General features: G+C 39.9%; 1 protein-coding gene across 3 annotated transcripts; it reads left to right on the top strand.

Moving 5' to 3' along the window:
• The first annotated feature begins 7323 nt into the window (after nt 1-7323).
• Nucleotides 7324-110099, top strand: LOC126475426 (uncharacterized aarF domain-containing protein kinase 2-like). Of its 3 annotated transcripts, XM_050103271.1 has the most exons (9): nt 7324-7840; nt 15674-15903; nt 26232-26289; nt 36320-36389; nt 50302-50419; nt 66206-66430; nt 91000-91221; nt 91986-92111; nt 109715-110098. In XM_050103271.1, the coding sequence occupies exons 1-9, from the start codon at nt 7357-7359 to the stop codon at nt 109895-109897; spliced, it is 1716 nt and encodes a 571-aa protein (XP_049959228.1). In that variant the 5' UTR covers nt 7324-7356; the 3' UTR covers nt 109898-110098. The 3 variants fall into 3 exon arrangements, with proteins under 3 accessions (XP_049959228.1, XP_049959230.1, XP_049959229.1); XM_050103273.1 differs by lacking the exon at nt 36320-36389 and having other exon boundaries at nt 109715-110097; XM_050103272.1 differs by lacking the exons at nt 26232-26289; nt 36320-36389; nt 50302-50419 and having other exon boundaries at nt 109715-110099.
• The last annotated feature ends 17879 nt before the right edge of the window (nt 110100-127978 follow it).

Genomic DNA, 127978 nt, shown 5'->3' with positions numbered 1-127978 from the left:
ATGAAACACTTGCCTTGGCAGAGCAATATGATAGTGAGCTGCAAGCCTTGCTTGTCCGTCCATCTGGTTTACGGCTTCGTATCCAGATTTCTCTTGCAAAAGTAATGCTCTGTTGTGATGTTTCTACATCAAATCATGCCTGTTTGTGACAATGAACTATTGACATCAAGCAATCTCAACACTGCGTGATTTGTCCCACCCTGGGGTCCAGAGCACAACAGTGCTGGTTAATGGAGTTTTTATGTGGCCGAACATGAACAGAGACTGCAAAGCTTTTGTGCACCAGTGTGTGGCCTGGACAGAGCTTTTGTGTATGACCTGTCAACGTTATAAGATCACCCGTCATAACAGTGCACCCACTGACACCTTCATTCCATCCAACCAAAGCTCTGAAGATATGCACACAGATATAGGACCATTACTGCAATCTGTAGGATGCACCTACTGCCTAATGTCATTGACCTCTTCATCTGTTGCCTGAAACAGTTGCAACCACGTTTTTCCATGGATGAATTGCTTGTTCGAGTGCGCCATTCCATATCACCACTGACCAAGGCAGGCAATTTCAATCATGTTTATTCAAGTCACTGGCTGGTCTATTGAGGCTGAAGCACAATCGAACCGTTACGTATCATCCAGCAGCAAATGGCTCAGATGAGCGTTTGCCCTACCAATAGAAGTATCCTTACGATGCCATGGATCACAATGTTGGATAGAAGTTCTACCCCAGCAGCAGAACTAATTTATAGTCAATCAATTCGATTGCCCAGTGAATTCCTTTGCAAAATGCCTAATAACCTCATTGAGGCATCAGACTTTGTTCAAAACTTACATTTGCACATTCACCAAATATGCACTCAGAAAGCAGCATACACAGTGCCCTATAATTTTTGCTGAGCTCTGGAAATGTAATCAAGTTTTTGTCAGATGTAATGCTCTGTCCAAGCGTCTGCAATCACATATGATGGACCATACACAGTCCTTAGTCGACATAAGCAGACATTTATGGTTGATGTGAATGGTACCTCAACTACAATTTTCATCAATGATCTTAATCTTCCTTTCTGCTCCTCCTATGTTGATACTTGCAAACCAGAGAACAAGTTACGGGATTTAAAAGGTGTTTAATTTTCTTGCATGATGCTTCTACCTCACCATTTGCTTATGAGCTACAGCAACTGCCACTAAGTGGATATTTTCTCATTTTACTATGGTTCATTTGACAACTCAGATCTTGAATAGTTTGCTTATGTACATGAGAAGTTAACATCATGCAAGAATAATGGGTTTTGTCTTTAGCTAAGTAAATAAATAATTTGTAAAGTGTGAAAATGTTTTTTTTAAGCTGTGAGATAGGAATCTCATTCTAGCATTCAGCAATTAAGTGTAATCACTAATTTGTGATAAAGTTACAAACAATCATTTGAAGTAACTTATGGATTATAAAAAACTTGTAACTGAGAATCTGGACGTGCAGAGGTTCATATTACTGCAGAACTATCTATATTGTGAAGATCTTTTGTATTTCAGGATTATGATGATAACTTGTTACTTTAGTCATTAAGTGTAAATATTACAGTGAAGTGGAATTACAATGTTTATTGGTGCCTTTAGAGATTTAAAGCTACTCTTGGCCCTGATTAAAGTCCTATGTAAATACAACAGTGTTTATATTCGAGTAATCACTAAGTAATAACTGTTCTGCACAATAGTACAAAGTTTAGTTACAAAATTTAGTACTGTAACTGTAAAGGAAACGTTATATTTACAGTCACCTTTGCTCTGTCAGACTCTTGACTAACTATAAAAATAATTACATAGGAGAACCGTTGAGACAAAAACCGTGTTTTCCAATGTACCCTCGATGTGCAGAAGATAGTATCCAAGAAATTAACGTATAAATTTAGAAATGGTGCTCTATGGAATTTGAAACCTGTGTTGCAGTGATGGCAGTGCCTCCAGTTCCCAGGTATCCCAAAGTTATTTATAATTTAGTGTGAACTTGCAGTGCATTTCACATATATGTAATAGATTTTAGTATAGAGAATCTGGCTGAAAAGGAATTCAAATATGAATTCACTCTTTCGAAAATGATTTTTTTCGTGGAAAATAACTCTCTTAGTAGTGTATTGAATGCCTGAAAACAATTTCTACGAGATACTCATTCCTGTGCTCAATATCTTGGGTCTGTTATTTCTTTGTCCTTGCTGGAACAGGCTCATCAGCTAAAGCCTGCACAACCATTACAACTTCCATACAAATAAGGAAGAAGTGTTTTCACCTGAAGCTTCATGTTATACTTCAGTAACACTAGCCTCACGGCACACTTTGCTTTCGCCATCTTGAGTGTCACATAAGTAAAGATTCCAAATTAAGCATGTGGTAATGCTAACTTGCATATAGTGTTAGTGCTAGGGGATGCACATGTAAGCAATCCTCGCCTGTGGAAAGATAGCTTAAAGGTTATTTGTCAAATATATTTTATAAAAGATTTTGATGGCGAGTGGGGTTCTTTTATCGTATTTTTTGTAAAACAGTGTGTGGTCCTAGATTTTATAAAAGGTTTTTCGAAGAAATTCGACAGTATAATATGGGCCTTAGTCAGGGGTCTGAGAGGTCACAGAGGTAATAAATGTAACTTTTCCTAGACTTACCATGTTGTTGTTGTTGTGGTCTTCAGTCCTGAGACTGGTTTGATGCAGCTCTCCATGCTACTCTATCCTGTGCAAGCTTCTTCATCTCCCAGTACCTACTGCAACCTACATCCTTCTGAATCTGCTTAGTGTATTCATCTCTTGGTCTCCCCCTATGATTTTTACCCTCCACGCTACCCTCCAATACTAAATTGGTGATCCCTTGATGCCTCAGAACATGTCCTACCAACCGATCCCTTCTTCTCGTCAAGTTGTGCCACAAACTCCTCTTCTCCCCAATCCTATTCAATACTTCCTCATTAGTTATGTGATCTACCCATCTAATCTTCAGCATTCTTCTGTAGCACCACATTTCAAAAGCTTCTATTCTCTTCTTGTCCAAACTATTTACCATCCATGTTTCACTTCCATACATGGCTACACTCCATACAAATACTTTCAGAAATAACTTCCTGACACTTAAATCTATACTCGATGTTAACAAATTTCTCTTCTTCAGAAACGCTTTCCTTGCCATTGCCAGTCTACATTTTATATCCTCTCTACTTCGTCCATCATCAGTTATTTTGCTCCCCAAATAGCAAAACTCCTTTCCTACTTTAAGTGTCTCATTTCCTAATCTAATACCCTCAGCATCACCCGACTTAATTCGACTACTTTCCATTATCCTCGTTTTGCTTTTGTTGATGTTCATCTTATAGCCTCCCTTCAAGACACCATCCATTCCGTTCAACTGCTCTTCCAAGTCCTTTGCTGTCTCTGACAGAATTACAATGTCATCGGCGAACCTCAAAGTTTTTATTTCTTCTCCAAGGATTTTAATACCTACTCCAAATTTTTCTTTTGTTTCCTTTACTGCTTGCTCAATATAGAGATTGAATAACATCGGGGAGAGGCTACAACCCTGTCTTACTCCCTTCCCAACGAGTGCTTCCCTTTCATGTCCCTCAACTCTTATAACTGCCATCTGGTTTCTGTACAAGTTGTAAATAGCCTTTCGCTCCCTGTATTTTACCCCTGCCACCTTTAGAATTTGAAAGAGAGTATTCCAGTCAACATTGTCAAAAACTTTCTCTAAGTCTACAAATGCTAGAAACGTAGGTTTGCCTTTCCTTAATCTTTCTTCTAAGATAAGTCGTAGGTCAGTATTGCCTCACGTGTTCCAGTATTTTTACGGAATCCAAACTGATCTTCCCTGAGGTTGGCTTCTACTAGTTTTTCCATTCGTCTGTAAAGAATTCGTGTTAGTATTTTGCAGCTGTGACTTATTAAACTGATAGTTCGGTAATTTTCACATCTGTCAACACCTGCTTTCTTTGGTAATGGAATTATTATATTCTTCTTGAAGCCTGAGGGTATTTCGCCTGTTTCATACATCTTGCTCACCAGATGGTAGAGTTTTGTCAGGACTGGCTCTCCCAAGGCCGTCAGTAGTTCCAATGGAATGTTGTCTACTCCGGGGGCCTTGTTTCGACTCAGGTCCTTCAGTGCTCTGTCAAACTCCTCACGCAGTATCGTATCTCCCATTTCATCTTCATCTACATCCTCTTCCATTTCCATAATATTGTCCTCAAGTCCATCGCCCTTGTATAGACCCTCTATATACTCCTTCCACCTTTCTGCTTTCCCTTCTTTGCTTAGAACTGGGTTTCCATCTGAGCTCTTGATGTTCATACATGTGGTTCTCTTATCTCCAAAGGTCTCTTTAATTTTCCTGTAGGCAGTATCTATCTTACCCCTAGTGAGATAAGCCTCTACATACTTACATTTGTCCTCTAGCCATCCCTGCTTAGCCATTTTGCACTTCCTGTCGATCTCATTTTTGAGACGTTTGTATTCCTTTTTGCCTGCTTCATTTACTGCATTTTTGTATTTTCTCCTTTCATCAATTAAATTCAATATTTCTTCTGTTACCCAAGGATTGCTACTAACCCTCTTCTTTTTACCTACTTGATCGTCTGCTGCCTTCACTACTTCATCCCTCAGAGCTATCCATTCTTCTTCTACTGTATTTCTTTCCCCCATTCCTTTCAGTTGTTCCCTTATGCTCTCCCTGAAACTCTGTACAACCTCTGGTTCTTTCAGTTTATCCAGGTCCCATCTCCTTAAATTCCCACCTTTTTGCAGTTTCTTCAGTTTTAATCTACAGGTCATAACCAATAGATTGTGGTCAGAGTCCACATCTGCCCCTGGAAATGTCTTACAATTTAAAACCTGGTTCCTAAATCTCTGTCTTACCATTATATAATCTATCTGATACCTTTTAGTATCTCCAGGGTTCTTCCATGTATACAACCTTCTATCATGATTCTTAAACCAAGTGTTAGCTATGATTAAATTGTGCTCTGTGTAAAATTCTATCAGGCGGCTTCCTCTTTCATTTCTTAGCCCCAATCCATATTCACCTACTACGTTTCCTTCTCTCCCTTTTCCTACACTCGAATTCCAGTTACCCATGACTATTAAATTTTCGTCTCCCTTCACTATCTGAATAATTTCTTTTATTTCATCATACATTTCTTCAATTTCTTCGACATCTGCAGAGCTAGTTGGCATATAAACTTGTACTACTGTAGTAAGTGTGGGCTTCGTATCTATCTTGGCCACAATAATGCGTTCACTATGCTGTTTGTAGTAGCTTACCCGCATTCCTATTTTCCTATTCATTATTAAACCTACTCCTGCATTACCCCTATTTGATTTTGTGTTTATAACCCTGTAGTCACCTGACCAGAAGTCTTGTTCCTCCTGCCACCGAACTTCACTAATTCCCACAATATCTAAGTTTAACCTATCCATTTCCCTTTTTAAATTTTCTAACCTACCTGCCCAATTAAGGGATCTGACATTCCACACCCCGATCCGTAGAACGCCAGTTTTCTTTCTCCTGATAACGACATCCTCTTGAGTAGTCCCCGCCTGGAGATCCGAATGGGGGACTATTTTACCTCCGGAATATTTTACCCAAGAGGACGCCATCATCATTTAATCATACAGTAGAGCTGCATGCCCTCGGGAAAAATTACGGCCGTAGTTTCCCCTTGCTTTCAGCTGTTCGCAGTACCAGCACAGCAAGGCCGTTTTGGTTATTGTTACAAGGCCAGATCAGTCAATCATCCAGACTGTTGCCCTTGCAACTACTGAAAAGGCTGCTGCCCCTCTTCAGGAACCACACGTTTGTCTGGCCTCTCAACAGATACCCCTCCGTTGTGGTTGTACCTACGGTACGGCTATCTGTATCGCTGAGGCACGCAAGCCTCCCCACCAACGGCAAGGTCCATGGTTCATGGGGGGGGGGGGGGGGGGGGGAGACTTACCGTGTTGTAACAATTTTTTTTATTTGTAATTGTGAAGAACCAAGTTATCATTCAGTAATTGTGTCAACAAGAACACTATTGTGTGAAATTTATTTCACAGCATGATGATAAATGAGCTATATCAATGGTAAGCGTCAAGAAATAGGTGTGTGACACTATTTTCCAGAAATATGTAGTTCTATGGTTACAGTAAGTCAAACAAAAATTGAATTCAGACGTTCCCTGACATCCCTGTACTGCAGATGACATACTGCATTAATTTAGACTTGGAGCTGATTTCTGATTGCATCCTCTCAGCATACATAACGCAAAAAATATAAAGTAGATACGTAACCTATGAAAATAGCAAAGTAGAGTAATTTTCGTGATGAACGATCACTTACTTCAGATACCGTTCGAATTATAAAAATGGCAACAGTAAGTCTTTGATTGAACAAGATCCTGAACGGGGGCTTTCCATGACAGTTTACTATCTATCTGAAAACCTAGAAGTTTGAGCTTTTCAGTTTCACTAATCATATTCCCATTCTGTGAAATTAAAACGTCATGTTTTGTTGAATTGTGTGTTAGAAACTGTAAAAACTGATTCTTACTAGGTTTTAGCGCTACCTTATTTTCTATGAACCATGAACTTATGTTACGAACTCCACTATTTGAAACCGAGTCAATGTTGCACGCAACATCCTTTACTACCTAGCTAGTGTCATCAGCAAACTGAAATATTTTACAATTACCCATAATACTAGAGGACATATAATTTATATAAATAAGGAACAGGAGTGATCCCTGGGGCACCCCCCCCCCCCCCCATCCCCACCCCCGCCCAAATTGACCATACTTCACTCAGAACCCACATCACAGCCATTCTCAACACTGTCGATAGTGACCTTTTGCTGTCCTTTGGTAAAGGAAGAGGTGAACCAATTGTGAGCTGATCCCCATATCCCGTAATAGTAAAAGGAAAAACCTAACAAAGATGATGAAACTGTGGTGAAGCAAGTTTCGGGATTAAACAAACCAAAAAAAACTATTTTTACATGAAGGTGGATTCTCTTTAATTAATTATTATTTTCTGGCAATAGGATAACAGAGCTTAAAATTCCATTGCTATAAATAGAAAGAAACGATTGAAGAGCCATGTTGGGGAACATACGAAAGCATAATGAGAGCAGTTTCACCGAGTGGCTGTTATTGACGCTTTTGTGACTGTGCATCTAATGGAATAAATTTTTTTTCGGAGAAGGCGAATGACTATTGCGCCAGTTAGCATGTACAAGTTTTTAATGCTTCTGGAGGCCCGTCAGTGTCTCCTCCATAGACGAGTTCAACGAAAATCTCTGAAGCACTTGAGCGTCAATAGGCCCAGGCCGACTGTTGTTGTTTACATGTGTAAAGGTTATGTTGGAAAAGTTACTATGTTTAACTTAGTACAGACTGTCTGTGTAATTCTTCCGCGTCACCGTACAACAGGAAAGCTATGGCTAGATGTAGGGTCGCGCTTTCGTTGGATTTTCCTGAATGATTCGAAAAATGTTAGGTCTAGAAACGGGTGTATAATTGGGTATCGAAGAAAGCCGAATATTTATCAGAATAGCAGGGCACTTTGCACTTTTGGAAGGTTTTGTGCAACAGTTGCCTTTCCAGTTGTATTAGCGAAATCCACAATGATGGAAAATCAGATGTTCAAGCAATTGCCTGGTGCTGTCATCGACAGTTCAGAAACCGCCTTATCGAGAACATGGATTTTCGTTAGACTTATTTTTAGGGTGTTTCATTTGTTTGTTATTTTCACACCATTCGTCTTTCTAACACCTTTGCTATACATGGGAGAAAGATGTAGAGAATGTTGGTTCAAATTATTTGTTAATGGTAAGTATGGCATAAACTGTGGCTTTGAGTAAATTAATGTTACTCGTAAGTTAAAATTACATCTGCTCTACTTAACTCTTACAATGCTTTTCTTTAGTTGCGAAACAGTTTTCTTGTTTTATGATTTGTTCTTCAGAAAAGAATTCCATAGCTCAGAACAGTGTGTACATACATTTAGTTTGTAAGTAAAAACTACCGACTGTGAGACACTGACGACGAACTCTTGAGAGCGTAACTTGCTGGTGGTATTATTCACGCATAGAAATTTTGTATTATTTACACAGTGTATAGAGGTACTGTACATAGTAGAGCTACAAGTCTGCTATCTGTATGTTCTCTCTTCTTTGTGAACTCTACGTTAGGTGTGATTGGAAGCAGTTCTTAGATGTTGTAGTTATTGTCGTATTGAGTCCAGAGACTGGTTTGATGCAGCTGTCCATGCTACTCTATCCTGTGCAAGCTTCATCTCCCAGTATCTGCTCAACCTACATCCTTCTGACTCTGCTTAGTGTATTCACATCTTGGTCTCCCTCTACAATTTTTGGGTCGACAGAAGCGTCCGATCCCACGCGTCGGCTTTGACCCGTGACGTAAGGGTGTTCTGTGTGACGTCATGACGGCGCGGAGTTTGGTTTGAGGGTGGCGTGTTTGTAGATGTCGTCGTGTTGTGGTTTGTTGTGCTCTCTGGTGGTATGTTCAGAGTTTTCGTTTGTGTGGTGTAATGGGCTCCGTTTGCATTATCCAGAATTGTTAGTGTGTCAGCTGTGTTTGTAGTGGAATTCGTTTCAGTGAGTTAACGATTATGTGTGAAGGTTAATTTAGTGTTCGCTGTACGTCGTGTGGTAATTTTAGTAAAATTAATCGGTTGTTTTTGTTCAGGAATGGATATGACAGATAAAATTAAGTGCGCAGGTCAAGGGAAGTGTTCGATCCCGATGTCTGGCTGTGTATGTTGGTATCAGGAGATGTTTTTGAACTATATAGACCAAGGGAAGTGTTCGATCGTAATTTATGGGATCGGGAGCTGCTGTTGAGCTATATAGGTCAAGGGAAGTGTCCGATTCCAGATGATATTGTTTAGTGGTATTTGGGGAGTTTTGTGCTGTCGGTTTTTTCTTCTTTTTGTGTGGTTTTGTATGGGGGTGGGCGTCTAAATTTGTTTATATTTAGTTTGCCCCCCACCCAAAACACCCCATTTCCCGCGCTTGTCCCGTTAGTGTCATTAGGCTTCTTGTGCAAAGTGTGTGTGTTTGTTTTTCGATGTATTTTCGTCCTCACAATGTGTACATAACGACTTTATATGCGCCATATTGGAATCGTGGTTTATGGTCGTTTCTGCCATACTTGTGACGTCATGGGTCAAAGCAGACGGGTGGGATCGGACGCTTCCGTATTTCCCAATTTTTACCCTCCACGCTGCCCTTCAGTACTAAATTGGTGATCCCTTGATGCCTCAGAACATTTCATACCTACGTATCCCATCTTCTAGTCAAGTTGTGCCACAAATTTCTCTTCTCCCCAGTCCTATTCAATATATACTCATTAGTTATGTGATCTACCCATCTAATCTTCAGCATTCGTCTGTAGCACCACATTTTGAAAGCTTCTATTCTCTTTTTGTCTAAACTATTTATTGTCCACGTTTCACTTCCATACATGGCTACACTCCACACAAATACTTTCAGAAACAACTTCCTGACATTTAAATAAAACTCTACCATCTGGTGAGCAAGATGTATGAAACAGGCGAAATACCCTCAGACTTCAAGAAGAATATAATAATTCCAATCCCAAAGAAAACAGGTGTTGACAGATGTGAAAATTACCGAACTATCAGTTTAATAAGTCACAGCTGCAAAATACTAACATGAATTCTTTACAGACGAATGGAAAAACTAGTAGAAGCCAACCTCAGGGAAGATCAGTTTGGATTCCGTAGAAACAGTGGAACACGTGAGGCAATACTTACCTTACGATTTATCTTAGAAGAAAGATTAAGGAAAGGCAAACCTACATTTCTAGCATTTGTAGACATAGAGAAAGCTTTTGACAATGTTGACTGGAATACTCTCTTTCAAATTCTAAAGGTGGCAGGGGTAAAATACAGGGAGCGAAAGGCTATTAACAATTTGTGCAGAAACCAGATGGCAGTTATAAGAATCGAGGAACATGAAAGGGAAGCAGTGGTTGGGAAGGGAGTAAGACAGGGTTGTAGCCTCTCCCCGATGTTATTCAATCTGTATATTGAGCAAGCAGTAAAGGAAACAAAAGAAAAATTTGGAGTAGGTATTAAAATCCATGGAGAAGAAATAAAAACTTTGAGGTTCGCCGATGACATTGTAATTCTGTCAAGAGACAGCAAAGGACTTGGAAGAGCAGTTGAATGGAATGGACAGTGTCTTGAAAGGAGGATATAAGATGAACATCAACAAAAGCAAAACGAGGATAATGGAATGTAGTCGAATTAAGTCGAGTGATGCTGAGGGAATTAGATTAGGAAATGAGACACTTAAAGTAGTAAAGGAGTTGTGCTATTTGGGGAGCAAAATAACTGATGATGGTCAAAGTAGAGAGGATATAAAATGTAGACTGGCAATGGCAAGGAAAGCGTTTCTGAAGAAGAGAAATTTGTTAACATCGTGTATAGATTTAAGTGTCAGGAAGTCATTTCTGAAAGTATTTGTATGGAGTGAGCCATGTATGGATGTGAAACATGGACGATAAATAGTTTGGACAAGAAGAGAATAGAAACTTTCGAAATGTGGTGCTACAGAAGAATGCTGAAGATTAGATGGGTAGATCACATAACTAATGAGGAAGTATTGAATAGGATTGGGGAGAATAGAAGTTTGTGGCACAACTTGACCAGAAGAAGGGATCAGTTGGTAGGACGTGTTCTGAGGCATCAAGGGATTACCAATTTAGTATTGGAGGGCAGCGTGGAGGGTAAAAATCGTAGAGGGAGACCAAGAGATGAATACACTAAGCAGATTCAGAAGGATGTAGGTTGCAGTAGGTACTGGGAGATGAAGAAGCTTGCACAGGATAGAGTAGCATGGAGAGCTGCATCAAACCAGTCTCAGGACTGAAGACCACAACAACAACAACAACAACCCTGTATTCACCCGACGAGAAGTCTTGTTCCTCTTGCCACTGAACTCCACTAATTCCCACTATATCTAACTTTAATATATCCATTTCGCTTTTTAAATTTTCTAACCTGCCTGCCCGATTAAGGGATCTGACGTTCCATGCTCTTATCCATAGAATGCCAGTTTTCTTTCTCCTGATAATGGCGTCGCCCTGAGTAGTCCCTGCCTGGAGATCCAAATGGGGGACTATTTTACCTCCGGAATATTTTACCCAAGAGGACACCATCATCAATCATTTAACCATACAGTAAAGCTGCATTCACTCAGGAAAAATTACCGCTGTGGTTTCCCCTTGCTTTCAGCCGTTCGCAGTACCAGCACGCAAGGCCGTTTTGGTTAGTGTTGTAAGGCCAGATCAGTCAATCATCCAGACTGTTGCCCCTGCAATTACTGAAAAGGCTGCGGCCCCTCTTCAGGAACCACACATTGGTCTGCCCCCCACCCCCCGCCCCTGCAATTGTGGTTGCACCTATGGTACGGTTATATGTATCGCTGAGGCACGCAAGCCTCCCCACCAACGGCAAGGTCCATGGTTCATGGGGGGTTGTTTTTAGATACACACCTTATTCCTCATGATTCTAGCTAATTTCGTTTGGGTACAGAAGAGTATTCAACACTTGTCATTGGCTTTTATCTTTGATGTAAAGTTAATAGCTGCTATGCTATTACAGTTTGGTGCGCATTGCCACAGTCTGGTTGTTGTTGGTGAAGCCAACCAATGTGAAAGCAAAAGTTTTGGTTGTGGTGACTGATTGATCTGTAGTATAGCCCGAGGTTTGGGTTAGGTTGGAAGATGGCAGTGCGTTTGTTAGTTGGTGAAGCCTACGAATGGACAGCAAAAAAACCTGGTATGAGTGACATACTGATCTGTAGTAGAGCCCACATGAAAAAAATTGCCAGTGATTTGACGTTATAATTACTATGATGATTATGTTTGTCACATGTTTCCTCTGTCACTGCTCAAAGCTGACAGCTAGTATAGAATGTGCGGGTCAACCGAAGCGTCCGATCCCACATGTCGGATTTGATCCCCGACGTAAGGCTGTTGTGGTGTGTGACGTCATGACGGCGCAGAATTTAGTTTATGAGAGTGTACTGTTTGTAGCTGTCGTTTTGATGCGATCGGTGGTGCTCTCTGGTGGTGTGTTAGGTGATGTTTTTGGTTTAGTTTGCGAGTGTTGCTTGGTGTGTGAATTTTGGTGAATTGCTTTTTTTATGTGTGTGGTAGGTATGGATATGACTGACAGGGTCAACAGTTTTCGGTTGCCGGCTATGATGGGGGACAGTGCGTTGTCTCTAATAAAATTTCATCATTTATTCAGATTTTTGGATGAAGTCATGAGGTGTTCAGTATGTCGTGAAGAAATGAGGTTTGCTTAAAGTTCTGGCGTCTCGGACCAGGGACGGCTGTATGTGGAGATGTCATAAGGATAACAGGTCAAGGGAAGTGTTCGATCCAAATGTGTGGCTGTGGATGTTGGTATTGGTATCAGGAGATGTTTTTGAGCGATGTAGGTCAAGGGAAGTGTTAGGTCCTAATTTTTGGGATCGGGAGCTGATGTTCAGCTGTATAGGTCAAGGGAAGTGTTCGATCCCAAATTATGGGATCAGGAGCTGACGTTGAACTATATAGGTCAAGGGAAGTGTCTGATTCCAGATAATACTGTGTTTAGTGGTATTTGCGGAGTTTTGTGATGTCGGTTTTTTTCGTCATTTTGCGTGGTTTTGTATAGGGGTGGGTGTCTAAATTTTTTTATATTTAGTTTGTCCCCACCCAAAAACCCCTTATTTCCCGCATTTGTCCCATTAGTGTAATTAGGCTTTTTGTGGAACTTGTGTGTGTTTGTTTTTCGCTGTATTTTCGTCCTCATAATGTGTACGTAACGACTTTATATGCTCCATATTGGAATCGTGGTTTATGGTCATTTCTGCCATGTATGTGACGTCATGGGTCAAAGCAGACGGGCGGGATCGGACGCTTCTGTATTTCCGAATATGCCTCTTTATCCATTTAGTGGTAAAATGTTATTCATACTTATTCTGTATACAGAGGATTTTGGTCGGATTGAGGCCTTTGATACTACTGACATAAGTGACTTGTTAGCCCAGAGCTCTAGCTATGATACAGATCAGCCTGTTACCACAACCTATTTCCCAAAATGTAATATAGTTGCAAAACAAATATTGTCAGTGTTCTGTACTGACTCTTTCCATGTATATATGTCACATCACAACATCATTCTATGAGAAGTGAAAGCCTTTGTGCTGTATCTTTAGTTTCAGTTGATCCGAGATCTATAAATGATGCTACAACAAGAAACAGATTGCATTTCTGCTGAGAGAATTGCACATGTTTGTGTAGTTCTGCAAATAAAAGCAACCAAGTGTCCTTGTATACATGAAATGTATTCGCCATTATGGATATGAACAAATATCAGCTGACAGAAATGAAAATTTATTCCAGACTGGGCCTCTAACCTAGATTTTCTGCTTGTTGCGAGCAGTCACTTTACTCTTAGGCTATCCAAGGACAACTTATGGCCAGACCCAAACTTCCATATGTTGTCAACTGCAACGAGGGGGAAATCTGATTTGAGTCCCGATCTGGCACAAATTTTCGTTGTAGTAGTTCCATTATACAGCTGATGGCTGTTCATATTCACAGCTGTGAATAAATTTCATGTATTTCATAATGGCTGCAGCTGCTAGAGTGCCTGATCCTCCAGACATGCATGATGTCTGAAGGAGCATTGCGTTATAATTCGGAATAACACAGGCACTGCAATATCATATTTATCTGCTGACACTGTGCAAACGACTTTCATGTAAAATGACTTGCCTGTACAGAATATGTGTAACCGATGTATGAGTACAGGCTGTAGACAAATGGTTGATGACATATGGAAGTTTAGGTCTGGCTGTGAGTCATGCTCATGTAGCCTAGTGGTAAGGTGAGTGGGGACACTGCATTATAATTCAGAATAACACAGGCACTGCAATATCGTATTTATCTGCCAAAACTCAGCAAGTGACTTTCATGTAAAAAGTCTTGCCTGTACGGGAATATACATAATGGATGTACGAGTACAGGCTGTAAACAAATGGTTGATGACATATGCAAGTTTTGGTCTGGACGTGAGTCATGCTCGGATAGCCTAATGGTATGAGACTGCTTGCGACAAGAGAGAAATCCGGGTTACAATCCCAGTCTGGCACATGTTTTCATTGTTGTCATTCCATTATGCAGCTGACGGTTGTTCATATTCACAACTGTGAATACATTTCATGTATTTCATAATGACTGTAATCACTGCAGTGTCTCATACAGAAGCAACTTGAAATCAGTGTATGCAGCCCTACAGTTGTTTTATGTTCCAATAATTTCTATAAAACATTCCCATTGGTCAGTAGCTGCTTCACTCTTTCAAAGAAAGGGTGTTCCTGCATTGCCTCAAATCCGTCAGTGTCAGAGTATGCCTCAACATGGTATTCTCTCATGTCAACCATTTCTGATGCAGTGTTTAGCACTCTGGAGTGTATGGGAGGTAGATGTTTCAAATCTATTCAGATTCAAGTTTTCCATTATGCCTAAATCACTCCAGGCAAATGCTGGGGTAGTTCCATTGAAAAGGCACGGCTGATTTCCTTCCCCATCCCTGAGACATTCTGAGCGTGCGCTCCACCTATGATGACACTGATGGGATGTTAAACCATAATCTTGCTTCCTTCATCAATTTCAATTTATTTTGATAAATTATTTGAGTGAACTTAACATTTCTTCAGTGCAGGCACACACAAGTGCATATGGGTGTTGAGTGTAAATTGTTTCACTACTCATGTGTTTCATTGATTATGTGTATAATAAACTATTGTCATTAATATGCTGTTGAACCTTCCTGGATGATTAATATTGTGTGCTGGATTGGGACCTTAACCTGGAACCTTGCCTTTCACAGGCAATGTTCTTTCTGACAGCTTTCCAGGCTCCAATCATTACCTGCTCTCCCCACTCTACTTCCACCAGTATACAGGTATATAAATTTTAACTTCCAAACTCCGTGGAAGTTCTCCTGCGTACCTTATTGGACTAGCACTTCTGGAAGAAGGGACACTACAGAGAAATGGCTTAGCCATAGCATAGGGAATTGTTACCAGAGCGAATTTCTGAATCCGCTATAGTGTGTGTGTGTGTGTGTGTGTGTGTGTGTGTGTGTGTGTGTGTGTGCGCGCGCGCGCGCAGGCGTGCACAGTAGTTGAAACTTCCTTGCAGTTGAAAACTGTACCCAACTGGGACTTGATATTGGAACCTTGCTGTCTTTCTAGACGCAATTTCCAAGTTGTGGCTACTCTATTTCTCTGCACTATCCATTCTTTCAGGAGCACTGTTCCTGTTAGTTTTGCAGGAGAACTTAGCTATGAAATTTGGAATGTACAAGAGAGGTTCTGGCAGAAATGGAACTGGGGTGATAAGTCGTATGGATAGCTCATGTGGTAAGAGCATTGCCAGTGAAAGGTAAGGTTCTGGGTTCAGTTTCAATCCAGCACATAATTTTAATGTGCCAGGGAGTTTACAAAATAGTCAACATTCTCCTTCAAAGTGAAAATTTCATTCTGGAATATGCTGTTCTCAGGGAATACTAAGCATTTTATTTTAGAGTGACTTAATTTTTTTCTGATTTAGGTATTGAAATTTCTGGACCAGTTATGGTGAAATTAGGGCAATGGGCATCAACGAGGCGAGATCTTTTTTCTGAAGAATTTTGTTTCCACATGTCAAAATTACAAAGGAGGACAAGACCACACTCTTGGCATCATACAGAAAAAACTCTTCAGAAAGCATATGGACCAGCTTGGAACCAAGTGATCCTGAAGATAAATACTGAGCCGATTGGTTCAGGATGTTGTGCTCAGGTAGTGTACTAGCGGTAGAATGCAATTTTTTTTTCTCTGTGGTTGAAATGCTTACTTTTTCTATTTAAGAGTGCCAGCTGTTTAGCTTTTTTCTCCAAAGATTTTGATTTTCATAAGCCCTATTTCGGCAATACTTGCCATAAAAAATTAGAATCTCTGTGACAGTTTCCAACCACTCGACCACAATTTACTCTATACAATGGTTACCCTAATTCTGTTCTGATTTTGATCTCTGTTGAGTTCCATAACTCTGCTCCCATCTAACGTAACCGTATTTCCAATATTTATTTAAATAATCAAATTGCTCTAGCAATCCAACGGTTGTTGACAGCTCTTCCACATGTGGAAAATTAGTTTTTCCTTTACTGCTGGAGGCAATCTACTGATAAGTACTTCCACCAAATTCACTTCACTAGTTGGTTGATCTAAATACTTGCATTGGTCAAGGAGCCATTCTAAAAAATTATATAGTCCTCTCTGTGAATCATTATACAGTCCTAGTCCTAAAAAGCCATAACCTTAGCCTTTGCTGTACCCCACTTGTGCAGTATCTTCATTTTAAGTCTCTCTCAGATTAGCTGTTGTCAAAAACGAATCTGCATTAAGTAATACCCACTGGAGTGCATTTCCCTCTAAGTGATACAGTGAAACGAACTCATTTCTGGTCACGCCACATATTGACTAATGTCCCATGGAATTCTTTACATGTCCTGTTGTTCTGCTCTCCTTATCATGCTCCTTAAAGGGTGGTGGTGTCTTCTGATGCACAATTGTATGCTGTGCATTTTTTCTTTACATTAAATTTTACACCTAAAATATGACACATTTTCTACAGCCAGTTCACATACATGCAATTTCCTCAAAAACAGTGTTTGAACATCTGCTATTTCTTTTTCCAGTTTCTTATCTAAAGATTCTAGTTCTTTCTTTACCAGAAGATTTTCCATTTTAATTGCCTCACTTTCACATACCGATTTGGACACAACAGAGTTTTTAACTCTGCCTTCTAAGTTTTCTGAGGCTCTCCTGTATTGCCATTAATTTTTTATGTAATATTCTCTCCAACATCTTCTTTAAAAAACAGATAACTGCTGCTTCCAGTACTCCAAATCCTCTCTCCTTTTTTTTTGTTCTCTCTTTTCCTTTTCTCTTAGATTCACTGCTTACTGTTCCCTCTGATCCTGGTCTCTTATTTACCTTAAAATTGGATTTAACTGTCTTTTTAACTTCCTCTGATTTTGTAAAATCCAGTTAATACTGGCTACAATATATTATGAAAAGGATGGACTGCTTCTGACCATATAGAGGAGACATTAAGTCAAAGGCAGCGCACGCGCGCGCGCCCTCACACACACACACACACACACACACACACACACACACACACCCTCACACTCACACACTCTCTCTCTCTCTCTCTCTCTCTCTCTCTCTCTCTCTCTCTCTCTCTATGCGCATGATGACTTGTTTCCAACCATTGTCTTTTCATCTTTTCATTGTGCCTGTCTGTGACCCTATATGGTGGTTTTTTTTTTTTTTTTTTTTTTTCCCCACAGTATTGTTGTTATTCCATTCTGGACTTTTCAGTGGTTAATATAGGCAGTCAAATAGAAATCCGAACACCCACCACAATGAGACTGTGGAATGGTTCCATTCAAAAGGAATCACCACACATGTTAAGATCTAGATCATTTATCCCACTAGGAGACAAGATGATGCATTTTTGATGTGTAGAATGCGATTGTCTGCTTGTGGATCAAAACTGCACCCATTCTTGCCTTTTCTTCCCCGACTGAAACTGGCATCCATGCATGTCTTTCTTCAGGCCTCCTAAAAATCGCACGGTGAAAGAGCCATATGTACGAATGATATTGCAGCATTTTCCAGTCAAATCACCAAAGAGAAACCTTCATCCGATTGGCAGTGTGGGGGTAGGCATTATTGTGCAATAGGATTATTCCATCCGACAACATTCCTGGGTATTTTGACTTTATGGTGTGTCGCAGTTTCTGCAAAGTGTCTTCATAATGCTGTGCGTTGACTGGTTCCACACTGGAATAACTCGATGTGCAGAGGGCCCCTGCAGTCAGAGGAGGAGATCATCATTACCTTACCAGAACTTGTGTGTAGAGCTTTCGATTTCTTTGATGGGTGAAATATTGGATGTTTTCACTGTTGGCTTCACTGTTTGCTCTCAGCCTGTTAGAATGCTGTTGGATGGAATCATCCTGTTGCACGATAATGCCTAACCCCACACTGCCAGTCAAATGAAGGCTACGTGTCAGCGATTGGGTTGGGGAATTATGCAACATCATTTATAGAGCCTTGATCTTTCACCATGCGTCTTTCATATCATTGGCAACTCAGAAAAAGACATGTGTCAGTCAGATAAGGAAGTGCAAGAGGGGGTGCATTCTACGAAACAGGAATTGATCGTGTCATCTTCCATTGGGGCAAATGTATCAACGTGTATGGCAATTACTTTTGAATGGAACCATTTTGTAGTCTTGTTGTGGCTGGTGTTTGGCTTTCATTTGACTTCCCCTCATAAAATAATATAGCTACAGTACAACACCTCTTATTTTACAGCCGCAGTCATCCTGTCATTCCAAATAGGGCGCCAGTCTTTTCCATTGCTTGTAAACACTGTTCAGCGCTTGCTTGGTGTTATCACATTGTTGTCCACATATTTTCAGATGCACTGTATCCTGTAGAATGTATACACACAGCGGTACTCGTTCCAACAAAAATCTTACCGTGTATTTTTGTATATGCTTCAGGTGAATGTCTGAACTCTATACTGGGGAATTACATTATATTGTGGTATTTTCAAAATTACGACTAAGTCTCCACTAGATTGTAGAATTCACAGCTAATATGCCTGAATATACATATTTCCTATTGCAGGTGCCAGAATCTTTGGCATGTTATAAAATTATTATTCAGTTTTTAATATAATTAATTCATTTAATGAATTGCTGTCCTAAGGTTGAGTATCTAATAAAGGTAATGTGCCTAATAGTATGAGGTGACTAACAGAGATATCTTCATTAACTTTCGTTGCCATGGCAAACAACTTGCTAATGTGCCAACATTGTGTGACAAAGTTAATTTGGAAAAAAGAAAAACAAATAGCAAATCTCTAGATAACCATGCAGACAAAGCATCTGATATGCTTAAAACATTTCATTGTTTCTTGGGCAGACATTTGTAGCTTGTTAAAAAAGTCTGAGCTTGCTTCTTGTCTCGAGGCTATGTTTGGCCATCTCAGTTTTTGTTTTTAGAATTACCTAAACAAATTAAATAAAACACTCCAACTGACCAGCCTTGGGTACAGTATGTTTTGCGTGGAAGAATCTTTGAACCATCCCTTTTGTCTGTCAGTATCTCAGTTGAAACTACAATGTAAAGTTGTCACTTCAAGATGAGTTAATTCACCAGAGACTAATTGAAACAGGGTTAATGATTTCAAAGAATGAATTAATTTCCACCCCAAGTAAGAACTAAAATATTTTTTTGAATTGCAATCTGTTAACTGTAATGAAATTTCTCATTATAAAAAAAATAGTTTTCAAATAATTCATGACACTTTTTTCTCTTACAGTACCATTTTATACAGTCTTATATAGCTTAAGCTCAGTTAAAAATATTGTTCCGGTGTATCGACAAGCGCCAGCACAAAGACGAAGATCGCAAGAGCAAAGAAGGCGGTGAGACGACGTCAGCCAGTAGCTTGCTGATAAGGACCACAGCATGGCAAGAGCGGCCTCTAGTCGAAGAGAATATAAGTGCTGCTCCTGCCAGCCTCAGCTGGACAGTATTCACACTGTACTAGGAGAACACTATGATAGCAGAGACATGTGATCCGTATCAATTTTTCATGGACCTTGTATACAGCAAAGGGCACTGGTTGTTTTCATGTTGCCCATTGCTTGTGACACCATTGTCAATCTGCTTTATTGAAATAAAACTATTAATGTTGTTTGCTTCAATTGTTGTATAGCATCCTGAGAACACAGCATCCCTTAGGCACCCTATAAGCGATGAGTGGGCAGGACCCCACAATATAGTTTAAATTAATATAGTCTTAACAGATGTGTCTTACCCTAACAGAAGCTTACAGACAAAAGGGAGTGGAATGTCTAATGTTAAACAAAATTACACAGATGGTTTTGGAAAAAGCTTAATTAGTTGTCAATTACAGATATTGATCAGAGTGATGATTCTTCCGGAAAACCTGGAATTCTCAGGGCATTATATTTTACCTGGAAAAATCAGGGAAATCTATAGGAAAATCATAAAATCTCAGAGAATTGAAACTTGGTTTTATTGAGTTTTATAAGTCACAAAGTTTGAAATACTAAATATCCCTTAGTGTGTTAATTATATGAATATTATTCCATATAACATATCGATGTTTATAAACTGTACTTAAACTACTGCTTACGGCTAGTGCATATATCTCAATTGAGAGAAAAGAAAAGACATTATTGCCATGTGCCACCCCTCCTCCCACCCCCTCCTTCTAACCATTAATTTATCAGGAGTTTTCTAATAATACCATCGTCCTCATCGTACCTGGAATTCTCAGAGACTCATCTTTTTTACTGTTTTGAAGAAGCCACCCTGTTGATGAAATTTTTGGTGACACCCCTTTTAAACATCACAGCTGTTGCCCGCCTGTGTTACATGCATAAGATCTGGTGTCAGGACATTGTACTGGTTGGTTCTTTGCAGTGCTGCACGGATACTCTTACTACATGGAAAAGAGAAAAATATTACCGTGTCAGTATATGCTGCTGCAACTCATCTTGTACATTTAAGGGTTCTTATTCTATTAGCAAAAGTAAATCTTTGATGTGCATGTTCATCACAACTGAGGAACATAGTTAAAAGGTCAATAAGAAACAGGAGAAAAACAAACATGCATGCATGAAAAAAATGAAAATAGTGAAAGGTAGCCTTTGATATCGACTAAGTAGACTATAACCTTACACTATGTCCCAAGATAGGTGAGTTGATAATACATATGAAGAAAACCGAAGTAGTGAGTACTAGGTCTAGTTCCACCAGCAGCAAAAACTCTGGTTATGTAGAACATGGTTGACTGAATTACATCTTCCACATTACCATTCAGTTGGTTATTATTTCACACTGGTAACTTAGTATCTTATGTTTGCGGGTGTTGCGCAAATAAATTGTGTTGTATCCACAATGCAATGGGGTTGATACGAAAACAGTGCAGACCATTGAAGTAAAACTTGCACCAGCAATGTAACAATGACAAAGAGAAGTTCCAAACACATGTCTGGGTAGAACCAGCATTGATTACAGCAAGAACAACAGCAAGTATACATTCTACAGCAACTAATAACATCAGAGAATGCAACATCATCTACATGACTATTCTTGTGTTTCAATCCTTTTCTGAAATGAAAGACAGACAGAAACTATGTTAGTGTTACCTCCATCACCACCTTACAGAATTTATTGTATTAAATCTAGATATTCATGAAAATCTGTACTTTTATGCTATTGCCTACAGAATGGATTTGGTCTACTCAATTAGTTGTGTGTGCTAGAGGATCCTGATAAATTATCTTCTAACCAAGTGTAGTAAGTGGTGTCATGTTAGGACAGTAAAACTTGAGTTCTTCTCTCTAACCTTGAATTTTACAGGTACATGAAACAGGAAATCGAATCTGATCGTGAATGGCTCACCAAGATAAAAGGGTTAAGTGGGCAGTGTCATTTTGCATGTTTGAATGATCAGTGCAGATGTTCCAGTGCTCATTGTATTATAGGGGGCCTTTGTCACATATTGTACTTTCACCAAGGAAGTAGCCTCAAAGGTATTGCATCTTTCAGATCCATAGTTAAACGACATCTTACACATTGTGCGAAGTTTTGAATTTTCCTGTGAAATGAAGAATTATTGATCCACTTCTTATGACATTGTGCCAATGTCAGACAATAATAGGAACAAAGATCAACCTACAAGGCTCACCTCCATCATGTACAATGTTGTTAGTGGAGTAAAAAAAATCAGACGTAGCATCCTCTCGAACTCTAAGCAATTCTACTGCCCTGTGCAGATTGTTTTGTGAAACATGAAAAATATTGTTACATTTATAAAGATTTGGTTTGTCTCTTTTGTTATAAAAGTGATCAATCTCAGTCTTTGTGCTCTTCATGCCTGAAACACAGTAAAAGCAAAATTTTAGAAATGACTCAGAGCATGCAGTATTGTTGCTATGGAATCCTAAGATCGGTAAATCTCAGAAATTACTGGTAGGTTTGCAGAGTTTAGTGAAAACTAACTTTGTAAGTAGATACGGTCACATCAGATCTCTCATTTATTGGAGGAAAATTTGTTTGGTTCTTAGTTCACCAGCCTATTACCTGTACAATAATCATATAACAGCTTTTAGTGGCTTAATTTGTCCTTATAAGTGGAAAAATTAACATGGACATTGAATATAAATAGGTTGCAGAGAAAATGGAAGTTTATGAAAATTTTTTCATGTTCACAATGGGATTAAGATACGCAAATAAGATACAGGCTTATAATTCTCATGTCACCTTCTCCTGTGCCAATATTTGCAAGAGTCTGCCCAAATAATTGTACAAGTACCAACAGTCACGTTTTGGCATTTCAAGTGCATCTGCCATCTTCCAACACTACTTTCAGCAGCTGCTGATTCAGTAAACCTCAAGAAGTGACATTACTTAGACAACATAATTATTACAGGTTCCAACTTACAAAAGGACCTTCAAAATCAGTTATTGCTATTTTGATTTCTCCAGAAAACTGGCTTAAAATTCAATTTGCATAAATGCCAGTTCTTATAGAAATCAGCTTTATTAACAATAAATGTGGTAACCTTCCAGTATACAAATATGTGCAAACAATTGACCAAATGCTGCCACTGAAAATTTTAAAAGGGCTGCAGTCCTTCAGGAGGAAGGTAAATTACTTTTGTCAGTTTATTGGTAATGATGCCCAGGTCTTCCACCCTCTTAAACACACCAAGAAAAAAGGGAGCAAAATTTCTAATGTTCAGGTTGTAAGCAAGCTTTTCATCAATTTAAAAAATCATTCTTAGCAGCCTCTTGTTTGGTTCCATACTCTTCGTAAAAAATTCATACTAGTTCCGTTGGGTCCCAGTATGGAGTTGGGGGCAGTATTTCCACACGAAGAGGAAGGCAGGACTGAACACCCCATAGCCCTTATCTTGAAAACTGTAAATTCCATCCAGCAGAACTACTCACAGATCAAGGCAGAAACTATTCTCTATAGTCTTTCTGGTGAGAAAGCTTCTCATGTGCCTCTATGAAGTGCAATTTCACCTGGTGATGGACCATAAACCATTGCCAGACTTGTTAAGTCCCTGATCATCGTAGCTGGTTGGGATGGCACTATATCTGCAGAGGTGGCCATATTATTATTGTCAGCGCATAATTATTGGACCATCTACAAGTTGATCAAACTTCATACTGTCACAGGTGCCCTCTCCATGCTGCAAGTGTTGTACCATAAGGTCCTGGCCCTCCTGCATGCAGGACAATGTGGTACTGCTAGAATGAAGTGCATGGTCAGCCATCATGCCTGTTGGACAGTGATAGTGACATCAAACACCTCACCTGGACATGATCTGATGAAGCCTTCAGAAATCACCCCTATATGTTTTCTCATCATGGATGCTCCCAGCATCCATGTTAATTTTGGTGGTCAATTTTGTAGTTTAATATGGCTCATCATCATGGTCATCTAATCTAAATTTTCGTATGTCTATTGCCTCCACAGCATCATGTTGGAAATAACCATTGGGTCTTTCTGCACCTGCCAATGGTGGGGGCCGCATCTGCAAAATATACGTCTTTGCTGCTGAGCAGTATCTGTGTTGCCAATTTGCATGTGCAGTACCACCACAATGTAGCATATAAAGTCACTTTTGACACTTTTTTGTTAACTTCTTGGCTCACTCCAAGGGTGGCTGCAAGATACATGGGCAGAATATCAGTGGGAGAGTTGAAATATGCATGCTTGCATGCTGAACTCAGTGATGATCTTGATTATTTATCTGTATGCTGACTTCATTTCAGTTTGTTATCTGGTGGCACCCAAAGAACATTTAATGTATGACCATTAAGATCATTTTATGGTATAAGCAGGGAGATAAGGAAGGATGGAAAAAAAGAAAGAAACGAAGAATAGCAGTTCTGATAGAGACTATTCAGATAAGGTCATGGTCATTTATGAGGCATGTTCATAAAGTAAGTGTATTGTGACCATAACGGACTGTGGTTTTTTGTTCTTTGACAGTTGACAACACAGATTGGTAGAGGGGGATCACTTGATTGAGTGAGCATCGCAGGAACATGTCAGTGAGAAAACTCATGTTGTAGTGTCCAGTTGCGTGGAAGATGTCAGTAAGAAATCCTAGGTGCAAGTCACGTGCTGTGATCTGCTTCCTACTCATGGAAGGAATAACATTGACTGAAATTTTTTCATGAATGAAAACGATTAACAGCAAAGGTGTTATGAACAACATGGATGTGTTTAGGTCGTGTCGGGAGACAGAACAAATGTTGATAATGAATAGAGCAGTGGAAGACCTTCCATTTTGACTATGAGATGGTGCAAAAAATTGAGGAAGCTGTTCATGAAGACTGATAGTCAACAGTGGATGAAATTTCTGCAATGTTTTCACACTTCTGGACTCTCGTATACAAGACACTCACAAGAATGCTGGGATACTGGAAACTGTGAGCAAGATGGGTTCCAAAACTACTGACAGAGTAGCACAAGAAAAACTGGGTCAGTAGCACCCTCAACACTATTGTGAGACACTAAAAAACTCAAAACAAGCTTTCAGAAACAAAAGAAGGGTGATGTTGATAAGAGGAGTGTGCTTGTAGCTCGTCCTCACACAGCCTTAGGAACTCTTGGACTCATTTGGTTGGGATGTTTTGAACTACCCCCACATTCCTCTGACTTGACGTCTTCATATTGTAATCTTTTCTCCTTCCTGAAGGCATACATGAGTGGAATTAAATTTTCAACCAACGACCAGGTGTAGAAAGAGTTTCTGAAGTGGGGAAAGGAGCTGGTGGGGTAGTTCTGTGAGGAGGGCATAAAGAAGCTCGTGCCATGGTTCATCACATGCATTGAACTGCATGCATGGCAATTATGTGGAAAAATAGTCAACAAATGTATTGAAAAATATTCTGTATTTTGTTCAAATACAACTTTTCTAAAAAAGAATAAAAATTAAAAATTCTGAATGTGCCTCGCATAATTCTACATCTACTTCTACATGATTACTCTGCAATTCACATTTAAGTGCTTGGCAGAGGGTTCATCGAACCACAATCATACTATCTCCCTACCATTCCACTCCCGAACAGTGCGCGGGAAAAACGAACACCTAAACCTTTCTGTTCGAGTTCTGATTTCTCTTATTTTATTTTGATGATCATTCCTACCTATGTAGGTTGGGCTCAACAAAATATTTTCGCATTCGGAAGAGAAAGTTGGCGACTGAAATTTCGTAAATAGATCTCGCTGCGACGAAAAAGTCTTTGCTTTATTGACTTCCATCCCAACTCTCGTATCATATCTGTCACACTCTCTCCCCTATTACGTGATAATACAAAACGAGCTGCCCTTCTTTGCACCCTTTCAATGTCCTCCGTCAATCCCACCTGTAAGGATCCCACACCGCGCAGCAATATTCTAACAGACGACGAACGAGTGTAGCGTAAGCTGTCTCTTTAGTGGACTTGTTGCGTCTTCTAAGTGTCCTGCCAATGAAACGCAACCTTTGGCTCACCTTCCCCACAGTATTATCTATGTGGTCTTTCCAACTGAAGTTGTTCGTAATTTTTACACCCAGGTACTTAGTTGAATTGACAGCCTTGAGAATTGTACTATTTATCGAGTAATCAAATTCCAGCGGATTTCTTTTGGAACTCATGTGGATCACCTCACACTTTTCATTATTTAGCGTCAACTGCCACCTGCCACACCATACAGCAATCTTTTCTAAATCACTTTGCAACTGATACTGGTCTTCAGATGACCTTACTAGACGGTAAATTACAGCATCATCTGCGAACAACCTAAGAGAACTGCTCAGATTGTCACCCAGGTGTGTGTGTGTGTGTGTGTGTGTGTGTGTGTGTGTGTGTGTGTGTGTGTGTGTGTGTGTGTGTGTGTTTGGGGAAGGGGGTACTTAGCAGATATTTAAGTGGAATATAAACCACCATTTTTATTTTGATAATTATCATTGATTTTGATAACTGTTCCTGTATTTTGATTTCAGGTGTACAAAGCTTACATAAGGCAAAATCTCATTCACAGCAGCCAGATGCAGGATGGAGGTAATAGGTTAAATTTTGTAATATGTTAGTTGTAGTCTGATAAGGGAAAGAAGGTTTACTGTCTTGGTGTCATTTCATACCTGCATCTATTCTTCACATTAAGTAGCAATCTATCCTTTTTATAACATTGTTTTTTTTTTTATTCTGGATAAGCTTATTATGTTATTTAATTCATTATCACGTTGAACAAACTGAGATGGCAGAGTAGTGGAATACTAGCCTCTTAAGTGGGCGGAGATAATGTCAAATGAATGTGTGGTCATTGGGTTTAATTTTCCCAAAGTTACATTTCATCATATTTGGTAAATGCTCTGCTATGCTCTCCCAGTAATACAGTGTTCTACTGGTCTGCATCTTTTGAATTATCACTTCAGTTGTACCAGTTGGTAGGTCACTGAAATTTCCCTGGTTCTTGAAATCTGACACCATATATTTTTCTTATCTCCCCTTATCATCCTCACTTCCTTAATCTTTTCTTATCTTCAGAGTTGGTTATTCAACATGTACTAGCATTTCTATTTGTTGTCTTCATTTATTTCACTATCAGAAATGTTCTAGCTTTCCTCACAGTTTCCAACTGAATTTTTAACCTACCTGTAAACCTTCAAAGTGGGATTCTGTAGACAGCCTCAGATATTCCTGTAGGATAATAGTTATGCATGGCACAGTGGGGACCAGCTTCTGTAATGTGAGAGAAGCTAAAATTTGTTTGTGGCTTCATGGATTTATCATATTTGTGTAATAGGAATCCAGATATTCAGCACACTTTGTGCTTCTGGCCTTTTTGATTTTGAACTTGCGCATCATGCGGCCTTCCGTTGTGTTTCAGCTCTGAGTAGCTGACCTTTTGAAGTACTGCTAAGGATTTAATGAACTGAGGCATGAATGTATTGCTTTTGGAAGCAAATATTTATTGTGGTTCCAATGACATCACTCAATTCTGAAAGAAGGTAATAACTTTTTATCATGAATAAGTGACAAATTGATATATTCAAACTCTACTAATATAGCTTCTTCACTGTCATAATCACCAACCTGAACTAAGTGTGTTGAATTCATCTTCAGTGTTATAAAGATCCTGGGTGATGAAAATATTGTTTTTGGTTTTATGTAAAATAGAGTGGTACTTTTTAGTTTTACTATTGGACTTTTTATTATGGAGACTCAAATTTATGCTTTAATTACAAGTGAACCAATTGGACATAAATTGAGTTATACCAATATTTTTCTTGTTTTATTCTGCATTAGGCTGTATGGAGCACTTTGATTTTAAAGTTCTATATATGAATTGTACTTTAGATTGTGGCAAGGATTGTCCAGTTTCAGGCATCTTCTCTAGGAACTGTTCACTTTAAAACTATGTAACTTGAAATGTATAAAAAAGTGTATATATACACTTGAAGTGTATAAAAAATCCATTTCCCATCACCTTTTCTTATGAGGGCTTTAGACCTCCAATGGCACATTAAAAATGGTTTGTACCAATTTAGAAATGTCATACTGTACAATTTTTACAAGAGCTATTTACATTATTTGCTCATTTTTAAAGTAATTGTATCTACCAGTATTCTACTTCTGCAAAATCACAGTTTCGCCTGAACCAGCTACTCTTATTCATGTTGATTATGACTGGCTCAACCTGAAGGACATTTACGACTGGCTCAACCTGAACGACATTTTCAGACAGTTCATATTTCTCCCAGTAGCTGTCTTCAATTTTCCTGGCATGTTTAATACACTTTCTCCAGAGTTCTGGAGTTATAGCATGTATGGCTTCTCATCATGAAATTTTAAGTGCATCCTTACTTCTACAATTTTCTAAAGTGTTAGCTGTATTTGTTCTTGCTACTTATCCCTTTCATAAGGCCATATGATCTCCATTGGATTAAGCTCAGTATGAGCCACTGGCTATCAAACAATATTTACTTCTTGTTGAAGTTGTTTCTTGTTCCAATTTCTTTATTGGTGTTTGAAAATAAGGCCAATCTGGGAGTATCAGCCCCGCCTTAGTCAATTTACTAAAATCATCAACTTCAGGTGGTAGTGAAATATCATTTGATGCTACCCAAGGTATGATTTCACCTCTCAGCCTCGGCATGCTTGAGTTTTTAGTTGAAGAATCGACCATCATATGATATGGTGCTTGATCTATAACAACAGCTGACCTTTAAGGCAATAAACTGAGGACTTTCTTGAACCGTTCGTCATAATTGGCCAATTTCATTTTGTTGTGGTAATCTCTGGTTCCTTTCTTCCAAATAAAAACAAAGTTCTGTGCCATCGAGAAATCCTCTTCATTTCTGATGTGATGTGGAAAATTATGATCTATTTTCCAGCTCCCAAGGTGTCTGTAACTCTCCACAGCATTCGTAAATTTGTTGAATGTATGCTCAGTATTGATTATAGTTTTCAAAGCTATTTTCTGAAGAATCAACCATGTTTTCTTGCCATGCATACTCCATTGTCCAATTCTGCCCACACCAGGTCTCGTCTGCAAAAAAGATCTTGTAGCCCTTTGTTTGTAGCTCTCTCATTTTCCTAAAGGAGGTATTTTGGGATACAGCATCTGTCACAGACTCCATTAGCATTGGTTTTCTGTTAAGTATTTGGAAACAGAGTCTTAAGGTTTTAACTGCTTTCAAAAGAGTAGAGAATGAAATTGTTTGGTCCTGCCCACTCATCATGTATAGGGTGCCTAAAAAAAGCTGTGTTCCTGGAATGCTATACAACAGTTCAAGAAAAAACATTAGTAGTTTTATTTCAATAAAGCGGATTGATAATACTTAACTTTAATGTACAAAGGTGTCACAAGCAGTGGGCGACATGCTGCTTAAATCCGAGTCCTTGCTGCACTCAATGTTCAAACAATCAATGCATATGGATCACTACAATGTGATATCGTAGCGCTCTCTGCTAGGCCGTGCTAATACTCTGTGAATCTGTCCACTAATGTCCATGTACTGAGCTGATCTGAGCGGGCGAGGCTGGCAGGAGCGGCGTTTATATTCACGTTGGCTTGAGGTTGGTCCTGTCATGTTGAGGTGCTATTCCGCGCACTGTTGGCCAACATCGTTTCACTGCCTTCTCAAGTCTTGCATTCTTCATTTTTGTTCCGGCACTTATGGTTATGCCAGAACATTCCTCCCCCCAAAGCATCGGACCATTGTTGTGTAGGGAGTGCAACCATGGTGGGGGCGGGGGGGGGGGGGGGGGGGGGTGGTAGGAAGGAGATGGGGGCAGGAGTGTGGGCACATTGTTGGGCTGGAAGCTGCGGCTGCAGGAGACATCAAACTTACGGCCATACCACACCATATGGCCTGCGCTTTGGCGGAAATGTCCCCCGGAAAATGACCAGAAGGGTACACGTCCACCTCCTGCTGCCTGCCATGAACCAGATGAAGGTGGTGACTGCTGAGGTGTGGGTGGGTCCAGCTCCCATCGGTAGGATGAGAGGAGATGCAGGAAGTTCCACCTACGTTTCCATGGGGTCGTCCCACGGTGTCGCAATGACATACTCTGCTGGATGCTGTAGGTGCAAGCCATGGGGACCTGAAAGAAGATACATACAAGCGCCAAGTCTATGGACGATCTCGCCTTGTGCCTACCGTCTCCTGTCACTAAAAATCGAGTAAAAGACAATATCATGTGGTGCGAAGTGATACTTGCAGACTTCCTTCGGTGCCGGATGGTGAGGAGGTTGGAGCAGGTGGAGCAATGTCTGACGGCAATGACCGTGAAGCAATTGCGCCGGCGATGGTCCATCTCATGGGTGCGAATGATATGAGGCGAGAAACAGTTGCAGTACTTGATCCCTAGTGTGTGTGAAGCGATGTTTGGCCATCTGCTGCTTCAAGGTTCTGACAAAAAGTTCTGCTTCGTCGTTTGACTGTGGATTGAACAGTGCACTAGTTAAATCTTATATGCCATTGCGTTCACAGAATGTTTCAAATTCGTTCAACATGAACTGAGGGCTGTTGTCTGACACTTTTACTTCAGTTAAACCTTCTAGGCAGATGATTGATGACAACACCTAAATTGTGCTGCGTGATGTCGAGTTCATTGGCACAGCAAAAGGAAACTTGCTGTACGAGTCAACCATAATCAACCAATGAGTATTGCAAAAAGGGCCCACAAAGTCTTTGTGCACATGTTGCCGTGGTTATTGTGACTAAGGCCAAGCAGAGAATTTTTGCGGCAGATCGTTGAAAAATGGCTGGTGTGGAAGCACTGCCAAAAGGCAAATGCAGATATTTAAACAAGCCCAAATGAGTATTTACTATACACACTTTTTGAGATTCGTCATCGAGCAGTGTTTGAAGATATGCTTCGCACAAATCAGTTTTTGAAAAGTAGTGTCCAGTGCCTAATTTGCCCATGAGATCCTCTGGGCACAGCAATGGATAAGTATGAATGACAGTTTGTGGGTTGACTGTAGACTTAAAGTCAACACATAGGTGAATGTGACCTGAAGGTTTGTGGAGCAAAACCAGTGGACTTGTCCATTGACTAGCTGATATGGGCACAATAACTCTGTTATCTTGCCATTCCTTAAGTTCAGCCGCGACTTTGTCCTGTAATGCAATGGGAACAGTTCTGGCCCAGCAAAATTTTGGCTGAGCATTGTCTTTCAGCATAATATGTGCAACAAAATTGTTAGCTTTGCCTAAACCTTCAGAAAAGAGTTTCAGGAATTCTTTTAGCAAGCTAGTTACACTGCCTTTTGCATTGAATGCAGACACTGACAACACATTGTCCTGAATGTTAAAGCCAAACAAATCAGAAGAATCAAGATCAAATATGTTCTCACACACGCGTAATTGTAGTACTGTAAAAGTCATTGTATGCGAGCGATACGTGGCAGGCAAAGTACATGTTCTGAGAATGGTAGTGTCTTGTCCATTATAAGCTTCAGTTGTGAGCTAGTTTTAGACAGGCATTGTGAGCCTAACAGTTCATATGTGTGACGATTGAGCAATGTGACAGAGGCACCTGTGCCCAACTGAAATTTCCCACATTTCCCACAAATAAGTAAATGAACAAAAAGTTTGTTTGACTGACGGATGCTTGCAAGTTGCAGTCGAGTTGAAATATACTGCATTAATGACATGGGCATTGTGATGAGAGTTTTGTGAGTGGGCTGAATTCTTATGTTTGTTCTGTTGCAAACATACGGATTGCACATGTCCTTTCCTACCACAAGCATAACAATGAGCTTGTCGGGAGGGGCAGTCCGGCATTTATGCTGTGAATAACACCTACGACAAGACTTAATTCTGTTAGCCTGTGTAGCTGCCTGTTTAGCAAACTGCTTATGCGGCATGGAACGTTGTTTACTCGGCTTGGTTAGCGCAAGCTGCCGGTGCGGAATGGGGCGATCGCAAGCAAGGGTCGCAACCCGGAAAATAGCTGGCTGCTCAAATACATGAGCTGACAAGGTACCGGAATCATACTGATCTAGCATTTGCACTACCTGCTGAAATGATGGATCAGACAGTTTCAAAATATGTTCTCTCAATTTGACATGATACAACATATCTGAATATAAAGCACCACAAGCACATTTAATTTACGTTTCCTTGTCATAACTTGCAAATCTGTTATCCTCTCATGCGATAAGTTTGTTCTGACTGTTTTTTTGCAATGAAAGAATTGATACATAGCTGCTACCACATTCACTTGTTGGTCATAATGGTCAGTCAGTGAAGAGATAACACTGTCATATGCTAGTTCACTCAGAGTGGTGTGAGGAAAGAGTTTTTGAATTAATCTGGACTCTGAACTTTCTACCATGGATAATAGATAGGGAAGTTTCACAGTAACTGCAAGATTGTGGGCTAGTAAATGTGCTTCGAACTGTGATAACCACTTGAGCCATTCCTCTTCTTGGTCACAAAACTGTCAAAAAGGTGATATAGCAGATGTAGTGATGGTGCTTGTTCTGTCAGGTGCGCAGTATTGGCCAGTAGCTGCTGCACTGTGTTGAGCAGTGTAGATATTGGCTGCGTCTGAAACCGAAACATCTACATTAGCTGTGTGGCATCTAACACTTGCCGTTGTGGTGCCTGAGCAGTGGGTGGGGCAGGTGGGGGGGGGGGGGGGGGGGGGGGAGGTGTCATGTTGCAAATCGCAAATGCAACAAAAAGGCAAAAATATGCACAAACATTTTCTGCAATGCCTACCTGACAACACTGAGTATCAAAAACGACAAGAAACTGTTAAGCAATTAAGTACCCCTGCAAAGTAAAGACAAGAGAGAACTAAGGCACCAGCACAATATAAACGAAAAGTTCATGGCCGTCGGGCTCTGGGTTCGGAGGATTCTCATCGCCAGATGTTGGGTCCCGCCCACTCATCGCGTATAGGATGCCTAAAGGATGCTGCATTCTCGGAATGCTATACAATAATTCAAGCAAATAACATTAGTAGTTTTATTTCAATAAAGCAGATGGATGACATGCAACATAAATCTGATTCCTTGCTGTACACAATGTTCAAACAGTCAATGGATATGGATCACTACAGTCTGATATCATAGCACTCTCTGCTCCGCGAATCCTGTCTACTAATGTCCGTATACTAAGCCGATCTGAGTGGCCGAGGCTGGCAGGAGCGGCGCCTGTATTCACTTCAGCTTGAGGGCGGTCCTGTCATGGTGCGGTCCTATTCTGCACACCATTGGCTAATGTTTCACCGCATTCTCTTGTCTTTCATTCTTTGTCTTCGTTCGGGCACTTGTGATTATGCCAGAACAGAAATATCAGGAAAATCTACCATATTTTCTACCTGTTTGAGGTGGAGGTATTTTAATTGTGACAAATACCGTGTACACGTAAAAAAAAATAAAAATAAAAAAAAGTGATTTGTTCTTGCCCTGGACAAACACAATGTTTTTCCTTGACCTGGGTAACATATTTTCATCCTTATCCTTTGAAGCAGCTGCTACGCTCCTCACTGACAATGATATTTCAAGACAGTGTGTCACTTTCTGGTACACAGGAAACCTACTTTTCTCGCTCACTTGGAAATAAATAAATAGCACTTAAAACTATTACAAGTTCACCCACTGACAATGGTGGTCTCGGAGGCATCTTGATGTGATGTAGCTACCATGCTGGTGTCAATAAGGTACTTTTATAAAATCCATATCCCATTTTATGGTCACAGTGGTTGCGGCTTCTGACAACTACGAAAGAGACTTTCAAAAGAAATCCACGCCCTCTGTTATGTTTATCCTGTACTGAGAAAACATTACTCTAGAAAAACTGTAAAAACCTTTTTTCTTGAGTGATTGAAAAAAGACGCCCAAGACTGGACAATCTGTACTATGATCCAAAATGAAATTCATATGTTGAACTTTAAAATTAAATTGCTCCATATGACCTAATGCAGAATAAAACAAGAAAAATATTAGCTTAAGTCATTTTGCGATTGGTGTATAGGTTTGTTTGTAGTTAAAGCCCAAATTCGAGCTTCCATAATAAAAAAATGCGATAGTAGACTCAGAATTTTTAACTTCTTTATGTGGTTGTGGGGGATGTATTTTCATTGTTGACGTTACCTTACCATATAGAGGACATGTTTGAGTTGCAAAGAGGACAACTAAAAGACTGCTACACATTTCAGCTTTTTGACAAAAGGCCTCCTCCTAAAGTAGAAAGCACGTGCCCACATGCATGCAAATGCCCCCCCCCCCCCCCCCCCCCCCCGCCAATCCTGGATTTAAGTGCCTGCTCCGGCCTCAGGGATCAGAGTCAGTCAGTGGTCATGTGTGTGTGGGTTGCACTTATGTGAATGTGTGTATTTGTACTTCAGGAGGAGGCAAAGGTATTGCAGTCTTTTGTTGTGTATGACTGTGACTCAGTGTCTCCTCTATATGGTGAGTACCAGTCTGTGCTTTTCATGATGTTGTCGTTATTCCATCCTGGATTTTCCATTCTTTGATTTCTTCTAACTCTGAGATGCATATATGCATTTTTGGTTGCCTTGTGATTTGGTGATGTATTTATGCTACATGTAAGAAGAGGTTTTTAGTGTGTAATTTTTCTCTGATAACAGATAGCACAGCTCAGCCTACAGTGCCATTTGCTGAGTTATGAAGTTTTACACTCCTGCAGGAGGGTCTTATTCCTTTCTGCATCCTATCATTTTATCACAAAGCATTCAACAATGATACTTTGTAGCAATATTTTATCATGAGACATTCCTGAGAATCCTGATAAAATACGGGTGAAGTAATTCAATTTCTGCAGATTTTTATTTATATTCTACACTATGTACCTCAAAGGCATTTTTTACAACTTTAACACAAGTGAAAGTTTCTCCTCACCAAAAACTGATCCACATATTTAAAAATGTGTTAGTATGTTTGCAAGACTTCTGATGAGCATTTGTCGGTAAAAAAAAAAAGAAAAAAAGCGAGCTACAGGCTCTCCACTTTTACACTATTGCTCTTGATGCCCACCGGGCTTAAAGCTGCTATGGAGCATTCACCCATGTAATTTCCAATTTCTACACAATTCCCTTTGCAGTACTCTAGTTCATATAATCGAAATCAGATTTTCATGCTGCTTTTTATTCCTAAAACATTTCAATTCATTATGGAAATGAGCTTGTTCCATTTATTTATTGGTGCTAAGAGAAATTTCTATCAAATCTCCACTGTTCACTATACCTACTTTCATATCAAAGCACTTAATTATCGTTGGTAGCTGTCTTGCATTTATCAGTTTTCAGTCATTGTTTATGACCTCATACACTTTTTTTTCAGTTTAACGTTGAATATGTTTGAATGATTTCTTTGTCTGGAGTATTTCAGGTTTACCTTGAAGTTATTGGTGTGTAATAATAGTTTAAAGTTTTGTATAAGACCGTATTGTTTGAGTGATTATTGTTGTGTCTGATGAGACACACTTTTCATATTTACCTTTGAGAGAAAAAATGAAGTATTTGATTGTGTATGAGCACTGCTTATAAATTAATTACTGTTACACACCAATGTTGAACATAGAATGAAATGAGAGGAATGATTCATCTAGAGAAAAGCAGTGTTATGATCAGCAGTTATGAAGGCATGGTGTTTTAATGGTGGACATTAAGTATTAGTCCTGAAAGGAAGTGATTAGTTTAATTAGAAAAAGTTTTATTATCAAATATACTCAGATTTTCTTTTCACATAGGATGATTAAGGTGACCAATAAAATCTTCTCGGTCTCCGTGCCACACCAATTAGTTCAAACTTCACTGACTAATTACTTCATAGTGTTTCTAAATTGGTAACTACTTTCTGCAGTGTGGTTGATGACACTGTCTTTACACATTCATGTTACAGTCACGAGTTCAATTTACTTCATCCATTCTCATGTAAGGCATTCTGTTCACATCTCTCTGCTTCAGCCAAGAAGATTTTATTAAATTGTGTTAGTAAGATACAGTGAAATTGTATGTCATACATGTTGTCTTGTTTTCCACAGTTTAATAGTAAAATTATATTTTTATTGAATTTTTTTGGGGTATGAGAACTTGCTCCTGTGATTTTATTGGGATGATATCAATAATTATTAAATTAGGTAACAGCAGTTCTGCAATTTTCTTCAGTAATTGTTGTTGTGAATGTTTTCTGTGACCACCTCTCAGTAGGAGGATGAATGCCAAAGAAAAAGAATATCATTTGAATGACAATAACCCAATTTTAAAATATTAGGAAGACTACTGATGAGCAATAACTAAACTGTTCTTCATGCAGGGATGTTATTAAATAATATTAGTAGCTGTAATACCACAGTTGAAAATAAACTGATATTGCGTGTAGCTTAGAGTGTTATCTGATTACATAGTTAATCATTGCCATCTTTTGAACTTGAAGCTATATATTTGCTCTCTATTTACATGTTGTACAAACTTGATCCTTAATTCATTGAAGTAAGGAGTTTTCACATATTGAATTATGTATCTTAAATCATAAGTATATATAAATCTTTAAACTGACGTTAGTCACACCACTTACTTGTGTAGATTTTACTGTATTTGTTAGGTATGCCTGATGATGATCTTCTACCCGTTGCTGTGAAGGTTGTCCATCCGAACATGAATGAGCTCTTAAGGTACAACAGATGGTTGAAATTATGTATTGTCACTGTGCTAACTTTATCTCCTATAAAAATTTCATTTTGATCTTGTAATGTACAAGAAGGTGGAGGTGTCTTTGCCCTTGTTATTGAGTTTTGTGTTATGGTACATTTTTTAATTACTAATATAAAATTTAGTGAAGTTTTGAGAGCCAAGGGAGGAAATGAGTTCTGTTTGGTCAATCTTGATTGGTCTTTGTTTTGAATGGTGTCTGAAGCAGTATACATGACAATCTTCAACATATGAAAAGAAACAGTAGTGCCAGGTAAAAACCAACTAAAAGGGGTAGGGGGGGGGGGGTTCCAGAATTATGAAATTATTCCAGAAACTACGTACAATTTGTTTAGCTGCAGATGGCACATTACACTACAGAGTTTGCCAGAAAAATGTATACAGTCTTTGTCAGGCTCTATCGAGATATCGATAGTGTCATTCGATTTGAATTATGAGTGTATTGTAGTAAGGTCTTTGGCTCAACAGATGTTAGTACTTTCATCTCAGTATTGAGAAAATAATATGGCTGGAGCACGCTTGACATTCAAGCAAAGAAAATGAATTGTGAAGTGGTTTTTCAAGTTTGATAATGCCGTTGAAATGCAGCATCAGTGGAGACGGGAGAGTGAAACAGAATCATCAACCTGCCTAACAATTAAACACATTATTGACAAGTTTGAATTGCATGGAATGATTTGTGATATTCACAAAGGAAGATCAGGAAAACAGCGTACAGCTAAAAGTCCTGCGTCATTGGCTCTTGTATTGGAAACGTTTGTTAATTCTCCAAAGAAGTCTGCTCCACAATGTGCACGTGAAGTGGGGGTTAGTAGTACAAGTGTACAAAGAATTCTGAAAGCTGCAAAGTGGAAAATTTACATTCCATTATTACTGCATGCGATTAATGACGACGATCCTGATCGGCGAATGCAATTTTGTGAATGGTATCAGCAAATGGTAACTGATGACGAACAATTTGGTATTGTGGAGTGACGAGGCACAATTTAAACTTAATGGACCCGTGAATCGGCATAACAGTGTGTACTGGACACCGAAAAATCCGCATGTTTATGTGGTTAAAGCGGTCAATCTCCCAGCGGTTCATGTGTGGTGTGGAGTATCATCTAAGGGCTTAATAGGACCCTCTTTCTTTGATGCTACTGTCACTGGAGAAGTGTACCTGGAAATGATACGCACATCAATTTTTCCAGGTATACATGTGCTTTATGGAGCTGAAGAAGAGGTCTTCTGCCAACAGAATGGAGTGCGACTATATTACCACCTAGCCGTATGAGCTTTCCTGGCTGACAATTTTTTGGGGCATTGGATTGGACGAAGAGGGCCCATTGAGTTCCCTCCATGGTCACCAGATCGAACACTTATGGACTTTTACTTGTGCGGAACTGTGAAAGATAACATCTATCAATGTAAGCCACACATGTTGGAGGAACTTCGACAGGAGATTACAGTGACGTGCAGCGATCTCCACTGTAACATTGACGTAGTTGCAATGAACGCTCATTGTTCTGTTATGTGTATGGCAATGTTGAACAAATAAAAGTAATCATGTGCTAAACTGAAGGCTGCACAACATGTGTGATCAATTATTAAATGTAAAATAAACGCATATGTAATACTTTTCGTTCCTTAAGATGTGTATACATTTTTCTGGCAGACTCTGTATTTGCAATAATCAAAACACTTGAACAAAAAAAAAGCCCAAAAAATTATGACAAGAAACTGGTCACCAGCAGGTTAATGATGGGTGATGCATAGGCATGTGTGAGGAACAGGTAATTTCATTGGATTTTGAGCTTTCCCTCTTTTCATGGCTTTAGGAGCAACACTCACAAACACTCCCCTTTTCCACTCAGAAGCACGTGCACCATCCCCCCCCCCCCCCCCCCCCCCCCCCCCCACACACACACACACACACATTAACGACCAACATTATCTCCATTTTGACAACAGTTATCTTCTCCATATCAAAACATCCCTCCCTCCCAGGCTATCTCAACATGCTGATAACTTTACAAATGTCTTTACAGCCAGAAAACATTCTCCCTGATTAGCCATAAACAAATCTCAGCATCAATTTTTTCTTGTAGCCCAAATGACACTTCTAAATCGTCACTTATACTCAGATCTTTAGAAATCCTACTGTAATCTTCATCATGTTTTTGGTTACCTCTCCTAGTGATATGAAATTTATAATACTGTGCTCAAAGTCCTGGGCTGACCCCAAGCCTCCTTCCCAAAGTTATATTCCATCTCTCACTCAACTTGTGCATTATCCCATCCCTTTCCATGCCATTTCATCTCCTAATCCAACAGTGCTTGGGTTTGCCCTGTGGATGACTCAGGTACAAGACTTTTTCTGTATATTCACCCAGTACATCCTACTGCTCACACATGCTTCTTATGTGATTGAAGACAGGGCCACGTGTGAAAGCACTCCAGTCATGTACAAGTCTTGATACAAGCACTGTTCAACACTATCTTTGTATGGTAAATAACCAGTTGTATATGTACATGAATGGATATCGTCAAACTATGCCTAATTGCAAAGTGTCCAACTGCCTACCTTGCTGCGCACTGCAATAGTTATGAGTGCAGAAGCTGCTACAATATTATTGCCATTTGAGTTCACTCACTCCCCACCACCACCACCACCATCACCACCACCACACATTCCTCCTCCTCCTCAGAAATATAACTCTGGGAAGTTGTGCCTCAGGATGCCTTTCATTCAGTAAACCCCTCAGTCATTCTTCCACAAGTCTTCATCCTCACCAGAAGATGATGGGTACCAAACTCATTGAAATGTTGCAACAAGGCGATGCCACCACTCAGCTGATAACCTGAGAAGAATTCATCAGTGGAATACACCGAGAAAGACTGAAATCACATTCATCCTCATATGTCCACTTCCCAGTGCATAAATTATCCTTTGTTTTCATTTCCCATTCCAATTCTCTTCTGTCTCAGTATTGTGTCATTTGTTTCCAATATTATTAAAAGTTTTACCAATGTTATTGAGACCCTGGTCTCTAGACTTTTTTTCCTTCGAGAACTTTGCTACCCCTACCTTGTTTCTCAATCTGTAGACCCTCCCCCTCCATCTGCGACACTCTAAAACTATGTATTCATCAACAGTCAATGATGTTATGATCAAAGTGACCACCTGGGTCTTGGTTTGTGTGAGGGTTTCTATTATGATGGAATAGCAGAAACGGGATCCAGAGCTTCGTAACCATTGAGATCAGGTGAATCATTACTTCTCTTCATCTTTTTACATGAGGTGACTAAAGTCATAGGAAACCAATATGCACCTATACTGATGGCAGTAGTATTGCATACACAAGGTATAAAAGGTCAGTGCATTGGCAGTGCTGCCATTGGTACTCAGGTGATTCAGGTGAAAAGGTTTCTGATGTGATTATGGATCCATGAGGTGAATTAGTTGGAGCTAGCATGGGACATTCCATTTCGGGAATCATTAGGGAGTTCAGTGTTCCAAGTGTCAAGATTGTGCCCGAGAATACCAAATTTCAGTCACTGCCTCTCAACAGGGTGACACAGCTGCTGACGGCCTTCATTTAATGGCCGACAACATTGGCATTTGCATAGAGTTGTCAGTGCTAACAGACAAGCAACACTGCATGAAACAGCCACATTAATCAATGTGGGACATACGAACATATCCAGTAGGACAGTGTGGCAAAATTTGGTGTTAACAGGCTATGGCAGCAGACAGCCAATGCAAGTGCCTTTGCTAACAACATGACATCATGAGAGTGGCTCTCCCGGACTCATGAGCATATTCGTAGGACCCTAGATAACTGGAAAATTATGACCTGGTCAAATGAGTCCTGATTTCAGTTGTTAAAGAGCTGATGGTAGGGTTTGAATGTTGTGCAGACCCCACGAAACCATGGATGAGAGCTGATGGTTGGGTTTCAGTGTTGTGGAGACTCCACGAAACCACAGACTCAAGTTGTCAACAGGGCACTGTGCAAGCCAGTGGTGGCTTCACGTGAAGTGGATAGGGTTCTCTGGTCCAACTGAACTGATCATGGACTGGAAATGATTATGTTCTGCTACTTGGAGACCATTTGCAGCCGTTCATGTACTTCATGTTCTCAAACAATGATGGAATTTTTATGGGTGACAATGTGCCTTGTCACCAGTCCACAGTTGTTCATAAATGGTTTGAAGAACATTCTGGACAGTTCGAGCAAATGATATGACCACCCACATGGCCTGACATGAATCCCCCTGAACATTTATGGGACATATTTGAAAGGTCAGTTCATGTACGAAATCATTCACATGCAAAACTTTTCCAGATATGGATGGCTTCAGTGGCAGCATGGATCAATATTTCTTCAGGAGACGTACAGTGCAACAAATTGTTGAGTCCATGCCACACCGAGTTGCTGCATTCTGCTGGACAATAGGAGGTCCAACTGAGTGAGGTGGCGCAGTGGTTAGCACACTGGACTTGCATTTGGGAGGATGACAGTTCAAACCCAAGTCCGGCCATCCTGATTTAGGTATTCCATGATTTACCTCAAAATCGCTTAAGGCAAATGCCAGGATGGTTCCTTTGAAAGGACAGGACCAATTTCGTACCCCATCCTTGACACAATCTGAACTTGTGTTCCATCTCTAATGACCTCATTGTCACTAGGGCATTTAACACTGATCTCCAAGGAGGTCCGACACAATATTAGGAGGTATCCCATGACTTGTCACCTCAGTGTATGCAAACTTGACTTTAAAAATATTAACTAGTGCTTGTTCAGTTGGGTGCAGGATTCGTGGGACATCTTGCCATTTAGTTTATACTGAACTGCAATGCTTTACTGCTTGTTACACAACACAACAAACAAGGAGCCACATTGCTATCAACATATTGTTAACTCAAATGTGCCCCATGTTTACTTTACAAAAATCAGATAGTGGCATGCCAGCTGGACTAACGCTGAGATTCAAATAAAATCAGATTTTAAGGAAAAGCAGTTTAACGGAAAGGTCTTACTTCTACCATAACACTTGTCAGGAAAATAGTCACCAGCAAGTATCAAAGCCAGTAACAACAGCTTTCTTTGTGATACATGCTTTTTTAATAACACTATGTGGATTTCATAAATGGACATCCAACTATGTTTGTTTGCGTGGTCATTTTCCGCAGCAGCTGTTAAAATCTGTTACTATAAGTTATCTGTCTTGAGCTGACTGCTGTTTAATTAAAAAGCATTACACCAGATGCGTTTTGCTTTTATTTATGAAGCATCTTCTATGGTTATTCTTAAAAATGGATGCGTTCGTACATTTTTGGTTGTTTTAGGTTAAAAACAGAGTTTTGTTTCTAAAGGTGGTGTGCAGGTTACCTATAGTGTTTCTTTACATATCCTGTTCCTTCCCTCCTTGATAGCTGTGACTAGTGTCAAAAGCCTTCGTTTCCCAAGTCCTCAATCTAGTACAAATTTCACGATACCCCTATGTAATTGAACTTTTGACAATAGGCATAGGTGTGGTACTGAGTCATATGCTGTTTGGGTATCAAGAAATACTGCATCTACCAACTGCCTTGACCCAAAGCTTTTAGTATGTTATGTGAGAAAAGTGTGAGTTGAGTTTCAGATGATAAGTGTTTTGGAATCTGCAAAATACTAACGCCAATTCTTTACAGACGAATGGAAAAAACTGGTAGAAGCCGACCTCGGGGAAGATCAGTTTGGATTCTGTTGAAATGTTTGAAGGCAATACTGACCCTACGACTTATCTTAGAAGAAAGATTAAGGAAAGGCAAACCTACGTTTATAGCATTTGTAGACTTAGAGAAAGCTTTTGACAATGTTGACTGGAATACTCTCTTTCAAATTCTGAAGGTGGCAGGGGTAAAATACAGGGAGCGAAAGGCTATTTACAATTTGTACAGAAAGCAGATAGCAGTTATAAGAGTCGAGGGACATGAAAGGGAAGCAGTGGTTGGGAAGGGAGTGAGACAGGGTTCTAGCCTCTCCACGATGCTATTCAATCTGTATATTGAGCAAGCAGTAAAGGAAACAAAAGAAAAGTTCGGAGTAGGTATTAAAATCCATGGAGAAGACATGAAAACTTTGAGGTTCGCCGATCACATTGTAATTCTGTCAGAGACAGTAAAGGACTTGGAAGAGCAGTTGAACGGAATGGACAGTGTCTTGAAAGGAGGATATAAGATAAACACCAACAAAAGCAAGACGAGGATAATCGAATGTCATTCAATTAAATCGGGTGATGCTGAAGGAATTAGATTAAAATCACTGATGATGACCGAAGTAGAGAGGATATAAAATGTAGGCTGGCAATGGCAAGGAAAGCGTTTCTGAAGAAGAGAAATTTGTTAACATCGAGTATTGATTTAAGTGTCAGGAAGTCGTTTCTGAAAGTATATGTATGGAGTGTGGCCATGTATGGAAGGGAAACATGGACGATAAATAGTTTAGACAAGAAGAGAATAGAAGCTTTTGAAATGTGGTGCTACAGAAGAATGCTGAAGATTGGATGGGTAAATCACATAACTAATGAGGAGGTATTGAATAGAATTGGGGAGAAGAGGAGTTTGTGGCACAACTTGACTAGAAGAAGGGATCGGTTGGTAGGACATGTTCTGAGGTATCAAGGGATCACAAATTTAGCATTGGAGGGCAGCGTGGAGGGTAAAAATCGTAGAGGGAGACCAAGAGATGAATACACTAAGCAGATTCAGAAGGACGTAGGTTGCAGTAAGTACTGGGAGATGAAGAAGCTTGCACAGGATAGAGTAGCATGGAGAGCTGCATCAAACCAGTCTCAGGACTGAAGACCAGAACAACAACATGCTGGTTGGCATGGAGGTTGTCATTCCATTCAGGTGTGAAATTGTAATGGGTTGCTAAGCTACCAGTAATGATATATTCAGAGGAGGATCAGACAAAGCCAGTGATCACAATCCTTTACTGTTATTAACCAAATTCTATGTCTTTATTCGAACCATGTCATGTTTAACAGTCATTATCATAGTTGTACTAAGATCCAGATAAGTTTTTTCTGTTGTTCATAATCATTAAACATTTAACTAAAACAAAAGTCACTAACCAGCCCAAAGTTGGTGTGAATGAAGATGTGGACACACATAAAACCCACACTTGGGCTGGCTGGTATAATCAAATCGAATGACTTGGATTCTATTCAAGGCAGATTTCTCCTACCCAGTTTAACAGGTAGTGGCACATCAAAGCAAGTGGCCACTCCAGCAAGAGTGCATGGCTGAAGTTCTCAATTACTGAAATGTCTCAATACATGCCTTCCACTAGAGTGAATGTATGTGTTGATCCCACTTGCCATGAAAGAGCCAGGTAATTAATACATTCGTACTGGCACAGTTCCTGGCATCTGTACAAATACCACTTATTCGTTAGCAAAACAGACAGGAGAGCTTCTCCTTTACACCTTCTGCTATGAATCGCAAGAGCCTCACAATTTTGGACTGGCACCAGTTTCGTTAGGTGCCAGGCCAGCGAAAACTGTTAGGCATGGCACATAGCTGAGGGTTTTCCCAAGAGTGAGGGTTCCATTCTACTTGTTGTGTCTACCAGTTTTAACTTCTGTGGTTGATGTAGGAACTAAAATATTAATGTAAATATAAGACAAATATAAGCTAGCTATGATGTAATTCATGACTGAATCCTTTATAGGTACATAACTGATTGTGCCAAAACAGATATATATATCGTTCAGTCGTTGGACACAGTGGTTATTAGTTTTATTAACACTGAGTCTAGTGTCCATGTATAATAAAGAAATTGAAATGAGTGACAAGCTAAAGCCCTCTCTTGTTACGTTACCACCATAACTACAAATGTTGAGAATTGACTGTCAACTTTCACAGCTGTATCTAATTGATCTAAAAGTTGTATTTTGTTAATACTGCTAATGAGAATCTGATGATAGTATACTGGAGCTTAACACTAACACATACGATTGTAGAAAATGAAAACTTAGACCACAGATTTTTGTTAAAAATATAATTTACGTTTAAAGTCAAGCCAGTTTAGATACAGTAGGGCATTTGACTGTTTTGTGGAAATTGTCTTAAATGCTTAATAGTGTTATTTTATGCTCATAACATACTTTCTATCCTATTGAATCTCAGTATTTTTAGAGAAAATGGAAGTGAAATGAAAATAAATTGAAAACCCACTAAATGCTCCGTTTGAGTCATTTGATGATGCTTGTGACATTACTGGCTAGCTTGCTGCTCCTACTGTTGTAAATCGCATTCACAGTGATACCTTGTTTTGGAATTTCCATTTTGGAAAATAGGTAACAAACAGTGTGTAGTACTAAATTGCACAAAAACATCTACAAAAACACGTGAGAAGTTGTTTTTTAGTGTTCCAAAAAACGAAAATATGGGTAAAATGTAGTTGCACTGTACTGGCAAAATGCCACCACATCAGTGCACAAGTTATTTAAAAATGTCTTGCACTTTGAACTTAACATTAATTTACCTCTGAGACATACTTTCCCACTGTTGCAAGGAAGGACAGTGTCATTCAACAAAATTAAACTCACAGTGAAAATTAGAAGAATTGGATGTCGTTATAACCAAATTTACATTAATCCTTTCGTGGCTTCGTTGGTCAGTTGTCTGTAATGGTTTATAAGTAGCTATCCATAGAATGGTGGCTCAAATCGGGCCCAAAGGAATATTTTAACTCATTTGTAAATGGCTCAACAGTCCTCTCGCAGTGGTAATGATTGTAATTACAAAATTTCACCACACTGATCAGAAACCAGGTATTGTTGAGTTTTCCTTGCCATGTACATGCACTTACATTTGCAGTCGCCATTCAAATGTCACCTTTCAAGAGGATTTCTAGTTAATGTGAGCACACACTTTTTACTTTATTGGAAAAAATCCTTTTCTATCTTTATAATGGCCAACTAGGACTCTTATTGTTTAAATTTTCGTCATCTTACACAAAGGTGAATTAAGCCTGCTGCAGACTCTGACATTAGTTTCTGCTCACAAACATCATAGTCCTTACATTTGTGTTATATGCAGGGTGTAAGAGATTTATATCTCTCTGCAAACAATACCTCATCATCCTACACCTTGTACTGTAGGCATGAGATAATACATTTGCCACTAACAATGGTACATTTGCCACTAACAATGCTTTCCAAAGAAGTGAAATGTGTGTACGCAAATTACATTCCTACGTGCTCATTTGTCCATTTGTCTGACTAAATTTAATGTAAAGCTATGTATAATACATTCTACCATCAAAACAACTGCCTCACTGATTTCTTATCAGTGCTATTTTTGTCTTTTGTTTTACATTTTTTTTAAATTTACAACCCTGCCAGGATTTGTACCTAAAATTTTCTGCTTTGTAGTCAGATGTGTTATCCATTGCACCATAGATCATAACACCCTTATCTCTGCTGGGTTGTCTTGTACACAAGAAAATCAGCAATAAGATTTGCCAAGTATTTTGTTGTGCTTTGGATCATAATTCATAACTGATAGTCGACAATCTGCATACAAGATATGGACCCATTTACAAAACGATCTACAGTTCCTTAGTTTTGAGCAAGTTCGATGTTGTTGCAGAGATCAGGGAAAAGAATGTCTGTCCTTACATGTGATGCCACTCTTATTGGCTGGAGCATAAATGCATCAGCTGTCTGAAGGGTTCCACTATCGGTGTTCACAAAATTACTTTCTGTTGTTACTTAAAAGTTTTAAATGCATTTTACATCACTAAATAGCAAAACTGTTTGCAGAAATCGTACAGAAAAGGCTAGTACATTTGACTAAAGCTCCTATATTGCACATATAACTTCGCATTATGCCTAGCATGTGATGTTCATCAGATCTTCAGCCAATAACTGAGCATTTTTGTTTATGTGGCCAAATTCTGAAGTTTAATGATTTTTAAGCTTTAATTACTTGAAAATAACAGATATTTTGTGAGAATATTGACCGAAAATGCTATTTGAATTTTGTAATCACACAGAATAACAACAATCTGAACCATATTTTTAACAGAGGAAATAGCTTGCTGGTCAACAAACACAAACATTGGATGTTTGTGTCTTATCCATTTTATGCGTTTCTGTATGATTCTCACTGTAATATTGTCATCACAAAGAAAAACATATGTATATTCAAAATTAATGTGGTCATTCATATTCGTTTTCTATTACCTTGAAATAATGTGGATCAGAAGAAAAGAAACGTGCAACACAGAACTGTGTAGTACCAAACACATATTGCAAACACTTAATATATATTTTTTGTTATTTCTTATCTTTTGATAATGACAAAAAAGCTAAATTTTATATGTAGCATAATAGAGTTTGCATTTCTCGTGACATCTGCCTCTTTCCTTATCTAATCTAAACCTACTTCACCCTATCAATAGCAGGGGGCATCGTAATGTTTCATGTGGTTTCTGGACAACTGTGAAGCCCATTGTATTAGTTAACTGCCTCTTTTGTGGCAAGTGAGATTCATACATAAATTTACTCTGGCATGTACAAATATTGTGACATTTCGGAAATCAAGAACTGTGGCCATGGACACATGCTGAAGTGGCCTTGTGCTTTAATGTGTCAGTCCATCAGATGGGATAGGAGAAATCTGTCTTGGATAGAACACAAGTTGTGTACATGTTGGAACATGCCGTTTCAATAAAGAATAACTGTCTCATGGTGTATCCACTTGCTGAATGTTCATTATTTGTTACTAATATTGGTAGGTTTGCCCAAATTAATGAATTTAATACTTTTTTATTTAGCTGATTCTGTTGCTCACCTCATTGTCTTCCTTTCACGGTTACGATAGCCTCAGATATTTTCTGTATAAAGAAATCAAAATTTTCCAGGATTGTAAATATTTGTTGGGTCACTAACTATGAAATGAGAAAGTTTTCATAGTTTTAACTCCTATATTCTGAAACATCTCACTTGATTGATTGAGGTAATTTACATCCGTCAACTTCCAGATTTTAATTGTATACAAAACTTGACTACTCATTATGATATCTACAACAGAACTCATCTGTTTCTTACAATAACGAAAACCTAACTGCCTTCTTACACCTTTTCCCACCAAGTTGAGAGAGGATAAAAGTTACATATATATGCAAAGAGCTTAATTATTTGCATCTTACATTCACATATTCAGCGAAATTTAGTGAAGAAAAATTTAAATGTTTTCTTGTTAAAGATTCAAAATTATCCTAATCACACAAAATATCAATGGCAATATGTGACATACGGAATTTTGGAAAACATAGTTTTATATGAGCTTCTTTACTCACAAATGAAAAAAAGCAATACCCCATGGTATCAGAAAGTTCATAACTTGTGTTAGGCTTTATTACATCACAGGGCTTTTGAGCACATATCCCCTGAGTAATGAGATCAGCAGTCCATTTCATAGTTTCATTAGCCTTAAAATTATTTTTGTTATCTTTCAGCAATTTTAGCATACTGCAGAGGTTCTCAAATATTCTTATAGCTGCAAAATTTATGGTGATTGGTCATGAAGAGTGATCATTTTTGTCCCTGGTGTTACATTATGAATGCTATTGTAGTTTTCAAATTGAGTCAGGTTAATAGCGATAATCTTAGTAAAGGAACTAAGATTTTGTCATAAGAATATAGTGGAACTTTATTAGTAAGTTATGGCCTGTTGTGTAGTCTTACCCTTGTTCGACTCTTCAGTTATCTTGCTTTTAGAAAGCACAGCAAAGTATGGAAAATATGTGGAACAATAAACAAATGTGTTAAAAATAAAACAAAAGAAACAACACTGAAATTTTGTAAGACAGTGTCAGTCCCAGTGAGTGTTTGCAGAAGTGAAACATGGCTTATAAATAAAGTAAGTTGCACACAAGCAGCAGAAGTGAGATTTCCAAATACAGTAACAGCATGCACAAGAAGTGACTGACATATTTCAAATTTTGTAACTTAGGGAAGAACTGAATATATTTAATGTCTTCAGTAAAGTACAAGAAAATAGGAGAAACTAGAATGAACATCTTGAAAGAATGAGTGTAGAAAGATTACCTCTCCAGATGTAAAGAATTAACTTCTCTTGGGAGAAGTAATCAAGGAAGAATGAGGAAGCAGTGGCTACAGTAACAGGAGAAAAAAAGACCTTATACTTGAAGTGAAGATGATGAAAGATCTCATCCTCTTTCCTGCGAAAAATGTGCTTGTTAGTGGAGACCTGTTGTACAGGGGCAGAATCACAATAAAATCAATTGACAACTATTTCCTTTTGGAAGAGCAGTCCTGGAGAATGCTTTAAAATAGTTTCCAGAATGCAGTACTGGTGCCTCAAAATTGTGTGCTGATAACAGCAGTTATAATGTAGTGTCTGATATTTCTCTCACCTTACAGATGATTATTAGTCTATCAGTGGGATTTGTAAAATATGACATAGCAATTACATGATTATAATTATTGATGATAAATGGACACTGCAGTATTCTAATAATTGTTTTGTTTTGTGTGTGTGTGTGTGGGGGGGGGGGGGGGGGGGGCCGTTAAAGGAGAAAAAGAGCAGTAGCTGGAAAAGGAGTGGTGTAAATGCTGCTATGTGTTTCTCTGTTCTGTCCATCAATCAGCTGTTGGTGAGTGGTTGTCTGTCCTCATATCTGTTTAATGTTTATATTATAGTATCATGTTAGTGATTTTGCTGCCTGAATAATAGTTAACTGCTGGGCACCCACTTCAGCCCCTTCTGTGCAATTTGTTGACTGTGCATGATACATGCAAGATCAGTATTACTTATGTGTGGTCATTTGAGTATTACTGCCCTACTATCTCAATTTACAGTATGTGTCTTGTTCTGTTATTTGTGGATCACTCATGGCATGACTTTAAGGTCACATACCGATCACTGAGTTAGGTGGCACAGTGATTAACATTCAGATTTGCATTCAGTAGTAGTGTGGTTCAAATCCCCCTCTTGCCATCCAGATTCAGGTTTACCATGATTTCATTTAGTCACTTACACAGAATACCTTCACAGTTCCTTTAAAAGGGCTATGATTCCCTTCCCCATCTTTTTATATCCAGGTTTGTGCTTTGTTTCTACTACATCAATGTTGAAGCAGATATCTTCTTAGTGTGTATCTGTTGCTGCTCTTACCACCCCACATTTGCTCCTCTTGTTTTTATTCACTTCAGAAAAGAAAAGAAAAAAGAAACTGTGAGTCTGGAAGGTACCAATTCTAATCATCACACTCATCTATGAGGATTTCCAATCAAGTGCTAAAAATATCAATATAAAAATACATAATCCTGTCATCGCCATAATGTACTTTGTAATATTGGTCAATACAGTGAATGTCTACAAAGATTTGAATATAATGGTTCTGCTCGTTGCAAGACAGGGTCAAGGAACAATTGATACTTTTTAATAAAACAGAACTGACAAATGACGCTTCTACAGTTGCTGTGTCTGCCAGACTTAGTAGAACTACAACACTCCATGTTTAATGTTCTGTACTATTAACAGACATTATTATAAATTTTTAGACTTACCCTTAGCTGTGTAAGTGTCCAAATCACTATTTAAGGAAATGTCCCAAAAATAAGACACACTATCAGCTTGTCTTTGTGGAAGAAGAACAATTATTCTTAATCAGGTAGCTGTTGATTATGAAACAAACCAATTCTTTCACAGATTGTGTGAATTCCATCATGAAGGACAGCTGTAAAGCATGTAGAACAAGAATGGCAGGAACAGACACAGCAGACTGAAAGTTTCATTTCAGTTCATTTCACATTTTACTTTGAAATAATGCTACTTGCATCCTTTGCATGCATTTGTTTCAGGAGAGATTTAACTATTTTAAGAGCTGCAGCCATTTCTATTACATGGCTATTTCCGAGCTTAAAGTGGCTCAGTCTCGAAGAGTGTATGAATGATTTCACACATCTTATGAGTGCACAGGTATGACACTTATGACTATCTTTGAAATAATGTTATTTGGAACTGAACTTACAAATTAATTCTATTTGTGCTGCATTAGACTTTGCAGACATGTAAATTAAATATACTCATCAAAGCATGATCTTCAGAGATTATATTTAGCTTTTTCCTCTCCTTCCTTGTATGGAGGAAGGTCGTCTGTTCCAGTGCAATTCTGCAGTTTTCAGCTAATTTCTTATACATTTTGTGTCTTTATTTAATTTGTTTTCAATTTACATGTCTGTCAATCGTTTATATGTACTAGGATTTGAGGTGGATTTCTTTCTCCTAGCTGAGAAAATGGAGGCTGTTGGGGACAGTTCTGGCATTCACCTTAAGCACCGAGAGAGCTCCTAAAAACCTGGACAAAGCTGGGTTTTTCTTTATGTTTTTTGTGTCTACTTCTTGCTCGCTCTTTGTTGTATCTTGTGATGCACTGATTTATGGCTCAGTCTTCTGCCAGACGTCTCTAGGCATGCATTTTGGTCATCCACTTTGTTCGTCTGCATTCCCTGGTGATTTTTTTTTTTGGGGGGGGGGGGTCCTCATCGTTGGTGGCTGTCATGACGTTCACGTGCGCAGTGTTTGCACTGCTCAAGACTCCAGTTGTGGCTGCTAATGGTAGGCCTCTCTCAGCTTGAGGCAGGCAGCCTTCATCTCGGCATGGAGCATCACCCTGTATAGCCTCTCAGTTTACTGCAGGATGATGACGGAGGTGCACCAGTCATGTGTCACGTGACCGGCTGTTGCTCTGTTTTTTGGCACTATGGTGTCTTTCTCCTCGAGGCACGCCAGTGCAAACTGTGTCCACTCGGCACCACACAGGTGGCCTTCGCCCGTACCACTCTCACTGGTGGGGAGGAGGCCTGCTAGTAACGCAGGAGGTGAGGCTGCTATTGGCTTGACTCTGGCCTGTGGCTTGACTCTGACCTGCTCTGAATGCGAGGCAATGGCCTTGCTGCATCCCTTTCTCCTCTTTCGTTAGTTCACGGCTTTATCAACGTTTTCTGAGTTCACCTGGACAGTCTTCTTCTGTTGATTTGTTTCACTAGCATTGCCACAGTCTGAGAAGGCCTTGCAGCTGTGCCAACTTGTGACATGCTGTCTGCCATAGTGGTCACATTGTGATTGGTCTTCTTTGTTCAGAGTGCAGGTGCAACTAACTTCATTGACAGCACACACTACACGTACTACCTGCTTGTGGCAATATTTTGCCATTTGTCTCTCTTGTTGACACTTCAGGAACTTTAGCTTCATGTCAAGTTCTGAAGGAAGAGACTCCATCTGTACATGGAAGCTCAGGAGCTTATTTAGCCAAAGATTGCATCAACTTCTTTGTCCTGATGCTGGTTCTCAGTTATTTACAGCTAAGATGAACAGCAGCGATCTCTTCTTATTGGCCTGGTTGAGTTGCTTCACAGCTACATCTCCAAACCTTGCGAGGAACAGCCCTTTTCTTTATCACTCACTCAGTTCAGTCCCTAAGGAGAGCCTTGATTGTTGTATCTTCTTCTCTTGTGTCTTCTTTCCTAGCTTCTTTGGTGCACTGTAGTTGTCGAGGTGGGTCTTGAGAGTCTTCCAGACATACAAGCTTGCCATTCACACATCCATCAAAGTGCTGCAGTCCAGACACGAAATGTTGAACTCCTGTGTTGCAATACCATTACGCTTGCTTGTAGACTCCATTGAATCTTTACTGTTGTGTCCAGTGTAGACTGGAGATGGCTAAATTGACATGACCTGTCTGAGGTGCTGCCCACAGAATGAACCAAGTGGCCGACTGATGCTACAATAGATGAGCAACCCAATGATACTTAGCAGAAGAACTGGGCATCTTCGTTGAGGGCAACAAGTCTGAAAAAGTCTCACTTGTTTTGCACAATGACCAGAGGTTCATTTGTCTGCTGCCATTTATCTTCTGTGTGGGTGTAGCAGGAATAAGACAAGTCATAGAAGTCTTCCTCAAAGGAGATGCCCAGTTCTTCTGCCAAGTATTTTTGGGTTGTTCGCCTGTCAGTTGGTTGCTTGGTTCATTCTATGGGCAGGACCTCAGAGGGGTCCATGCCGATTTAGCCATCCCTGATTTTCCACCACATCTGCCCTTGCCTGTTGTGGTGACATGACAATTTTGCTTATCACTGTTAAAACAGCAACTTGACAACTTTGCTAGGCATGCACTCTGTTGGACATCTGATTTTCTCAGCCGGTGCCAACAGCACTCAACAGCTGCCATGCACTCACCACAGCTGACCAAGTGGAACTGTCATGACACTTCTTCCCACATGATTTTTCTGCTTATTTATTTTTGTGTTGTTCTTATTATAACCTGAAACAACTTATCCAACACTTATTTGTTGGTAAACAGCATGGTAATGAGTGCATTAGAGTTTGCCACCCTTATGAGATTGTGTGTCCAGATGTTGTGAATATACTGTATTAAGATGTGATACTGATGAAATTTTCCATATTCTAAAGTATAATCCATGTTAAGAATTCATAAGAGGTGTGCAGTTTGTTAATGCTTTTTTACAGGATAAAATAGGGAGATTTTATTGCTTTTATAGCAGAAACCTCTCTGTATAAAACCTTTTCTGAGTGTTGGGATTCAAGCAGAACTTATTTCTCACAAAATTCTGATTATTCATCACAGCTTGCAGTATCTCTTCTTTGTGTGTCCTGCCTCTTGCTTCACTATATTCCATATTGCCTTAACTCTGTTGTTGACGTCAGTAACTACCTACCTTTTTCACTGCTGACATTGTTTTCCAAAATTTTTGAGAAGCTGATGTATTCTAGAATAGTATCTCAATTTGGCAATAATAATATCCTCAGCAAATCACAGTTTAGGTTTCAGAAGGGTTGCTTTACTGATAATGCCATTAACATGTTCACACACCAGATATTACAAGCATTAAATAACAAAATAGCACCGGTATGTATTTTCTGTGACCTATCCAAGGCATTTAATTTTGTGAATCATAATATACTTGTAGATAAATCGAAGTTTTATGGGATTGATGGTATAGCCAACCATTGGATCATGCCATATCTGACCAAAAGAATGCAGAAAGTTGTTCTTAGTATTAATTCAACCAACAGAATCCAGGGACATAATTCTGACTGGGAAGAAATCACATATGGTGTTCCCCAAGGCTCAATCGTATGTCCACCATTGTTCCTCATATATGTAAATGATCCACTGTCTAATGTAAAACAAGCAGAATTAGTTCTTTTTGCAGGTGACACGAGTGTTGTAATCACTCCCAGTATACATACAGAAATGGAAGGAAGGTGAACTATTTTCTCAAAAGTACCATTGGCTTGTTTTCTGCGAATGGTCTCACCCTGAATTTCACAAAGATACATCACATTCAGTTCTGCACCTCTAGGGGTAATGCATGGTGATGAAATAATACATAGGGTGGAAACTTCAAAATACTTATGGGTCCAGATTGATGAGAATTTAAATTGGAAAAAAACAACACATTTTAGAACTCCTAGAACAACTTAGTTTGACCACATTTGCACTTCAAATCATAACAAATTTTGGGGAGAGAGAAATCAGTAAGTTGACATATTTTGCTTATTTTCATTCAGTAATGTCATATGGAATAATGTTGTGGGGTAACTCATCTTTAAGAAAGAAGGTCTTCATTGCCCAAAAATGTGCTGTAAGAATAATATGTGGTGCTCACCCACAATCATCTTGTAGACATCTGTTTAAGGGGTTGGACATTCTGACTACTGCTTCACATTTTATTTTTTCCCCTCATGAAAATCTGTTGTAAATAATTCACTACAGTTCAATAGAACAATGAGGTACTTAATTACAATATTAGAAGAAAAAATGACATTCATTACTCAACATTAATGTTGTCTTTAGCACAGAAAGGGGTGCACAATGCTACAACAAAAATTTTTGACCACTTACCCCGTGATGTAAAATGTCTAACAGACAGCACATTCAATTTTGAAAATAAATTGAAAAAATTTTTCCTTGACAACTCCTCCTGTTCCTTAGAAGAAATTCTATGTTCGTATGTTTGTAATGTGTAAAAGGTGATGGGTAGGAATTGCTAACTCAATCTGTATATCTTGTTTTCATTTCAGGGAAATAATAATAATAATAATAATAATAATAATAATAATATGTTGATGTTTAGAGTACAAATAGATGTACAAATTAATTTGCAATATGAATGTAAACTGACTCATTCCACATCATGATGATTTATCATGGAAAATGATCCATGGAACATGAAATTAACAAACTAACTAACACTATAAACATAAAGACCCAATGGACACAATAAATCAGAGTCCATTTTCTTCTGAAGAAAATGTAAGAAGAAAATCTAAGAATGGTAGAAGTAATGCACATTTTCATCTATACTTCAAGATTCCTTTTATAATGTGCTGTTGATAAAGATTGTCACAAATTTCACTCATAAATGATTTCTGAATGTGTCACACTAGATTAGCAAACACATAAATGAAACATACTCATCAAAATATGATTATATCCCCATTTGACCATTCTGTTTATTGGGAAAGTTTATGTGCAATTTATATTTATTCTTACGCCTATGAAGATCACAGCTAAGCTAAAACAGATTTCAGCAAGTACTTATTAATATGATTTATAGCTGACAACAAAAATCAGAGTGTAATATGCCAAAGTTTCTTGAAGAGGCCTCTTAAAATTTTTATTGACTTTTCCCTTAGTATTATTGCTTACGATTTAGTGAAAAAAAAAAAGCAACAATCTATTACCATGGCAAGTGCAGAAATTGATACAGTGAGCACTACAATGAAATTTGTGAACAGGATTCAATTGAAAACTTCCCAAATAACTTGGAACTAACACCCTTTTGTGGAAGCAGACTGAAGATGTCCTCCCATGACAGACCAGACAAGTAACGAATCTGTACATGGATTTTCTTTGTACCTAGTACAAACTTTATCACAGAATTACAAATCAAAGAATAACATTGAATTACTTTAGATGTCCTTTTCTACATATAAAGTGACAGTTTCTATGGAGACATTTTAAATCAGCAACCCACTGTGCTTTTAACTGGTGCAGACTGTTTCGACGTGGTCTATAGGATAGATGGGCTACCACTATATGTGTTTTTTCAGCCGTAATACTCATATAATGTCTTGCAATTATAGGACAAGGGAATTTTTGTGGATCAGATAATGGACACTAACTCTGCATTGAACAGCACACAGATTGTGCTATGCTAATTGGAAGGGAGAGGAGGGATTTCATGAGACTCAGTACAGGTGCCAAGGATAGAGATTTATTTGAAATTATTCTAAATTTTTTTTTTAGAATAATCTTCAGCTGTTGGATAACATACACTGACTGTTTGATTCAGTTGACATTGAGGAGGCAGTAGCTTACCATAAAGCTGTCAAAAGCATCAAAGACTACAGATTTTAAAAGAAGTGTTAAGAAAGTTAGAAAAGTATCTTTTATTATCAATTGTGGCAGGTAGCAGATTGCAGGTTACCTCAGAAGCCAACAACATATGAGGGCTGTTCAAAAAGTAAAGTGACTTTTCAAATTGCGCAGGAAACGTACATTTGATTATTGATTTTTTTTTATGTTGGTCCACATGTCCCAAACATATGTTCACAGTTTCAAGTGTACAGCATACTTTGCTTTTGATAGATAGAAAGGTTAGACGTGTTTTAGTATGCTCGGTGATTTCCGATTATTATAAAAAATGGAGCAAAGAATTTGCATCAAATTTTGTGTGAAAAATGGAATCATATGCTCTAAAACATTTGAAATGTTGACAGTGGCATATGGTGAGTCTGCGAAGATGCCAGTGATGAACCTCACTCTGGACACCCCAGCAAACCAACAACAGATGATAATGTCAAAGCTATGAAGAAAATTGTTGAATTACCATAAGAGAAGTTGCTGAGGATGTTGGCATATCGGTCAGCTCGTGTCATGCAATTTTTTTGGATGTTTTGGGTATGAGATGTGTGTCAGCGAAGTTTGTTCCACAACTTCTCAGTTTTGATCAAAAGAACCGTTGCATGAGCATCTCTCAGGAGCTCTTAAATGGCATCAATGATGATCCTGATTTGCTCAAAAGGGACATAACTGTTGATAAAACATGGGTTTACAGTTATGACATGGAAACAAAAGCCCAATCGTCCCAATGGAAGCATTCTGGAGAGCCAAGACCATAAAAAGCACACCAAGTTCAATAAAATGTCAAAGTTTTGTTCACTGTTTTTCTCAATTACTCTGGCATAGTGCATCATGAATTTTTGCCTCAAGGTCGCAAGGTCATAAGGAGTATTACCTTGACGTTATGCGCTGTTTGCGACATTATGTGCTGTTGCGAGAAGCAATAAGCAAAAAGGTCCAGAATTGTGGAAAAACAATTCGTGGACCTTGCTCATTCATTGTTGCTTGTGAGAGATTTTTTGGCCAAAAACAACATGACAATTGTGCTACAGCTACCTTATTCACTGGATTTGGCCCCCTGTAACATTTTCCTGTTCCCAAAACTGAAGAGACCTATGAGAGGATGAATATTTTCAATGATTGAGGAAATAAAAACTGCATGGCTGGAAATACTCAAGGCTGTACCAAAAAGTGCTTATGAGAAGTGCTTCAAGGATTGGAAGAAACGTTGACACAAGTGTATTGTATCTGAGGGGGATTACTTTGTAGGGGTCAACATGAATATTGGTGAATAAATAAATATTTTTTCCTAAAAATATAAAGTCACCATACTTTTTGAACACACTTCGTACATTCATCTCTGGTAATAAATATGTCTGCATCTACAATTGCATACTTTTTATTTTTACTGTGTATTAAGATTTCTTTCTGTTCTGTTCTGTTCATGATGAAGAATGGGAAGAATGTCTGCTTGTACACCTCTGTGATAGCCATAAATTGCCTAATGTTATCTTCAAGTCCTTGTGGAGGAGATTCGTGACAGCCATGGTTAGAGCATGCTGTAAAACAGTATACTGTGTGTTGCCAATATGCACCCTCTTTCTTTGTCCATTTATCCTAACTGATAACTTGATGGCAGTCATACTGATGTAAACGGCTGAATAGTGTTTACATAACAGCTGGTACATGACTTGTTGTTTCACAGGTGGCTCTCCCTTTGATAGTATATGTTTTGCCAGTTACAGGGCTGGTATAGGCAGTGGTAGGAGGTTGCATAGGGTAAGTCTTACAGCAGGGATGATCAGAGGGGTACGAGCTGTAGGGTAGGGAAATGGGTGCAGAAGAAGCATAGGATCTGACCAGGATATTTTGGAGAATGGATGGGCAATGATAAGCTGTTCTAGGTGTGGTGGGCAAAATGGCAAGACAAGGATAATACTGAGTAATAAGAGGGGTACTCTATGCTGTTTTTTGGAGGGATCACTAGTACCAGGCTTGGATGTGATGGTTCGGGAAATCTACTTTTGAAAAAGCTGTTGGGGTAATTAAGTTCAGTGAATGCTGAGGTGAGAATGATTATGTCGTGCTATAGAGTCAGCAACTGAACAAACACATTCACCTTGAAGACCAAGGCTATTTTGGAGGAAACATTTGACATGGAAAGGATGGTAATTGTCAAAATGTTAAGTACAGCTGTTAGTAGGTTTTTTGTGAACAGAAGAGTGTAGCTGACCCTCAGATGTGGAATTTAAATGGTAGAATGTATTTAGAAATTACAAAAACTTTAACAAGTCAGCCTCATCAATGAGTCTATATGGCAAAGGTGTCATCAGTGTATCTAAACCAGTCCAGGGGCTGAAGACTTGTGGATTCCAGGATAGCTCCCTCCAAGTGACCCATGAAAAGGTTGGCATAGAAAGGAACCATCCTGGTTCCCATGCCTCTGCCTCTGGTCTGTTTGTATGTCTACCTCTCAAAGGTAAAGTAGTTGTTGATAAGTATGAAGTTGGTTAAGAAGAGCAAGGAGGACATCATAGGTTTGGAATCAGGTGGATGCTGGTTGAGGTAATATTCAGCAGCAGCATGAGGATCTTAGTATAGACGGAGGTGGCATCAGTAGTGACAAGCCAGGTGTGTTATGGGAGTGGGATGGGTACAGATTTCAGATAACCTGAAGCCATAAAACCTGGGCTGTGGAGCAATGAAAGAAAGTTGTTATGCTGGATGAGCCTTGTTTCATGCTGCTTCCATCTTCTGGTTGAGTTTAGGTCTCATGAGTGAAACAAGCGGAAGTTCAATGATGATTTGCGCAGCCATATTGCAAGGCTGCGTTACTGCGAAGGATTATATGACCATTTTGGGTGATCAGGGCATACCATGGTACAATGTTTGTTCCCCAATGGTGATGCTGTTTTAAAAGATAACAGGGCTTCTGTTTTACACAGCTCGCATACTCCAGGACAGGGTTTGTGAGCACGAGGAGGAATTGTCGCTTCTCCCCTGGCCACCACAGTCATCAGATCTCAATATTATAGAATAAGCTTGTAAGTGTACGATTGTTACCTTTATTTGTTTGTATTGGCAGTAATACATGTCTCGCCTCCTGAAGGCAAGCAATTGTTTCTCATAATCGATTAGTTTTCTTGACTGAATTTTCCTTTCTCTGCCAATTTCTCATCAGTCTTACAGGAAGTTTTTAGGGGGGGCGGGGGTACCAGGCGAACGGGATGAAGTAGACAAACACATTATTGGTAGCAGGGACAGTGAACACCACTTCCTTTTGTGCCTTTTTTTAAAAGGAAGTCATGGGGATGTCTGCAGGCTTCAACAAACTCTTAGATTAAGTGCAGGTAATGACCATCCATTTTCCTACAAGTCGACATGGGGGCTGCCATGTCCATACTCAAGTCCCCACTGTTAGTGTGAGTCTAGCATTGATTGCTAAGCTATAACAATTAGTAGATATTTATTCTCAGCCAACTCACTGCTGACACAGCTTACAAGACAGTTAGTTGTCAGTTTCATTATGTGCTTGGTGGTTAATGATGCAAGCACTGAAAATTTGTTTGAGATTGATGCCTTTGCCACTTTTGGTTTTAATATTATGAATGCAGTGCATATGGTGTCAGATGAAGTGTCTTATCATGAATTGGAGTTTTTATGTTCTCAGTGTTTGGATGTATTTGTCCTGACGTTTGTTTGGGCACACAGTTTCATGGTACATATCATCTCTAAACCCTCCGCCCACACTTGCCTTTTTTTTTCAGATGCGGCTAGTACCACTAGCTGTTTACATAACCAGGTTAGGGTGTGACTGGATCGCTTACGTCATTAGTGTGATCGGACAGATTTCTTCCAGTGAATGGCCCTGCCCTTAATGATCATAAAGATGCTGCCTGGTCAGCTTCAGCCATGTGGTGACTTCAAGGTGACTATGAATGCACAGTCGGTTAGGCATTTATCCCCTGCCTCATCCAGAGGAGTTGCTCACAAAGTAGGCTGTGGATCACTTTTGAAAATTGACGTGGTTGAAGCCTTCTTTCAGATTCCATTGGACAAAGCATCTAAACAGCTGCCTGTGGTTAATCCGCCTTTCGGTCTCTGTCAATGTCAGTGCTAATGTGTGGAGTCACTAATGTCCCTGCCTGTCAACATTTTTTATAAAAGGTGATGATAGTTCTCCCTCATTACAGTAAGTATCTTCACGATATCATAACAGTTGCTACCACATAACCTCTGTTCTGTGTTTACTGTTCTACAAGCCTTGGGCCTCAAATATCAGCTCACTAAGTCTTACTTTTTCCAGCCCTACATTGTATATTTGAGTCCTGAAATTTCTCAGTGGGGTATGCACCCCATGGAAAACAATGTTGTTGCTGTTATAGCTTTTCCTGTCTGTGAAATCTATGAGAACTTCAGGTTTTCCTTGGCAATGTGGCATACTGTCACTAGTTAATTCACAGAGTGGCTACTATTGCCCACCCCAAATATCTGTTGCACTGAAAATATACTCCTTTTGTGTGGTGTGGATCTTGGGAGCAAGCTTTTATGCAGCTTAAGGATAGTCTTCATTCCACGCTGTCTGTATCTTGCAACATTTCAACCCACAAGCATCTGTTCCCAACCACAGCTGTGCCCATGTTTGGGGCGAGGGAGGTCCTGTCCCAATGCCATTCAGATGGCTCCAAACAGTCTATTGCCTTTGTATAAAAAAATCTCAGCTCAGCAGTAGAGATGGGTCGTTCGTGAACTAACAGGTCCAAAGGAACAGTTCACCAAGATGAATGGAACAAGCGAGGAATGAATTCCAAGGAACGGTCTTTCATAGCTCATTTCCGTCGTGGATTTCTACTGATAGTTCCCTGGAACAGGAAATGGTTGGTCTCATTCCCGCAACGGCACATTGGCCGGTCTAGTTCCAACCTCAGTCCCGTTCCCATCTGTCTCGGTCTCTGTCTTCTACTTATAGTTCCCGATTGGCACGTCGGCCAGTCTTGTTCCAGCCTCGGTCCCATTCCCGTCTGTCTCACTCGACCGGACTCGTCCTTCTTCGCGTGGCCACTTACCGCATTTCCACTGCCAACTGCTCGTAGTTAGTTCAGTATTGAGTTGTTGTTGTTGTTCATCATTTCGTTTGCTTTGCACGCCCATTCTAAATCTGTTTCAAACTTTTTTGAACTCTGAACTTCTGGTTCTTTTTGTATTCTATTCAGTGTCCACAACTGGTAATTAAAATGTATTTTATAATTATGTAAATTATACATACATCTTTTCAGGTAACAAAATGGAGTATCAGCTTACTTCACTATATCAATAAACAGAAATATTTGTAAAAAGACAAGTTTTTTGTTATTACACATGCAAAGGACATCTGTATGGCACACACGAGTGGCCATTTTCCGTCTTTTTTTGATCCAAGGTAAAAGAGCACGTTCATTGTTATGGAAGGCAGACCGACTTACAACCGAATGAAGCCCATGCTTCATAATCACGTGTATGGTGTCACATTTTGTAAAGAGAATATGATAACCCCTACAGTACTATTTCAGTGGTACAGGGTGGCACATGAAAAATTGGCCCCAAGTACTAGACTGCTCTTTGTCGCTTACCAATCATCGTCTATTGTTTAGAAGTTGTTTGCATTAGCTTATTTGTTATTTCTTCACTGCCTAATTATTACATGTTTATCTATTCTGCTCATAGCAGTCAACAAATCCTGCGTAATTGGCAGGCAGTCTGTACTTGGGCTGGTTTTATTAGTGTGTGAGAATTATGTTATGAATAAAAACTCTGTACTCCAGAGGTGAGGCAAGTGCCCCCCATGGCGCCTTCCATCTTCAGTCACCTATTACTAATTTTCAATTTTTCATTAGAACCATATACCAAGCACAATGAATGGTGAACGAGTAAAACTGAATGATTCCCAAAAAAAGAGTGATCACCAGTGAACTAGTTCCCAAGGATGAACGACTTTGCCCAGCTCTACTCACAAGGGAACCTCCCCATCGCACCCCCCACAGATTTAGTTATAAGTTGGCACAGTGGATAGGCCTTGAAAAACTGAGCACAGATCAATCGAGAAAACAGGAAGAAGTTGTGTGGAACTATGAAAAAAATAAGCAAAATATACAAACTGAGTAGTCCATTCGCAACATAGGCAACATCAAGGTTAATGCGATCTCAGGAGCGCCGTGGTCCCGTGGTTAGAGTGAGCACCTGTGGAACTAGAGGATCTTGGTTCAAGTCTTCCCTCGAGTGAAAATTTTAATTTCTTTATTTTCGCAAATTTATGATCTGTCCGTTCGTTCATTGACGTCCCTGTTCACTGTAATAAGTTTAGTGTCTGTGTTTTGCGACCGCACCGCAAAACCGTGCGATTAGTAGACGAAAGGACGTGCCTCTCCAATGAGAACCGAAAACATTTGATCGCAAGGTCATAGGTCAACCGATTCCTCCACAGGAAAACACGTCTGATATATTCTGTACAACACTGGTGATGGCATGTGCTTCACATGACAGGAATATGTTGTCGACCCACCTAACTTGTACACTTGGCGAATGGGTAAAAAGATTCTTCTACCTTGCCCGATTTAGGTTTTCTTGTGGATGTGATAATCACTCCCAAAAAAGTGATTAAAACATAATAGTTTGTCACATAAACTGCAACAAATGAATGCAACAGTTTCACAGTCGCACAATTTTCCCTGTGCTCTGTCAAAACATATGTTTTTAACGTTTTCAAAATTTTCATTGTGTAGACCGTCAAATCCTGCATATGTCCAAGCAAATCTGAACATGTCCTGGGATTTTGGAGAGCGAAGTTGATTATGTGTGAGTACCTGAACTTTGATAATTGTCTGAAAACAAAAAATTGAACTTTTCACTCGAGGGTAGACTTGAACCAAGGACCTCTCGTTCCGCAGGTGCTCACGCTAACCACGGGACCACGGCGCGCCTGAACTCACAGCATCCTTGATGTTGCCTATCCTTCGCATGGACTACTCAGTTTGTATATTTTGCTTATTTTTTTCATAGTTCCTCACAACTTCTTCCTGTTTTCTCGATTGAGCTGTGTTCAGTTTTTCAAGGCCTATCCACTGTGCCAACTTATAACTAAATCTGAGGGGGGTGCGGTGGGGAGGTTCCCTTGTCAGCATCATTATTCTCAGGTGGAAAAATAAGCCTTAAAATTTTAATGTGTTCTTGTCTGGTGAAAATTTTCATATAATTATGGACCATACTCTCTTGGTTTTCTTGTTGAGCCTCTCTGCATTCTTAAAAGACAAAGCTGCTCATTGTTTCAAGCTTTCGGCTCTGTTCTTGTCGCGATACAATTACGAAACCCATTTTTGCCCCACGTCACAACATGCAAATGCAGATGTTCTGGCCTGGCTCCCTATGGACTCTGGCCCCTCATCTCACTGCTTTGTTTTCAATGGGATATGGAGGTGAGCCACGTAGTGGTCACCATCACCAGTTCCTGTGGTGCTGGAGTGGTGGATCTGGTGTTCCAGCAGGTTGTATTCATGATACGACATGGATGGATCAACTGTCCATCGGGCCAGACATCAGACCCACTTTGAATTTTTATTGTTGTACCATCGCCTCTCACCATGGTTCCAGTGGATATGCGATGGTAGGTCCTCCACTTAGTACATCAGGGTCGTTGGGAAAACTCTCACAAAACTGCTGGCTTGCCGCCATGTGCTTTGGCAGGCATATATTGGAATGTGGAACACCTAGTTGCAACCTGCTGAAAGTGTTTGATTTAGCAGGCAGCATTACGCACTGTTTTTTCACTTTGGCTTGCTGGCCCTTATGCTACCTTGGGAGAAAGTCCACATTTATTTCACTGGTCCATTTTTAGACTCTTTCTGGTTATTGGTAATTGATGCTTTTTCTTGTTTTCCTAATGTTGTTTGTTGTCTGTCTGTGACAACAAATTAGTGGGTGTGGTCCTACCAAATATATGTGCCACAGAAGATTTGCCTTGCACCCTGTTTTCGGACAGTTGTCCTCAGTTTGTAACACAATCCTTCAAGGATTTTTGTATGCGCAATGGTCTACCTTCCATCTTCAGTCGAACAGCGAAGTGAAAAGTCTTGTCTGAACATTTAAGAAACTGATGTGCAAGTGTGAAGAAGAAATCTCAGCCAAGAAGGCTCTCACATTTTTTCAAGCTCTAACAGAATGATGCCAATTGGGACCAAGAGTCCTACTAAGCTCATGCACGGCCCTCAGACACAGACAATGCTTAAGCTCTTGCTGCTGGGTAGGTGTCACCTAGCTGCACAGGTTTTGTCAGTGGCCATGCCCATTATACTAGTATGGGCTGGGGCATTGGGATGGTACCCTCACTAGATTCCCACTGTCACCCAAAGCCAGTGCTATCATTGTGTCTTGGTGGTCCACACCAAACATCAACTTGTGGCACCTCCACCAGAACCAGTTGTGCTCAGGATGGGTGCAGGACCCCCTCCTTGGTCTGTGGACACAACGCCTAGTTCTTTGTTGGCCCTGTCCACTCCAGCTGTTGCACTAGTCAGGTAGTGCCCACCTATCCTGGCAGTAGGGGCTTTGTTTGCACTGATGACAGATTTGCTTCCTGTGGTAAGTCCCGGTATTTGTCACTGTGCCAAGCAGGCACCGCCATCAGGGGGACAGAAGCCAGGTCCCTGTGCCACAGTCTGTCATCAGAGTCTCTCCTCTCCTCTCCCCTCCCCTCCCCTCCCCTCCTCCCCTCCTCTCTTCTCCCCTCCCCTCCTCTCCTCCCTTCCCCTCCTCTCTTCTCCCCTCCCCTCCCCTCCCCTCCTCTCTTCTCCCCTCCCCTCCCCTCCCCTCCCCTCCCCTCCCCTCACCTCCCCTCACCTCACCTCACCTCACCTCCCGTCCCACCTCCCACCTCCCACCTCTCACCTCTCATCTCTCACCTCACCCCACCTCACCTCACCCCACCTCACCTCACCCCACCTCACCCCACCCCCCCCTCACCCCACCTCGCCTCTCCTCCCCTCGCCTCTCCTCCCCTCGCCTCTCCTCTCCTCTCCTCTCCTCTCCTCTCCTCTCCTCTCCTCTCCTCTCCTCTCCTCTCCTCTCCTCTCCTCTCCTCTCCTCTCCTCTCCCCCATTGTTGCTGCCTGTGTTGTGCTCCTTGTTACGGACTCTGACACTGTGATGACTCCTGCCCGTCTGTCACTGTTCCTTCCCGCTATTTGAGTTTGCTCTCTGGGCTGTACGAGTGCCCTTGTCCTTCTCACCTTTGCCTGTATGCGCCAGTCTGGGTGAATCGGGAACTTCTATCACATTTGGCTACAGCTAATGGCGCTGCCACAGACACTATGGACAGCTCTTCAGTCACAGCATTTTGGATGGTGATGCCTGGTCTTTTCGTTTGCAAGGAAAGAGGAGTGTAGTAATCCACTGGTTACTACATTTACCATCTACAGCAGATGTAAGTCAGGCCACTACAGCAAGTGTAGTGCATGCCAACATCCACATGGTGCTCCCCCCAAGTACCTAAGGTGGCTGCCAGGGACAGCTTGGTCACTGATCATGATCACCTGGTCTGCCGTGCACACACAGTACTACACCAGCTACAGCTGAAGAGTTGGCAAACACACATCTTGTGTATGGTTTCATTGGATGCAATGGGAAGTGTGTCACAAAGAAATAAACTTGAGCTGTCTTCGCAATGACGCCAACCACATCAGCTGTACATAGTGAGTGAGAAACCAAATCCTGTTTTTTGTATTGTATGTTTTGGTGATTGCATATTACAGGCTTTTTAAGTGGTATGAAGGCATTTTCTCAAAAATGAATGTAACTGGGCAAACAAACTGAAAAAATCATTACATTATTGCTCTCTAATGAGCTGCTGGAGACCTTGGGTCCATCATACCAAAATACTTAGAAGGTATCCCTGAACAACCACTGACAGTTTGTTGATGGAGTTCTGGTTCACCCTGTACTGCATAGATATATCTGGAGGATTCCTTTATCCAGCAGCAGGTATCATATGACTGCTGAGGTGTACACTTTCAACTCAGCATAATTTTTTTCTTCTGTTTCTGAATTTGTGACACATAATGTACATTGGCAAAAGTTTTACATATAGCACTTTATCCAACAAAATTTGTTTGAAAGAAAGTTAAGTTATTCAGAGCAATTTATTGCTATAATGTATTTTCTATGTTTCATTTAATATTTTGTGTATACTATGTTGCTGTTGTAGATATCATAGAGTTTCTCTTCTTCTTCTCCTCCTCATCTTCTTTCTTCTTCAATTGAGGTTTTATTAATCACTGTGTAAGTATAAATTTGTCTTGTTATTTCTAGGTTGATATGACTGTTGAGGCCCACAATTTGGAAAGATTTGCAAAAAATTTTGCAACTACGCCAACAGTGAAATTTCCTGTGCCCATATGGAATCTTACTCAGTCTGACATTCTAGTTGAGACATTTGAACAAGGAGAGCCATTACTGAATTATGTTACAGGTGATAATACAAATGGAATAAAAACTTTGCTGGCTGAGATTGGGATAAACACAATTCTGAAAATGGTAAGAAACTGATTATTTTTAATTCAGTGTCAGTAAATGTTTTTCATGAACTGTGTGAAAGAATACTGTATCTTACAAAATGTTGGCCATAAAGTGCCAACATTAATATTATTTGTGTTTCAAAATGGAAATTCTACCACTTCCACTACACTCCTTTCTGTAGCACGTCCTTCACTTTGCTCACATTGTACAAAGCTGCTCCACACTGCTAACATTTCTATGGCTGCTTCTGTTTCCAGTATGTTACTTTTATATTGTAGGTACACACAAATGACAGGCTGACTCTGTGAAATATTAGGAAAGCAAATGAATTCTATGAATTCTACAATTTATTACATCTAAAATTTACATTTCTTGACTCCTACTAGAATCCTACAACCCCCTCCTCCAAATACGTATACACTTTAGTATCCTTGCCGATAGACACTGAGTGTGGAAGCAGATGAGCTGGTGTGGATATTGCATCAAATAGTATAGAATGCTGTCACATAGGGTGCATGTAAAGCATGGCATGGGCAGAGCCACTGATTCAGGTGTTCACCTGTCAGTGGTGATGGGCCCGGCCTGGCAGATCGTGGTTGATTTCAGCTCCTTCGCACTTGGGCATCTTGCTGTGCACTGTTTTTGTGTGCTATCGTCAGTTGTTCATTGTGGTTGCATTTGTGTTTATCTTTCTGCTCATCTGTACATAGTGTTTGGACATTCTGCTACCATATAGATTGACCCACATGTCAAGTTTCATTCTCTCTTGTGGGTTCAGCACCTGGGCGTTGTTGTCAAGCCACTATCAACTTACATAGGTACATTTGTGCTGACAGTGATGGTTTGTAATGTGGCAATGCCATGTGAAGATATAAAGTGGCATCAGAGAATGCTCTTATGCATATGTTGCACCTCCAGGAGCAGCATCAAAAGTTACTGCACGAGCAGTTGCAAGAACTACTCACATGGAATGTGGAATTGCTCCCTACTCGTGCTACCCTGATAGCAGGCCAGGCACTGGCAGAGAAGCTTTCTCACCTCTAGCACGATTCACTAGCTGTGACAAGCTTGTGTAAAAGAGGGAGATTTACCTACACCATTTCTTTCTGCACTGCCAGGTAAGGCATATTGTTGATCTGGTTGTTATTGTGCAGCAGTGCAGGATTGTGCAGAATTTCATGCCCTCTACTTACTCTGAGAAACCTACCTTTGATGCTTTTTTTTACTTGTTCACTCAGTATTTTGGTCATCAAAATCAACTGGTGGCAGCACGGTTACAGTTTAACCAACAGCACAAGCACCCTGGGCAGTCATATGGAGCATGGATTGTCAACCTGCAAGGTCTTTGTGAAAGTATTGCTTTTAGTGTATACAATTTGCTTTATCATATTTAGACTTGCTAATTAGGGTTACAATCTGGCTAACACCTGACCTGGAGGTCCAAACTACAGCACTGATCTTGTCCAGTCCTTTTTTGCTGAAGTTGCTCAGATTGTGGACTCATATGAACTCACAGCTGCAGGAAGAGAAACAGCCTGGTTAACACCTGACCTGAAGGTCCAAACTATAGCATTGACTGTGTCCAACTCGTCTTTAGCTGAAGTTACTATGTGGAATCACATGAACTTACTGGAGCAGGAAGGGACATACATGCCAGTGAGTGGCAGGTTGCAAAGTTAGATGTGCATGGTAAATGGCCCCTGGTACCCTGTGGAATGATCCAGGTGGCCTCGCTTTCCAATGAGACCCTGTGTGTTGACACTATTGACAGTTCGAGTTCAGCCCGCGTTGTGGTTGACCATTACTTATCAGTCGAAGCATCATAATTCCCGCTTGGGACGTGAATGTCATTCTGTGCATGTTTGATGGGACAGCGAACACAAGAAGACCACGTGTGGACTATGCTGAAAAATAGGCCATTTGGCTGTGGTTTGTGACAGCTGGTAAACTGTGGGACAGTCATCGAAGGACCAATGTACTTCCTGTCCTTGGAAGTTGTCTCTGACACCCCTAAGCATGTCCCATTGTATTCTGCTTACGTTGGTAGAGGATCCAAGCAATTAAGTTTGAGGTAGACACGGGAGTGATAGCCAGCGTAATTATCTTAGGTTCTTGGGCTGCACTGCATGGCGAAAGCCACTATGTCAGATTGTGTCCTTTGAGGGGACAATTCTCAATCTCTGCACATTATAATATTGTGGAGTAGTAACTTATGTTGTTAGTGGTAAATTCACCACTGGTGAAAATAGTTTTGGTTGGATGCGTTTTTGTTATTTGGCTTCCAGGTAGTTAACAAAGTACATTTAGTGTCTCAATCAGTCCTCTTTCATGTTTGGACTTCTTACTATCTTGTTCAACCAGCTGTTTGAAAATTCTTTGGATCGGGCAGAAAATTCTGAGGCATGTACCTCCCTTGTGCCGTTGACAAATTTTGTCATCCCCTGCCTCATTCCCTTCACTGTGCATGTGATAAGGGCAAGGCCAGATTGTAGCACTGGCAGGACCCCAGTGTCATTTCTCCTATTTCACCAAGTCAACACCCCCCACCCCACCACAAACTTTTAGTGGTAGCTCAGAAACTAGGCAGCACTGTGCAGCTGCACACTGGTTTAAACAGACATGTAGTGGATTTGTATCCGATTCCATGGGCAGAAGTGTTGGAAAAATTGTCCAGGGGCCAGTATTTATCCTGCATCGACTTGCGCAGTGCATGCCTGCACTTGTCACTGGATGCAGCTTCTTAGAATTTATTGGTGCTCAATGTCACATTCGAGCTTTACCGGTTTAATCTATTAACAGTATTTGGAGCATTCGATTCAGTGTTTTGCTCTTTGCGTTAACTAACGCTGTGACATCTGGGTAGCAGGTTCTACATGAGAGGGACATTTTTGATATCTGCAGGATGGAGAATGACTTTTGTTGCAAACTGGAAAAATGCAGTTTTCTCTCCTTTAAGGTGTATTTTTTGGGACTTGCTTAGCAAAGATGGTCTTATCCCTGACTCATGTTAAAGCCATAGTCAACCTGGCAGCACCCAAGAACCTGAAGCAGCTCCAGTCCTTTGTGGGCAAGATTTCCTATTATGCTAAGTTTATTCCCCAGGCTGTGCACATTTGTCACCTTCTTAAATGGCTTCATCAAAAAGCCATGAGGCACATGTTGTCGGCAGTGTTTGTTGTCTGCTCCCTGTTTGCCAATGCACTCCATATGATATTGGTGCAGTTCTATCCCATTGGTATGCAGAAGGCACAAAGCAGTTAGGTTTCAACGTGCTTTCCAAGGCTCAACATGACTACTCGCAGGTGGGAAAGGAGTCTAGATATTGATCAATGAGAGGATATGAAACAAAAAAGGTCTAACGAATTGATGTCTGGAAATGCATGGTTTCCATACTAGAGACCATTTATTCAATCATACATTGTAAGAGGCTGTGGTCTAATACACATTTTACCATGTAGCCACAGTTACAGTAAGTGTTGAAAATAGTTGCCATGTGCCTTAACGCATACACTTACGCGCCGCAGCATTTTCTGTCACATGTTCATATCGGATGGGCTGCATCTGAACAGTGTCAAAGACAACATCAATACACTGCACCAGTGTCTCCACATCTGGAATGGGCTTTGCATACATTATACTTTTGAGATGTCCCCATAACCAGAAACTGCATGGATTGAGATCCAGTGAACAAGCAGGCCACGCAACTGGACCCCCTCGTCTGATCCATCAACCAGGGAAGACATGACTGAGATGTGTCTGAATGTTAAAGTCAAAGTGTGCTGGAGCACCATCATGTAGCAGCCACGTAAACCTTTGAATCATCAATGGCACTTCTTCCAGCAGGGGAGCCAAAGTCACCTGCAAGAAATGCCCATGGTTCCAGCCTGTTAAGTGATGTGGAAAGAAGACTGGTCCCAAAGTATAGTTGCCAATTATCCTGGCCCACACATTCTGGTTGCAATGCTGATGATTTGCTGTCACGGCTGTTATGAAAGTTGAAGATACCACTCTGTGTAAAGGTGGCCTCATCTGTAAATAGGATGGATGACAAATCCCAGAATCGTGGTTGCCTGGTGAAAAAACCAGTGACAAAACTGCTTCTGACGTGGAAAGTCTGTCACTAGTAAGCCCTGCACACGCTGTATATGATAAGACTAGTGACAATTGTCATGGAGAATGTTCCACACGGCCGTCTGGGTTACCCTGTACTGGTGGGCCAACTGCCTGGTACTGACACGGTGGTCACCTTCCACAGTGTTAATTACATTTTCCTTCAAGTCTGGTGTCTAAATATTTTGGGTATGTCCTTCATGATTTCCTTCTTCCTGAAACAACCCTGTCTCAGAATAATGTTGAAACTCTGTTGCAGACATTGAGTGCTGTGGTTGTTGTCAGCAGGGATAGGTCTCCTGATAAAACTTTACAGTCGGCCACCTGTTGCCATTGGCTTTTCTGTAAGTAAACACCATGTCAGCAAGCTCTTGATTTGAACACAGAACCGTTGTGTACAATGCTGTGTCACATCCACTAAAAGGTGAGTTGGCAAGGGAAGTGAATCGGACACAACATTACAAATAACTATGGCAGGAGAGGGCGCTAGAGCATGACCTATGAGGAACAGTACGACCTTCTAGGAGGAAACCATGCATACTGTAACTGTGGCAACACTGTACAGTGCGTATTAGACTGCAGTCTCTGTAACAAAATATGATTCAATAAATGGTCTCTAGCAAGGAAAACATGCTTTCCTAGACATAAGTTCATTAGACCTTTATTGTTCTATATCCAATCATTGATTTATTCCTAGAGCTTGCACACGGTTGGGAAAAATCACCCTATAGAGCACTTATCACTGATGTCAAGTTCCTGGTTTCCTTATTTGGTACTTGCTCTAAGCTACCATATTGGACTGTGCACTGGTTGCAGAGGTATGCTCTTTTTCTCAGTAATTATAGTTATGACATTCATTACCGGTCCAGCACCCATCATGCAAATGCAGATGTGCTGTTGGGGTTACCGGCCAGTATCTACCCAAATTTCAATCAATAGGAGGCTGAGGCTCTAGTTTTTTCTTTGGACAATGCCTTGCAGCAGACATCACAGGTTTTTCCTTTGATGGCACAGGGGAGGTCATGGTCGCTGACATACTATTCTGGAAAATCCTGTGAGCAGTCCAAACGGAATGGCCTGAGTACACTTTTTTTTTCTGTGGGATCAACTCAAAGTTGTCCAGGGAGTCCTCGTGCTTGCCACGGAGGAGCCAGGCTGTTGAGTGATTATCCCTCCAGCATTGTATCCTTGCACATTCCAGTTGTCACACTCATTGGACTGAGGGGTACATCTAGTATGAAGGCTTTTGTGTGACGTCTTGTCTGCTGGCTGACAATCAACCACGATAGTGAACACCTTGTCCAGGCCTATGGATCTGTGCGCAGAATCAGACTGCTCTGATGTGTCAGTTTTCCCCATGACTAGTTCCTGAGCACACTAGGGACAGGGCGCACATTAACTTTGGGGGGACCTTTTTGATTAGCATGTAGTTGTTGGTGGTTGCTTTGTCACATTTTCTGTATTTTGCCAAATTGTTCTCCACGATGTTGACTGCTGCAGTCCTCATGTTTTCATGTGAAGAAGTATGTCTCTGCCTTGTCCTGTGATGATGCACTATCTAGTTTTGTTGCCATGCACTGGCTGACATTGGTTAATGTGTGCAGTCTAGCAAAGTGTTCATTTGCATGGGTGCCTGCTGTGGAGTCTTTTGGATTTGTTGCACCTTAAGTCACATGTCCTAGACTGTTGCAGCCCACCTTGATTTCCTTACTGGGCTGCCATGTGAGCCTGGTCTTCCAGCTGACAGCAAGGCTGGCTGCCGGATGTAGTGATTGGCCACAAAAGATTTGCATATGTTTGTGATGGAAGTTGATTGGGAGGAGTTGACTTGTCATTCTAATGAGCTGCACCTGTGACCTGTGGGACTCCTGTTGCCTGACCTGTGGACCCCTGTTGCCTCCACTCCAAGCTGACCAGGCAATGGGGATGTTTGCGACGGTGTTGGTCCGATGGGGGGCAATTGTGGCAGTATGCACCACTTTGGCTGAGCGCCTCTCCCACCGCATGCCTTCCACTGTCCTACCTCTCATTGCAAGCTGGGGTGCCAACTGAGATAGCCAATGTGCAGCCCTGAAATTTGGCTCGCTTCCTTCCTCTTCCTGCTCGCCAGTGGTTGAGTCTTTGCCCCCACCGGTACCTGCAGACAACCATAACCCCATCCTTCATAATCTTCTGCCCCTCTGGCAGAGGTATCTGCATCAATATTGTCTCTTGTGGTGGTTGATCTTCTGCTGAGGAATCTCGTGCACTCTCGGGTTTTGCATCTGGTCGTGGCCGCGGCCAGGCATTTTTCAGCCCCAAACGGCCTTTCCTTGGGGGAGTAATTTAGTATCCCCACCAATGGTCATAAAGTTGGATGCAGATGAACTGATGAGACTATCGCAGTGGAAAAGTACACAACACAAGTCACAGAGGGTGCTCGCAAATTATCATATGACAGAGCCATTGGCTCAGGTGTTTACCTGTCAGTGGCGACAGTCCTGGCGCATCAGTTCGTTGATTTCAGTTTCCTCATTTCTGGCCTTCGCCTCATGCCATGCTCTGTTTTTGTGTTCTAGTGTCAGTCATTCACGCTAGACACATTTGTTTAATCTCTCTGCTCACCCCTACACAGCATTTGAAGTCTCTCCCCCCCCCCCCTCCCCCCCCTCCCCTTGCCTCCCTCCTTCCCCACACCGCAGATTGACTCTCATGTTGAGTTTCATTCTCTCTTCTTGGGTCAGCTCCATCTATTAGTGGATATTAATATAGGGTGTGTCCAGTTTTTATCTTCATAATGGCTTGAACTCTACTTGAGACAGTTTCAGTGAGGTTTCTGAATATCTGTGGAGGAATGGCAAACAGTTACTCATCAGGAGCTGAAAGCAGAGAAATAGTGATGTTGGATGCTGGAGTCCAGATAGTGATGTGGGCTAGGCAAATTCCCAATGGGCAGGACATTTGTGAATGAGCATCTGCCCAGGAATTTGAAAGTAGTTTTAAATGCCCAAAATCTGGGCATTTATGAAGAAAGTACTTTTTTAAAGTTTTTACTGCTATAATGTATAATGTACCAATTAAAATAGGGGAATGGGAAGATACTCTTGATATTAAAAGTTAGTACATGTTTACAATTGTATCTATCAGTAAGAACAAAAGGAAAGAAGAGAGAAGTGTCTTTCTTTATGTGCATCTATTACTGAGAACGAAAGGAAAGAAGCTAAAAAAAAAAAAAAAAAGCATGCTGTATGAAGGAAAGGTGGGTGTTGCTCTGACAGCTGATTATCATTTATAATGTCCCTTTTATTTTTACCAGTTCTGCTCTTCACTCTCAGTCTCTCTCTGTTGTATTCGCAAGTGCAAGCACGCGCACGCGTGCGCGCGCGCGCACGCGCGCGCACACACACACACACACACACACACACACGGTGTTGAAAAGCTGTTTAGTGGTAAGGTGGTATAAAAAACATTGTCCTTAGGTCGTCACTTTGTAATGTAACACACTTTATAATCCCTGTCAAATCTCTGAATATTAATGAAGAATGATTATTGATAGTAAAATTATTACTGAATGTATCAAACAGCTGGAGTGTATTTCTTGATGATAAATGTATTCTTAAATGTTATACGGTTTCCAGTGGGAAAAAAAAAGTTTATTGTTAGATGTAGCATCATTTGAGACACTATAGTTTTCTATTGTGCTACTTTCTTGATGTACTTTCACATGACTGTGAAGGTAAAATGAGAACACTAACATAAGAAAGATTTAATAACAAAGAATTGATGCCCAAGACACTGGAATCATTCAATTCTGATACTAGTCGATTCCTAGAGAATACACGATTCTTGGAGTTGTGGAATCGGAATCATTATGTGACATATCACTAAGATCATTATGGATAACTGTCTTTACTCTAATTCCAGTTATTCTAAGTAAATATTATGGACAGTAGGCTACTGAACAGCTGCAAGATGGTTAAGAAAAAGGACCTGTTTTGAACTTTTCAAATTTAAAAGGGAAAGGAGTATCTTGTAAATATTGTTTTAAGGAATACAAATAGTCACATTCCAACAAAACGGAAAAGCATATCAAAAAGTCTTTCAAGTTCACTCAGAATTTGGAAAAAGTGCTTGAATTAGGTAAAGTAATTGGGAACAGCAAATTTTTTTTTTTTTTTTTTTTTTTTTTTTTTTTTTTTTTTTTTTTTCAGTCGTATAGTACAAGTAAAAATACTACCTAAAGGCTAGCTGCTTAATATAAACTATACTTTATTTCAAAAATTACTTTTAAACTTGATTGTCATTTTCTTTTTTTTTTATTGTGTACTACCCAAACAGTTGATCTAATTAAAGATGTAAAAAGTTATGTTTACAGTCCAATTTATTCCACTAATAACTCTCCCCTAAAAATCGAGCAGTTTTTTCAACTTGATCACCCAATCCCTGAAGAAGCTGTGTTGAAGAACAGCTTTTCCAATAGAAAATATCAGCTTAAAATTTTATTGTAAGCTCTGCTTATCAATTTAACTTTAAAATGCATAAATGCTGGGGCATTTTTGAATTTCGGGTATTTGCTCCAACTTATAAATGCCCAGGCATTTTACACCAATAGGTTTGGACCACCACCAACATTCTAAGACATCTTGAACGTGTTCCATTGGATTCAGATCAGGACTGTGAACAAGCCACCCATTTCAGGAATATTAATATCTAGAAACCATTGCCTCACAGATGCTGCTTTATGACAGGGTGCATCATCTTGCTGATACTGTTAATTGTCTCCAGACTGTTCCTCTACTGTACATAGCACTCAACACTGTAAAATGTGTTCATATCCTTTTGTATTTAGTGTGTTTTTAAGCACAATTATAAGCCCATATGCTAACCACAGAAAAAGCTCCATACCGTAACACCACCTGTTGCATACTTCACTGTTGAAACTACTCATTATGGCAGGTAACTTCCTCCAGGCATTTGCCAAACATAAATCCATTTGTTGGATTGCAACAAGTTATAGGTTGTTCATCACTCCAAATCACTTGTTTAAAGTCATCCATTCTCCGGTGGCATCACTCTTTACAACAGCTCAAACATCGCTTTGTATTGACTACAGAAATGCATGGCTTATGAGTAGCTGCTCGATCATTGTACCCCATTCTTTTTGACTCCCTACAGACAATTATTATGCTACATGGACTGCTGGTAGGACTGTAGAAATTGTGAGTGATTCCTTACACTGACTCGGCATGATATTTTTACAGCCACCCTCTACAATGCACAAAGGTTCCTGTCTGTAAGTACATGTACTTGTAACATTACTCATATTTAGGTGAGCTAATCGCCTGCCTAGAACTGGTACAAGCTAAGATAAAGCTGAACACTAGCAAGCTCAGGTCTCGGGGCATTCCGTGGATGTTACGGCTAGGTGACTGGTACGAGCATATCCAGCTACAAAGACCAGCAGAGTTGCCACAAATGGGGAAAATCCTGAAGCTGGGAATTTGAATGGCTGTTACTCATATGGGCTTTATGCAGGAACTCATAAGGCTTTATGCAGGAGATGCTCCAAGAAATGGCAGTGTGTCAGAGAGTCTTAAAGATGGCTATGTTACAGTCCTTTGAGATTTGACAATAACTCACATCAAATATTAATGAAAATTTGAATAAATTTGCTATCTCAGAAAAATGAGGAGCATCCAATAACACAACAGTATTTCAATATCTTTAAAACTACAGAAGTTAATATTTTCAATCAGTAAACATCTGAATTAACAACTTTTAATCACTTCACTTCATGCAATTACAACAAATGACATCTCAGGTTATAGTATTGTACTATAGCTATCATCCCTGAAAGCTATGTATCTATATCTATTTTATTTATTGACCATCTTTTATATCTGTTTCATTATGTAAATGAGTCAGAACATCACATTCTCCATAATTACACAGCAAATGAACTCAATATCAGTACCTGACATATTGCTATACTTGTGTAGTTATTTAATGAACAGTTTACTATTTTGCCAATCACTTTCACAAAATATAAGGGCAATTCTTTGTCATTTAACGTGAGCACACTTTTGGAAGAATACTGACCTATTTATTTATGTGCAGACTATTACTCACATTTATTGTAAATTATCTGAGTGTAACAGAATATTTGTAACACTTCTTTTATTTGAATGTTGTTGTAATATATTAGTTTAGAGTGGGAGAGTGGTCAACTTAAATTAGATCATTTCTGTTGAGCTTAAGGACGATGTATTTTTTGGTGGGAATAGCCTTCAGCCAATGAGAGTTGGACAGTGGCAGAACACTGCTGGAGTCAGGGGGGAACTGGGATTTTCGAAGTGAAGCTCTCAAGGGAAATTTTCTGGACACTGTGTCGAGTGCTGGAAGAAGGCAGACTTGCCTGGACTTAGTTTTTGCGAGTCTTTGATGACTGTATAGTTAAGGGGTTTTGCTACCATTCTCTTAACGCTCTTAACATAACTTTACTGCATTTGATAAGAATATTTACTGTCTGTATCTTAACTGAATTATCTGAGATGTTCTTTCTTTAATAAACACTATTCAGCATAATTCTCTGTCATCTACAACAATTATAGACATTAGAATATAACCCTTGTTATTCAATTATCCAACTCTCAGTCCTAGCCAATGCATAGAGTATTTGACTGCAGGATCACACAGACATAGGTTATTAATTGCAGCTAGTTAGCTGCAATTCATGAAAGCGCAGACATTCACAGTTCACAACCCTATGACTACATCGAGCCGTTCTTTTTAAACAGACCCATGCTTAGCCCAGGTACCTAAAGTACAAGTAACCACAAGTAAAGATGCAACTGATTTGCTCGAATGAGATGCTGTTTAGGAAGAGCATCCACACTAGCAGTAACCATTAGGTACTGGCACAAACTCTGCATAGTCTTGGTTTAGCTGGTGTTGTACCTTATCATTTCCATTCATTGTCATATCACCAACAGCAACTTTAGAAGGGTTGCAATGTCCCAGATGTATTTGTTACTCAGGTGACGACTAGTCCAATTTCAAAGTCACTGAGATTCCCTGATCAATCCATTCTGCCGTTGCATTATGTAGGGGAGTCTGGGTACTTTTGATCAGGTAGTGTATGTGATTGGTTAACAAGGTATGCATTTTGGGCAGAATTGCCTGTTACCATGAATCTGCAGAGTACTTTTTGTGGGTCAGTTTTTGTATTGTCGTCAACTTGTATTTCTTTCATGCATGTTTCACTTTGTGCCAGTGTTTAATCCCAACAATTTCTAAAGAATAATAAGTACTCCAGCAATACAGCCCAAGTGTTCAGCACAAGAGCTCATCCATTATTACTGATTGCATTTATTCAAACATATTAATGCATTGGTATGGAATACCTGTCTTCCATAAGCTCCACCTGATACAACTAATTAGAGAAACCACAGATTTCACAATCAAGACTGACAGAGCGCCATGCCTATTCAAATAACTAAGCCTACAATTTCCCAAGACTCTCTGGTTTATAGTTTCACAATGCTGCTGCCCATAAGAGGAAGCTTTGTCATTGAATTTAGGAGAGGAAGGAAGGGGATTGCTATGGATTGAATGCATTGCTGGTGGAGCTCTGTAGAAACTGTTATGATGGTACTATCAGAATATTTTACTGGCTCAAAATGTGTTACACACTTATCTGTAGACAAACACACAATTGGTAGGACAAAAATATTATCATTTGTGGGAGGACAAAACTAAAAACATGATAATCTAGTTTTGGGTGTGAAAGAAAATTCACAAAAAGAAAGCTTCAGTTGAAGAGCTGAACCAGTGATTGCTGTAGTAAAGAGCACTTTGAGTGCTCAGCATGTCAGAATTAATTCTGGAAGTGCAGAACTCACCATGAATGCCAGTCTGCCATATGTATTCTTAAGCAGCTACAACAGTTATCCAGTTCCAGTTGCATGTTGTGTATCCACAACTCACAGGAAGTTATATCTTATTGCAAAAGGTTTAACATAGAAAGTCATGTATTAAATATTTATATGGATATGGTATCTGTTCTTTTCGGACATGCTTACATGGCAGACGCTCTATCTATCTGAGCCACCGTGGGCACAGACGATAGTGTGACTGTAGGGACTATCTCGTGCACGCCTCGTACGAGACTCACATTCTCACCTTGTATATCCACACACTACGTTCGTAGTGTCCTGCCCCAAAACACACATTACTCGTGGAAGACATTCTTTCCAAGCCCCGGTTGGAGCACACATTTTCACCTGTCCCCATTGACACACATTTTCACCTGTCCCCATTCATATATATATATTAACGCACGTGAGCAGCTGACGGTATTAATATAACTCTAATTTCATGTATTAAGGCTAGAAACTGTGTAATCTCATGAGGCAGCATAACTCATGCCTCACAAATAACACAGACTATATTCATCCAGTATTTGATACTGAGACCAACTTCCAACCAACTTCAAACTTAATTGCAAACCTTTCCTAAACTTTTTTTTGCTGAAGTACCAAATATCCATTGTGTGTGTGGTAAAACATCAGCATCCATCATGATGTTTTAATTTGTTACTTTGTTACTACTAATTATATTTGCTATACAGAGTGGTCAGAAACAGTCTGAAAAGCTTGTAAGGGTGTTGCAGAGTGGTTTACACTGAGAAATAATTGCTAAGGAAACAATTTTATATTTTGTGCCATTTCAGAGTTATTTTGCATTGAGATTAGCCAATCAGGTCATTGTATGCCTAAATTCAAGCAGCCTGTCAGAGACAGTGTTGCCAAACTTGTCCTTCATTTGATTTCTTCAAACCGAACAAACATACCTGTTGCTCACATAGCTTAAATTTATCAGTTCTGAAAATGGCATATTTTAACTGGTAATGAGCATTTGTGTAAGTAGTAACTCACAGATGTCTACTGCATTTTAGCATGCACAAGTGTTTGAATTTGCATGCACGACGACCTGACAAGCTAAACTCAATGCTGCATAACTTGAAACAATATAACATATTGAATTTTTTCTTAATGATTATTTCTCACCAAAACCTCCTGTGCAACACCCTTATAAGCTTTTCACATTGTTGTAGACCAGCCTGTGTATGGGGGTTATCACTTTTTCGATTTACCATATTTGATTTTGACCTTTTCATTAGTCTATGGATGAATAATCTGAAATTAATTAAAGCCATGTTATTAAGGATTTGAATCTTCAGTTATCAAGGTTTTACATGTTTAATGTCAAATATTTAACACATTAACTCATTTGTAAAGTAATGAGATGTTTGAAGCTGTTTTATATGTGGAAGTTAAGTTCTTTAAAGAATTTGGGGCCATGGGTCAGTGGCGCAAATATAATCAGCTTGACAGATGTCATTTGCAGAGGGAACATTGTCAATTTTGAATGCCCCTATTTGATCTTAACAATTGGTTAATATCATTCAGGCACAGGCTCATCTGGTGGGGCCGACACACAGCAATGGCAATTCCAAAACACTTTGTTTCTAATGTGGTAAATGAAGTGGTCACATTATTGACTGGGAGACCCCATGTGAGGTCGTTTGGCGGCCTGGTGCAAGTCTTGCCACTTCAGTGACTTGCGCATTTTTGTGAAGAAGATGAGATGAAGTAACTAGGACAACACAGACACCCAGTCCATGAGTGAAGAAAATTTCTGACCCATCCAGGAATCAAACCCACAACCCTATGATCTAGACGCAGTGATGCTGTCCACTAGACCATGAGTGGCAGACTTCTAATTTGGTGTCTTCTGTTTATCAAAAACGTGTGAATGCACGCATTCTGGTATGAGCTGCTGGAGATGGTGGCTATGTGTATGTGAGGTGTGCTTGCTTGTATGAATGTGTGCGTGTGTGCGTGTGTGTGTGTGTGTGTGTGTGTGTGTGTGTTTCTTTTACAGAAGAAGGCTGTGGCCAAAAGCTATGTGTAACTGTCTTTTTCTTGTCCCTGTCCGCAACTCAACATATCATCTTTACGGTGAGTAGCAATCTATCTTTTCTTTATCTTGTTTTTTACATCATAAAATGTCATTCATTTGTGGTTGCCAACGTTTCCCTGCAGACAAACAGATTAGTAATGCTCTGTATGTACACAGCTGATCTTCATGCTTTCTGCCTCTGGGAACCATTTCCTTGCACACTGTATGTCTTCTGCCACTAACAGTTTTCGCATACGTCAACTGACTTGTTTAGTTTTAGTTCTGTAAGAAACTTGTGTATATGATGCCTATTGATCACTAATAATTTCTTATGGATGTTTAACAGTGTTCTGCTGGAGCTATTATTTAAACTAGAAACACTGTCACTATGCTGATAAATCTTTCTTAGGTACATTTTTTTGATATACTGTGGGGTTGTAAGGATTTTTCAGCAATTATTGGGCATTAGTATTGTTCAGTCCTTTAGTGTTTGCTTGTGCATGGTTTTGTACCAGCAGTTTCCAGGGTCCTCAGGTGAACTATCCACATCATTCTGTATGGTGATACATAATTTAATAAATCTTATCTCTGTGTTCAATTTTGGGACTGATTGTGACATTTTGCTAATACAAGGTAATATGTTTAAAACTGCAATGCATTAGCTTTTAGGCTGTGCTTTTCATTATCTTCTCTTCTTTTCATTTCATACATTTCAGCACAAGTTCTTGAGCTTCTTAAATGTTCCCTGGTGTGGAAGGAAATCAACAATTTTGATGTTAAGCTTCTTGATTTTCTAGTATGCATCATTTCAGGTGAAGATATTTTCATAATGTTAGTGGTCTGCAGAGATGCATTACTCAATTTAATGGATTATCAGCATGATGGTGCTTTAGTACATGGGTAACTCAAATCCCTATTTCCTTGTTGTTGTTGTGATCTTCAGTCCTGAGACTGGTTTGATACAGCTCTCCATGCTACTCTATCCTGTACAAGCTACTTCATCTCCCAGTACTTAATGCAACCTACATCCTTCTTAATCTGCTTAGTGTATTCATCTCTTGGTCTCCCTCTATGATTTTTACCCTACACGCTGCCCTCAAATGCTAAATTTGTGATCCCTTGATGCCATAGAACATGTCCTAACAACCGGTCCCTTCTTCTTGTCAAGTTGTGCCACAACTCCTCTTCTCCCCAATTCTATTCAAGTTATGTGATCTACCCATGTAATCTTCAGCATTCTTCTGTAGCACCACATTTCGAAAGCTTCTATTCTCTTCTTGTCCAAACTATTTACCGTTCATGTTTCACTTCCATACATGGCTACACTCCATACGTAGACTTTCAGAAACGACTTCCTGACACGTAAATCTATACTCGATGTTAGCAAATTTCTCTTCTTCAGAAACGCTTTCCTTGCCATTGCCAGTCTACATTTTATATCCTCTCTACTTCGACCATCATTAGTTATTTTGCTCCCCAAATAGCACAACTCCTTTTCTACTTTAAGTGTGTCATTTCCTAATCTAATTCCCTCAGCATCACCCGACTTAATTCGACTACAGTCCATTATCCTCGTTTTGCTTTTGTTGATGTTAATCTTATATCCTCCTTTCAAGACACTGTCCATTCCGTTCAACTGCTCTTCCAAGTCCTTTTCTGTGTCTGACAGAATTACAATGTCATCGGCGAACCTCAAAAGTTTTTATTTCTTCTCCATGGATTTTAATACCTACTCCAAATTTTTCTTTTGTTTCCTTTACTGCTTGCTCAATATACAGATTGAATAGCATCGGGCAGAGGCTACAACCCTGTCTCACTCCCTTCCCAACCACTGCTTCCCTTTCATGCCCTCGACTCTTATAACTGCCATCTCGTTTCTGTACAAATCGTAAATAGCCTTTTGCTCCCTGTATTTTACCCCTGCCACCTTTAGAATTTGAAAGAGAGTATTCCAGTCAACATTGTCAAAAGCTTTCTCTAAGTCTACAAATGCTAGAAACATAGGTTTGCCTTTCCTTAATCTTTCTTCTAAGATAAGTCGTAAGGTCAGTATTGCCTCATGTGTTCCAACATTTCTGCGGAATCCAAACTGATCTTCCCCGAGGTTGGCTTCTACCAGTTTTTCCATTCATCTGTAAAGAATTTGCATTAGTATTTTGCAGCTGTGACTTATGAAACTGATAGTTCTGTAATTTTCACATCTGTCAACACCTGCTTTCTTTGGGATTGGAATTATTATATTCTTCTTGAAGTCTGAGGGTATTTCGCCTGTTTCATACATCTTGCTCACCAGATGGTAGAGTTTTGTCAGGACTGGCTCTCCCAAGGCCATCAGTAGTTCTCATGGAATGTTGTCTACTCCCGGGGCCTTGTTTCAACTCAGGTCTTTCAATGCTCTACCAAACTCTTCATACATTATCTTATCTCCCATTTCATCTTCATCTACATCCTCTTCCATTTCCATAATATTGGCCTCAAGTACATCGCCCTTGTATAGACCCTCTACATACTCCTTCCACCTTTCTGCTTTCCCTTCTTTGCTTAGAACTTGATATTCATACAAGTGGCTCTCTTTTCTCCAAAGGTCTCTTTAATTTTCATGTAGGCAGTATCTATCTTACCCCTAGTGATACGCACTTCTACATCCTTATATTTGTCCTCCAGCCATCACTGCTTAGCCATTTTGCACTTCCTGTTGATCTCATTTTTGAGACGTTTGTATTCCTTTTTGCCTGCTTCATTTACTGCATTTTTATATTTTCTCCTTTCATCAATTAAATTTAATATTTCTTCTGTTACCCAAGGATTTCTACTAGCCCTCGTCTTTTTACCTACTTGATCCTCTGCTGCATTCACTACTTCATCCCTCAGAGCTAACTATTCTTCTTCTACTGTATTTCTTTCCCCCATTCCTGTCAATTGTTCCCTTATGCTCTCCCTGAAACTCTGTACAACCTCTGGTTTAGTCAGTATATTCAGGTCCCATCTCCTTAAATTCCCACCTTTTTGCAGTTTCTTCAATTTTAATCTACAGTTCATAACGAATAGATTGTGGTCAGAGTCCACATCTGCCCATGAAAATGTCTTGCAATTTAAAATCTGGTCCCTAAATCTTTGTCTTACCATTATATAATCTATCTGATACCTTCTAGTATCTCCAGGATTCTTCCATGTATACAATCTTCTTTTATGATTCTTGAACCAAGTGTTAGCTGTGATTAAGTTACACTTTTTCCTTAAGCATTCTTTTTCCTGGCAAAGACACACATTGCAGTCCGTTAGTAAACAATACTTTTTAGGATGTTCCTGGCTGCTTAATATAGGCTTTATGTGCTGTACCTGCAACAATCTTTCCTGTGCTCTTAGTGGGTAAAACTTAACAAACTAAGATATCATCCCTTTTGTCCATGGTAGAAATTCGAACACATCAACAGCTGCTAAATCCAATATGTTTCCTAACACAGCACTGTATATAAGGTCTGGTCAAAAAATTCAGGAACTTTATCCACAAAATTTTGCTATGCTTACCTTCTATTTATTGTTAATACTTTCTTCCACATCAAGATGGAAAATGTGGCAAAATTTGCCTACCTTGGAAGTTTTTGAGATGATCTAGCCATGAAAGATGTAGCAAACAATGTTCAGAAGAGCATATCAAGATAGGGAGCAGGCTTTTACACAGCACCCAGAAAACTGAGGCTGTTAAGTGGTGATAATGATAATGATTATGCTTCTCCATTGTTTCAGAGGTTACTTTACTGTGGTCACAAGAAAAGCTGAACTTCGCTATTGTGCGATGATTATTCTAGTTCCTGAGGGATATCCTTTTTCAGCTCCTCTGATTTTTTCATTCTGTTCCTATAAGTACATCACTGTTTCTGTGCCTCTTCCTGTTTTGTTAATGTAGTAAAGTTAAACTGTTTTCAACCCAAAGTTGGGTCTGAACACCGTAGTACTTTACTAGGCATTAACTTATTGGAGGTTGTGTATGCTGTTGCTTTTGTCAGTACTTTGAACTGAGTTACCCAGACAGTTACAAGGGGATCTTCAATTGATTGCGGACCCTGAACCTTGGTAAAACTCAGTGTTTTTCACATTAACTAACATTGCCATAGGTGAGAGATAAAGTAAAAGATTAAAATTTTAGGACTAAGTGGGAATCAAACCTGAGATCTTTAGTTCCATAGCCTGGCACTTTACCACTGAGACACCGAGCCATACCTCTAAAATATTTTCAAGAGGACCATTAGAACAATCATTTCAACCTAACTTATTTTTTCGTACTTCATTTGGCAATTATAGATGGTCTTTTGGGCACACAGACAACTATTACATTAATTTCGCTGTCTTTCAAGAATCCATGTTTGTCACTTCCACAGTGTTTCTGGCCTTTTCACAGGTCTTCAGTTCACTGGCTATTTCTGCCTGTCAGTTACTTTAGCCATGATCCTCACTGTTGATTGAGTTTCACTTCAAGTTACAAGTTCGTCAACATCTCTGTTATGTTATCAGGGGGAACCTGAAAAGTTCACATTTTGCTGTAAATGTGAACATAGATGTAAATTCTGCCTCAACATATGAAAACAAAAAAGTACATAATAAATGCTATTTCATAGTGAACTGTATTCAGACGAACTACTTCATAAGAGATATTTGAAATAGTTTTATTTTCTGCATACAAATATTGAAAACTAAATTAATTTTTGGTTACTGGTATCGCATATCATCTTGGGAAGCCCAATTTGGAAAGATAATATGCATAAGAATGTGTTTGGAAAACAGAAAGTGCCTGAATGCAGAGATGTATCAGTGCACTCAATACTCTGGGTGCCACATCAACTGTGGGTGATTGAATGGTTTCTGTACACACTGTATAATGCATTGTAGGACTCAGCCATGGACCGTAGCTTCCTAGAAAAAAATAAAGACATGTGTTTCTTTGCTAGCTAAAGTTCAAAAGTTGGACACTTCAATGTGGCAGTTTTAGGTGTCATCAGATACCGGTAGAGGCTGGTCCTGAACTTCACCATTCATGACACTGCCAACCTGTGCAAGATCTGTGCTGTAGCCATTACTGCTGAGACATGTCTAAAATATTTTCAAGAATGCCCATTCCAGCATAACTTATCTCATTATATCATATTTGGCTCCCATAGCTGGTTTGTTGAGCTCACAATCATCCATTACCGAGTGTTTTCTGTTGTGATGCTAATTGTTTTCCTTTCTTACTTTTAAATGAGTGAAAAGATTAATTCTGGTCCACCATGGAGTTGGATTATGATGCTTGCAATCAAAAGTGATTGGTGATCCACATGACCATCTCCTCTGGTTATCACTGTTCTAGTTTGTTTATGCTTGTGACCAACCACCAGTTTTGTAGTGTCCTCACTCAGTATTGTAGCACCCAGAAAACAAAATCTGTCAACATATTTTGATAATGTGTAAAGTCTCCCCTAATGTGCAAATCGAGTTATTTTCAGTTCTGCTTCTGCGCCAAGTACTTTGTCGGTTCTGCCTGTAGCATTGTCAAGTATGGTTTGCATAATTGTGAATGACCACAAAAGGTCAAAATCAATGGCTGCCAATTTTGTAATTATAAATTTGGGTGGGAAAAGAAAAATAATATAGAAAAACAACTTAAATCAGAGAAGCAGTCTATTCTTGTGTAGAAAAATGCTGCTGACTCTCAACATAAACACTTAATTGTCGGCAGTTTAAGTAGAGCCGAAAAGGAAAACAAGAAGAGACCATTAAAAATCTGTTGAAGTTCTGCAAAAGCAAACTTTCCAGTCAAGAAGCTCTCCAACACCACTTTTTTTTTTAACAGTCAATTTTAACACACTAAGGCTTTGTCTCTAGGCAAGCTGCATGACAACTTTGTAAATTTATAGTTCTAATTTGTGCAAACAGAGAATTATATGCAAATTTCACTAAAAATAGATACTAATTTTACCAAAAAGATGCTAATTTCAGCAGAAATAGAGACTGAAATTCTGGGTCCCTAATTACCATTTGTAGCTCTTTTACACCACAAAACACAATGCTCTTAATAACAGGCAATTCTTCTTTCTGTGCATTGCAAGCTGATCAGCATGTGTGAAGTCCCTGTGGTATTGGATAATCTTAGTTGGAGGTCGGGGGGGACGATGTGTATTTTGCCACATCAGTTAATTAAATGCTTAATTCCAAAACTCCCATTGATTCACAAATTACATAATTGTGACTTGTGATTGCTGTTCATTGCCTGAACTATTTCTTCTTCTTCTTCTTCTTCTTTGGACCTACTTAGGACCATGGTGCTCCTTTTGACTTTTCACGTGGGTCTTCTTTTCCTTCTTAGCCCAGAAAGCTTTAATTTTCTGGCTGTGAGCAAGCTTTTTCTCCTCTGTCCATTTTGCTCTGCTGGTCCGGGTGCTCTTTTTGCGGTTAAGGAACATTGGGAATACCCCTTGAATTTGGACTGGTCCTGTATGGTTTTTAGTGAAATTTCAAGGTCTGATTTCACTGTGGTGATCCATTTGTTCTTGGAGGCTTTCCCTCTACCTCTTGTGGTGAAGATGCTGTTCGTAAGTCTGCAGTGATTCTGTGGGTCAAATGTCCGTAGAAGGCGTCACCTTTTCCCCACAGATGTAACTGACTTCTTGGAGATGGTACAGCTCACTGTTGGTTGTCTGGTTTTTCAGGTGTCATCCTCTTCTCTTATTGGTCCTAGCATGCTTCTTAGGGTTTTGCATTCCTTGAGCTCTAGTTTCCTGAGTGGGTACTTCCTGTTCATTAAGAGGCAGTCAGAGGCATATAATATGGAGGCATATAATATGAGTTTTAATGTTCGAGCCTAGGGTTCTTGGGAAGGTACTTAGAGATGTAAATGCTCTTGCAAGAGTGGTAGACTCTGTCCAACTTGGCACATCTAGTGCGTACTGCCAAGATCTCCCTGTCAATTGCTGAAATCAACTCTTCTATATATTTGACTGTAGGGATGTCATGAATGTTGGTGGCTTTTAATGGAACTGGAGATGGGACTCCCTTTATGATTATCGTGAACTCAGTTTTTTGCATACTGACCTTCAAACAGGTCTTGGCTGCTATGCTGTACAGGCTCTGCAGTTGGTGAGGTCATCTATATTGTTGGCTAATAAGACAACGTCATCTGCAAAGGCTAGGCAGTGTACAGTGAGATATCCAATCTTCATTCCAGTGCCTGATGGTAGTGTGCAATTCCATTCCCTGATAATCTTCTCCAGTACACAATTGAAGAGCATTCACAACAGGCCATCACATTGTCTAACTCCTGTTTGAATGATGAAACTCAGAGTTTACTTCGAAATTTGACTTTGGAAGCCACGTTTGAGGAGTGAGCTGGACTAGTCTGGTGATATTATCTTCTAGGTCCAGTTCTCGTAGGGTGGAAATGAGTGTCTTCCTGCCTCTCAAACTGCCCAGATTCTTTATATTTAATTGTGCATAGATTCACATAGCATCCAGACCTCTTCAAAGAAAGCCACTACCTGATAGTATTATAGCCTTATTTGTGCTTGGATGCTGCCTACGATAAACTTCCATTGTTTTAACACCATATTGTATAGCCTTATTTGTGCTTGGATGCTGCCTACGATAAACTTCCACTATTTTAACACCATATTGTTTGTTATGTTTATGCTGTCTCTGTACTAAGCACCTTCACTCTCGTTCTATTTTCCTGTGACCTGCTCTGGTTTTCAAAAATAAACAAGGTACTTTCTGGCAGATTAAAACTGTGTGCCAGACCAGAAGTTGAACATGGACCTTTACCTTTCACTCTACCAACTGAGCTATCCACTCACAACTTACAACCTGCTGTCAGAACCTTACTGTCACCAATACCTCTCTCCTATATTCAGTCCCAGTCCAGAACTTTTAATCTGCTGCAAAGTGAAAATTCATTCTAGAATATAGTTATTGTTTGCACTTCCATTAATTTCCTTTGCTTTGGCGTTTGTTGCAGTGGTGTTTTAGCATTGCTATTGGATTCAAAGTGATACAGACAATGCTGTTAGAGCTGTAGCGGCACCACCATTTAGGATAGGGAAAGTTAGGTTTGTGCAATATCACAAGTTACAGCCAGGTGCGGGCCGGATTGCAGTGAGTTATGCATACCAACAGTTGCGAAGTAGAATAGAGGCCACAGAGCCGTCAAATTGCTGAAAGAGTATATGTGGCGGTTTTGTATGTCACAAATCACAGACAGAAGGGGCCCACTGGTCAACGTAGCGTGTTATGAGTATGTGATGCGAAATGGCGCGTATGGCAAAACAGAGGTGCACAGCTGCATATAAGTAGGTGTGGGTTTCTAACGAGATTCATTCAAGTGTGGCAGCTCTCCTGGCTGGCGGAGCATGTCACATCACCAGCTAGATGCAGCAGCCGGTGGGGCGCCAGCATTCCAGTCCATGGTGGGTCACTCGTTCGACCCTCTGAGGCTGATGCAGGATCCATAGCCAGCCAGTGGCAGGCCACACCACGGCTCACTACCGCAGGCAGTCGTCCTGGCTTCCAACACATGCCAGAGGCGTTCCGAGGTGAAGGCCACAGATTCGGATGCCGGATCACAGGCACTTGTTGTCGTTGCGATCTCAGCCACGCTGGCAAGAAGCACCCAGCTGGCCGCCTGCGGCTCACACCAAGTGGTGCTGAGTTTGCAGGGACGCAGACCGCTGAGTCGACTGCCGGCATCCCGATGACAATGCAACTCCGCTGGCATACAAGGCTGACACACAGCAGTGCGTGCATGGGTCACTGAGGGAGCCATTCTGCGCCAAGCCGTTTCACAGACAGCAAAGTGGTGCCCTCAGCATTGCGGGACCCGGTGACGCAGATAGAGAGGAATGGGGGCACTGTAGTTGGAAACAACAAATCACCTGGAAAGCTCGGAGTCTTAATACTGTTTTTTTATACCTCTTCCCATTACATTTGGTCATCCTTATACATGTGGTGGCTGAAGTTGAGAGCCATTGGTGCGAATTTGTCATCTGCAACATTGAATGTGCCCTAGTTTAGTTGCATCTTGTCACTATTGGTGCTGCAGTCCCATGAAATATGACTGCCTCCTCTGCTGCACTGTATCTACAAATTTCACCATTTTGACCCTACTTACATTTTGTTAAAGCAAATTTCCAAATTTTGTGCACACACAAATTGCATTTTGCTCACACAGTTTTAAAACAGATGTTCCAACATTACTTGGTCCATATCATAATGTTTATTAACACCAAACTCTTGTCTACTTGTGTGAATGGTGTCTATCTGTTTAAACAATGCCCTGGATTAAATTCCAAACCTCTCCGCTGTGCCTCATGAGGTGAGGCCCTGAGACACTTGATGGTGATCTATCTGTTGGGTGGGGATGTTAAGCTTGATGGCCCCAGTGATGCTATTTGAGCGAAGTAGGCTATTTTCCAGCACTAGGTTCCACCCTCTCCTTTCTCATATCATCATCATCATCATCATCATCATCATCATCATCATCATCACTACAAAAACATGACAGCACACTACACACACTTATTGTAGCACCTACATTTAAACACACAACTATCACACTTCACTAGCAAAAAGTGTCATTGTGTGTGAAGGACCAATATGGTAGCTGACTCTGCCCTTCAGGATCTTTCATCCACTAGTGGTGTCTTTACTTTTACCTGGTAAATGGCCTGGAAGAACTTATGCAGAATTGGCATTTCTGGCTGTATTTAGACCAGAGATGTTTCAGTGACTTATGCAACCATTTAACACCTACCTATTATCTCATTGTAAACAGATACTTTGTTCTGTTACAACCACATACCTCTTTCTTTTACTCTATTTTGGAAACAATCTCTTATTCAGCTCATATTGTTATGTGTCACAAAGCGTAAAACTTTCTTCCTTTTTGGTCAGTATCAGAATATGATGGAAAAATCTTACATTATCAAGTTTTTGGAAGAGTGGAAAAGAAGCGAGAGAGAGAGAGAGAGAGAGAGAGAGAGAGAGAGAGAGAGAGACTGACTGATAATATTCTCTTTACATTGAACATAGTTTTATTTTGTTTCATGATTTTCACAAAACATTTGTAGGCTTCACTGTGCCTCTTCTTTTGCATTCATTCAGTTGTTTGTAATACACAGTTATTAAAAACTTCATTTGTTTCTTTCACTTCTAATTTACCATATATATTATTGGCTATGCCAGCTACCATATTCAGCCTGATTATGATTCACTTGTTCAATTTAGATATCATTTTCTTTTCAAATTGCCAAGTATCTGTAAAGTTACAGGAACATGAAAATGTATGTAGACTTATTGACCATGAAAAGTATGCAACTGGGCTGTGTTCTTAGCATCATTGGCATAAATATCTGTTTTGGTTTAGTTCTTTTTTCAGTTTCATCTTGAGATTAGTTGAGTATCAAGATAGAATCTAAGAAATCTATGAAATTTGAGTTATCTAAAGAAAGTTGTTATGCTTGATATCTGAAAAATATTATACATCAAATCATAAGTCTTTCTTTCTCATCCAGGTATTTGATGATAATTTTGCACATGGTGATCTGCATCCTGGAAATATGTTGGTTCAGAGTGTGGCATCATCCAAGGAAACTAACTCTGTTGTTTCATTAGTCAAGAGAACCCCTTATACTTCTTTTAGACTTGTGATTTTAGACTGTGGAATTGTTGCTTCATTAGATGAACTGGGTAAAAAAGCTCTGAGAGATGTCTTTACAGCTGTAGTGAATGGTGATGTAAGTATGGTGTTAACAAATTTTTTCAGTTGATTTTTACAATCTCAGAATTTCTGTATCTATTAGCTGTTGAAATTCTAGGTATATTATTTTCTAAACTATGGTTTTATTTATCTCTCTCACTGTAAATTGTTTGTTTATGGAATATCAGTGGTATTAATACCACTTTCTACTTTAATTTGTATACTTAATTTATATAATATGCTGAATTTTCATATCCATTGTTTTAATAATTTTATTTATTTATCAAACATGCTCCATTTGTTTGTGTCTTGTTGGCTGACGCTGAGATTGTGTTGATATTAATTTTACACTTGAGTTTTAATTAAGGTTACAGCAACATTTAATAAGCATGTTGCAAGAACACAATTTGGCATTTGTTTATAATTTGTAGCAAAAATATTTCCAGTACACATTGTGGTACAAGAAAGTGCAATATTTGGGGCCACAGAGTTAGGCCTGATTCATAATTCGTAAGTAAAAATGGAGGATAATAAAAATAAAATCCTAGAAAACATATTGGAGAGACTAAGAAGTGCCTAAAATAAAAAGAAAGAAGATCACTAACTTGTTTCACATTGCTGAAAAGGTTTTCTGCAAATATAGTTAATGAGAATTTGAGTACTCCTATTATTGTTCTTCCTTTTTGTATTGTTTATGTCTTGTATATAATCTTTTTCTTGCGATATATTTTGTTATGCGGGAGCTTGTTTATATTTTGTATATTTTTGTTCTATTTGTGATGAAATTGTTTTAATTCAAAGGGGAGAAAAGTAGCGGAACTCTTCCTTAACCATTCGAAGCATGGGTGCACTGACACGGAAGGTTTTAAGCAGTCAATGGATAACATAGTAAAGGAGGCACTAAGTAAAACAGTTACTTTGGCGGAGGTAATGGCTTTTGATGAAACTAGTTTTAATTTTAATAATGTTTGTAGGTATATTAAGTCCGAGAGTTTAAAGTCAACATTGAGAGTATTAATAGTATAGAATATACAGTACTTTGCATTCATTATCTGTCAAAAACAAAATACATGAACATGCAAACATAAAATGTAAGCTGTAGGCATTTTTTAGTAAGTAAATAAAAATTATTTTATTAAATCTTATATATCTACATATATGAAATGAAATCACCTGCTCGGATTCTGCACTTCTGCCACTTCAGAACCAAACTGTAATTCACTTAAAAGATTGTCTTTAGTCGAGTAATTCATTAATCTTTCTTTTATAATTGATTCCATTCTTTTTGAGAATGATGAATGTAGGGAAATGGGCCTGTAGTTTTCTATGCTTCTACATTATCTTTTGTTAGCAGAGGCTCAGCTCTTCCATGTTTGAAATACTCTTTGAAGTTCTCTAATGTGAACGACTCATTTATTGTGTTTAGTAAGGGAGCTTGTTATGTTCTGTACGCACTTATGCAACACACTTTTTTTTACTAATAACTTTCTCTTTCGTTGATAGTAACATCATTGTAATGAAATTACAATGAAATGAATACCCTTAGCTGCATACAGGCATTGATATAAGTCAACGGGGACAGATACCATCTGTGTGTGTGTGTGTGTGTGTGTGTGTGTGTGTGTGTGTGTGTGTGTGTGTGTGTGTGTCAGCATCTGTGCTATATGGTGAGTAGCAACTTTTATATATCATTGTAATTATTTACAGGTGCTACATTTGTTTTTGGGAATTTTTGTTGCATTTGCTCTGCAATACTTGAAAAATCCTCATTCACAAAGTTTGATAGGTGCTGTGGGTCAATTATTACTTTATCTCCTCACCCTTAGGGCCTATTATGTTGTTATATTTATCTTTCTCACAGCGGTTTATTAAGTGAGAAACTGAGGAAAAGTAAAGTCTGTTGTTATGAAAAAGCACATCCTCAGTATAAAAAAAGTGTAATGTCATCACATATGTTGTTTCAAAATCAGTAGTATTTCTCATTTCACCAACTATCAGTGGCCCTTAGAAATTACATTCTTTCACCAGAAAAGTTTTTAGTTATTGGAATAACATGGTATGTAATTTTTACATAACAACAGTATGAGAAAATACTTTCCTCTTGGCGTGCTATCATTTGCCAAAACATTTCGGTATCGGAAACTGTTTATGAGGAATATTATGGATGTTTCACTCTGGCTTTATCGCTGGCATGGTGCGGTCGCAAATGAGTGTGCTATGTCAGATCAATTTTCTCGAGACTGGTGACAGCTACAGACCTCCAGCAAAATTAAGTATGTTAGCTAAATTTCATATGCAACAACGTATTATGTAACCTCAGGGTGTATACGACCCGGGAGAAACTTGGGAACTTTTTCATCCATTAGAAAATCAGGAAAAACCCAGGAATTTTTTAGTATACCGGGAAGTTTTCATTGTTTCAATTTTCAGTTAAATTTTTGTAATTTTGACTGGTAAGAACCGATACTTTAACAAAGGATGTTACTGAATCCCACTACTGCGTAATAATACTGCAGCAATAAAACATGAAGGAGAGAAAAAAAAACTAAAATAAAACTTAAGTTGCAAAGGAAATGTGCCATATACAAAAGTGCTCATATAAGTGTCTCCCAACAGCAAAATATGTCCAAGGCTTTAGGAAGACAATACAATGCTTCATAACAAAAAATTGCCTCTGATGAGTGTGACGTCACAACTGTTAACATTCGTTTGAGCAGTTGCAAGCAGGCTTGTGCACATGCGCAGTTGAGTCATGTATGAGTAGTACCTTATCTCGCTCGAGCTGCCTGGTTCGTGCATGTGCAACAGGCCCATATCTGGAAGGGAGGGGGGGGGGTGGCAAACTGGGGTACCTGCCCCGGGCAGCAATTTTAGAGGGGCACGAAATTCATATTCTTGAGGAAGAAAACCTTGTTTCACAAAGTGTCATTTTTTTTTTCAGCGCACGTTGGTCTGTCAATTATTCATATGATTTTGAAACTCATTCCTGTTGTTTTTTGAACACATTCTAAGTTGATCTCTAGATACATAGTAAGTGGAGTTTTGAATGCGTGTGTTGTGTACATGAGGTCTTCCACGGCAACCCCCATAGCATCTATAAATAAACTTTACTGCAGCAAAAGGGGGCGGGGTAAACAAGCTGAGCGGAATGAAACTGAACGGATGAATGCCAATTGCTATTTCTTTATGTGGTTGACTGGGTTAGTGAATGATTAGCGTTTCTATAATTACTAGCAAAATCCATCGATTGAGACTATAAGAGTGGAAATAAATGACTAACAGGAATAACAGGTAAGAAAGATAATGTATTATCTTCTCGGTGTATCCAAGGAAATGAAATTTTAAAAAAATTTTTGGCCAGTTCACTACACTAGTAAGGGCTAGTTGTACAGTCCCCGGCTGGCAGCCACTTAAGTTCTGTTCTGGGAGTAGCATGGAAAACACATTGTACGAACACATAATAACGCTTATGTAGAGAATAAACACGGGATAACTAAACTGGTGATTGTGACAGGGTTAGTGATGTTAACTGGAAAATAAGTTTTGACACTAGCATGAATAGTTACAGAATTAGTGGTGAGAAGATTGTTTGTTAGAATGAGAAAGGAGAAAAAAATGAGGACATCACACAAATTATGGAAGAAAATGACGATACCAAATTTATATAAAAATTTCATACTTCTACTTTTCGACCTCATGCATGAGAAACTGGAGCATGTGAATGAAATGTGAAACCGTTCCCTGACATAAAGCTTTTTGCTTGTAGTGGGCCTAATAGGCATTTGATATTGGTACTTCATGAATTGTATTCTGTCATGTTATAAAACTGACATTTTGTGCCCAAACAGACTCATGTATTTGATGAGTGTTATACCTGCAATATTAGAAAGGCCTCTTTCATTTTGTCTAACAGACAGTGAGAAAATAGATATAATCAGATCGAGAAACCACACCAGTCTTGGGTACTATTTGTATTAACAGCTTTTTCAGTATTAGGCAACAACATTTCAATTTTTCATGTAGAAAAATTTTTGACGATCTTTAATGGGGTAATGAATTCTTAGACAGAAAGGAAAGCATGCCATGTAAATCTGCAGCAAGATTAGAGAGAAAAAAATGCTAGGACGTAAGGATTGTAGAAATGTGTACTGTCTTGCTTGTCTCTTGTCTTCACTGGTTTTATGTATCCTATATTTAATTTTATATCACACAAAACAGCAAGTTATTAGCAAATAGGAAATAAAGAATGTATTAATTGCAGGATTTTTTTTTTTTAAAAAAAAAAAAAAAGAGGGGCAGGATGTAAAACCGGCTGACGGAGCAGGAGAGGTGCCACAGGCATTTTAACTTCCACTGCCCTGAATATAGTTTGATGGCATCCATTACAAAATGTACACGTTTGTATTCCACAGAGCAAAATACAGTGATGTGCGATAGAAGAAGCTGCATGAAGAGGCATGGCACATTAAGACTAAATAACATGTCTTACATTTCCTCAAATACATATTTTTTATTTACCAGATTCTTCAGAAAGATGTGCCCTACAAAATGAACATTTGTGGAAAGTCGATTTTTTGAAAATTTTTGATGTTCTAGTTCTATTAGAAACACTTAAGAGAGAGAGAGGGGGGGGGGGGGTGTGTGTACTGCCCCGATTTGGAAATATCGTAGATCTTGGGCTGATGCGCAGAGCAGTCTTGAGTTGCAGTGTGGAGGAGGGTAGTCTCCATGTGACCCGCATTTACATTTAGTGATTTTTCTGTTTCCTCTTAATTTACTGCTCTCACATCAAATGAAAACAAAATGGATTTCTTGGCCAGGAGCCATCAAGTGAGTTAAAATGTATTCAAATAATTACAGAAGGCTAAAATATGTTATTAGTTTCCGATTTTATTTTATTTCCAACTTTCTGACAGCCAAGCATTAATCGCCTTGGGGAAAAATGATGTTATTTTGGAAATTTGGCTTTTTTAATTTTTTCCGCTGAGGCAGTCAGTTTATTTGAAACAATTCCACACCATTCGCTAGTTTCAAATGTTTTCTGCTTTTCAACTGCCCATTTTCATCATCTAGCACATATGGCACTATGCCATAATAAAGAACCAAACATGAGATAATACCGTACAACAAGAAAATTTACATCCTGAAAACCATACTGGAAAGCTTAATATCAGGTCAAGGCCTACTTCATTGGGAATCTGGACATACAAATGTGCTCTTTACGCTGAATTATGCAGTTTAGTATGGTTCGCGAAATTTCGATGCTCTTGAAGTATCCTCTGATGTCTTTTTTAATGTTTTACATGCACAAACATATGGGCATCCTACATCATTGCAGCTGCGCAAACACGTGACGCCTGTTATCGGCGCTCTCTGGCAACTGCTGAAACGAACCTATTTCTAACAGGTCACAAGAAAATATTGCGAATGGTAGTCTGAAAAGCCTTACTTACAAAGCAGATATCCTGTTGCACAAGATGAACTATGTGCGATAATATATGATGAATTTCTTAAATCACCAAGCTTTTGACTCTCATTAAAAAATCAACACTTTGAGGACAAACCAGTTAGAAGAATTTCGAGCCCTGAAGTTCAAACATTTATGTCGTTATTAAAAATTTTACTGACACATTTGTTTGATGTATCTTAAAGCATAACACGTGCAGAAAAGATCAACATTATATGTGGAAGCTTAGCTTCTCTTGCAGCTTATTCATCTTTGAGACCAATATATACAGGAAAGCTTTGCTTTTCTTGTAGCAGCACTATGTATATTAATTTAAACCATTAACTTTTCCTATTTGTGTGTTCCGCTACTTATCAGTGATTTTGTTGTTGGCTGACTACATCACTTGTCCTATGATCTGAATGTCTGCTGTCATCGGCTGGCAAGATCACGTGACATGAGCTATGACTTGCTTACAAAAGCACATCGCACTCTCGATTTCAATGCTTCGGAAAGTAACCTGCGGTTTTCGGTGGAATTCGAATTTATATTTTTTCAAGATCTTTCCAAAACGTGTTTTTTCCCCTAGTTTCGTTTTCTAAAGACTGGGAAATTCTACGCTGGTGTATAAAACCATAACCATTCAAAAGGATTGATAAGTTTTACAGTCCTGAGGGAAAGTATACTGTCACTTAACACGAAAAATGTATTTTCACCCAGGAGAAAGTGTATTTTTAACCGAGAAATCTGGGAAAAATCTGGAATATTTTTTCCTCGTCTGCAATATACACCCTGAATATGCACCTAATGCAAAATCATAGCGACCTCTGTTTTTCATTGCACACTTCTCCGAGTTTTATGCAGTGGCATACTTTCACGTAAGTATCACAATAACTATGACCATTGGTGAAATGATGTGCACATCATCATGAAGCTGACAGATAATGCTATAAATACAGAAAAAATGAAATTTTTTTACTAAATAGTTTCTGTAAAATCGGCTAAGGAAGACTGAGGGTTCGCACCTCGATTCTGTCATTGCTGGTCGGCCGAAAGGTGGGAGACACTTATCGGCCTCCCCTTCCGAACAAAAGCATGAACTCACCCAGCACTTTGGTGTAAAGTAAACACCACACTTTTTCTGAAGTGTATCCGTATTAACAACAAATATTCAGTATGCCAAAAATATGTTTTGTATTATTGTTACGTAGTAAACTGCTCTTGAAGAGCAAGAAGTTGGATGTATTGTGTGTGAAATAAAACTGTCAGTTTGTGCAACTGACATAAACATGTGCATATAAATTATAGCAGTGTAAGTACACAAATCCACAAGCATTATACAAATAAAGAAAATCTAGGAATGGATAATGACAGTATTATGAAAAACAAGATAATTGCTACTCACCATGTAGTGGAGATGCCGAGTCATAGACAGACGCAACAAAAAGAACTGTCAGACAAAGATTTTGGTCAAACAGGCCTTTGTCAGAATACACACACACACACACACACCATGCAAACACAACTCACACACATATGACCACAGTCTCTGGGTGCCAAGCCCAGACTCAGATTCCTATGAACTGTATACAGGGTGTATACGACCCGGGAAAAACCCAGGAATTTTTTCATCCGGGAGGAAACCGGGAAAAACCCGGGAATTTTTTCATCCGGGAGGAAACCGGGAAAAACCCGGGAATTTTTCGGAATTCCGGGAATTTTTCATTGTTTTAGCTTTCGGTTAAATTTTTATAATTTTGATTGCAGAATTGATTTTCTAGCAAAGAACGTTATTGTATCCTGCTACTGGAGAATGATACTGCAGCAATAAAATATAAACGAGAGGGGAAAAAATAAAACTTTAGTGGCAAAGGAAATGTGCAATTTACAACAAAACACCGTGCACGCACAAGCGTTTGCAAATAGCAAAAATATGTCAAAGGCCGTAGGGCGCAGACAATTCTTCGTAACAATGAACTGCTTGCTATGAGCATGACGTCACAACTGTTCACATGAGGTTCGTTTGACCAATTGCCAGCGGTCTGTTGCGCATGCGCATTTGACTCGCGTATAAGCTTGACTTCCCGCTATGACGCTACTTGTAGTTTGGCTGTTAGCTGTATCGGTAGTAGCTGCAAGCAGCCAGATGCAAACGAGAAAAATTTTTCTCGCGCGCCCTAGCTGCCAGATTCGCGCTTGCACAGAGTTGTAGTGGGGAGGGGGTTAACCTGCACGTGACCCGTGTTTACGTTAAGTGATTTCGCTGCTTCTCTTCTATTACAGCTCCCACGTCAAATGAAAACAAAACGGATTTTTGTGGCCATGAGCTTTCAAGTGAATTAAAATACATTCACATAATTACGGAGGGCAAAAATACGAGGGCGGTTCAGAAAGTAACCTCCGATTGGTCACAGTGCGGGTTGTGGGGGGAGTAGCGACGCCATCTGTGCGTTCACGCACTCAACAGGTCAGTCGGCATCAAGCCGTGGTCGAGTGAACGTCGTACCTGCGCTAGTTTAGTTTTTGTGGCAGTTTGAAATGTGTGCTGCAATAGAAAACCCCGCCAAATGTGAAGTGCGTGCTGTCATAAGGTTTTTTACAGCCAAAGGATATTCTGCAGCAGCTATTCATAGTGAGCTTTGTGCCGTGTACGGACCAAGAGTTATGAGTGAAGGAGTTGTCCGTGAATGGGTACGTTTATTTAAAAGTGGACGAGAAAACGTTCATGATGAAGAGAGGAGTGGTAGATCATCATTGGTGACTGACGAACTCGTTCAGACAGTTGATGCAAAAGTTCGTGAAAATCGACGTTTCTCAATGTCAGAGTTGTCTACTGGTTTTCCACAGATTTCTAAGACTCTCTTGTACGAGATAGTGACAGCAAGATTGGGTTACCGTAAGTTCTGTGCACGATGGGTGCCCAAAATTCTTACCGACCACCACAAAACTCAAAGAATGGCCTCTGCATTAGACTTTCTGTCACGTTATGAGGACGAAGGAGAACCATTGTTAAACAGAATCGTGACCGGTGACGAAACCTGGATTAAGTACGTGAACCCTGAGACAAAAGAACAATCAAAGATGTGGGCACATTCAAATTCGCCTACCAAACCAAGAAAAGCCTCGCAAGATTTTTCTGCCAGAAATTGATGGCAACGGTGTTTTGGGATGCCAAAGGGGTGTTGTTGGTTGAATTCATGGAACGTGGTACGACCATTAATCAAGACGTGTACTGTGAAACAATAAAAAAGTTACGACGGGCTATACAGAACAAACGCCGTGGTATGCTGACTTCCGGTATCGTTTTTTTGCACGATAACGCCCGTCCTCACTCTGCTCGCAGAACAACGGCCCTTCTTGAGTCCTTCAAGTGGGACGTTATCAACCATCCACCTTACAGCCCAGACCTGGCGCCAAGTGATTATCACCTCTTCATGCATTTGAAGAAATGGCTCGGGTCACAGCGGTTTGATGACGACGAAGAGCTCAAAGATGCGGTCACAGGCTGGCTGGCTCCAGGCACAAGCGGGTGATTTTTATGCAGAAGGAATTTCAAAGCTTGTGAAGAGATACGATAAGTGCCTCAATCGCTATGGAGACTATGTAGAAAAATTGTGCAAAGATGTAGTTGTAAGATGTATATATTAAAATATTTTTATTTAACTTGGTGTATTTTTTTAAATCAACCGGAGGTTACTTTCTGAATGGCCCTCGTATATTATTAATTTCAGTTTTCTGATTTTATTTTATTTCCAAGTTAGTAGCATTAATCGCCTTGCAGAACAATCAAGTTATTTTTGCAAGTTTGCTAAAGAATTTTGGCTTGATTAATCTTTCCGCTGAGGCGATCATTTTATTTGAAACGAAGTGTTTTATTCTACAGTATTGGCTAGTTCCAACTGTTCGCTGAATTTCAAGTGCACGTTATCATCTTTTGCTATGTATGGCGTTATGCCATAATAAAGAACAAAAAATGAGATCGTATAGTACTGATACTCCAAGAAAATTTACATCCCAAAAACCACACTGAAAAGCTTAATATCAGATGGGACTGCTTCATTGTGAATCTGGAAAAAGCCAATTTGCACTTCAAGCTGAATTTTGCATTTTAGTATGGGTTACGAAATTCCGATGCTCTTTGGAGTATCCTCTGATGCCCTGTTTCTTTTATGGTGTAATCTAAGCTCTCTTAGTGCTTTATACACACGAACATGCGGGCTTCCTACACCACTGCAGTTGCACACGCACAATAATGTGTTTTCTGGCGCTCTCTGGCAACTGTTAAATCGAACCTATTTCTAACAGTCTCCGGATAGTATTGCGAACGGTGGTTAGAAAAGCATTACTTTCAAAGTACATTTCTTTTTACCCAAGATGAATTATGTTACGTGTATGAAAGTGGGATGGATATCTAAATCACAGAGCGTTCAAAACTGAACAGTTTGAGGACCAGCCACTTACAAAAATTTCGAGCCGCGAGACATTTATGTCATTTTAAATTTTCTGGCACATTTGTGTGATGTATCTTAAAGTATAACACACGCAAAAAAAAGATCAATATTACATGTGAAAGCTTAGCTTTTGTTGTAGCGTGTTAATCTTAGAGACCAATATTATATGTGAAAGCTTAGCTTTTCTTGTAGATGTACGGTATTGTGTACATTAATGTAAATCGTTAACTTTTCCTCTTGTGTGTTCGCGCTATGTAACAAGTGATGTTGCTATTGGCTGACTAAAACACGTGTCCCATGCTCTGAATAGCTGCTGTCATCGGCTAGCGAGATCTCGTGGCTTGAGATATGACTCGCTTACAAAAGGACATATCAACCTCGGTTTCAACGCTCCGGAAACTAGCGCGTTGTGTTTGGTGCAATTCGAATTTATACTTTCGTAATACGAAAATATGCAGCGTATATGTTGCTGCAAATCAAAGGTCTTTCCAAAACTTCTCTGCCCCGTCTTTTCTTTTTTTTCCCCCCCGGGAAGTTCTACGCGATTGTATAAAACGTTAACCATTCAAAGGATTGATAAGTTTTACAGTTCCAAGGGAAAATCTACGGGAAACGTATTGTCACTTAGCACGGAAAAAGTGTATTTTCGCCCGGGAAAAAGCACATTTTTTTTAAACGGGATATCCGGGAGAAATCCGGGATTTTTTTTTCCTTGTCCCCGTATACACCCTGTGTATAATAATTTTAAAATGTCCCATATTAAAGATTCCTCCCTTCAGTATATATTATTTGCAGGGAAATTGATTACATTACTAAGTCTGAATATGATTTTCTGTTTGTAATTGATGGAAATCCATATTAACCAAAAATCATGTGTCACGGCTGTGACAAAATTCAGAAGTGCAAAGTAGTACATTGACAATTACAGGGAAAAATCTGTGAATTGAATGATTATATGTTAACAAATTAGTAACTGTATAATATTGAAAACTTACTGCATTAGCCAAGAAAATATCAGTAAGAAACTTACATTATTTTCAGGGTAATAACATAATTTCTATTGTCATGGGTGTGACATAGTTATGTCACAGGTGTGACATGTACAAATTTATCTCAATATTTCGGAGAATTAAAGAGTAATAATGGATTCAATACATTTTTTGCAGTACAAAAAAATCACATTGCTTAATGAAAGTGGTGTTGGTGTTAAATAAAAAAAACTAAAAAAAACACAGTTCTTTAATAGACTCCAACAGACAGCTCATCTTCAATTGAAACACTCTCTTAGCTCACCATAATACACAATATGGAGAATGAAGCATTTTCATGTTCAAATAAATAAAGGAATCAATACTCAACAAACTAACTAAAGAAATATACACAGAAATACATACTTATAATAATACCAGAGAAGGAAAGTTGCCACTCACCATATAGCGGAGCTGCTGAGTCGCGATAGATACGACAAAAAGATGCACACAATTATAGCTTTCGGCCATTAAGGCCTTTGTCAGCAGGACACACACATAGACACAAACGTCTGCAGTCTCAGAGAACTGAAATCACAGCAGCACCAGTGCATGATGGGAGTGGTGACTGGGTGGGGGTAAGGAGGAGGCGGGGAGGGGGAGGGATAGTATTGTGGGAGTGGCAGACAGTAAAGTGTTTCTCCTTTTAATCCATATATTTTCATTGTTTTTCTCCGGACCTATAATTTTTCTCTCTCTTTTTTCCAGCCCTCTTAGTTCGCCTTTCTTATTCAGTATTAAGCACTCTGATCCATATGTTGCTTGTGTCCTATCGCTGAAATATAATGTCTAATCTTTACTGGGAAGGATATTGATTTCTTATTGTAGTAGTTTTGGGTTAATGCGAATGCACAACATATCTTCTTTATGCTTTCTTTATTTGTGTGTTATCCAGTCCGTTGGCTTCTATCATTTGTCGAGGTATTTAAATTTATCAACTCTTTTTTGTTTGTGTTTTATATACTTGTTTTTCCATGCCCAGTCTTTTTGGTAGTCTCATGTAGTATATCAAGCATAACAGTTGCATCTGTTCGGTTTTCAGTTATCAGTGCTGTATCATCCACTTATAATTTGTTCTTTCCTTGGTCCATATTTATACCATTTATGTGTATGTTTTCTAGTGCATTTTCCCATGTTTTTACTATTTTATCTAAAACCAAATTAAAGAGAATTAGGGACAGTCTGTCTCCTTCTTGAAGTCCTGCTTTGATTTTGAACGGTTCAGATATTTTGCCTTGAAATTTAATCCTTGATGCTGTATCTCTGAGCATTTGTTCAGCAAATCTTCTGCTTGTTTTAATTATAGTATTTTTAATGTTTATCAGTGCCACTTGGGACTTCTGTATCTTCCCTAATAAAGGAGTATTTGAAAACTGACTTCAGAATTTCTGTTTTGTGTTTGCTACACCTATTTTCAGTTACTGTGCTATTCACAAGTGTCTGGGCACAAAAACAGCTGCTGACACTCTTAATCCATGACAAATTTCTTTGAGTTTTGTGAGGGTATTTTGATAAGATGATACTACTGCAGTCAGTGAAGACTTCAAGCATTATTGTCTTGACAGCCAAATAATTTCATTCAACATGTACCAGTGTGTAGCCCTTCGTTTTGTCTTTTACACTGATACCAGTTTCATTATGGGAATCTTCAGAGATGTCAGGTCTATCCATTGTTGTTATACACTGATGAGCCAAAACATTATGAGCATGGCACATCATGAGATTGAATGTTATCTGATGGCATTACGGACATGTGATATTATAAATGGAACATTGAGATGAGTGGGGGATATTTGTTTGTAGCAGTGAGGTAAGCCACTGCCAAAAGTTTCTTTGACAAAGGGCAGACAGGAACGGCCCAGTGTCAGGGAACAAGCATCTCAGAAATTGCAAAGCTAGTTGACTGTTTACAAGCTACTGCTGTGAGCATCAATGAAGGATGGTGACATGATGATGAGTAGGTGGAGAGGTGTTGTACGTCCACGCATCATCAGGGAATGTGGAGGTTGGAAGCTTGACCTTTCTGTAAAGTGGCATAGGCAGTGGTCTGTGGCAGATTAAATGAGCTCCACAGTTTAACAAACTGCTTCAACAGAGATTGTGTTGCATGTGCTGCAGCAGTTACTGCTTGGCTTAGAATCATTTCATCTGTTGGGGCCATTTCTTTGAGGCTTACACAAATATATTGGGGTCTGCTACATGTATCATTACCTGTATTGGATGACAATGCACCTAAGCTAAAAAATTCTCATTTTCACTCTGCACACAAGTCAACCATCTGGATAGTAGTCTTGTGACAGCCAGAGCGACAGCACCAGCAGCAGCGAGTAGTGTTTGTATAAAGCGTTTATTTTGCATTTTGTTTACGACCTTCCACTAAGGAAGGGGTTCTATTTGTGTTTATCTGCTCTGCATAGTAACTAACAGTTCTTGATAAAACTTTACGTAGTTTTCGTGTTAGATTTCTTAGTGTTTTCTTGATCGTTTAGAACAGAAAGCGCCCTAAAACCGTCTTTTGTTTGTTTCGCGGCCGTTAGCCACTAGTCACTTGAATCAGCAGTTGTCTTGTGACAGCCAGAGCGACAGCACCAGCAGCAGCGAGTACTGTTTGTATAAAGCGTTTTTGTACTTATTTGCTGCGCTTAGCTTTTAAATAGTTTTTCTGGGAAAACCTAGCGTAGTTTTCGCGTCTCGTATTTCAGTGAGTGTTTCTTGATTATCAGAGTAGCTCATCAGAAGATTATCTTGGGAATTTGTCACCGTATAGAGTAGGGTAAACATAGTCATGTGTAGGGGCTGTGGTTGTTGTGAGCGGACGCAAGGAGAATTGGCCACTCTTCGGGGGCAGGTGGAGGCTTTGTCTGTTAGGCTCATCGAGCTCGAGGCGCAGGCGTTGGCTCATAGTGGCGTTGGGGCAACTGTGGTGAGACCTATGCCTACTTCGGTGGCCTTGGAATCACATGGAACCCCTGATGTCGCTGCGTCTTCCGGCAGTGAGCATCTTACCGGTCAGCCATCACTCCAGGGTGAATGGCGGACAGTGGTGGGCTCGCGCGTGCCTGGCCGAAAGGCGAAGGTGGGATCTGGCCGCGTGGCAGCTGCCTTACCCCTTTCCAACAGGTACGGGGTGCTTCCTAGTGGTGATGACATCGTTTCCGAGCCACCACAGGGTGCCTCGCCTGTTGGGCCAGTGGCCGATTCTCCGGCAAGGTCCCGACAGTCACAGAGGGCGGGCCTATTAGTTATAGGGAGCTCCAACGTTAGGCGGGTTATGGAGCCCCTCAGGAAAATAGCGGGTAGGTCGGGGAAGAATGCCAGTGTGCACTCGGTGTGCTTGCCGGGGGGTCTCGTCCGTAATGTGGAGGAGGCCCTTCCGGCAGCTATTGAACGCACTGGGTGTGACCGGCTGCAGATAGTAGCACATGTCGGAACGAATGACGCCTGCCGCTTGGGTTCTGAGGCCATCCTTGGTTCCTTCCGGCGGCTGGCTGATTTGGTGAAGACAACCAGCATCGCACGCGGAGTGCAAGCTGAGCTTAATATCTGCAGCATAGTGCCCAGAGTCGATCGCGGTCCTCTGGTTTGGAGCCGTGTGGAGGGTCTAAACCAGAGGCTCAGACGACTCTGCGACTATAATGGTTGCAAATTCATCGACCTCCGTTATTGGGTGGAGAACTGTAGGGCCCCCCTAGACAGGTCAGGCGTGCACTACACACCGGAAGCAGCTACTAGGGTAGCAGAGTACGTGTGGCGTGCACACGGGGGTTTTTTAGGTTAGAGGGACCCCCCCTTGGGCGAAACGATAAAATACCTCACGGCTTACCAGAGAGGACATTATCATCGTTGATAAAGAATGTCCGTCCTCAGAGACCAAAAACAGGAAAAGTTAACGTAATATTGGTAAACTGCAGGAGTATCCAGGGCAAGGTTCCTGAATTAGTATCTCTTATTGAAGGAAATAGTGCGCATATAGTATTAGGAACGGAAAGTTGGTTAAAACCGGAAGTGAACAGTAACGAAATCCTAGACACAGAATGGAATATATACCGCAAGGATAGGATAAACGCCAATGGTGGAGGAGTATTTATAGCAGTAAAGAATTCAATAATATCCAGTGAAGTTATTAGCGAATGCGAATGTGAAATAATCTGGGTTAAGTTAAGTATCAAAGGTGGGTCAGATATGATAGTCGGATGCTTCTATAGACCACCTGCATCAGCAACCGTAGTAGTTGAGTGCCTCAGAGAGAACCTGCAGAACGTCGTGAAGAAGTTTCGTGATCATACTATTGTAATAGGGGGAGACTTCAATCTACCAGGTATAGAATGGGATAGTCACACAATCAGAACTGGAGCCAGGGACAGAGACTCTTGTGACATTATCCTGACTGCCTTGTCCGAGAATTACTTCGAGCAGATAGTTAGAGAACCAACTCGTGAAGCTAACGTTTTAGACCTCATAGCAACAAATAGACCGGAACTTTTCGACTCCGTGAATGTAGAAGAGGGTATCAGTGATCATAAGTCAGTGGTTGCATCAATGACTACAAGTGTAATAAGAAATGCCAAGAAAGGAAGGAAAATATATTTGCTTAACAAGAGTGATAGGGCACAAATCGCAGAATATCTGAGTGACCACCATCAAACGTTCATTTCTGAGGAAGAGGATGTGGAACAAAAATGGAAAAAATTCAGAAACATCGTCCAGTACGCCTTAGATAAGTTCGTACCGACTAAGGTCCAAAGCGAGGGGAAAGATCCACCGTGGTATAACAATCATGTACGAAAGGTACTACGGAAACAAAGAAAGCTTCATCATAGGTTTAAGAGTAGTCGAATCATAGCTGATAAGGAAAAGCTGAACGAAGCGAAAAAGAGCGTAAAGAGAGCAATGAGAGAAGCATTCAACGAATTCGAACATAAAACATTGGCAAACAATCTAAACAAGAACCCTAAAAAGTTTTGGTCATATGTAAAATCGGTAAGCGGATCTAAATCCCCTATTCAGTCACTCGTTGACCACGATGGAACCGAAACAGAGGACGACCGAAGAAAGGCAGAAATACTGAATTCAGTGTTCCGAAACTGTTTCACTGCGGAAAATCGTAACACGGTCCCTGACTTCAGCCGTCGCACGGACGCCAAAATGGAAAATATTGAAATAAACGATATCGGAATTGAAAAACAACTGCTATCACTTAGTAGCGGAAAAGCATCCGGACCAGACGAGATACCCTTAAGATTCTACAGTGATTATGCTAAAGAACTTGCCCCCTTTCTATCAGCAATTTATCGTAGATCGCTGGAAGAACGTAAAGTACCTAGCGACTGGAAGAAAGCGCAGGTCGTTCCCATTTTCAAGAAGGGTCATAAATCAGATGCGAATAATTATAGGCCTATTTCGCTTACGTCAATCTGTTGTAGAATAATGGAACATGTTTTGTGTTCTCGTATTATGACGTTCTTAGATAATACAAATCTCCTTCATCATAACCAACATGGATTCCGCAAACAGAGATCATGTGAAACTCAGCTCGCCCTATTTGCTCAAGAAATTCACAGTGCCGTAGACACTGGCGAGCAGATTGATGCCGTATTCCTGGACTTCAGGAAGGCATTTGATACGGTTCCGCACTTACGTTTAGTGAAAAAAATATGAGCTTACGGAATATCGGACCAGGTTTGTGATTGGATTCAGGATTTCCTAGAAGAAAGAACACAACATGTCATTCTTAACGGTTCAAAATCTGCAGATGTAGAGGTAATTTCGGGAGTACCGCAGGGAAGCGTGATAGGACCTTTATTGTTTACAATATACATAAATGACTTAGTTGACAACATCGGTAGCTCCGTGAGGCTATTTGCAGATGACACGGTTGTCTACAAGAAAGTAGCAACATCAGAAGACTCGTACATACTCCAGGAGGACCTGCAGAGGATTAATGCATGGTGCGACAGCTGGCAGCTTTCCCTAAACGTAGATAAATGTAATATAATGCGCATACATAGGGGCATAAATCCATTCCAGTACGATTATGCCATAGGTGGTAAATCATTGGAAGCGGTAACGACCGTAAAATACTTAGGAGTTACTATCCGGAGCGATCTGAAGTGGAATGATCACATAAAACAAATAGTGGGAAAAGCAGGCGCCAGGTTGAGATTCATAGGAAGAATTCTAAGAAAATGTGACTCATCGACGAAAGAAGTAGCTTACAAAACGCTTGTTCGTCCGATTCTTGAGTATTGCTCATCAGTATGGGACCCTTACCAGGTTGGATTAATAGAAGAGATAGACATGATCCAGCGAAAAGCAGCGCGATTCGTCATGGGGACATTTAGTCAGCGCGAGAGCGTTACGGAGATGCTGAACAAGCTCCAGTGGCGGACACTTCAAGAAAGGCGTTACGCAATACGGAGAGGTTTATTATCGAAATTACGAGAGAGCACATTCCGGGAAGAGATGGGCAACATATTACTACCGCCCACATATATCTCGCGTAATGATCACAACGAAAAGATCCGAGAAATTAGAGCAAATACGGAGACTTACAAGCAGTCGTTCTTTCCACGCACAATTCGTGAATGGAACAGGGAAGGGGGGATCAGATAGTGGTACAATAAGTACCCTCCGCCACACACCGTAAGGTGGCTCGCGGAGTATAGATGTAGATGTAGATGTAGTCTCTTGATGTGTAAAGAACCCCCCCCCCCAGCACCCATTTGGGGGGGGGGGGGGGAGGACACTCTGAAAAAGATCTATTTTTGTGACTGCATTGACTTCACAGATCTACAATGTTCATTTACGACTTTTCATAATGACAATAGAGTTAGTATGATTAAACCTTCATTATTGTAGGCCTTTGTGCTTCTGCAGATCTTTTTTTGTGCAAATGGGATTGGCTAGACTTGGCCCAATTTTGGGTTTTGCTTAATGTTTGTGTTGTAGAGGTTCTGAATATTTTGGAAGCTGCAGCAGTTGTGGAAAGTCATAAAACATCATAAAGTTATAGTCAGTCAGTCAATGCAGTGATACCAAAATTGTGAAATTAGCAGTGAGTTAATTGAAAGAAGATTGTAAAGCTAGAAATAGAGCTTTTGTTGGTCAGTGTAACCAACTTTTTCATGATCTCAGTTGTTTTAAAATGGTTGCCATTTGGATGTGTTATAGAATCTTGAATTAGTTTGTAGGAATATGTAGATGTGATGCACAGTCACATGCATTTTGTGAAATGGACTGGGACAAATCATGACAGTTCCTCAGCAAAGGCAATGATGTTTTCTCATATAAGTTCAGTGCGAAATATGCTTTGTTAAAAAGTGCCATTATTGCTGTTTCCTGTCATCAATGCATTTGTCATTATAATTGTCAGAATTATGTCGTAAGCTTTTGTAATTATAATTAGAAAAAAAACCCTTGAAAACTTTGATGTAACGTATGTTTCGGCGGAAATGAGAGAAATATAATTCAGAATAACAATAGCATGGCCACACTGCTGCATTTCTTGAAATTTTATTATGTAGTTGATTATTAAGTGAGTTAGTTCTTTTTCATTGACGCATAATTAATTTGTCTGATACGATATTCTGGTTCTGTATGTTACAGATTCAGGTGTCTTCACTTATGACGGCCTTGTTTACTACAATGATTAATCATAAAGTTAAACTAGATGGGAGTTTTTCATCAGTTATCCTTGCAATTATGGTTTTAGAAGGACTTGGAAGATCACTAGATCCAACTACTGATATAGTGAAAAAAGCTAGGCCTTTCCTAATTGGAGCATTGTGAGCCAAACATTAGATTTGTAATTCATTTAAGAGTGTGATTGATACAAAGAGATACTTACTTTGATTCCATGACTCAAAGGTGCCCAGTTTTTGTTCATGTTAATAGTTCACAAGACACAAATGCATTTGTTGCTGGAATGAAATGATGGACTATAAAACAATATTTTTGCTGTACACAAAAAAATATTTATTCAATCAGTAGTAAAGAAATTTTATATGAAACAGAATGTGTTCATTTATGAAAAAAGAAAATTCAACTGTAGCACTAGAGCCAGTAATAGTAAAATGTTATGGGCTGTTTATGGCTACAATTACTGTGGTAACAAATTTTACCACAGTAATTTTAGCCAGAAACAGCCCACAATGTTTTGATGTAGTCTTTGACTATTCCTGGGTGTATACGACGCGGGACAACCGGGAGATCTGGGAAAAACCCAGGAATTTTTTCATCCGGGAGAAAACCGGGAAAAATCCGGAAATTTTTTAGAATTCCGGGAATTTTTCGTTGTTTTAGTTTTCCGTTAAATTTTTGTAATTTTGACTGGTAAGAACCGATACTCTAACAAAGGATATTACTGTATCCCGCTACTGCAGAATAATACTGCAGCACTAAAACATGAATGAGAGAAAAAAGCGAAAATAAAACTTAAATTGCAAAGGAAATGTGCCATATAAAATAACACAGTGCTCGTACAAGCATCTGCCAACAGCAAAATGTGTCAAAGGCTTTCGGAAGACTATGCAATGCTTCATAACAACAAACTGCCTTTGATGAGCGTGACGTCACAACTGCTGAGGCAGTCAATTTATTCCACACTATTGACTAGTTTCAACTGTTCGCTGCATTTCAAGTGCACGTTTTCATCTTCTAGCACGTGTGGCATTATGCCATAATAAAGAACCAGACATGAGATAATACAGTACTGGTACTCCAAGAAAATTTACGTCCCGAAAACCACACTGAAAAGCTTCATATCTGGTCGAGGCATATGTCATTGAGAATCTGGACATACGAATGTGCACTGTAAGGCAAACTATGCATTTTAGTATGGTTCACGAAATTCTGACGCTCTTGGAGTATCCTCTAATGTCTTGTTTCTTTTATGACATAATGTAAGATCTTTTAATGTTTTACACTTATGAACACGCGGGCTTCCTACATCACCGTAGATGCGCAAGCGCGGTGACGCCTCTTATCTGGCGCTCTCTGACGACTGCTGAAATGAATCTATTTCTAACAGATCACGGGAAAATATTGCGAATTGTTGTTCAGAAAGCGTTATTTTCAAAGTAAATTTCCTTTTACGCAAGAAAATCACAGAGTGTTTGGTCTCTTTCAAAAATCAACTCTTTGATGACGAGCCATTTAGAAGAATTTCGAGCGCAGAAGATCAGAGATTTATGTTGGTATTAAAAATTTTGCTGGCATATTTGTGTGATGTATCTTAAAGTGTAACATGCGCTAATCAGATCAACATTATAAGTGGAAGCTTAGCTTCTCTTGCAGCTTATTAATATTCGAGACAAATATTATATGCAAAAGCTTTGCTTTTCTTGTAGCAACTCTATGTATATTAATTCAAACCATTAACTTATCCTGTTGGTGGAATTCGAATTTATACTTTCATAAAACGAAAATATGCAGCGTACATGTTGCTACACATCAAAGATCTTTCCAAAACGTGTTTTTCCCCCCCTGAGTATCGTTTTCTAAAGTGCCGGGAAATTTTACGCTGCTGTATAAAACCATATCCTATCAAAGGATAAGTTTTACAGTTCCGAGGGAAAGTATACTGTCACTTAACATGGCAAAAGATTATTTTCACCGGGGAGAAAATGTATTTTTATCTGGGAAAAATCCAGGAATTTTTTCTCCTTGTCCGCGTATACACCCTGCTATTCCATCCTTTGGCTTCACAGTTTGCAACCAGTATTATTATAAAATGTTCACTGTTCTCATATTCTCACAAATATTGTGCTTCCTTATATTTCCTTTTACTGTATTTGTCAGTCCAGAGTGAATGTTGCAAGAACTGAATGTTGAGTAGTTAATGATATTTGTAATGGGAGTGTTCAGTAATAATTGTTGTAATAAGGACACTGAAGCACAGATTGCAAAGACAGAAACTTAAAAATATAATTAAATGAGGTCAAGGAATTCAAAGTTAGTGAATTAATTTTGAATTGTCTTCTGGCGGTTTCCGGAGATTAAGGGTGGCAGTGTGGTACCGGTATGCAAGACTCACACTCCCCCTTGGCTATCGAACTTACTTGGAGTTGCTTCACTGGTCTTCTTTTCAGGATAGCCGGCTGTGATGTCCTGCACAACTTCTTCTTGGAAGATAAGATGCTACTTTGAAGGAATTTTTTATACTTTTAAAATAACTCCATACACTCGAGAATACTTTGAACTTAATCTCACTGTATTTTCATCACACATAACAGGTTTTATACAACTAAAACATTTTTCGTAAGCTCGACGCCTTCCGGATTGTCAGAAACTACCACATTCATTTTTCCATTAATACAGTCTACAAATCTCTCCTAGTTAAACAAGACAACTGTCCGGACCTTACAAAAGTAAGAGAATGAATGAATAAGTAATTGTCTCTTCTCTTCTTTTAACAACATTCAAATGTTCACACAATAATGTATGACATCTCACCGTCTCGGTTACTCCTTGTGCTGGACGTGTAACTTTTTAGGCGGCCTTGGCGACTACCTACCCGCGCTGATCATCCGTCTGATACACGTATGTGCTGCACACACATAATTGTGGTGTAGTAGACACAGTTCCACTTTACCACCCTCATCTCTAAAATAATGTGTGTTTGAGACGGTGGAAATACGAGGGTCTCTAGAATTTATCCCAAAATTCTTGAGGCACTACATTCCCTCCCCTTAGGTCGAATACACGATATTTTATACATGTTCATTATGTACATCAATACTGTATCCATATAATATTACTTTACATTTCCATCTATTTATTTAACATCTTTCTAGCCATTGGTTACGTTACTTCATATATAGGTCTCTTTCCTTTCCCATGTTAATACCATTGTAATCATGGATCTTTTGATCAATGTAAACTTCGTAAGGACAAGAATCTTTCTGTTCCCTTTCCAATCGTAAATTCCAAGTGTGCATTACCTAAGTGTATGCTGTTATTTGCCCTTACTTCGCATACTTCTTTCTCTAAGTATGGATTTATTCAATACCTTTTACAATCTGGAGGAACTCTGGGAAAATAACGTTATTTTCAACATGTGTAACTTCATACAAACATAACAATGTTAGTGGAAACGAGAATTCAAACTTACCAGAATAATCTCTACAAAAGGTGAGACTTTTGTTACAATACTGCCCTTTTCCTTTAGACGCAGTACCTATACCTCACATATGGGTTGGTACTATGAAAGCACTTCCTCCTTCCGGTTTTGGTAGGTACACTTCTTTAAACAAATTCCTAATATACTATGGTACAGGTCAATCCCCTTCTTGGTGCCCCTGCCTGCTCGGTATAGGTCAGCCTTTCTTGAGTGTGCCTACCAGCCCTTTTCCATCCAATCAATGCTGGGTGCACCCTCCTTCTCTTTCCTAGTCCATTATCCTAGCATACATCTTTATGTACCCTAGAATTCGAATACCTCTCAGAGAAATTAACATCCTACTTCACTCCTTGCACTCGCTTCCCAATACTTTCTTTAACCCTTTAGAGTCCTCCATTACTCTTCCAGTCCTATGTTCCCAATAGACACCACACTTGGAAACACACACACACACACACATACACACACACACACACACACACACACACACACTCTCTCTCTCTCTCTCTCTCTCTCTCTCTCTCTCTCTCTCTCTCTCTTTCTTTCTTTCTTTCTTTCTTTCTTTCTTTCTCTCTCCTACTTATACCCTCGGATGTGGAAATGCTGCTTCCAGATGCCATGAAGAGTACAGGGTGCAGCCAACTGCAGGTGGTGGCTCATGTCGGTACCAATGGCGTGTGTCGCTTTGGATCAGAGCAGACTCTGTCTGGTTTCGGGCGGCTAGTGGAAATGGTAAAGATGGCCGGTCTTGCTTCCGAGATTAAGGCGGAGCTCACCTTCTGCAGCATCGTTGATGGAACCAACTGTGGTCCTTTGGTGCAGAGCCGAGTGGATGGTTTGAATCAGAGGCTCAGACGGTTCTGTGACTGTGGAGGCTGCAGATTCCTTGACCTGCGCCATCGGGTGGTGGGTTTCCAGGTTCCGCTTAATAGGTCACGAGTCCACTACACACAGGAAGTGGCTACACGGGTAGCGAGGGCTGTGTGGTTTTTTAGGTTAGAGGGTCTTGGGGGAACTACAGAAGGGACGTCCGTCTAAAAGTGGGCAAGTAAAACACAATAAGGTAGTTGTAGAAACAATTAGTATTGTAGTTGTAAATTGCCTTAGCTGTGTTGGGAAAGAACCTAAGCTCCAAGCCCTAATAGAAAGCACTGAAGCTCAAATAGTTGTAGGTACAGAGAGCTGGCTAAAGCCAGAAATAAGTTCAGCTGAAATTTTTTCTAACGGTCTAACAGAGTTCAGAAAGGATAGATTAAATACACTTGGTGGTGGAGTATTTATTGCTATCAGAGGTAGTTTGCCTTGTAGTGAAATTGAAGTAGATAGCTCGTGTGAAATAGTATGGGCAGAGGTTATACCTGACAATCGGACTAAACTATTAATTTGATCGTTTTACCGACCCTCCGACTCAGAAGAGATAATTGCTGAACAGTTCAAAGAAAACTTGAGTCTCATTTCAAATACGTACCCCACTCATGCAATTATAGTCGGTGGTGACTTTAATCTACCCTTGATATGCTGAAAAAATTATATGTTTAAAGCTGGCGGCAGGCATAAAACTTCATCCGAAATTGTACTGAATGCTTTCTCAGAAAATTATTTTGAACAATTAGTTCATGAGCCCACTAAAAGCGTAAATGGTTACGAAAGCATACTTGATCTTTTAGCAACAAATTATCGTGAACAAACAGTGAGTATTGTGACGAATACGGGGATTAGTGGCCACAAGGCAGTTGCTGCTAGGCTGAATACCGTAAACCTACAACCAACAAAAAGAAACGCAAAGTATATCTATATAAAAAAACTGATAAAATTTCTCTTAATGCCTTTTTAGGAGATAGTCTTCACTCCTTCCAATCTGATCATGTAAGTGTAGAAAAGTTGTGGAATGTTTTCAAAGAGATAGTATCAACAGAAATTGAGAGATATATACCACATAAATTAATAAGTGATGGTACTGATCCCCCATGGTACACAAAACGGGTCAGATTTTTGTTGAAGAAGCCACGAAAAAAACATGCCAAATTTAAAAGAACGCAAAATCCCAAAGATTGGCAAAGTTTTACAGAAGTTCGAAATGTGGCGAGTACTTCAATGGGAGATGCTTTTAATAATTTCCACAATGAAATTCTGTATCGAAATCTGTCAGAAAACCCAAAGAGATTCTGGTCATACATAAAGCACACCAGTGGCAAGACGCAATCAATACGTTCACTGTGTGGTAATAATGGTGAAGTTACTGATGACAGTGCCACTATAGCAGAGTCCTAAAGACTGGAAAATTGCTCAAGTCACACCGATACCCAAAAAGGGAAGTAGGAGTAATCCGCTGAATTACAGGCCTACATCACTAACGTCAATTTGCTGTAGGCTTTTGGAACATATACTGTATTCGAACATTATGAAGTACCTCGAAGAAAACGATTTATTGACACATAGTCAGCACGGTTTCAGAAAATATTGTTCTTGTGAAACACAACTAGCTCTTTATACTCATGAAGTAATAAGTGCTATCGACAGGGGATGTCAAATTGATTCCATATTTTTAAATTTCCAGAAGGCTTTCGACACCGTTCCTCACAAGCGTCTTCTAACCAAACTGTGTGCCTACAGAGTATCGCCTCAGTTGTGCGACTGGATTCGTGATTTCCTATCAGAAAGGTCACAGTTCATAGTAATAGATGGAAAGTCAGAACTAATATCCGGCGTTCCCCAAGGAAGTATTATAGACGCTCTATTGTTCCTGATCTATATTAATGACATAGGAGATAATCTGAGTAGCCGTCTTAGATTGTTTGCAGATGATGCTGTCATTTACCGTCTTGTAAAGTCATCAGATGATCAAAACGACTTGCAAAATGTGGCAATTGACCCTGAATAAGGAAAAGTTATTCACATGAGTACTAAAAGAACTCAGATAAATTTCTATCACGCGATAAGTCACACAAATCTGAAGGCGGTAAATTCAATTAAATACTTAGGGATTACAATTACAAATAACCTAAATTTCAACGATCACATAGATAATATTATGGATAGAGCAAACCAAAGACTGCGTTTCATTGGCAGAACACTTAGAAGGTGCAACAGGTCTACTAAAGAGACTGCCTACACCCCGCTTGTCCGCCCTATTCTGGAGTACTGCTGTGCGGTGTGGGATCCGCTTCAGGTGGGACTGACAGATGACATCGAAAAAGTACAAAGAAGGGCAGCTCGTTTTGTATTATCGCCAAGTAGGGGAGATAGTGTCACATTGGAGTGGCAATCATTAAAACAAAGGCGTTTTTCGTTGCGATGGGATCTTCTCATGAAATTTCAATCACCAGTTTTCTCCTCCGATTGCGAAAACATTCTGTTGGCACCCACCTACATAGGGAGAAATGATCATCAGGATAGAATTAGAGAAATCAGGGCAAGCACAGAAAAATTTAAATGCTCGTTTTTCCCGCATGCCGTACAAGAGTGGAATGGTAGAGAGACAGCTTGAAGGTGGATCATTGAACCCTCTTCCAGGCACTTTATTGTGAATAGCAGAATAATCACGTAGATGTAGATGTCCCATTATCCTACAATTTGTCAGAATAGTCGGTAGACTGAAACCAATTCTGTCCACTTAAGTATACGATGTAGCATAACGACCCACAATATGTTCCTTCTCCTCTCATATACATGTACTAGTGTAATACCGTGATCGTAACCATAAATAAGTCGAATTAAATCGGGCGATGCTGAGGGAATTAGATTAGGAAATGAGACACTTTGCTATTTGGGGAGCAAAATAACTGATGATGGTCGAAGTAGAGAGGATATAAAATGTAGACTGGCAATGGCAAGGAAAGCGTTTCTGAAGAAGAGAAATTGGCTAACGTCGAATATTGATTTAAGTGTCAGGAAGTCATTTCTGAAAGTATTTGTATGGAGTGTAGCCATGTACGGAAGTGAAACATGGACGATAAATAGTTTAGACAAGAAGAGAATAGAAGCTTTCGAAATGTGGTGCTACAGAAGAATGCTGATGATTAGATGGGTAGATAACATAACTAATGAGGAGGTATTGAATAGAATTGGGGAGAAGAGGAGTTTGTGGCACAACTTGACTAGAAGGAGGGATCGGTTGGTAGTACATGTTCTGAGGCATCAAGGGATCACCAATTTGGTACTGGAGGGCAGCGTGGAGGGTAAAAATCGTAGAGGGAGACTAATAGATGAATACACTAAGCATATTCAGAAGGATGAAGGCTGCAGTAGGTACTGGGAGATGAAGAAGCTTGCACAGGACAGAGTAGCATGGAGAGCTGCATCAAACCAGTCTCAGGACTGAAGACCACAACAACAACAAAACAACCATAAATACTCTATCCCTCATATCTTTACGTGATGTGGAACAGTCACATCACATAACCAGGTGTGCTTACTTACCACTATGTGCACACTTTTCTCCCTCCAACACGACAGTTTCCACATTATCTTAAACTGTACTCTTCCTGTTTGTGTCTTTGTGTTTCATTGTGTGTATGCATGTGGGTAGGCTTGTAGCCTGATTCTTTGGCCAGCTTATGGAAAATAAGTTGAACGTTATAGAAAGCCACGGGAATTGAGAAGGACTTCAGCGATAGAAGTGTGTGCATGTGGACAGAGGAAAAGATAGAATGGTACTCAAAAGAGAAGTAAGAAATGAAAAAGTAGAAATGGTTGCTAAGATTTAAGAAGAGAAAGAAGGTAGCCCCAAAGACAGAAAACCCTTCCCACTCCCATTCCCCAGGATCCCCACTTTGCCGGTACTTGAGTCAGAAGCTGGCGAAGGTGTGATGTTAAACATCTCCTGCAGAACAGACATTCTCACTTTCACCTCTGAAGTCCCTGAAGAAAGATCTTATCAGCTCCTATGGAACGGCAATAAACCCTTCCTCACATTTCACAAAAGGTATAAATCATTCCATAATAAGTAGAAAACTATGTATCATTCATCATAAGTAGAAATCTTGTATCATATCATCCTAAGCAGAAACTGATTATGATGATGATCAAGTCCCATACTCCGTAACAGAGCATTGGGGAACGATGCGGGAAACCCGCACCGCCGTACTAGGCAAGGCCGTAGTGGAGGTGGTTTGCCATTGCCTTCCTCCGACTGTAATGGGGATGAACGATGATGATGAAGACGACACAACAACACCCAGTCATCTCGAGGCAGGTGAAAATTCCTGACCCCGCCGGGAATTGAACCCGGGACCCCGTGCTCGGGACGCAAGAACGCTACCGCGACACCACGAGCTGTGGACAAGCAGAAACTATGTATCATACTATCACAAATATCTCACTATTCCTCTTACCCTGTATCGTATCATTCACATCATTTTTCACAAAGGATATAAAATATTCAGTAGTAAGTAAAAAAACTAGGTAGCATATCATTGCAAATATAGAAACATTCATATTATATCATATCCTCCAATACTTTAGGTCTGAATCAGACCTAACTATATGTTGGTTGGCTAGGCAAAAATGTGAACTAACTACACATGAATGGTGGGAGAGATGGGCCGGTTAGGCAAAAACATGACCTAACAATCCGTGGAGACTGCGTCGGCTGCTGTCAACACTACAAACGAGACTCCAGGACCAGTCACGAAGACAAGCAATGGCGGTCCTGGAATAAACGAGGAGGACGTTCCAGCGGGTATAATTTTTTTTTTTCCGTTGCCATCCATGAATACCTCTGCACACAGGTTCATGTGGAAAACTGGTGAAGAGATTACGTTCAAAGACTACTTTAGGCAAAAATAAAACCTAACTATGATCGGACTCAAGATCCTTGATGACTAGAGCGGAGCACGCTGTCAACTCACTTTTACATCAGGACTAGAGCGGAGCATGCTGTCAGCTCACCTTTACATCAAGACTAGAGCAGAGCATGCTGTCAGTTCACATATTATGATATATTACGATATAACAACCCAATTCATCATGGAATATACAACGGGGAATCACAGCGCCCGTAAAACAAGTAAGACTGTGTATATTGACAAGATCACTTACTACTACCTCCACACAAAGCAGTATGACCTTGATATCAACCCTGCTCGTCCGCAACATCTAGATGAGTATGCCCAAGTACTAAACTATATGACAGTATAAGAGGAAGAAAACAGAATACAGGATAGTATAAGACTTGAAGAGAATTCGAAGTAGGAAAATGAATACGGAAGTAACACTGAACCCAACTCTGGATCTGACGGTCGTCACTCCACCCGTTAACACAGAATGTTAACGTCCCTGAGAAATAATGTGACTCCACCCGAATCCCATGGATCTGCTCTTAACCTCACTTGAGCAAGTGCAGACCAACACTTCTCATTACATTTTGTTTGAAAGTCTCCCCTCAACAAAACAATTACCAGTTTACTAGTCAACACTACATTCTGTGAAGCTACCACCTTCTCTATCTGAATAAGTTTAAATTGCTTCCACAAATCGCCTATGCCTTCTTTAATATCATCAAGTTCCAACGCTAAATGTGGTGGAGCGTTGTCTGTGTTTACCCTTTCTGCAACTTTCTGATTGATTAATTCCTCTACCTGTTCCTCCAGACCGCTTATATTTATGGTGCCTGAGGTTGCCAGCTTTACATTAAAATTTCTCTCTACAGCATCTACACAAGTGTTGACCTCTGCAATTTGCGATTGGACAATAGGGATCAGTGTGTCTTGTCTTTCAATAGTATCTTTTAAGGTATGTAATCTCTGTTTCACTGCATCGATTGTGACATTACACACACTTTGAAATTACCCTAACTTCTCATTAAATTCAGACTCTATATTGGTACACTTGTCCTCAATATCAAATTCTAATTTCTGGGTCAGCTTCTGAAATTGATCACCCTGCTTTTTGTTACAGTCCGTAAACATTTGCTTCATTTGTACAGTGAAAGAATTACTTAATTCATTTTTTAAATGTATTAATAAATTTTACACTTTATCATTTAACACTTCAAATTTAGAATTTAAAGCCTCTCCCTGTGCTTCTAGTTTTTCAAAAGCTTCACTCTGTGCTTCTAGTTTTTGATTTAAAGGATCACTTAATTCGTTCCTTAAAGTAGAAATTTGAGCAATTGAAGTTACACCCTGTGCTTCTAACTTTTCACTTAAAGTAGTACTTATTTCATTTCTCAAAAAGTCAATTTGAGCAGTGGCGGCTACACTTTGCCCGTCTATTTTTTCACTTAACAAAGCATTCTGAGCATGTAATTCGGTATTTAACTAAAGACTTAGTCCTTTAATTAAATTAACTACTTCAGTCCAGTCTGGCATGACCTTAGCCACTGTCATCGCCATGGCTACTTCTACAGTTTCTGGAGGTGGTTGTTCCTTCTCCATAGTCCTATTTTTTTGGATCTTGTGATCGTTAAAAAAAATCACCTCTGTGAATAATGACCACCCCAGTTTACATTCACATAGTTATTATCTTGAGCTCACCCGGCATAGGTTTGTAGGCTGCATCGGTGAGGTGTAGAAACGGCACTGGTGAACCACACGGGCGCCAGCAGCGTCAAATGTTGGTCACAGCGTCGGCAGGCATGAAGTCAGCAATCAGTAACGATGGCGGGTTACTGCGACTGCATCAGCTGGTTACTGCGTCGGTGTCGGCAGGTTACTGTGTTTGGGAGAATTGCTTCCTCCACACAACCAAATCATCTTAAGTGAATCTTGCAGACCAATCTTTTCGTCTTGTTATTATATGTTGCTATGGCAACTCTCATCTCAATCTTCTTCAAAAAATTCCTCCTTTTCGTGTCCTGCTCACTTTGCTCACCACATTCTGGCGGTTTTAACGTGACGATTTACTTTAGCAGTTAATCGATCAATTACGCAACAGCTATTGTACACTTCAAGTGGGCAAAGCAACTATACACACTGAGATTCTCTCGATCCTTTGACAAATGAATATTGACATTTAGTAAGTTCCCGTACATCTTCTTAACGTCGGAAACAATTGCTTTTTCAATAAATACACTTTCAAAATTATCTCCAGTTTAACAAGACAACTGTCCGTACCTTTCAAAAGTAAGAGAATGAATGAATAATTCTCTTTTTTTAACAACATTCAAATGTTCACACAATAATGTACGACGTCGCACCGTCTCGGTACTCCTTGTGCTGGACATGTAACTTGGCTCGGCGACTACCTGCCCGCACCGATCATCTGTCCGATCCACATCCATCCTGCACACACATAATTGTGGTGCAGTAGACACAGTTCTACTTTACCACACTCATCTCTAAAATAACACCTGTTTGAGATGGTGGAAATACGAGGGTCTCTAGAATTTACCCCGAAATTCTCGAGGCACTACAGTCTGAATTTTAGGTGTTTGCAGTAATGTGAAATGAACAGTAATATATGTAGAGTTTTGAAGGATGTTCACCAAAAATTCAGAATTTGTTGGAATTCCTTCACCAGGGTATGGATAATCAAAAATAATTTAAGGGAAGGAAAATCACTTCAAACTCTGGAGCAAGAAGAACACAGCGTACTGCGAATTGATAAAGCGAATTTGTGTGGAAATAATTTAAAAAAGTTAGCACGATTTTCTCTCAGTTCTATAAGCAGTGATGTGAAAATGCCTCCAAGAAGTTGTTTGATAAGCAAAGAATATTTCTGCAGTATTTTTTATGTGCTATATGAGTTTTATGTAGTTAATCAGCACTGCAGAAGAAGGGAAACATTGCATCATTCAGTCATTATATGTGAACAGTTGTGTAGACAGCTCCACAGCCTGTGTGTATATACAAAGAAATGTGTATCCCTTTGACAATAGTGTGAACTGTATCTCAAACAACATTTGGAAGATATTTTCAAGTTTATATTCTTGATGGAGAGTCATTTCTCATGGCAAACTCAACTACATGTTACAAATTGAAAGAAAATTATATTTAAGATGATGAACTGTCTATTTTTAGTGATGAAACAGTTGTTGTTATTGTCGTATGTTGTGTAACAACAAAACATCTATTGTACCTTTTGAAGAAAATTTGTGTTGTATCTCATGTTATCACAACAGGAACTCATAGACTAGGAAGTGGAGAAACACCAGGGTAGCACACTGCAGAATGTCAATAGATAGTGCTACAACTGAATAATCTTTGAGAAAAAAAATGGTTCAAATGGCTCTGAGCACTATGGGACTCAACTGCTGAGGTCATTAGTCCCCTAGAACTTAGAACTAGTTAAACTTAACTAACCTAAGGACATCACAAACATCCATGCCCGAGGCAGGATTCGAACCTGCGACCGTAGCAGTCTTGCGGTTCCAGACTGCAGCGCCTTTAACCGCACGGCCACTTCAATCTCTGAGAAGGAGTCAGTAGAACGTAACAAGCATTTCCAACTTCTCAATTAAGTCTTTTGCCAACTCAGTAGTAAACTATCTTTCCAGCTGTGCAGGTTCTCACAGACCAAACTCACTACACTGAAGAGCCAAAAAACTGTTACACCTGCCTAATATCATGTGGGGTCCCCACGAGCACACTGAAGTGCCACAACACAATGTGCATGGACTCGACTAATGTCTGAAGTAGTGCTGGAGGGAACTGACACCATGACTCCTGCAGGGCTGTCCACAAATCCCTAAGAGTATGAGGAGGGGGTGGAGATCTCTTCTGAATAACATGTTGCAAGGCATCCCAGATATGCTCAATAATGTTCATGTCTGGGGAGTTTTGTGACCAGTGGAAGTGTTTGAACTCAGAAGAGTGTTCCTGGAACCACCCTAGCAATTCTAGATTTGTGAGGTGTCACATTGTCCTGCTGGAAGTGCCCAAGTCTGTTGAAATGCACAATGGACATGAATGGAGGCAGGTGATCAGACAGGATGCTTAAGTACATGTCACCTGTCAGAGTCGTATCTAGACACCAACTGCACACGCCCCACTTCATTTCAGAGCCTCCACCAGCTTGAACAGCCCCTTCTGACATGCAGGGTCCATGGATTCATGAGGTTGTCTCCATAGCCTTGTACGTCCACCCACTCAATACAATTTGGATCAAGACTTGTCTGACCAGGCAACATGTTTCCAGTCATCAACAGTCCAATGTTGGTGTTGATGGGCCCAGGCGAGGCGTAAAGCTTTGTGTCGTGCAGTCATCAAGGGTACATGAGTGGGCCTTTGGCTCTGAAAGCCTGTATCGATGACGCTTCATTGAATGGTTCGCACGCTGACACTTGTTGATGGCCCAGTATTGAAATCTGCAGCAATTTGCGGAAGGGTTGTACTTCTGTCACGTCGAACGATTCTCTTTGGTCGTTGTTGGCTCCATTCTTGCAGAATCTTTTTCCGACCACAGCAATGTCGGAGATTCGATGTTTTACCGGATTCCTGACACTTACGGTACATTCTTGAAATGGTTGTATGAGAAAATTTCCGCTTCATCGCTACCTCAGATATTCTGCGTCACATCGCTCATGCGCCGACTAAAAACCAGGTTCAGATTCACTTAAATTTTGATAACCTGCCATTGTAGCAGCAGTAACCAATCTAACAACTGCACCAGACACTTGTTGTCTTATACAGGCATTGCCGACCACAGCGGCGTATTCTCCCTGTTTACATCTCTCTTTATGTGAATAAGCATGCCTTTACCAGTTTCTTTGATGCTTCAGTGTATGATGTTGGCAGCTGTTGTCCCTTGGAGGTGAGCTGACAACCTGGGATGACGATCTGCGCTTACAAACTGGTCCTCGAACATTGTCATCGGCATCCTTTATGCCAGCACTGGAGAGGACACTGGTGTTGTGTAGTCTTCCCAGAGAGAGGAAGTATGGTACCTGATTCACGTATATTGCACGTGCTGGCACTAGCCGTCATGGTCTGTAGGTAACTGACATTCACAGTAGCGGGCTTTTGGCAGCCAGCGCGCGAGTGGTGTCTTATGATGACACTACATTCTTCGCTCCCCCCCCCCCTCCCCAAACCTACATAGGGCCTTCGAGTACCATAATGATGATGGGGTGTAGGGAGGATGTGGTAGACAGTGAAGGGATGGGAAAGAGGCATCAACAGCTGAAACAACATGCTTTATCACGTCAGAATGTGTAATACAATGATCGTGAAACAAAACATCTTTCAACATTTGAAAGGCGTCCTGACAATCCTTCCACCAAACAAAAGGAATGTTCTTTTGATGGAGCTAATGCAAGGGGCCATGATTTGAATAGCATTCAGATTGCAAACTATGTACATTGTGCAGGGGGGGGGGGGGGGGGGGGGAGAGGAAGCTCTTGAATGACCTGCAAGTGTGATTGTTGGAGGGGATGAACTTCCTGTGAATTGATGACACGACTAAGGTACTTTAGTTCAGACTGAAAGAATATACATTTGTCCATATTACACTTGAGCCCTGCGCCCTGGATGAGGGCTCTGAAGGTTTGCAAATGTTCATCAGCATGCAACCAGACGTGACAATATTGTCAAGATGGATAGAAAAGAGGGCACTGTTGCCAAACGGCAAACGCAAAAACTTAAACAAGTCAAGATGAGTGCTGATAACAAGTACTTGCTGCGACTGCTGATCAAGTGGGAACTGCAAATAAGCATCGCACAAGACATTCTTTGAAAAGAAGCATCCAACTCCAGCTTGTCCATCAGTTCTTCTGATATCAGCACACAAACAGTGTCAGCCAGAAGGTTTCTTTAAAATTAGAGTCGGTGATGCCCATTGGCTGGCAGCAACCATTGCAATTGTCTTGCAATGCTTGAAGTTCTTGTGCAACTTATTTGTGAAGTGCTTGCGGAACAGGGTGAGCATTGCAAAAGGGTGGGCACACATCGTCTTTCATTATAATGTGTGTGACAAAGTTGTTAAATTTTTCTAGTCTGTAAGAAAACAATGATTGGAAGCCTACACAGAGTTAGTTCACACTATCATTAGGTGCAAAATAACTAACAGAAAGTACATTGTTCCGAATCCAAAGTCCAAACAAATCAAAATAATCAAGTCTGCAAATGTTTGCACTATCATGTGAATGGGGAATGGTAAATGTCACTGTCTTGGGTGTGTCCCTAATAAGAAGCAGGAAGACTGCAAACACCAAGCACTGGAATGCCATAACCATTGTATGCTGTGAGCGTATCAATCAACTTTTGCAAATATGGTCTGTCTAGCAAGTCGTATGTGCTACAATTTAACAACGAAAATGAAGAACCAGTATCTAATTGCAATCGTACATTGTGCCCAGCAATATTCACATGCTCAAACAATTTATTGTCCCGGCACTGTACAGAAGCAAAGTGTCCCGAGTCACACGTCGCATGCACTAGTAGTTTGTGTGACACACTGTGTACACACTGGGAAGTTTGCGATCACAATTCCAAGGCAGAGTGATGGTCTTTTTCACGCTGTAAGGAGACCAATTGCATGTGTCCTTGCTTCTTACAATGATAAATAGTAGCCTAACATGAAGAACAAGAGCTACACATGAGAGCTATAGTGCAGCATGGACAGCTTTGCCTCATTTGAGCACTGCTTTGCTGTTGTTTACACTGTGTGCGGTATTTGTTAAGGGCCACCAGTAAGCCATCGAAAGAAAGATTTTCCGGTTCTGGTGTAGGAAAAACTTCTCTGCAAGCCTATACATGGAAAACACCTGCAGTCACCAGCAAAAATTGAAGTCTAGCCTAACCTGTGATGTGATAATGGAAGACATGCATGGTGGTAAGAGCATATTGCTCAACTGTATGGATGGTTGCATCACTGGCATAAGCATCACATAGAAGGGCATAACTGCATGGTCACCACCATAGTGGATCCTGAGTCACATAGTATGGAAGTGATGGGGCTTTTAAAAACGTTGTAAGAAGGTTTTACAGAGGTCAACCCACTTCAAGAATACATGTAATTTTTCCCAGAACTTTGTTATTTTGTTTAATAGTGACAAACCTTCACTTCCCCACATTATCCTTCTTATATTGTAGAGGTATAGAATTCACACACTGATGAAAAACACACAGGTTGCTGCACTGCAGGTAAAATCAATTAGGTTACAGGTGGAGAAAGTGTGGTGGCTGACTACCCTGCTAATGTACAATGTTACATAGGGATTGTATACATCACTTCTCCTGTTGGGACCTTGATGTTACTACTTATTTTATTTTTAGCCACCCAAGAGGAGTATGGTGTTCTCCTTCAGAGAGCAGGCCATGAGGAAATGTTACAGATGTATGGGCTTCCTAAATTACATGAGCAAGGCGTACACATACATCCAGTTGTACCATTATTCACTCCCCCATCGTACGAATTGGCTAGTAAATTGGAAACTTTAATTAAAACAAAACTAAATTCAAATCAATGCATAGTATTTCAAAATCAGTGGACCTTATAAATAAGATAAAAGATCTATCTGTCTCACACAACGCTAAATTAGTATCCCCTGACATCCGCAGTTTGTTTTCCAACATATCAGTATGGGAATGTGTTGATTTTCTGACAGAGTTGATGTATGTTCTAATGTCAATGCTGTGGATTTGAATGACTTGAGACTGGCCACTTGCTATAGGGTCCCCCTTTTGGCTGAAATATCCAAGGGCTATTGTGAACAACATGTTTTTGAATAAGGAACCTTTGAGTGCAAATATTAAATACTAGTCCAGGTACGTAGATAGTGTGCTCTACATGTGGACTGGTACTAGGCAACAGATCAACACTTTTTCCATAACTTAATGGTCAACATAAAAATATTCAGTTCACAATGGATATTGGCAACAAATCCATAAGCTACATAGATATAACCACTGACATAAGTACACATATACATTGTTTCAAATTTTATAGAAAAACTAAAACTAAAGACATAGTATAAAGCAGAATTAGACACAAGAAGATTTCCTGCCTCAACCAATGGCTACAATGTGTTCTGATTGACCAATCATGCACAGGAAACAATTGAAAATTATACCCCCCCCCCCTCCCCCTCGCTCCCAATACTGCTCCTTCTGCTGTTGGAGGATGTGGTGTACGATACTATACCAAGAACAGATACCACACAGTGTTGAAAAAAACACTAAAATCCTATAACTAAAGGGTTTCCTACTATGTGAAAGCCACCGCAGCACAGTATATTTTCAATTACAAAGGTAAGACCCAATTCTAGCCAACAGCGGGATGTACAAAATTGTGTGTCGCGATTGTGATAAGTTTTATGCTGACCAGTCAGGCAGAGACATAGCAACTAGGCTGGCTGAACACGAACATAGATGTTTTACATTTACATCTACATATATACTCCGCTAGCCACCAAGCGGTGTGTGGAGGAGGGCACAATTCACGCCAAAGTCATATTTCCCCCCCCCCCCCCCCCCTGGTCCACTCGCGGATCGCACGAGGGAAAAACGACTGTCTGATCGCCTCAGTACAAGCTCTAATTTCCCTTACCTTTGAATGGTGATCATTGCGCGATTTGAAAGTTGGTGGTAAGAATATATGCTCCACATCCTCGGTGACGATCGGATTTCAAAATTTAGTGACCAGCCCCTTCCGTTTAGCACGCTGTCTATCTGCAAGTGTGTTCCACTTCAATCTTTCTATGAGATCTGTAACACTCTCATGATGGCTAAATGTACCAGTCACAAATCTTGCCACTCTTCTTTGGACCTTCTCAATCTCTTGAATCAGACCCAACTGGTAAGGGTCCCATACAGACGAACAATGCTCTAAGACTGGACGAACTAATGTATTATAAGCTATTTCCTTTCTTG

The sequence above is a fragment of the Schistocerca serialis genome, chromosome 4, assembly GCF_023864345.2.
Source record: "Schistocerca serialis cubense isolate TAMUIC-IGC-003099 chromosome 4, iqSchSeri2.2, whole genome shotgun sequence".
NCBI lineage: Eukaryota > Metazoa > Arthropoda > Insecta > Orthoptera > Acrididae > Schistocerca > Schistocerca serialis.
The sequence above is the reverse complement of the archived record's forward strand: the minus strand, read 5'-3'. Positions and strand labels throughout refer to the sequence as shown.

Coding starts and splice junctions, on each gene's coding strand:
- LOC126475426 (XM_050103271.1), top strand. CDS start 7,357: ATGTGTAAAGGTTATGTTGGAAAAGTTACTATGTTTAACTTAGTACAG. Junction 26,290..36,319: donor CAGCCAGATGCAGGATGGAG/GTAATAGGTTAA, acceptor TGTATTTGTTAG/GTATGCCTGATGATGATCTT. Junction 66,431..90,999: donor TAAACACAATTCTGAAAATG/GTAAGAAACTGA, acceptor TTTCTCATCCAG/GTATTTGATGATAATTTTGC.